Genomic DNA, 144,179 nt, shown 5'->3' on the forward strand with positions numbered 1-144,179 from the left:
TAAACGTGAAAAAGGGTGATTTCTTTCGTTTGTATTATATTTAGACGACCAAACTTTGACGAAATTTTCTAGGAATGCTGAGAAATTTTGGCGTTGTGATTTCAATAGACGTTTTAGGGGGAAATATATTTTTCTATCCTCCGTTGACTTCCTCCACGGGACCCCACGAACAGCCAGTGGGACCCTTGCCGTCATGCAAGCAGCCGGAAAGGTTTGGTTCGATGCCACTCTACTTTTACATTTTACGTTACGAGCGATCGAAGATTGCGCTCGAGGCATCGTATTTGTTTCCAAATCAAAGCAGGCGATGCTCGATGACAAATTTACTTTTGTTCACTAAAGTAACTTCTCTTTTCAAAACTTTCTCATAAGAAACTGTGTCCGTGTTGCGAGTTATTTTAAGCAAAAACGTGGGCTTTGAAGCCTGACGAAAACGATTCGGAAAAGTCGGGCAGACGATTATTCCGTCGATGGCAGCAGACGACAGAGGTTTGCAGGCTGTTTTTGTAATTTAATGGCCTTCTCCGCAGGTCACAGACTGCGAATTATGTCTTACTATTCCCGCGAAACCTCCATAAAAGTCTGCTCTACAAGACACTCCACACAAGCTTCAAAAAGTTCATTTTTATTCATTCCTCCCGTAGACTCGCATGCATCGCCTGGTGTCAAGCAATGGCGGCCGCCGATGGTACCTCCGTCGGGCTCCTGAACCGCCATCAGTGGTACTGACAGCAACGCCACCGCAAGGGCGTGACGTCAGAGGGTTGAGTTGGTCTATTATGCATGTCAAAAAGTTTAACTTTTATGCGGTTCGCATTATCTCCAGGTGCGGACTATAATAGTAATAATAATAATATTAATAATAATAATACTAATAATAATAATAATAATAATAATAATAACTTTTATTAGGTTTCCAGGAACGACTATGCGGTCTTGGGATCTGGTACACCGAAACTTACAGACTACAATAAAAGAGGGGAAAAAAAAAACTCGAAGCGTTGAGTAAAAGACATGATACATATAGCTCATGCTGACACAAAGATACGACTTACACTACAAGCAAAGAACAGAACACAGGGTCGAAACACAGGGTTATAATAATAATAATATAGCTATATTTTTTCTTAGTTTCCACAAACAGATATGAAGCCTTTTGTGTGGTGCACCGTCAGTTCGTGTTTACAGAAACACTATTTAAAATGTGCAAAAATATGCGAAAGGACATGAACACCAGTTTGCGAGGCAAACATTACTCCAACACAAACCCTGAGTAAGGTTTAATACGCTTTTACAAGGCTAATCTAAATTTAGCAAAATCAAGGGACAAAAAAATGAAAGACGTTTACAATTCTCTGTAATACCAAATCAGAGCGCAGCTATTGAGGAGGAGGAGGGGAGAATACATAGGGGAGGGTATGACCCTGCTCCCCCTCCGTACCCTTCCCTCCTCCTGTCCAATTTAGCTTAAAATTTTCTGTAAATTTTCCGCTAAATTAATTGAAAATTTCCCCGCTAAGTTTAGCGGGGAAATATTCACGCTAAATTTAGCGAGAAATTTACCAAGATTTTCTCGCTTAATTTAGCGGAAAATTTCCCCGCTAAATTTTGCGGGGAACCATTCCCGCTAAATTTAGTGGGAAATTTACCTACACTTTCTCGCTAAATGTAGCGGGAAATTTAGCGAAAATTTCCCCGTTAGATTTTGGCGGGGAAATATTCCCGCTAAATTTAGCGGAAATTTACCAACATTTTCTCACTAAATGTAGCAGGAAATTTAGCGAAAATTTCCCCGCTAAATTTAGTGGGGAAAAATTTACGCTAAATTGAGCGGAAAAATTTTCAAGGGAAATTTAGCGGAAAAATTTCCCCGCTGAATTGAGCGGGAAAATTTTCCCGCTAAATTGAGCGGAAATATTTTCCGCCAAATTTAGCGGGAAAATTTTACCCTCGTGACATCACGTGTGACGCCATTATGGTAAACGTCCCATAATACAACGCTCGGTTACGCCGACGCCGCTCAGCCCGGAAACGGGCGACTAAGAGCTGCGCCCTAGTATCCAATTCACAATTGCCTGTGTTATTAAAAGCAGACCGCATACGAGATAACGGTGACGATTCACAAATTATATTGAGGTAAAATGTTAAAAAAATGGCGACTCTACTCCGTGAGCACATGAAAGTTTATACTCACAAGCTCTGTTTTACCAGTACCATGCACTACTTTGTGATGAAATTGGATGCCTCTAATAGCCCACCTCGTTGATAGCCTTTTTAGCCTAAATAATGATAGCAACGAATCATGACTAAAAAGCAGTTTTCGACCAATAGGTTCCTTTATTTCTACAGGTTCTATGTATTATAAATCCACGTGGACATAGGCATCTCCTTCCTATTTGAGGCTTCATTGTTCCTCTGGCAATAACTCGCAGCTTACGTCGTTTGCAGCCGAGCTAACTTTAGTAGTAGGCATTTCTCCACAGATAAACTGCCCAAAATAGAAAGAAACGGAACTAAAAGAAAAAGCGGCATAGTTGCAGTGCAATTTGATGTGGAAGGCAAACAAACGGGGAATAACACAATGTAACGTCAGCAAACAGGACCAGCCGTAGGCCCTATATTGGGTGTCGACCAATCACGTCGCTCGAACCATACATGCCACATTTTTTGCTTGGATGAACGGGGTTCTCCCGACCACCAATATCTTCCAGGTAGGAATGTAAGCTTCTCTAGATGAAAACAAGGATTAACGGCGCTTCCGAAGAGTGTCCCTATTGAAAATTCTCATTGTATCAGACATTTTTGTGTCCAATAAACACATATGAATGATACAAGATATATAAGAACCATGTAAGAACTATGTAAGAACTATAATATATATATAAGAACACACAATAAGAAACCTGTGAGAAGTTTTTTTATAAGTTTCTTGGAGGGTTCTTACTTATCTTATATAGGTCTGATATGGTTGTTATATGTTCTTATATATCTTGTTTGATTCATTTCATATATTTATTTATTTATTGAAAGTACCCTCAGGGCCCGAAGGCATTACAGAGGGGGAGAGCACATACATGAATCAAAGATAGTAATATAGTAACAAGTCAACAATATTAAATATACAACACACAAAGAAAAATAATAATAATAGGTCATGGGTCACTGCTAAAATAGCTAGTGATGGAATTTTTAAACAGGTTAGTATCAGTTATAGTAGCAATCAAACCGGGGAGGTGGTTCCATTCCTCGGCTGTGCGGGGTAAAAAAGAAGATTGAAATGTTGTGGTAAACGAACTTGGAACTCCAACTTTATGCTGATGGTCAAGACGGGATGAAATGTAAAAGGGGAGAGTAATACGATTGCGTAGGAGAGGGTTATGAAAATACATTTTATGAAATAGACATAGGCGTGAAATTTTACCTCGCAAGGAGAGAAGTGGTAAACATAAACTATTTTTCATTGATGTGACACTAGCAGGTATACGATGGTAGTTGGAAAGAATGAAACGGGCTGACCTATTCTGAATGGATTCCAATGCAGTGATTAGAGTATCGTGACCGGGATCCCAGATGGAGGCTGCATATTCTAATTTAGGCCTGATTAATGTTTTGTAGAGGATCAATTTTAGTGAAATAGGTGCCAATGAAAAGTTGCGTTTTAAGTAGCCCAACATGCAGTTAGCACGGGTAGTAACATACTGAATGTGAGGTTTCCATGAAAGGTTATTTGTTAAGTGAACACCAAGGTACTTGTACGTTGCCACTTGCTCCAAAAAGTTGCCATCTAGGTGGTAACAGGGACTGTTGTTAGGCTTGCGGGACTCTCATCTGTTTACATTTACTAGTTAGACACAAGAAATTTCTCATACAACTGACTTTTTTCACTAGGAGCAAGATTTTCTGGCTACGTTGAGCGAGCACAGAGCCCTAACTCAACAATGCAAAACATTGGTTGCCTGCTAGCTCAGCAGGCGGCCGGCATACCGGAAATAATTTGTTGCAAAATAAATATTGCATGTTTGTAATCGAAACTATTCCTCGTAAGGTAATAATCCGACATATTCAATTTTCAAATAACGCGTTTATACCGTTATACTTCCGAGGTCATACTTTTTACAACGTTGGTTTCCTTTCAACCATTCGCCACATTACGGTCTCACCTGCCATGGGCACACATTTTGACATATATCGCACTATCATCCTCAATGTGTGTCTTCAGCATAGATCAGGGGTAGAAATGTATCTAACTGGGTGTCGATCACAGCGCCAACAGTACCAGCAATTTGGTACCAGCCTCGGAGAACTTTTCAATCCTCTTGTTTTATCTGTCGCGTGTGAGCAATGACATGCACTGCCTTTTGTCTTCACTTGTCGGATTGTATCCTCAAAACGTAAGCTGTGATCATACCAAATACATGCATCCGTAATTTATTGGGGACGTTAATGAGCAGCCTATAAACACTGCAGATGTGTAATCCTTCCCAAGCAGACGTACCCACAAATGTAGCGCCTCTCGGCTCGTGACAAGAGTAAATTGCAAAGTGGGGTTTTCGAGTACTTTGTGTACCAAGTTCCGTATTTTTTCTACCAGCCTCTGGGATATCTGTTATCCAATTAGCTTTTTACTCGCGTGGTCACTTACTGTCAATTCGTAAACAGCCTTTGTTAAAACTACCTCCTGGCAAAGAGCAAATCTGGATGGTTTTGCTCACGTGTCTGTCCCTTCTTACCTTATAGTACTAGTTATGTGAAAATAGTAGAAGGGATCAACAGCACTCTTGTGGGTGTCCTCTTGGTGGTACCTGTTCTGCTAGTCTTAGGGATCACCATTTTGTTCTCCTCAATCAATTCTCTCAAATTTGTCCGCGAAAGTTATCTAGGAAGACTGTGTGGCGAACGCAGTTTAAGCTTTACATAATTATTTTTATTTATTCAGTCTACATTGTGGGAGACACACACAACAGAAACAGAAGCACCTGCACACGCCATGTCAACAATCTAATGGTATTATACACCCAACACATAATTTCGAGAGTAGCAGCGTGAAACCTACACAAACACGCTCATGGATACCACAGTCACAGACACACTGCAGTAGAAACAAAACCAAAGCAATACAAGATGTCTATCCATTAAGTCCAATTGGATAGTGTCCAGGTAGCCGTCACCACCGACACCGCTTCTCCTTATTTCTTATCCCTAGTATTGGCCAATAAACGTTTTCAGTCAATCAATCCTAGCGAAAATATTAGATGTATTGTCAATAAAAGCATATGATCAAATAAGATCTTATAAGAGCATACAAGAACTATATAAGAACAATATACGATCATATATATAAAGCTATAAGAAACTTAGAGCATACAAGAACCATATAAGAACAATATACGAGTATATAAGAAGTTATAGAACTTCTCATCAGTTTGTCTTATAACTTCTTACATAGTTGTATATTGTTCTTATATGGTTCTTGTATGCTGTTATAAGATCGTATTTGATCATATACGCTCATTGGACGAATACATTTCTTACATATACGATTTTTTTACTAGAGAATCCAATTAGATGGATGGATGCTAATGGTGTTACCCTTAATAACGGGCGGTAGCTTGCGCCACCTGGCCTATAAGCTAAAAACTAAAAGTGTGATTCCTCCCCTCGCCCTTCAAAGCCAATTTGCTTCCCCTCTACAATTTCGTATCACCCGGCGGTCCGGGACATCGCCAAAATAACCTTTAAAAAATCAAGCAAAAAAAAAAAAAATCTTTCTCTTTTTTTTTTTTTTTTTGCGGCGAGGGAGTCGCCAATTTTAATCTTATCAAACATAGTCGGCGTTGCCGGGCCCCCTGGGAGACAGCGTAGAGACTTTGGGCCGGAGCCACGTGAATTTCCGCAATGTTGCTACACAAGGCTATTTACACCCAAGGAAAGTGCACCATTTGTCAACCTTGCCACAAACGATTCTGCAGTAAGATACAAGAGGTAATGTGAACACACTAGTTTACTTGGTATATATTGAGGTATATATGCAAGGCGACACAAATGTTGTAGCATGTCCTGCATAATACACACAAAAGTAATTTGGTCATACGAGTCAGACTCGAGAAAATAAACAAAACACACACGTTTCTCAAGAAATGAACATGTCAGAAGTACAAATCAGAATAAAACAACACTAATATAATGAAGTGTGAAAGGTAATAGGAGGTATTCACTCCGCTTGAAGCAATGCGTCACGGGAAGAAAAATCGCCTTCCGAACACCGTTCATATGGTCAAGGCAACGATTCGCGGCAGGTGTTGCGTGAATTAGCTGCGCCGTTCAACAAGCACAACTGTAGCTCGCTTAAATAATGATTTCGTACCGAACGCCATACGTAATCGGCGGAGGAAGAAATATAAAATTTCGTTTACGCCATATCCACATATCCAAATTGAAATTCTACGATCGGTTGACTAGTAAAATAGGTTGCACTGCGTACCTCGTGTATACGTAATCGAAACTTGGCGGGTGTTGTTTTGATTTTATAATCGCAAACGGGAACGGCCGTCGGTGCGTATACGGCTTACAAAGGATCGTACTTGTGACGTCACCGAGCTGCACCTGCCCCAGCGAAATTGGTACGCGTCTTCGGAAAGCCGTCCTTGCGCACACCCGCTCAGTCGAGCACACGGACGCTAATCAGAACTCGCCCAGCGACTACTGTTCATACGCACACTAGCACAGAAACACGAGAACAAGAAACTGAGCGTCGGGAACACCACACAACACACCAATGAACGGCAGGTAGAATGCGCCTATACGGACGATTCTGTGAGCACAGGGAACGTTTTGCCCATGGCGGATAGCAGGACCGTACTGAATCGTGATGCAAAGAAAGATGCTCCTAATGAAGCAAAACCCTATTTCATCCGATTAATTTTCTAGAGGCACATTTAAGGAATTCGTGTTGTTAAAGAGAATGAACTTGAACTGCAAGATCAAATACTTCCAGAGTCACTGACAGAGTGAGAAGGACAGGGCGTGTTTTTCGAACGCCCGACCTCCAGCAGGAGCTCCATGCCCTTCGCCGTGCTTTGACTGCGCGCGCGCGTTCGAGGTGCACGGGACGAAGCATTGTCGAAGGTAGGAAGTTCGCGCCGCTGAAGGCTGGACAACTGAAGCTCTCCCTGGCAGTCTCATCTTGTCAGCGACTATAGTGCATGGTATGCTCAGACCGAGGCCGGATCGCGGATCGGGAGCCCGTCGGTGGCACCACCGGCGGCCATTACTTGATACCAGGCAATACATGCAAGGCTGCAGGAGAAACACACAAAAGTAGGAATATTGAAGCTTCTACTCGGTGCTTGAAGGGGAGTCTTTTATGATGTGCTGCAATCATTGTATCCGGTGTTTGGTGATGGAATCAATGCTTGTCAAGCGTTCGAACGCCCATTAAAAAGAAATAAAATGTCTCAGAGAACCCATGGCTGAGGTGGCCGCTTGCTGTCGTCGTGGAGTAAACAAAGGAACTTGCCGTTAATAAGACCGTCCTTGGGAAAGCCCAGAAGTGGATGAGCGTCGGAAAAGTTAAATGTTGACAGCGGCTTTCTGGTGGGTGAGGGAATTCCACATAGCAAAGCCTTCAAGCTTACCATGTTGAATATACCTGAGACGGGTAGAAAGGAACATAAAAGTCGAAGAAACAGAAAGGGACAGGACGACGTCTCAATGCATTGAGACGTCGTCCTGTCCCTTTCTGTTTCTTCGACTTTAACATGGTTAACATCCACCAGCTCGCCTGCACCCTTACTATTTTACCTTCAAGCTTGTCGTCTGCTAAACCCAATTCATCTAAACCGCCGACGGAGTGACGCTATGCAACTATTGTCTCATTGAGCTGCACTACATTTTTCGCCCAGCGGAGTCACCCTCGACCACAAAACATTTATTTATATCAACTGTGAGGGCTGTCAGTTTTAATGGTTTTACACAAGCTATTTAACAGGCTTCCTGAAAAGCAGCAAAACAAATTTCATTGCCCACAACAACTCAAAAACAGGGAAACGGCGCTTTTCCCATAGAGTCCCATGCATTTGGTGGTGCCAAGTGATGGCTGCCGGTGGTGCCAATCGATCACAGCAAGACAGGCCTCGATCCGCGATCCAGCCCAATACAATAGAGATCAGTGTTTCAGACGCAATATAATATAGTTTGTGACTATTGCCAGATTCTAATGCAAGGTAAGCCACAAAATAAAATCAGATTTTCCCCTTCTTTCAAAGTAAGATAGCAAAACGAATCTGGCCCTTGTGCCACAAACTTTTAAAATCAATCAAGATTCAAACTACCGCAAATATCTAATTTCACACAAATCCTTCGGGCCTCAGATAAACACGTCCATGTCCCTTAAAAGGTGTGAACACGGCGGGCCTTAAAACAAGCCTTGAATGCGAGCATTCTCAATGGGCATTGCGGTATATATATATATATCACTGAGTGCATTTCCTTTTCTGGTGTCCAGTCAAAGAATTTTTGTGTCTAAATTCTCTTCCACAGGTGTCGCACCTGTACGGCCGCTCTCCCGTGTGAATCAACAAGTGATCCTTCAAGGTCGATTTATGCGCAAACCTATTCCCACATGTGCTGCACTTGTACGGCTTTTCGCCCGTGTGAATCCTTTCGTGAACCACCGCGTCCCTCTTCAACGCGAATGCTCTCTGGCAGAAACGACAGCAGAAGGGCTTCTCTCCCGTGTGAGTCCTTTCGTGTTGGATGATGGTCCGTGCACTAGGGCTGGAGTAAATGCAGAAGCGGCACTGGTGCTTGTGCCGCTTTTCGGCCGTCTTCTGCCGCTGCACGCCCGTGCAGTCTTTCCGGGGGGAGCTCTCGCTGCCGCTGCACGCCCGTGCTGTCTTTTCAAGGGGAGCGCTCGCAGTTGTCACAATCTGTTCTACGTCGTTCGGGTGTGTCTCGGACAAATCTGTTGCGGGGACATGACAAAGCGCATGGTAGTTATTTCTCTGGACTTCAACTGAGCGCAAAAAATAACCGTCTTATTGACGGTGTGTCAATATCATTGAGAAAAAACAGGGCCTGAACGCCAAACAAGCAGACATTGCAGTAGAAGATAAATGATCCAACAGAACGATTCTCCCAGTTTTTAACCCTTAAGGCCCGTTCACACACTTGCGTTCGACGACGGCCGACTGAGACAAGATCGGGCTTTAAACCTCTTGTGACGGCTTACGACCGGCCCCGTCGTAAGTCGTTGAAAGTCTTAACAACCGGTCTTGTCTAAATCGGTCATAGTCGGTTGCAAGTGTGTGAACGGGCCTTTACATTTCCATACAACGACCTCAGCTAGGAGACAGGTTCCTCAACACTTTCACCTCGTCATAGAATTAATCAGGCATTACAATTCAAACAAAGGCTTATTGAACCTTCATAAAACCAAAATGTTAAAACAAGCTTTTCTACTACACACCTTTAACTTCAAAACTTTTGCCATTTTGGAATATGCATTCCCTACGTCACATAAGTAAGTTATGTCTGACAAACCAGCAGTAAATTACGAGGAAAAAAATACAGTTTCAACGTAAGCAATACAACTCAACATGTTTCAATATTATAATGTCAAAGAATTATATTTAAAGCTTTTTTTCTCTTTAATTCACGCATTTAAGGAAAGTTGTAGGTATCGATTTAATGAGGGGTCGACCTACTGAAATCGCAAGCCTATGCATACAATATAACTTTTCTCGAGTAAAGATTTTTTTTTGTACCAAATAACTTTAAACTAACTTAATGTGATCCATTACAAAACCAATTACGCACCAATATAAAAAAAAAACTCCCAGCCTAAAGGGCTATACGCACGATGGCTGCACAATTTGCTAATATAACATTCACTTCACTGAAAACAACACTTTACATAGCAGCTAGTCAAGAGAACGAGACCAAATGCCAAGCATTCTGGTGCACACAGAACAACCGACTCTTTGCGTTCGGCCCGAAACTGACAAATGTGTAGGGATATCAAGCAAATAGAACTGCATAGAAACGCATTATTTTGCCAAAAAACAGCAAAATCATGCTTTATTCGTTCCAGAAAACACACCTCATTCCCAAACATCGAAGCTTCTCCGCAGCCTCGACGAAAAAAGGACCTATAACTGCGATGCGGCAGAAACACTTCTGTGAATAACTACTGCAAAAATCCCGTCACCCCCCCCCCCCCCCCCCCACCATTTTTTTTTTTTTATAAACCGTTTCTTTTGTTTGGCTAATCATCTGAAGGGTCAAAATTCCGAACCAGCGCCCGCACAGTCCCTTGTACGACAGGATTCACTTTCAGCTGCCACGCTCCCAGCGGGGGAAAAAAAGAAAAGAACGAGCTGGGATTATTATCTAGCCACATTAGCGGGATTTCCCTTTTACCTCTCATACATCCGACGATACCAAGTGAAAATTATTATTTCCGCGATCTCAACTTAGCAAATAAGAATATGCGAACCAAAGAGCTGCTCGAATTCCCGATTTCTTATCTACCCTTTTATACGGTTAGACCATTGTTTGAGACGAGATGATCGGTTTATAAAACTGTTAAAAATGTTGGGATACTCGCAACAGTCTGTTAATAAATTTAGTCTAATAATGAATGAAATATGCGAACCTTCACAAGGTTCACATCCTTTACATGCGCCGGAGGTTGGCTCAATGTTACCCTCTCTTCATTGCCAATTTTCTTTATGGCCGCAAACGGGGGTGCGTGCTAGCAATTAATAATAATCGGTAAGCAATAACAGTGCGCGTGAATGACGCGAACGGCATCTCACGCCCCCTAGACGAGAACGTCAGAGACATACGGCGTGCAAGCCCTTTAGTACTGCCGCCCTCGGTTAGGTGGCGCAGGCTGCCGCCCGAAATTGGAGGGCGGTTTCTTTAAATAATAAAAGGCGCAATGAAAAATGTTTTAATGTACAGTAACTTTAGATGCATACTGTAGCTATCTCTCCGCGTAATCACCGCACGGATTTAGGCCCTGATCATGACGTGACACAAGTTTTTGGCTGCACGCTGTCAAAGTTACTGAACAGGTGCGCGCCAATCTAATGATAAATTCAGACTCAGCTAGGCTCCTGCCAGCTGCCTTGTACATGGAGTATGAAAGGAAGTATTATTATATGCTCCTTCGCGTGCGCCCAAGCGTACTTCTTGGGAAAAGTACCCTGGAACCCGAGTTTACCGTTATCATGATCCGCACTATCGGTTTTCGCAACATGCGGGTTGGTAACAACGGGTTCCCGCATGTTGATCGCACTACAGAACTTGAGTTCACCGCAACCCATGGCCAAATCTCTGGGACATTGCGTGGAATAAAACGTTTTCAAGGAAATATCAAAACTCTAATTGATATTCGTTTTATGATAACCAGGACTATAGTCATCGGGAACATTACGATCTTTTGTCAAGCAGAAATTCGCAATTTCGTAAACGTAACCCATAAACTTTAATGCAAAAAAAAGAGAAAAAGTAGAGTTGAGGAATTAAAGTTACAGGGCATAAAATGAATTGTCGAGGCAAATTTGTAGAAACCACAAGGGTGATTATCTATGAATGAGATAGCATTTATCTTTGCACAACGCTAAATTTATCGCTGAAATTGAATTCGTGCATAGGTCATGACGTCAATTTTACCGTTAAATTTAGCGGAGAAACTCCACGCTAAATTTAGCGTCGTCCTCTAGGACGACGCCAAATCCTTGCCGTCCTTGAGATCACATTAGAGGTCACCCATCGCCACACAGTCGAGCCCAGCGGACGAGAATAATGTCGCAAAGATATGAAGACTACGTACTGAGTTGATAGCAAACAGTTAATGTAGATGTTCCATGCTGTTTTGTAAATACTAACAATGTGGTTACTGCATTTCTTAGCTGTGTACCTAACTATCACGTTTTTCTTTCCTAAGGAGGGGAATATGTTGTATATAGAGGACACTGTTTATCTTGCCATCTGTATATAAGCATATCATGCACCGGAAAGAGGTGAATCGGTGGCCGAGTGCGCTAACGCACAGCTCGGACTCGGAACTTGGAGCCAAAGTTTGCCATCATGCCAAAGCACTGCAGAACCTCCTGGGTTGGATCCCCACCCCCTGTCTATTTCGATCTGGAAGAGTTTCGAACCGGCACGCGCTCGTGTAATCACTACTGCGTGATGCACGTTAAAAACGTCAGGTTAGCGGTTGTACCGCACTGGCTAAATTTCTCATCTAAAGCTAAGAGACCGGTCACCCGTTGAGGACTACTATAGCATGAAGGCTGTATAAACATACAAGCAACACAGTTTTGTTTTAAAGATGGTTCAGCGTCCATCCACCGCGCACGCCATCATCGCCCGGCGCCACCACGATCAGTCCCAGTGTCATGAGAGCCATAGGTGTCCTCATCGCTCATTTCTGATAAACGCTTGCTGACGCGTCCCCACAGACGGCACCCTCACACAATAGTTTTCGCAATTTATTCCTTCACAACGGGTGGGCGTTCATTCCAGATTTTCATGAGATAATATCAGTGAATCTCGGTATTTATCCATGAACTTTTCCAATTAAAAAAATATAATTGTCGCCTTGTGTTACATTTAAATTGAATTTAAAAACATCCATCCTTGCACATATTGCCAGTGTGCATGACATGCGTCACGCTCAGCGTCTCCGAGAAATTCAAGATTATTACCATGAGTGAGTTTGGTGCACATCGCGATTGAATAAATATAACATTTCGATAAGCCCCCATATTGTTTTGAAGTATTGCATGTTCATCATTAATGCAAGAAAAAAAATGCTCTACCATCAATGCATCATATATTGCCTCTGTTATTCAAGTAGTAAATGAAGTATATACGTTTATGCAATCATACATTTATAAGGACTATTTCATTTCAAATTGCAAAAATAAATGGGCAATTCAATATCTAAAAAAAAGAAAGAATGTATATTTAGATATGCTGCGCGAATTCTTGACTACAACCAAACTGAAAACCAAATTAGCGGGAACTTTTTTATAGTTACTGAGTTGTTTTCACTCCTGAAGGACCGAAGACAGATTCTGTTATTTGGGCGATCGTCAGTGGTTGCATATCGGGTGTTTCACCAGGCTCATTTATTTTTCGTATAAGGAAACGTTTAACGCAGCTTTGTGCACTACAGACCTACAACGAATACAAGCAATTAAGGATCAGGTATAAAAAAAATGGCGGTTACCCAGCTTTGCACTTGAAAAAAGAGCTACATATATATTTCAAACATACTGCATCATATGCCAGAACTATCAATGACAACGAATTTCTATTCAAATTTTAGACCACACCAAGGGCTCTTCACACGGACAAACCAACAGAAAAGAAAAAAAAAACAAAAAAAACGAGATTACCTTTTTGGAAAACTAACGTTGAATTTTGCACTTTTAGAGTCATTTCATATATGGTTATTGTTCACTAAAATGACAATAACGACGTTGTACTTATTAAAGAGGTACATGCTTAAGCTTCGACTTGACATATATTTAACTTGTATGCCATAACGTTGAATGTAACACAAGGTTTGTTCATCTCATCATTCTCATTGTTTTCCCATTTAATTTTTGTTTCTTCTGGGCGGCTGGCTAGCAGACGCCCACGCATATGGGCCCCTGCAAGCCACCCAAGCACCATTATTCTCGCGAAAATTATTATTATTATCATTATAGGTGGTATTCACTGAGCCTGCAGGTTCGATTTTGCCAGGGAGCGCCACCGTCGATCCGCCATCTTCGAGGTCTCGGTTTGACTGGCTTGGCTACGCTACGCGGTCGTCCGATGCTAGTGTGTGCTAATTTCATATCGTTGAAACTTCGTTGAACAGAAGAGAGAATAAAAGTTTGTCTCGGGGGCGGGCCGTTTTTTTTTGTTGCCGCCGAGTACCATGTGTAAAGGCTGAACCGCATGTAAGCAATTTGGCGCGACGGGACGAGACGAGCGACAGCGACGAGACAAGCGACGACGACCCGCTTCGCTGTCGCTCGGTCACTCGCGCGACGTGGCAAACTGCATGAAAGCGACAGGAGCAAGCGACCAAGGCGATAAGCGACCCTTTCTAGAAATCCAAAAACCGGGCGACGCGACGACCGACCGCGAGAAATCTCCGTCGCTCGTCGCCGACTCCCGTCACTGTCGCCATCGCTCGCTAAATCGCTTACATGCGGTTCACCCTTCACTGTCACTCGTCGCGTAGCTCGGTTTTGGGATTTCTAGAAAACTTAGCGCCCATCGCCTTGGTCGTGTGCTCCCGTCGCTTTCATGCGGTTTGCCTCGTCGCGCGAGTGACCGAGCGGCAGCGAAGCGGGTCGCCGTCACTTGTCTTCCCGCTCGCCAAATCGCTTACACGTGGTTTTTAAATCGCCTGGGCTAATGAAAAATGCGCCGCATTTTTCATAAGCTGCGCACTCTGTGAGCCGCACGGTATGTTTCTGCACAGGAATGAACACCGAAGGCACAACGTATGTACGACACAGCGGCGATGGAGCAACACGGTTACACGGCCGTAGTACAAAAAATCCGCTAGAGAAAAACAAAACAAAGAGTAATCACACCGTGCTACAAAAGCACCAAAGTAGAAAAATTAGTTCTTGCAAGAGCTACCGCCGTCGGCACGGCGGGCGACACGGAGCGCTTCATGGAGCCGAGGGAGCAACGCGGCCGCGGTGAACGAGCCCGATAGCGACAAAAACGAACTAAACACACACAAAAAATACTCCCACGGCGCTTCAAAAGCACCAAAGTATAAGAATAACCCCTAGTTTCGATCAAAAAGACCCTCTAAAGTTGTAAAATACTGCTAAACCACGCTCAAAAGGTCCGGCCAGATGGCATTCGCGATAGCAAGAGACCTCGAAGATGGCGACCGTGGTGGGCGATGGCAGCGAACCTAGCGAGTGACGTCAAGTGAATGTCACCTATACTCATCATCATTCAACCTAGGTAAATTATCGTCAAAGTAGGTTCTGAATTAAAAAAATACAAAAACAAAAAAACCTTAAAAATTAAATACATTTTTTATTTCCACGAGGATCCACTCATGGCTTGCAAAAAGCCATCTACAAACAATGTTTCCTTGTCGTGCGGAAGAGATCCGAGCCTGGAAAAATACCGAAATGCACAATTTGTGACGATTTCCTAAATCACTAATTTGTCCTTAGTGCTTTTGGAGCCAAAATATTCATAACTAAAATTTGCCTCAAATACGGTTTTCATTTTCCTTTGCAACCAAAAATTAGCCCAGAATGCATTTTTTCCTTGAAAAAAAAAAGTCCATTGTAAGCCTGTAATTTAAGATATCACGCCACCGGGGAAAAGTCACACATTATAAAACAAAATGCAAAAAAAAAAATTGTTAATGAAGAAAAGAAAATAGTTTAGCTCAAATACAGCGTTGTCTGTACTGTCTAGCAACAACAATATGTATGAGGCACCAACACAACTCCACACTCGCTTTCCTTCTTAGACATGGTGATAACAAATCAGATTAGTTGGATCAGCTAGCTATGATCGAACAGTGAAGATCAGTTGCACGCCATCGGGTGGGCTGAGGCAGTGGTGCATTTGATCCGCTGCTGTGGCAATCATGTAAACAAGAACACTCTAAAGGTTGGCTTGGCTGCAGCCTGGCACACTTTCCAAGAAGCCAACATGCCATTCACCATTCTCTCTGAGATGATGCTGGTGCACCTGCAAAGATCAGAAGTTGAATGGACAAGGAACAGCGGCCTACACAAACTGATCATGAATTGCTCGTAAATGAATTAAAATGTTATGAACAAGGGGCTACTCTTAGGTTAGGATGAGGGTTTTTAAATGTTCTTATTCATTAACATCTCACTCAAATACAAAGTAAAGATGCAATTCTTAATGCTGCTTTTAAATTTGCAATCAAATTTACCATATGTTTTCTCAAAACAAAAGATATAGCAAAGTATATAATACTAATTAGGTCATATCTTATAGGTCGTTAAACTACATAAAGTGATTTACAAGGGTTCACCATACAATCTAAAGGTGATTGCATATTTATAGAGCATTCATAACAAATAAATCACATCAGCAGACGGGAAATAGATGGGATGATAATTACTTTAAGCTGCAGCCTATTAATTTGATCCATTGAGTATAGCGCCCATCATTAAGCTTTAGGATGCAGTTCAGTTATCGCAGAAAACAACAATACCAAGTTTCCTGAAATCCATTCACGAGAACCTTCCCAAAACATCCAAAGGCCAAAAAACTTTGAACATTTTCCCCACATTTTAATAAAATCCAGCTCCTGAAGACTTGAAATTTGCTTGTTTTAAACTAGCTAGAGATGGAATTGTACAATCTTAATTTGTGGAGGGGTACTGTGCTGCAAAAGATTTCAAAATTGTGATTTAAAAAAAATCAATAATTTTGTCATTTTTCGTTGTTTAAAGACCCTCGTCCCCACTTAAGCGAAATAAAGTGTGGATGAATCTATTACCACTAATAAGGTTACGCTATTGATGTCAAAAGTTCCCTGAATAGCTCCAGCTGTGTGGCTTGGCTAGACAAATCTGACCTGCACTTCAACCTCCCAGCAACATAATGGCTTGCATAAAGTGATATCTATACATTTGGTTAAAATATTAAGCAGCAGGAACAGTCATTCTCAGACCAAGCTACTGACGGAAAGACGCACAACTCTGTTTATTTACGGCTAGATAACTACGACAGGCCTGTATATTAGTTTTGGAATGCACTTATCAAGTCAGTTTTCTGTTGATAGATGGGTCCCAAGCAGCACGGATTTTGGCCAAGCAATGGCCAATGGCTGGGGATGGTCTTGTGGCCAGTGGCCAAAGAGTGTCCAGTCATTGGCCAATGCTTGGCCGATGGCTGATGGCCATTGGCCAATGACCATAGTCATCGGCCAATCTCTGACCACTGTCTGGCCACTGCCCAAAGGACCACTGCCAGCCATTGGCCAATGCTCGGCCAACTCTGTGTTGCTTGGGGCAGAAGCTGAGGGAAAGGAGTAGATGAGAGTGCGCGGGGACGTCAAAACGCTCAGCATTGGTTGGAATGATTAGCGGGTGGACGCAAAGCTAGCTGCCTTAAAAGACACATGCAAAGGAAAAACAATTTTTTTTAACAGGCTAGATGAAAAAAGAATATTATAAAACGAATTTACAACGAACAAAAAAAAAAAAAAAGAGCTATATTTAGGGCGGAAAACGAATTTGTAGTTGGCGCCCGCGGGAGCCGCCGCTAATCATGTGGTAGGCCCACGCGCCGCCGCGCTGCGTCGCCGCCACCGCAAAGTCACGCCGCCGCCGAACGCTGAGCGCTTTGCGACGCCGCTTCAACGCGTTTCTCCACGCCGCCGTCGCCGCACAAGTTCGTCTGCTTCGGGGCGCCGCCGCCGTCATCTGACCGGCGCACAGGTCTATCACGCCTGCTTGCGCTTTTTCAGGAGTTTCCTTTGGGCTCTAAGCGTTACTTATTAATCTTAGTTTTTTTATATACTTCAAACAAAGATTAATAAGTTACTTTCAGAGGCCACAGGAAGCTTCCGAAAAAGCGCAAGCACCACGTGATAAATAAGGGCCAGTCACGTGATAAATAAGGACCACTTTTCCGCGGCGCCCGCCGGCGCCAACTACAAATTCGTATAGCCCCATAATTATAGAATTTTGTTTCTTCGTTGTAATATTGTTTTATGACGTCCTTTTCTATCTAAGCTGTTTAAAAAAAAAAGTATTTTTCCTTTGCATCTCTACTCACCGGAAGCTGAATGCCAGCGTCCAGTGTAGCTCATTCACTTCCGAGCAGTGAGTAGACAGAGGCAGCTAGCCTTGCGTCTGCTCACAAATCATTCCAATCGGAGCTCGGTGTCCTGACATCCCTGCGCGCTCCCATCTCCTCCTCTCTCTCAATTTCTACCTTACCGGGCACTTTGAAAATTAAACACAACCCGACATCCTTGCTGTTTTCTGTACGGGGCTTGACCGCTGAAATGTTCCATGATAAATTACCACAAAAACAAGCGCTTGGAAGAGGCTGCATAAATCAATGTTGAGCCACAGACAATAAACAATATTTACACACAGCATCCGACTATGTCACGTTGAGATGCAAGTGACCATATTTTCTACGCTGCATGCCAAGTTACTTCTGCAAATGGTTACCACGCTTAATCCGAAGCAAGGATGACCTTGTAACTTGCGGTCATCTTTCTGTGCAAGTCCCCGCAACATAGTCAAATGCTTCTTTGTGAGTGGGCATCTACCATTAGTTTTTCTTGCAGAGAGCACAACAAGCATAGCCATTCTGATACTTTGCAGCCAGAACATACCTGTCAGCATAAAATTCTTTATGAATATAGGATACCATGACATAAAACAAAAGCTGGGCTCCTTTTTCAAATGTGGGTCAATACAATGATACCATGGCCACTACGAATTTACTAAGTCGGTGAAAGGTTAAGAGTCAAAAGAAGGCACCTTCCACCTCTTTCCATCTTAGCAGAGCACACGCTGGAGAGGAGGTCGCCTCCTTTCCAAAATTCACTCTGTGTAAGTGGGAAGAGGTGAGAGGAGCTTCCACTTTACTCTTATCCCGTCACCTACTGTAGTGAACAACACATCTTACTCTTAGTGATCTCTGAACACGGTCACTCTTGCAAGCACTATCATTGTTCCACCTGAACACTTTGACAAAGCAATTAGACAATATGTGCTTGGGGATCTGGGACTTTGGTGCATCTGTTACCCGTGAACTGAAATGCAGAACGGGCTAAGCAGTGGACATTAAGGCCAAACTATTTGCCACCTCCCAAGCCACAACAGCCAAAGTATAAACGTGCAAAACATTCATGCAAGCAACAATGCTCACAGTTTTAATTGACCGTGCTTGTTACCTACCATACCGCCACAAGATGTGGCACGAGCGATCCTTCGGTCTTTAAGTGCCTTCATGTCGTTCACTCACCCTGGGCTGACTTGACCGGTGTTCGCTATGGAGTGGCTTGTTGAAGCATGCACACGCTAGAAGAACACTTTTTTACGACTTGTAATAAGTAATGCTTATACTCTGTTTCATACTTCGTATACAATGCTGTCAATGCTACTGGCGCGAGTTCATAGCATCAGCTACGGTTTCGTTTACGCGAGAATGCGTGCAAATGATCTGAGAGATAAAACCCCATGTCCGCGCCAGCAGCTTTGACAGCGTTGCACACTAAGTATGAAACAGGGTATGGTTCAGGTTAAAGAGACCCCAATCTATACTACGTTTCAGCTTATGAACGCTGTGAGCCATCACGGCCAATCTACAGCATGTGCACTAACGTTTCAATCCCACTTTGTAAGATCCGCAAGAACCAGTTTCTCGAAGTATTGCGCTGGGATTTACTACACAGGTGTGGCCACGACCGGCTTTGTGGGTGTGGCTAGGTGGTGCCCACATAAAGTTAAAATATCAAAAGATAAACTTACCTCGTTCAAAAAGAAAAAAAAGAGAACCTGTTTCGGGCAATCTATGTTGCCATTTCCCGGGCGATGTAGACAGTGTTCGTTGACTTGAAGACTCTGCCGACAGATGGCGTACGCACCGAAAACCTTTCGCTAGATCGTCTTATTATGGTGCCTGGAACGCTTCTCCGACTGGTGTGCTTACCGCGGCTAAAAAAAGTGGTCCCTCGATTTCTGCCTGATGACGTCATAGAAGTGTCATGCTGTCGCCGGTCGCAACCCTGGGGGCGTCCCAACAGTTGTGGTACATATAGCAGACGCCTGTTCTACTGCAGGCCACTCTCCACTGTGACAGTCCACGGAAGCTAGAGCAGCCGGAAGTTGGGACGCCTGGGACGCCGTGACGACAGCGACACTCGCGTTCGCTCGAGCTTTTCGCCAGCATTTCTACGGCCAACCGCCAGGATCGCGACAGGCAACAGACACTCCGGCTTCTGTGACATCATTTGTTGCCACTTGGGGACCACTTTTGATGTATGGGCGGGATAGGACGCTAAACACACCAGTCGGAGACGTGATCCAGGCACCATAGTCTTATCCAACAACGAATCGACGCGCCCCGCGCAACTTCGATAGATACGCCATCCGTCGGCAGTGTCTCGAAGTCAACGAGCACCGTCTGCGTCGCGCGGGAAATAGCGCTGTAGATTGCCAGAAACTTTTTTTTTTTTTTTTAACGAGTTAAGTTGATCTGTTGATATTTCAGCTCCATCAGTGCACCAACGAGCCGCATCTCTGCAGTAAATCTCAGCCCGATACGTTGAGACACCGATTTTTGTGGACCGCCCAAAGCGGGATCGAAGAGTTGGTGTACATGCTGTAATGCTGTGAACGTCCCACGTGACTACGGGTCTCGCGCGTCCCTGCACCATCCTGAAAGTCACGTTACACTCACACGGCGTCCCATTGGCTCCAGTAGCTCGTAGTGTCCACGTAAGGTAAAACGTAGTGTAGCAGCCGTTGGCACCTTCAGAGACCACCGGTGACGCAGCTACAAACAGTTCGTTTGGACGTGATGAAGAGAAGACAGAATAGACTACAGCTTGAACGAGGTGGCGTTGGCAATCACAAATTAAATAAAAATACGCACAGCACAAAAACAGTGTAAAAACTAGCAGAACCTCCGCTCAACACGCAACCAACCCAACCAACGGCACGTCAACAGCAGAACACAAGCACGAGTAGCTAATCTTGGATTGGATATTATTGGCTCGGGTTCCGTATTTTTCGAGCGGCTTTTTAGCGACTTCGTGACTCGAAAGCGCTAAGCGGCTCGCCGGGTCGGACTGTAGGTCGGACAGAAATTAGATTGGGACGATGTTGGGTGCATACCCGGTGAACTTACGGTGCACGATTATTCCATTTGGATAGAGCTCTGTAGTTTGGAGAAGCTTGAAAATCTTGAACTGTGAGCTTCTGCGCAGAGTATAGCTCAACACCCAACTCCTTCTGTGCGTGAGTGCGTGCGTAAATGAGTAGAGCGACCACCATGTCTGCGGACGAAACTACCACTTTCTGCAACCTGAACGGTTTCGAGACGAAAACACCGTTCCTCATCGGCGTCGCCGGCGGCACGGCCTCTGGAAAAGTGGGTCACTCTACTCGTCTTCAGCGCTACGCTGAGTTAGGCTGCGATCGTGGCCACTCGATAAATTCATGGCACCGCAACTGATCTGTTAGCTGCTCACCTTCTCATTCGCAAATTTCGGTCACGTGGGCAATAACCTCCACAAATTGTCCAAACTTAGGCAGCGCCACTCACTCCAATGCTTTCTAGTTGGTTTCGATCATGGGTGCGGGCGCTTATTTCCTATATTTCAGTGTAGCTTTTTTTCGGGGGGCAGCTGTCAGGCGGCGAATGGCAGTACTTAATCCCCTCATCTATGCTCCGTTTCAGCATAACGCCAAACGGCGAATAGTACGGCATCAGCCTTCCAATCCGAGCACCGAAGTGAGGCATGTGACGGTGCAATCTAGGAGTGCACTCCTGCCGTTAAAAAGTGTTGCATGCTTCGCTCTGTCAAACTAATCTGCTCGTGCAGACCATAGGTTTTGCCATTTGCCAAGTTATGCCTGTCATGGCATCACTTGGTAACCAAGACATCATTCTCTAAATCACTGATGGTGCATCGCCAGCCTTGTTATCAGCACGTTGGTTTCCAATGTTTTGATCGTAGTCTCAGGGCTGTGCCGCTCAGCTTTGCCATCACACCTTTAGGTGATTGATCAAGGCAACCTTACACTGAGATGTACAAAATTTGTTACTCTACACAAATTTCCTACTTGAGCTTCTCGGCACATATGTCGGCTTCTTTCAAACAACTTTGTAAGCGAAAGGTGTATTTATGGTAGCCTTTAACAAGATGTTTTTTGCTGAAGTTGGTGACCAGATGTTGAGACCGAAGCACCCATGAATACTTATCACGCAAAAGGAGGGTTTCACTTATGGGTGTTTTCTCGTGAAGTTTTTGGGGATCTAAAGAAACTGTGGTGTTCGTCAGCGATGCAAAGTGCCCTCCTGTGTTGCCGTGTAGACTTCATGTAATGGATACCGGTCATCGTCCACATTGTTCCATTGCTATATTTCGTCTGGTCAAAGAGCCTGCAAGCTCTTCTCATGTTCCCAATCCCAGCATGTCCCACACTGCTTTTGCTTTGCGAGGTGCTGACCTCTCGTAGTGTGCTGATGAACACCACACCTCTCCCCACCTAGACAGGGGCCCCGTAGCGCTGAGGTGGCTTCCGAAGATGGGTACTGATGCGTGTTCCAAGCGGTGGCATGGCTGGTCGAGCAGTTGCCACATCTTGTGTGATTAGTGGGTTCTCTGGTTGGGCAGCTATCACATCTTGTGCAACTGGGGCACCTCTCGGATGTCCGAGTCCCACACAGAAGACAAGACCGCCTCTGGATGACCCTGCAGCGACGGGCTTCGATCTCGGATGTGACTGATGTGGCAGCACACTTCCCTTTGCCGCGTAATTATTATCCAGGATCCAGGTCCTGCTCGCTTGACTGTTTCACCCTGGGTCCGGCTGCGGCGTCCTAGAAACTGTTGTATCCATACTTCTTGGCCAACATATAACTCATGCGGATTTTCTGTGTGACCCGCTGGATGCTCCTAGTTATTACGCTTCAGCCGTTCCAGATTTGAGGGAAGTTCCTTCAAAAGGACATCTAGGGCTGGAGTCTTCCAATCGCCACGTGGATGGTTTGTATGCTACTTGAACAGGAAGCGGGCTCCCACGCTCCGAGGAGTGTCCAGTCCTCCTTTTGCAAGAGGGGGTTTAACTCTTGAATTATGCGTTCGACTTGCCCGTGAGTGGCTGGATGATGCGGTGCACTGGTCATTGCCTTGACACCATTGTTGCGATATAATGTTTAGATTTCGTCGGCGACGACGGCTGTTTGATTATTGGACGCAACCTTACAAGGTATCCCCAAAATGGCAAAAATACTGTGCAGCTCTTGAACTACCGCAGCTGACTTCATGCCGCTCACAGCGAAGCAAGTTGTCGAGGAAATTACACGTGATGTCGTGTTACGTAAAGTCTACAAGGCAATGTGGGAGGGTACTTTGCATTGCTGACTAACACCATGAATACCAGTCAACGTCCACATTTTTTCAATACTTTTTTCATCTGGTCGAAAAGCCTGCACACTCTCACGTGTTCCCTATCTCAGCATGCGCCACACAGCTTCTGCTTTACAAGGTGCTGGCCTCTCCTGGTGTGCTAATAAACACCAGACAAACTCCTTGAGGAATCAATTTCTTCAATGATCAAGCAATGATCAACACATCTGCCTATGCACAGGCAACTTGGACTGCTTAGGCCTGAGGTCTCAAACACGTGGCCAACGACTCACTGGGACATGGCCCGCAGGCAACCGGCTATCAGTCCCAGTCCATTTCTCGAGTGCTAGAAATAACATGTGCCATGTGATCTCTTCTTGCTGATTCATTGTCGCTCGAAAAGTAACTCTGCTTTTTTAACATATTCACATAGTTTATACTTATCTGTGTTCATTTGCCCCTGGTTTTGCTTTGTCTTTTGCTTCCTAGCTTATTGTAATCTACAACAATTCCGCAAGCTCTTGATCAGCAGGAGCAACTGCCAAAGATAAAGCTACGAGCTCAAGATTCTTGCCTTCAAAAATTATGGCCATTAAAAGACAAGTATTTGTTCAGAGTGTTGTCGTAAAAATCGTCAGGAAAGCAAAGAACTGTCAAATTAAGTGATTGTTCTTTAGAGACATGTTGAACTTGGTTAATTCCTGAGTTAATTGAGCAACGGAAACGACAGTGTACTTGCTCTTTTGTTCTATTAGAAATGACAGCACTTTGGCAGTGTGGTGTCATTTTAATTATTGTTATACATCAGGCCATGGCTCAAAGTAGTCATGTAGACAAACAAAATCTAAGGATGTCACTGGCAAAGCTGAGAGTTCACAAAAATAATAGCAAATGCAGTCTCTTCTCTTTAAAATCTTTAGACCCCCCCCCCTCTTATGTTGGCCATCAATCTTTCCAGTGTGGGCTATCTGACCCTCATACTCCAGTGATAAGCTCTCCAGTGTAATTTAAAGTAGACAGGATGTAACGATGAGAGAAATCCAAAGCTTCATGGCCCTAGTTAACTTCTGTTTCATTGTTTGATCAGGTTGCTCACAATTCAGTATGCTTCCTGGAATCTCTGAAAGCTTCAGTGGCGCAACATTGCCTTTGGGTGTAGTCCGCAGCTGAAGCAGTGGAAGTGCATCTGTTTTCCACTGCATCTATGGTATGACAAGGCTGCTTTGATCCATCTTCCCTTGGGTGGTTTGTTTACTCTGCCTTGGAGCAAGCAGACAACATTAAGTGTCTGCTTCTGTCTTTGCACCGCCTGAGAACCGATTTTCCGGGGCTTCTTGAACTCTTTTTCCTTAAGTTGCATGCTGTGCAGACACAAAACTAAAAATATTTGGGAATACACCATCTGTAACGGACATTTGTTGCATAAAAGATAATATTCATGAAACAATTTTTATGACCTAACACCGAAAATCATGTCGATCTAAAGAAACTTTAATGGTGTAGTTGTGGAGACTGACGCAGCCTCCAAGGCCTCAGCCTCCAGGAGGATGCCAGAGTCTTCGGCATTGTCCTTTTTCTGGTGTCGTTTTTTTTTGTTTTCCTTTGCAGACGTGTACCTCTTCAGCTATGGAATTTGTTGTAGTGTCATGACACCACCATTTTGTGCTTTGTCCGAAAAAATGAGTAGTTTATGTTGGATGTCAGAGGCTTCAACACACTGCTCAAGAAACCGCTGCAGGTAGTAAGGTGCACAAATCATGGCCGATAGCATCAAGTTTGGCTCTGTCATAATCAAGAAGGCATTTCACGCTGGTTCAGACATTTGTGCTTGGGTCCAAGTGTCTACATCAGTGGTCGACAACCTTTTGGCGAAGCGGGCCGAGTCGCCGCTCAGCCAAGGCGGAACGGGCCGGACGGCAAGCAGCGGGGGGGAGGGGGAGAGAGGAGGAGGAGGACGGGATATAAAATTAAAAAAAAGCACTTGCACGAACTTACATTGACGTACATAAATCAAAAATGAACAGTTTCTTTATTTCACGACAAACAACATGAGATACGACATTTCCACGAAAACCCAGAGACTCCTCTCAGTGAGTCTTTTGGTGTTGAACTGTGCTCGCCAAACTACGAACATCCACATTCAAGCTGCTAACTGCGAGTCGCAAAACATTGTGGAGGTTCTCGTCAGTCATTTGTGAGCGGAAGTTGGATTTTATGCACTTCATTTGTGAAAAAGTCTGCTCGCAGACGGGCAGCGAATTAGTCAACTTTATTTTTTTTTTGTTTCTTTAGCCTATTGCGTAGGGGGGGAGGGGGGGTTACCGGGGGGCTGAGGGCCGTATGATACTACCTTGCGGGCCGGACTAGGCCCGCGGGCCGCTGGTTGCCGACCACTGGTCTACATTAAAGGGGCCCTGCAAGCACTTTTTTACTAGTTTTTAATTTGCACCAAACCTGAGCGTACTGAACGTAGTAACTTAGTGTAACTTTTATTTTCTTGAAATTCGCTTTATTTTAAAAGTTATAGGCAAATCAAAATTACAAAAACAAGCAAAAAATAACCTCCCTCGTGACGTCCTTGGTTGCTTGAGCGGCCGTGAACTAGAGGAGGGGTAGTGAGCTCATCGCGAGCGCTCACGGCTGCCGCATTCCGTGTCGACGGCGCGAGAGGGCGCCACTAAAGCATGTTCTGGACAGGCTGTATGCAGCGGGCAGCCAGAGCGGCTCTCATTGCATTTGCTGCGTGATTAAACACTAATTCGGCATGACACTTCATTGGTCACAAACGACAGCAAACACGGAGTAAAGATCAGTTCAGAGTGGGAGCCACTTCGCGCTGCCATACCGCGAAACGGCCAAACCGCAAGACAAAGCATCTCGCCGAAGGCCTTCGGAAGGCTCGGAGCCGGTCGGATCCTCCTGCCCATACGACCGCAGCGCTGCTGCGTACATCCGGGACCTTTCCCTGTCGGCGCCTGATCCCACTACTACTTTCTAGTATGCGCTGCCTTTTCCACCGCTTGGTGGCGGGTATGTCGACGGGTCATTTCTTGTTTCCGTACTTTATAAACTGCATTTGTTTCTTTTCTCATCTAAAATAGTGAACAAAAACTACTTTTATAGGTAATTGAAACGATTTGCGACACTTATATTTTGTATTTCGCCTAAAAAGAAGCTTTTAGCGGCTCTGACCAGTAGTAAGCCCAGGACCAAAGACGTCACATTTTGCGCGCTTTTGGTACCGCGGGTCGCCCTCGTCGGTGGAGGAGGTTTCCGCGTCGTCCGGTTAAAATATGACGCACTGATATTTAGTTACTCTCTCCGTGCCCGCTGGCTTGCCCGAACTTCAAGAGACGTGGAAACCGCAAAAAAGGTAGCTGCTTAAATATGATTGCAGGGCCCCTTTAAGACCCCTTACAACTTCTCCTGATGACATGGTTGCTATTGCAATCGAGGTTTGTGCGATGTGCCTTATGGGAAAGTAAGGAGTTGTATTGCAGTCGGTCATGCTCAAGTTTAAATGTCTGCACCAGCCTTAACAGGGGAGCTCTTAAGATGTTTTGGGGGAAGAAACAAAACGAAATGGGTCACGAAAGCCTAGTACACAACAATTCCACCAAGAGTCATTGGACGTTGTGACAAAAAACAGCGCAAATTCACTGTCAAAGAAGAAATACTGTGGGTTCAGGTAGCCGACAGACATTTGCCAAATTACTCGGGCATTAGATAGAATGCTGGAAATGTAGGTACACAATCTGCATGTACTCGCCTTACCTGAATTAAAGTTTTAAAATAAATAATCAAAGGAAGGTGCTGACAAATGCACATGCAGAGTGCCATTTGTTTTAGACTTTTGCTTTAGAGTTACATGTAACAATGAAACCGTCCGATCTGATGTTTGATCAGGCAATACGACGATCGGATACGGCTTGTTTGGTCGTGTTGCAACGTCGGAACGGCGTTGCGGTATGCGACTGACTGTCCAGAGGTGGTTGCGGTGGTCGGATGGCCGCAGCCAATGACGACGCAGGTAGCGGGAACATCATGAGGACGTCACGTTTTGGGGAGCGGGCTATTCAGGAGGCAAGGATCTGGTTACGAATCCCTCTTCCTTTTCTTGGCATTTCCGGGAAGAGGAGGAGAGCCCGCGCACAGCTTTATTCAGTGCTCAAAATGGGCGATGGAACGCGTGCCTGTACCTTTCACTGCATTGCTAAGAAGGAAGTCAGGCAACACGCACTGGTCATGGAACTCGGCGGAGCCGATCAGAACCGTTGGAACGACGCGTCGCAAACTCGCTCGGAAGCACGTGTCTCGGATAATCATTTGCGGCGAGTCGGAGCAGCGATCGGACGTCTGATCGGACGGTTGGGTGCAGCAATGCAACCAATTATGGCGAGGACATAACTTTTTGCATTTTCTTTATTACACTTCTGATACTTGTAGAGGAAACTGGCATTTATTGGCATTGACTTAAAAACTGAAACATTACACAAATATTTTGATGACATAGATGCTTGCCTCTGTTGTTGCTGAGCAGTAACGTGTAACATTGTCAGTAGCACTAGTGATGTGAAGAGTTTCCTCATCCATCACATCTGGGGGGTGGGAAAATCGGTACCAAAAAAATTGGTACAGACATACCTTCGTAATTTACGCCGATGGCACTGGTTAATCTTTTCTGCACATGACAGTGAAATGCTTCTGGAAGATTTAAATCGCAAGTTGGTTTTGTGTTGGCTTTTATTTTTTTCGTTGGGCAAATGTAACTTGTTTTGTTTCACTTTTTGCATGTCCTTCTGCCCCTACCCAAGAAACAGGGGTTGGCTAGGGCTAGCCAGCACATGTTGGCTTTTTGCCCATGTCCTTGTCGCCTGTAAGCGTCCACGCAAAGACAGCATCAACTGAGTTTAAAACGTGAAACCCATTGACAGCGGCTCATGTTGCAGACAACAGTGTGCCGCAAGATCATGGAAAAGGTGCGCTGCGTGGGCCAGAGCCGCCTGGTCTGCCTGCATCAGGACAGCTTCTACCGGGAGCTGCATCCCCACGAGAGGGAGCTGGCCAACAGGGGGCGCTTCAACTTCGACCACCCCGGTATGCCGCTGCTCCTCTGCTCAATTTAACCTCCCAACTACAGGGGGCTGCTGTGCACGATTTGTGCCACTCAAAGAAAAAAAATTGTGTCCGACTTGGCACACATATGCAATTTCACCGAGGACACGAATTGCGCAGCCGGGCGCAACACGGCATGACTTTCCTCCTTGGCTTTGCCATTGTCTTCTCCCCTTCCTTGTTTTCAAGACGTTTGACAGCCAGCAAAGGCAGGGAGGGGCTGCGTCCTGGGTCCTACATAATGAGCTTCTTCCAAGGACGCAAGCAGACAATTGCTTTCTCCTCCGGCAAAAACAGTTTCAAAGCAGACCAGAAGTGGGGCAGAAACTACCACTCCTGTCCGGCAAAAGTCGTGCACAATACAAGTTAGGGCGAATCATATCCTGTGTGGACAGCCCTTAATGCAGTCGAGCTAAGAAATCTCCATGAACCCCTCAATGCATGCTCAACGATTTCAGTTTTTACTCTTTGATTTATACTGGAAAATACCGAGCAAGCGTCCACGCAAATGTTGGGTGACAATCAGGAAAAAATGGGGACAGGCATTTGTTGAGTTTGAGCACAGTAAAGTGGATGGGGCACATGGTGGGGTGGACCTTCGTTTGATCTGATGGAACTGTATAGGAGCAATATAGGGGTCCGGCAGAACCTCTAATTTTTAACTTCTTGGTTACTATTAATCACGAGTCACTTGCAACCTTCATAACGGACCAGAAAGCCTGACATGAGCCTGGTTTGTCATTTGGTTTCTGAACTTGTTTTGTGCATTCTCTGACAGATGGCTGTGCAACTACTTTTACTCTGCCCCCTTCAGGCTATCTTGTTGTTTGTTTCAAATTGTCACCGAGGAGGGCTTCATTATCCCAGGAAGAAAAGTTGCAGATGATCATACAAAGTGTGCTGCGATTGAGAGTGGCAGCTGTTGCATTGTCGAAAAATGTAGTTTAGGAGATTTGCTTTTAGTCAAAGCGCTTCAGAATATTTGCTTTAGCAGCTTTGCTTTTAGTGGAATAATTGTAGGAGATGTGCTTTAGGAGATGTGGGAAAGGTGGTTATGCGCTGCCTCTCGTGCGCGATAGTTGAGGTCGTGCGCCCTTTGCTCTCTTTTGCCGCTACGGCCCTCCACCTACTCTCCTCGGTGTGGTGTACTTGTGATTCCTGCTCTTTGGAAAGGGAGTGAATTTTGCGTGGTCTGGCCATGTCTGGGAGGGAGGGGGAGGGGGAAACTGAGTGAGCACCGTGCAGTGCCACACCTTTTTTGTGTTTTGTAGACTCGCTGGGGAACTTTCCAAAACATTGAATAGGTGGTGGCGAGCGGGCTGGCAAGAGCGAAAGAGAGCAACAAGGGGAACATTTCGCCATACTCACCGGTCGATAAAGTCTGGTTTGACAAATAGCACCATCTGATGCAGAATGTTCGGAACCCTGGGACGACTCGTGACCGCAGTCATTGAACCGGATCTGACGCTTGAACGTCGGAATGTTTGCCAGACTGTGACGCTGCAGTCGTGCCCAACTGTTCGGTGGCATGGCCTTCCCGAAATGTCCCTTGTTGGACACCAGCCGCGCTGACTAGGGACCGAACGAGGAACCTCCTATTCACTGCCCTGGGGTTACAGATACAAGGGTGTGTCATGGGCGATGGCGATGCAAAGAGAGTGATAGCCTGTCGGCGTTATCGCTCTCCTCCTAATCACGGGGGTCTTTGTGCATGACTGGTGAAGGATTTTGCTAGAAAGAACACTAACAGCTACCGCTTTAAAAAAATATTTAACGTCTCCAGACACATGGAAAGGTGACATGACCACATGATCTCAACGCCGAGGTTCAGTTTAGCTAAGGAAAAAATGCAGAAACTTTCGTTTGAAGGTGATGAGTGATCTACCATTTTCAATGACGAGTCAAACCATCTTTTTGATATACAAATAAGTCTCTGGTATATTTTATGAAGAAAAGAAAATTAGTATGTGACGGGTTAACTCTTTCCTGACAATGGGAAAATAAGCAATTTTCAAAGGATGCTTTTGTTTTCCTAACTAATTTGCGTATGGAGCAAAATGACACATCAAAATGTGGCCAATTAGCTTTTCTTTTGAAAGAAACAGAGGTTGATATATTGTGGGAAAAAGACTTAAAAATTTTATTCCTTGAAAACACAAAGTACGTGCTGAAAGCATATAATTGCCGGAACTTCTACAGCTGTGTCAATTTAAATGACAGATAAACCCACGGCTATTGCTTCTGAAAGATAGTGCTCTCTAAATGTCGTTGTCTATTTTTGGTTCATCAGAGAGTTAGCCTCCGTAACCTGTGCTTGTCAATGAAGGAATGCTTATATTGGTGAAACAGATACGGTCACCTGGCATCCCAAGCAGAATGCTTTCTTTGTGCTCTACCTTGATTTTGTCATAGCCTCGATTGCAGTTCCTTCAAATTCAGCATTTTCGCCCACCTTGTTGAGAACATGGAACATGCACGTTGGCTCAGGACTCCATTGGAAATTATAGTGATGCTTACCGACAACCATCCGTTAAGCGACAGCCATATCATCATTTAAAGTGTCCCCAGAGCTCTTGAGGTCTAAAAAATATGCCGCAGTACAGTTGAATTATGTAAATAATGCTGTCTTTCTTATGAAGACTGATGCAAGCAGTTAGCCAAGCTAAACAAGTGCAACCACCATTCCCAGGACTAGTTTTGACAGCCCACCAGCTTGTGATAAAGCGTAAATCTATGTTTAAACCGAAACTACAGTTCTTTCGCTATTGAAGAGATTGGGGAACATAGTTCCCCGCACTAGCTTTAATTTCTTGATGGTGTCTGGAAACCATCGATCACCGGTGATCAATGGCCGATGGGCGCGGTCACAAAAGAGGTAAAGAAGCTGCACTGCTTTCGTCGGGCCTGCTTCACGTCGGCGCTCTCACTTCAAGCTTCACCACTTCGCACTAGCGTGCACATAAAAAGCTTCACCGGCTTGCAGCAGCTGATGTGGAGAAGCACCTTGGCTAGCTATGGGGGCTCAGAAGTTTGCTGGGGTGGGTGCTTGATACATCCTTTGCACATATTTCAAATGTATCAAAAGTGGGAAAATCGCTGGCCGAGTTCGTTAATACACCTCACCTTGGAACGCGGGGAGAAAAGCTCATGCTTTTGCTCCCTGCGCTCTAAATTCTAAATTCGATCGCCGTTTCGATCTGAATGAGCGTCAAACCAGTCTGCAATCATGTATGACTTTGCAGAAGGGAGGTATTTGCAGTGATGGAAGTGCTGCGCCAAATTGCACCATGATTGAAAGTCTGCTACATGTTGTGCCGAAGCACTATTTTTGTTAAGTTAAGAATTGCGCCACACCTGCGCTGAGATAGGCTTAAAAAGAGCAAAAATATAAAAATTTGATTATGGTCGACTCTTTACCATTTAGAGAAGTAGGAGGAAAGCAAAATGGTACAAATACATATTTCACAGCGTCTCTACTCATTATATAGTTTCATCTTAGGTCAGATCACAAAGGCTTGAACACACACAACCACAAACACATACTAAAAGTGCAAGTCAATGGACATTCGCTGCCCTTCATTGGTTTAGTCGAAAGAACATATACAAAAAGATGGACGAATGCCACGATGTTGCACATTGACGCCGTTTGGTTGGTCTCATTGGCTCATAGCGTCGGATACGCTCTAAATTAAGATAAAACAAAGTATTGAGATTGCTCGTCAACCGCACTGGCCCGTTGATGCACTGGCGGTTCAACTGGACAGACAATGTCAGCGATGTCGGGAGCTAACAATCTCGATAAGACATTGCAAAATAGGATGATGGTGGCTACTGTGATAAGACAGAACCAGGGTCTTGCACTCCTGATGAGAATTCTTGATTATTGTGTCTGCCACATGCATCCGTGCCGTCTCTTCACCAACGTACACCGTGTCGAGCTTTGCCACTTTGCACCGGAATGCTACGAGCAGCGGCCGACATGGGCGAGCACCTAAGTTAGCGCGGTAGGTTCGGAAATTATACTCGGTACTCTTTCAGTTCTACCTTCTTTGGTCTTGATTGTAGCTCGTTGATCTCTAGTTTTTAATATCTGCATCAAGACAGACAAGAAAAAAATGTGGTTTATTTTATTTTGAATAAATACGGTAGTCGAGGTAGCTCCCGTGCAGCTGTCGATCGAAAGAGTACCAAACTTTGACTTTATTCTGGTTCCAACGCTGCCATAGAGCAGTATACGTTTTCATAATATTTGTATGTGGTTATTTTTTCAGTTTGTCATATTAGAGTCTTGGGTTTGGTAGGTTCACAAAAATTGGGGGCCGCATTTTTATTGATATAAGTGTTAGCGGATAGGCTGTTTTTTGTTGGCATTTTGAAGAAATTATCTTTTCAGGCTAAATAAACCACAGAGTATAAATTGGGAGGGGAGAGAGGCTTTATCCCAACTGAAGTGTTGCGCTATGACGAATTTCTCAACCATTTTTAACACCTATTGTTAATCGAACTTGCTCTGACCCGACCCTTATTTTTAAAAAGAAAGCTGTCTGTTCCCTTTGCACCCCCTCTATTCTTATCACAAAAGGTAATAAGTTATATGCTCGAGTACGAAAGAGGAACTCTCTATCAATATCATATATAAACTCATCTAACGAAGCAGTCACTTTTTAATTTTCAACTGATATGCTAACAGATGTTGCTCCAAAAGCATCAGGGGCTGCTCCAAACCAACATTTTGCTTGCTACAGAACAGTTTGAATGCCACTTCCATTGCTGTACTTGGCATGCTGAGAATGCATTTTATAGCCCACTGGACAAACGTGAGACCGCGCACAAGGCGATTATTTGAAGGGTCTATAACACACTGTGTTTAAGGAGATCTGGAAATGCCTAGAGTCCTTTAAAAGTGGGGAACCACAGCCCTTGTTTCTCGTTTCCCAGGTGCGTTTGATGACCAGCTTATGGTCTCAACCCTGAAAGACATCCTGCAAGAGAAGGTGGTCCAGGTTCCAGTCTATGACTTCATCACCAACTCGAGGTGGGCTTTTGATGGGATCATCCTCCTCGGGAGGGTGGCTGCCCATTTTTGCTGTTCAAGATAATCACAAGCGACGTTTGGAGTTCCGGGGACCAGCCGACTCCCTTTCATCAACGCCATAGTAATGGTCTTCCTTCCCACTCGTTTTCGATAAGGGAAGGCACCACTCCATGCACTATGGAACGGATCATTAACCGCCTCACTTCCGCTGTGTCGTTGCCCTCGACTGCACAGTTCCCTGCACCCCATTTCTCTCTGACTGGTACCACCTGTAGAGCCAAAGCTTTGTGTGGAAGATAATTCTTGTTTTTATTGACCTTGAATGCAGTCGCACCCGGATATATTGAACCTCAAAGGGTTCATAAAATAATTCAATATATTAATATTTCAATATACAAAAATATGTTAAATTAAGCTCTAGTTGAAATTTTCTCGCGTCTCTGCTAATACTGAAGGTCGCGTCAAACGGGAGCTTACCAAATGGGGCACCCAAGAGCCGCTAAATTCAGTAGAGCATAGTTGGCGGGGACTGCAAACACCACGGCGCTTGTGCCTGCTGGGACCTCTAGACAGCATAAGCAACAAAACACAAAAATAACTTTAAAAGATGAAGAAAAAAAACGGCAAAGTGAGACGCCTAAAAAAAATCTCTTGATCCATAGAAAAATGTTAAGCAAGCAATGAAAAAGAAAGCTCACTAAATTCAGGCAGCAAAAAAAGAAAGGCCAAAAAAAAAATATTGAGGTACACCTAAGCATTTCTTATGAGTTGTGAATGCGAAAGCATGCAAGCCGCTCGTCTGCTCCCTTTTTTCTCCGCTGCGTACTTTTCATCGCCGGTCAGCACGTGTGCTCCCCTAAGCACGCTGTCCTTGGATGCTCCGTGTTAACGGCATGCTGATGGACATGCAGTGTTATAGGGTGAGTGGTCATGGAAACGGACGAGCACAGCAGCCAATGGGAGCCCCGTCGACGCATGCCAGCCAATGGAACCGAAGAATCTATCAGCTTTACTTTGCTTCTAATGGGATCACGGAAACTAGGTGCCGTTTTCGTGCTTCAAACTGATGACGTCAGCTCGCTCCATGAAACAGTTAAAGGAGCTGTGCAACAATTTCAGGGCTTTGCTTAAATTATTGTGGAAGTTGATGCCTGACACTTCTGAAGTGAACTACAGAAAACAGATTTTGTCGTCTGGATATCCTGGTTTTTATTTTAAAAAATGAAAAAGATCCAGGTTTTTGCCACCTCTCAACTCGTACGTCGTCTTCCGGGTAACGTGTGCAGTGACGTTGATGGGGTAGGCGCGGGGTTCCGGAAAAGTTCTCTCTTTAGAGCCATCAGTGAGCAGCGAGAACTCATCCGCTCGCGACCGTGTTACCACGTGCTGGCGGGCGTCGCGCGAACAATATGGTGAAAGGAGGAAAGTCTTATCTGGGTCCGGCCATACCCGTCCGGCCCTGTCCCCCTCCCCCTCCGGCTTCTGGCGGCTGTTCGCGGTAGCAGAGAGAGCTGACGGTTTTGTGGACCTAGGATAGATGGCGCCACTAAAACTCCGTATAATAAAAGTTTTGTCGATGATACCAGGTTTTTGACGCATTTATATGCATGTTGGAAGGACAAGATTTATAGAAAAGTTACCTTTTATCGAGTAGGTATTTGCACAGCTTGCTATCTTTCTACAAGATTCCCCATTGACATCACGCCGCATGTTTCTCATGGGCGCCGCTCGCGGCTGCAGGTCGGGGAATATCCTAAGTTTTGCCTCGCTATTACGCGGCGGAATCGCAACATTTCGATGAAAGGAGGTGTGTTGTCTGTCATTTGTGACAAGGTAAACAATATCAAAAGCAGAAGATGCCAATTCTTTCAACGTTAAAATCGTTGCACAGCTCCTTCAATGCTTTTGCATTAAAAGGAAAAACGGGCAAAGCAATAACGGCAAAAGAAAAGGGTAAACAAAGAAAAGGCATTGAAAGTGCTATTGCACAACCATTGTTCTCGGTACGCTCGGCTTGCCAAAGACCTTTCTCTTGCTTGTTTTATTTTAGGGCTAGGGAGTCGTGCAGCATCAGCAGTGTTCAGTAAAAAGGCACAGGCGTGCGTGCGTGCCCTTCCCCATGCTTTTGCCATTCTCCACTTTTTTTTTTCTATGGTTTCGTTGTCTCTCCTTTTTACAACTGCTCTTTTGCTGCGTGTCTTCCCGCATGTATGCTGGCTTGGCAGTCTGCCAGCCACGCAACGCAAGCTGTGGTGCTTGTCACCGATCCCGGGAAAAGCAATGTGCGGCCGGGCTTGGTTCGCTACATCGAGTGTCCCCGCCATGGGAGTTGTATACAAAAAGACAACGCTGCTGTGTATTATATATGATTTTGACGGCGATGTTTGGACCGTTTGATATAAACAATAATTCGAAATACCCGAGTGTGATATAACCGGGCTTCACTCTAGTATGCAAATGCAATGCACCTAAAGAGCTTTGCAAATATAAAGCGGCTTAAGCTGCAGAAGTGTGAATATCGTATTTTCTCACACTCTATGGCACTTGCACTTTGTACCTTGAACTTCGCTGGATGTGGCACCACCTCAATGAATTCTGCTTCATGCTATTGTTAGGACTTTCCCTAGAGAAATGAGACCATTTACGAGCCTCTTGAATCGTTGACAGCGTGTCCACAGTCGTAATTACTATGCCTCGTCTGTGTCCAGGAATAACCACCCTTTCGACGGCCTGCTTGACCAATGTTCGAATTTCTAACCCTTGTAACTGGCTCGCCATTCTCGCGATTGGTTTTCCTCAATGTATATCGCTGTTGTAAACAGCTATGTCCACCGCACAGATCACAAGCCAAAATTAACGATAACAGTACACATTCAATTCAAACTACTTTGCGTAGGATGGGTTGGAAGCCAAGAAAAAAAGTCTGTCGGCTAACGCAGAATTCGGACGTCCGAAGGCTTCTGCGGACAGCTGTTATGTAATAACCTGGCTGTGCCCGGTTTTTTACGTAACAACTGTGCCTCAGTCGCAGACGTTCGGTACACCCGGTGCGAATCTCGAAGGCTTCCGGAGCGAAATGAGAGAACGTAACTGGACACGTTTGTCGCTACGGGAACGCCTGATTGCCTCCAGCCAAATAGCATTCCTCTCGGGGCGATTTGGCTGCTGGAAGGCTCGCTGTTGCGATCACTCATCTGGTAGCAGTTTACAGAGCAATGGCACCACTTTACAGGAGCTGACATCTCCAAAAAAGTCGGCATTTGCACGCGCAAGCAAAAAAAGTCGTCGTCATCACTCATGACCCGATGGAATTTAAAAAACGCTTGCTAGAGTCCTTACTTTAGGTTTGTACAAACCATCTAATATATGTGTATAGTTTGCCTTTTACGTTTGTGTGTATTTGCTCTTTGTATGCGAGTTGTTTTTGGCGTGTTTTCTACCCTTTTGTTTTTACGCTGTATACCCACCCCTTATGTAATACCCCCTAGAAGGTCCTTAAGGTATTTAAATAAATAAATAAAAGAAAAAAGCACACTATATCAAGCAAAGAGGAAAACGAAAGGACTGCACTATGAGAGCCAAAACCCCGCATCGCTTCCTATCACTAACACCTGCGACAACTGCTAAACACACACTACTTCACTTCAAGAAGTCTCAGCCAAGCTCCTGGGTCAGCATGAAACACTGATCACTTCGGCGAAACGACTAGTCGAGGTAGGCGGGACGAGCGGGAGCAGAGACTTCGGCGGCCATGAAAGAATGGCGAAAATTTTGTTTGTTATGGGCATAAATCCAAACGAAAGTGCCCGTCTTGTAAACCTTTTGTAGAGAGTAATAATTCTCATCACATAGAAATATGCCGCTCAAAAGGAAATTCCAACATATAAGAAAGGTTTAACAACCAAGATCTAAGCTGTCAATCAAACTCTTAGCCAATGAGAAGTATAGCAGCCAATGGGTGCTAAACGTCACGGAACACCCACTTTGTGGCTCGCGATTTATAATGAACGAAATAACCGGAAACTAAAATCAGTCATTGCAGTAAAAAAAATTTTTTTCTCGCGGAAAAATTATTTTTTGGCATGCTTGTCCAAACTAGGCTGTTTAAGAAATTAACTTTTTTCTTTGCAGTTACCTTTTAAGAGCGGTGCAAATGGAAATTACATATTTGTTTTCGAAATGAGAAAGGCAGCGACGCAACTTTTATACATTTTGTATGTATCGATGTACATGACTCTACAAATTGCATTTTACACTTTTGACTCAATGTATGCTGTGCCCTATGCTGTTCCATGTTCTAGCGAATATATTCAGCTTAGTGAACACTCAGTTAAGTGAACTATTTCCTTGGGTCCCTTGAAGTTAGCTCAAATGAGAGTTTACTGTATACTGGAAAAGAAGCGAACTGCAGTTGAGCATTAAAAACTGATGGTGCAGGCGCCGCCGAGGAATCAATTGCGGTTTCGGACACCTCGGCTTTTTCGTGCTGTCGCTGTCGCTGCTGCTAATGTCCATGATGATTTCTGAATCACCAAAAGTCATCACCTTTCTTTCTGTCAAACAAAAGATAAATGATTTCACCGCTTGGGTGAGTTGTTAAAAAACAACATCTGCAAGCTTCCTTTTAATGCGAAAGCACTAACTACAGTGGCTTAAAGGGGGTAGTGTGGTTATCGCGTAGCCTCCATCATGCATCGGGAACGGCCACTCCTTGGAAGATGATGTAGATGGCGCTTCGAACTTCCAGCGACATGATTTGTGTTTGAAGGTGAATAAAAAATGTGAATCTAGCAGACGACAGTGTAGTCGACAGCTGCGAATCGGCCGGAGCCAAGCTGACCAAGCGGCCAAGCCGGAGCCATAGCCGGAACGACGGTGCTGCAAGTGCCAGCTCCACCCACAGCCGTCTTCCAACGCTGTGCCGCTTCTCCGGTTTCATTCGTTACACCACCCCCTTTAAGCCACTGTACACTAACTGTCCCATGGAGCGTGGCTGGCATTGTCTGTGACCGCAAACGAGCAACTGAATCACGGCAGTTAAAATGGCCGCGACGCATCATAGTTCCAAGGAACACCACCCCATAGAGAAGCCCTGTCCTCTGGCGCTGCGGCCCATGCACCAACAAAAGGAAGGGGGTGGCGACTGCTGCGTGAGGCGTGGCCGGACTGGGGGGAGGGAGGGAGGGAGGGGGGGGAGGGGGGTGAGGAGGAGTGCGAAATTCCGCTCCGTCTGCTAGGCGCAACGCCGGACTCCCTGTCAGAGAAGCGCTGCTGCCCCTTCTGGCTCCTCTTGGCGCCGAGGAACCTCTGGGTACCTGAGGCATCTATACTGTTGGCAGCCGCGATTTCGGCAGTAGCGAAACGTGATCGTCCACTTTAACACTTAGCAGCGTACAATTGGACATTAATGCTTTCGCATTTACAACTCATGAGAAGTACTTAGGTGTTCTCGGAATTTTTTTTCACTCCTGAATGCACGTAAAAACTAGGAACACGAAGTACCATTTGGTGCCAGAACTACTAACCAAAAGATGAGTACTGTAATTGGTCGCCATCTACAGTATAGACCACTTACAACGTAACCGCTTATAGTGCAGGACCGGGTATAACGCGGTTTTCTTAAACCACCGGTTCGCCTCCCATAGAACTCCATGTATTTACATACCGCTTAAAATGCAGGCGCGTGAAGGGAAATACCAGTTATAGTGCGGTTTTTGGCACAGCCCGCCAACCGCGCCGACGACCGGAGCAGCGAGCACGCTTCCCTGTGCAACACTAGATAACGGCGCTGACGGCGCGGGGCGAGGATGTTGCTCGAAGAAGTGGGGAGAAGCGAAGAGAGGCTTCAGTAGGGACGCACGCACGTGTCGTTCACGAGCGTGCGTCCCTCCGCCCCTCCGCTGCGTGGAAACAAAGAAACAAACAACCGCACCGACAGACCAATCGCAGATCGAGGAGAAGTCGGAGAAGTGTTCGCGCGCGTTGCATGCTGGTCGCGGGCCTGCTGCTTCTATCCGCAAATATGGTGTCGGTTGTGATCGTCGTCGTAGACGGCATTCATCTCATCGTTCTGCGTAAAAGCGCTATTCTTGACTGTGAATTTTCGTTGTGTGTCGCTATGATAACCCAGCACGTACTAGAAGGGAAGATCCACCTACTCGTGCGGCGATGTCGTGGCGGTGCTTTCAAGACGGCAGAAACGCCCGTGTCGTCGTGTTTGTTTACTTCGACTACAGTGGTGATTTCTATAAGCATTTGTGTCCTCGAACATCGCCCGAATTTCTTATTTGGCGCATTTCATGCGTGTGCTCAAGTTCGAGGTATTACTGGCGCATACCGTATGAAGGATGCGAATTTTCACACGTTTTCATCTCCGGAGAAAAGTGATTAGGGTTAGCAATCCTGACCGCTCGCAAAGTCCGTCCACAACCCGCGACGCCGTTAAAAGGCTGCGCCAGGCAAAAGCCGCTAATTTCTTTCAAAATGTGTGACACACATGAGACAAAACTGTACTAGTCTGGTGAAATAAAGACTTTCCTCAAACTAAGCTTTATTTTTCATCTAACATAATATAAATTCTTTTACGAAGGTAAGTTGTCTCATAGCATGTATTTTGGGCTGAAAAATTGATGTTTTGGTTATAGCGCGGTACCGCTTATAGTGCAGATTTTCGCGACTCCCGCGACATACGTTATATGCGGTCTACACTGTGTCGGCATATTTAGGAGACAAACATTTTAATGGAGACCGTAGAATCGCCAGCTTTGTGCATTTTGGTCTTTGCTGTGGCGACCAGCTGATTGCCGGCTTTTAAAGTGAATGGGTTGGCACTGCTGTTAAACTTCTCTCGAACATCCCTCCAAAAATGTGAGAAATTATAAAATATTAAGCAGGGCCCCACTAAAAAAAAAAAAAATCATTTTTTGTTGTTGTTGATACTTTTTTTGCGCAGACTTGTAGGATGTGTACTATGCAATGCTAAGGCACCCTGGGCTAAAGCAGGCCAAGAGGAAGTCCAAGGGGACTGTCGATGTTTTTCTATCCCCCTTCACACCTCTCCTGCTCAGTCTGTGGCCTCATTTTGCAGCTGGTACTGACTCATCACTTTATATCCCCAGCATTTGTAACTCGGTGCAAAGATTCCAGAAACCCTGGAACGGCTTGCTCCACGAAACGACTCGCCTTAACGAAATGCATTTAAAAGAGTCTGTATATTTTGTCGCAAGTTTTGTCTGCTCGCTCATCTTAATCAATGACCTTATCCTTATTGCTTGCATCCCCAGGCCAAAAGGGGAACAATGTTCTCTTCCTCACTTTACGGTTTACAGTTTACCAGTTCGACACAACACGCTCCCGACTTTCTCAACGTGTGGTTACGAGCGGCCAAAAGAGACTTTTGTGCTGTCGAGAAAAAACTCTAGCTAAAATTTGAAGTGATTCTCATAAAGAAACGGAGTGCGCCTCATCACGAGCTCGAAAGACGGAGTTCCCGAGATGCTTAGGCAAGCAGCGCGGTTGTTTCCTCGGCAGGCGGAAGGACGAGTGGACGACGGTCTCCCCCGCAGTGGACGTGGTGCTGGTCGAGGGGTTGCTGCTCTTCTACTTCCCCGAAGTGCGCGACATGTTTCACATGAAACTGTTCGTGGACACGGACCCGGACACGCGCCTCGCACGCAGGGGTGAGTTGCAGCTCTGTTGGCACCTTTCCTTTACAGACACGGGGGTTTGGGACGGAGCCACTCTTCGGCGTTCAGCAAATGCTGTTTCACTCGTTCTTAGCGCAATACTGCGTGCTCTTTTTGTTTTTTCTTCTTAGAGAGGGAAATTTTGTTTGACATTCAGGAAGGAAGCCTGGTTAGAGACTGCCTAGATCTAAGGTTTCGTGCTTTTGGATAAATTCAGTAAAATCCAAAAAATGCTTGACGTTAAAATTTTTGTTAATTCGGATTTATCTACCACATCTGAATTATGGTGCTGCGACGGTGAAAAAACAAGCAAACAAACACGGTGTTCTGCAAAAACGCTTGTGTCAGTGGTCCTGAGGAGAGGCCTCTTCAGTTTCCTTCCGAATCTTGGACTTTCGACAAATAGGGGTTCACCGTTTATCTTGTCAAGTTTTGTTCAGGACTATTAGTCATTGTCATTTTGCATGACGACTAAAGCCATTGTTGTAGCTTTCAGTTTAGACCTGTTAGAGGAAGGGGGTGTTGTAATTTTATAATAGTGGAAGCTAAGAATATAGAAAGAAGGCAGGGGAGCAGCTGAAGGTTTTATCTCGCCACTCCACCCCACGCATCTGCAGGGAGAAGCGGTGAAATGGGATGGGAAAAAAATTGAGCTTTGCAGAGACTAGGTCAAGGATTTCAGTGATCTTAAAGTATTGACGTTTATTAAAGGGGCCCTGCAATATATTTAAGCGTCTACCTTTTTTGCGGTTTCCACGTCTCTTGGGGTTCGGGCAAGCCAGCGGGCACGGAGAGAGTAACTAAATATCAGTGCGTCATATTTTAACCGGACGACGCGGAAACCTCCTCCACCGACGAGGGCGACCCGCGGTACCGAAAGCGCAAAATGTGACGTCTTTGGTCCTGGGCTTGTCACTGGTCAAAACTGCTAAGAGCTTTTTTTTAGTCGAGATACAAAATATAAGTGTCGCGAACCATTTCAATTATGTATGAAAGTAGTTTTTGTTCACTATTTTATATCAGAAAAGAAACAAATGCAGTTTAGAAAGTACGGAAACGAGAAATGACCCGTCGACATACCCGCCACCAAGCGGCGGAAAAAAACGGCGCATACTAGAAAAGGCTAGTGGGATGAGGCTACGACAAACGAGGAGCGTAGAAAGGTCCCGGATGTACGCGGCGGCGCTGTGGTCGTATACCGGCTCAAGAATCCGACCGGTTCCGAGCGTTCCGAAGGCCTTCGGCGCGGGCCCTGTTGGCGATTTGGCCATTTGGCGGTGCGTCAGCGCGAAGTGGCTCCCGTTCTGAACTGATCTTTACCCCGTCTTTGCTGTCGTTTGTGGCCAATGAAATGTTATGCCGAATTAGTGTTTAGTCGTGCTGCAAATGCAATACGAGCTGCCCTGGCCGCCCGCTTCATACAGCCTATCCAACACGTGCTTTAGTGGCGCCCTCTCGAGCCGTCGACACGGAGTGCGGCAGCCGTGTACGCTCGATGAGCTCACTACTCCTCCTCTAGTTCAACGCCACTCAAGGCAGGACCTACGACGTCATGAAGGAGGTTATTTTTTGCTTGTTTTTGTAATTCTAATTTGCCTATAACTTTTAAAATAAAGCGAAATTTGAGAAAAGAAAAGTTGGATTAAGTTACTACGTTCAGTACGCTCAGGTTCAGTGCAAATTAAAAACCAGTCAAAAAGTCATTGCAGGGCCCCTTTAAAGCAACACTAGTTTGCGAGTCTTGTTTCGGGACAGTCGAGTATTACCAGCGGCAAGGGCGTGAATGCCCATTCCAGCCAAAGAAACATCTTTCGATACATGCAAGTTCTTACGAATTTAGAACAGGTTTTTGTCCGGATAATATTTGTTTCAATATTGAATTTTTAAAAATTGGATTGAAAGCAAAATTAAACTTTGAATTTGGGTCAGTTGGGAATCTTTCATAAAGAAACTCCGACAAACTCAGAAATCTTGGCAAGAGATAAACCCAGAAACACACCCTTCGAATTTCACGATAAATAGTAAACTCTGGAAACGTGGAGTCCTACCCATAGCCCTTCGGTTAGTGTTCCCCGCGCATTACCAGAGGTAATCTTTCAACGCAGAATGCGCAGTGTACTGTCGGCACCTAGCCAATTCCAGTTTCGTACTCTGCCGATGGAAACCGCCTTACAAGTGCCACGTCAATGTTTGGCCATAAGCCGCGACCTCTCCACCAAAAAGAGTGCGGGTTGCTCTCCGGCTCAGCGGTCCACGGAGGCCTCGCAGTTGGGACGCTGCGACGACGGCGACACTGACGTTCGTTCGTCCTTTTCGCCGGCGTTTCTACAACAGACCGCCGGGATTGCGACATCCAACGACGTGGCACCCTGGCTTTTGCGGCATCATTTGTTGTCGCTTGGGGACTGCTTTGGATGCACAGGCGGAATGGAATGCCAAACGCAGCGGTGGGAGACGCGTTCCAGGCACGATAGTGCTGTGGCCTCGTCACCTAGGTGGTGCGAGCGAGCGTAGTCGCAGATACGGTGGGAGAGCCATGCCTACCACATTGTATCTTAGGCAGGAAATGCACATAGTACATCTGGGCAAGTCCCAAACCACGGCTTGTGGTTTGGGCGCCGTGGGACCCGGGAAGGCAGGGAGCCAGCCTTTTGGGGGGAAAGCGTTTTATTCTGGTTCGAAGTCGTGCTTGCACCAGCTCCAGCCCACCGCGTTCCTTTTTTCTCCTCGCGCACCGTCTCCAGCCTCGGTCCTTCCGTCGTCACTTCGTCTTTTTTTCGTCGCACCAATCAGCGTACACCACGGGTAACGAAAAAATAACAATCACAAAGCCCGATAACCCGTCGGCGACGGCGCGCGCTGAATCCGCTGCCTCGTGCATGCCACATGCATGACACGCCCCCCCCCCCCCCTTTTTTTTTCTTTTCCAATAAAAAAATCACAATTTGTGTATTCCTTTACAATCGTAGCATTTAGAACAAAAGAAAACGAACTGCGCGCACATTCCCGTCCATTCGGCGTGAATGATCACTAGAAAGACTGACAAACTTCTTGAGAACATCTAAAGTACATTAACCACAAACAAAACTCCACCCGGCTACAGCCTTGACAACGCATCAGCAGGGACATTTCTCGTCTCTTTTACGTACCGGACATTCAGGTTAAATTTTTGCAACGCTAGCACCCAACGAGTCAGCCTCGCACTATTTGGTGCTGCTGACGCCAAATACTGCAAAGGGTTATGGTCGGTGCGAATTTCGACCTCCGCCCCAAATAGCCACGTTTCCAACTGACCCAAGGCCCACACAATCGCGTAAGTTTCACGTTCGATTACAGCCCACCGGGTTTGGGGATCAGTTAGTTTTTACTGAGAAACGCCACCGGGTACTCTTTCCCATCACCTGCCCTTTGGGCAAGACATGCCCCTATAGCTCTATCCGATGCGTCGGTGGACAGAGCAAAAGGCTGGCTGGCATCTGTCGCTCTCATGACTGGGACTTCCATCAGGAGACACTTTGCCTTTTGAAACGCTTGTTCCTCCTCGTCACCCCACGGTAACACGTTCAGAGTCTTGTGTCCAGTTCGCTCGGTCAACGGCAACTCCACTTCAGCATAGTTCGCAATGTAGTCTCTATAGTAGTTCATTAGCCCTAAAAAGCTCTTCAGTTCTTTCTTTGTCTTTGGCCTCTCCATGATCTGAATCGCCTTGATACGAACGGGGTCAGGAGCATGCCTCCCAGAGCCGATCTGGTGGCCGAGGTACATGACCATTCCCTGGGCAAACCTGCATTTGGACAGCTTCACCGTAAGCCCCAAGGTTTCGAGAACGCTTTTTACATGCAAAAGGTGGTCTTCCCACTTAGAAGAATATATTGCAATGTCATCGATATATGCGCCTGCATATTCTCTGTGTGGTCGCAACACTTCATTCATCACGCGCTGAAAAGTTGCCGCTGAATTTTTCAATTCATAGGGCATAACTTTCCATGCGTACTGCCCACGATTGGTTACGAATGCCGTGAACTTCTGAGACCGTTCTTCGACTGGTATTTGCCAATACCCACGGGTTAGGTCCAGTACTGTTATGTACGACGCCTTCGTGACCATCCAGATCATTTCGGTAGCATTATTCATTGGAAAGGCATCGACTTCAGTGATCGCGTTTAATTGCCTATAATCGATGCACAATCTCACACTCCCATCCTTCTTCGCTACACACACTACCGGATGAGCAAACTCTGATTCAACTGGATAGATCATACCCCATTCTAGAAGCTGTTCTATCTGCCTTTCAACCTCAGCTCTCATTTTAGAGCGCAGCTCTTAGGGGCCCGTTCCCGGCTTGAGCGGCGTCGGCGTCACCAAGGTCATCCCAAGGTCACGTGATCCCTCCCAAGGTCATTTCAAGGTCACGTGACCCCCAAGGTCACGTGACCTTGGGGGTCACGTGGGGTCACCTTGGGATCACGTGACCCCCAAGGTCACGTGACCCCTCCCAAGGTCATCTCAAGGTCACATGACCCCAAGATGACCCCACGTGACCCTTTGAAGGTCACGTGACCCCTCTGAGGTCACGTGACCCCCGAGGTCACGTGGTCTCCTCCCCAAGGTCACGTGACCCCCAAGGTCACGTGACCCCTCCCAAGGTCATCTCAAGGTCACGTGACCCCAAGGTGACCCCCACGTGACCCCCCAGGTCACGTGACCCCTCTGAGGTCACGTGGGGGTCACCTTGGGGGTCACGTGACCTTGAGGTGACCCCCATGTGACACCCAAGGTCACGTGACCCCCAGGTCACGCCTCCCCGAGGTCACGTGACCCCCCTCCCCGAAGTCACGTGACACCCCCCCCCCGAGGTCACGTGCCCCCCCCCCCCCCCCGGAGCATATTAAAGAATGAGGGGAGGAGGAGGAGGAGAAGGAGGAGGGGTCTACCCTCCCCTCAGTACCCTTCACTCCTCCTCCTCAAGAGCTGTGCTCCAATTCGGCGTTACAGGGATTTGTAAACGGCTTTCACTTTTTTTATCGGCACCCTATAAGCATATCTCTTCTTTTGTTGCGAACCTTCAACAAGTCTTATCTTGTGCAGTCCTTTTGCACACTTTCCTGGGTGCCTAGAAAAGACATGTACGAACTGCTGTACCATGCTGTACATCTCTTTTTCCTCCGCGGTTTTCTGTGATTCAGGTTCACCTGCTCCCCTCCCGTCTGTGGGGAGTTCCTCCACCGAACCGAAGTCCGGATCATCAAAGATTACACCAACAGCGTCAACGCGTGCCACATATGGCCTAAGTTTGTTGGCGTGGATCCACTTACGGCCACCGTCAGGCATCTCAACTACGTAGCTGTTCTTTCTCCTAACCTCTAGTATTTTCGCTGGTCCCAACCAAGGAAAGTTCATCTTTTTACCACTCGTGTCCCTTAGTAGCACTAGATCGCCCCTACAAAAGGCCTTCTCTTTCGCACGGCGATTGTAACGCGTGGCGTACGACCTCTGTTTGTGCTCTGCCTGTTCCTTTACTACTCGCGTCATGTCGGCCATTTGTTTTCTTAATCTAACCAGATATTTGTCCGCCGACTCAACGAGCGTGGACGGGGGCGTCCAATCACCAGTCCACGATTTTTTTAGGATGGACAGTGGACCATTCGGCGCACGTCCATACATGAGTTCAAATGGCGACATCCCCGTAGTTTCATTCGGGACTTCGCGGTAGGCCCAAAGTAGACAAGGAACTAGGCGATCCCAGCCCCGCCCATGTTCCGCTATCACTTGCCTCAACATCCGCTTCAGCGTACCATTCCATCGCTCAACTAGCCCATTGCTCTCTGGGTGTTCTGGTGTAGAGAACCTGGGTGACGACCCCAACCTACGCAGCAACTCCTGTGTGAGCTCGGCCGTGAAGTTTGTGCCCTGATCGGACGAGACTGTTTCTGGCACTCCCATTCGCGTGAATATTTCAACCAGCGCGTCACACACTGCCTTCGCCGTTAGCGATCTGATACAAACCACTTCTGGCCATCTCGTGCACACATCAACCAGACACAAGGCATATTTGTGCCCCCTCGATGACGCCGAGTCTAACGGTCCAATACAATCCATTACAACTGTCTGGAATGGAACATCTGGTCTTACTAGCGGGGTAATAGGCACACGGTCTCTGGTTCTAGGTCTTGCGTTCAACTGGCAGTAATGGCATTCTTTGCAGTATTTACTAATCTGCTCCTGCATGTTCGGCCAGTAAAATGAATTCTTAATTCGCTGTTGCGTTTTCTTTCCAGCGAAATGCCCACCAACTGGTTTGTCGTGGGCTACTTCTAACACTGTCTTCCGCCTGCTTTCCGGTAAAACTAGCTGCTTGACAATTCTGCCATTTATTTTTTCTTTGTGGAACAGCATTCCATCAACCACTTGCATTCTGTCGTGTCCCAGCGAGGGACAACGGCAGGGACGTCGTGACTGAACCACCGTCATCAGGCCAATGATGTTTATTCCGGGCGCAAGGACCCAGCTCGAGAAAGAGAGAAAGACGAAGTGGCATCTAGTGGCCGAGAATTATAGATGTGGCAAAGAAGTGGCAAAGAAAGAAGAAGTGAGAATACAACATTTTCCCCCCCCGTTAAGAAAAGAAGAGAAAGAGAAAGAGGAAAGAAGAAGACACAAAACAAATGCAACACAAATTACATAGGACTCAATGCAATATACAAAGTACGATAGACAAGAATAAATAAATGTACAATAACCACAATAGGAATCAGCACGGTTTGTACATCATAATATACACGGAGTAATTACAAGCTTTGTACAAAAATTGACACACACAAAAGATACGAAACGTTTTAAACATTAGGCATTTGTAAATCATACTATCAAAAATAAATTCCGGGCCCGGTTCTAAGAATCTATTGGATACGCGAGTGACCAATAGCAATACATAATCGCACACAGTGATACAAAACATTAACATGCCTAACATTCACACAGCATCTCCAAACCTCACAGGTTTCCGCCGCTCACGTCTAGAGCGTCTAACAGTCTCGTTTGCTGGCGCTGTTGCGGCGGTGTTAGATGCAGCCGTTGCACCTATGTTCCCCTGCACAGTCCTGTTACCGGTGGATCTTCGATCGGAAGTGTCCTGATCACCGTTAGGCTGAACCGGTGGATCCCGTGCAACAACGCCTGATGGCGTAAACTGGGCAGGAACCTGACTGTCATACGCGACAGGTGGCGATTCAGGAACCCAGTGAACTGTCAGGCCTCCTGATGGCCGATGCTGAAACGTGTTTAAGGGCGTCGACTGTTTCTCGGGTGGAAGGGCAGCGGTCAACTTGGATGCGTTCCAGACTCTTCCGTCCTCTAGGTGGAATGTCCAACGTCCAACTCGTTCCACTATTTTCAACGGCTCGCTGAACTTGGATTTATCGTAGCGCGTTTTCTTTGGAAGCCGGTAGCGAACGAATTGACCAACAACAAATGTCGGTCGTTTGGCTCCTCGTCGCTGGTCAGTGTATTTCTTGCTTGACTGTTGCCGATGGCACACTCGTTCTCGTAGACGTTTCATCTCCTTTACTGGGTTGCGAAGAAATTCCCGAGGTGACAGACCCAGGATATGGAGACGCGTCTTCGGTTTCCTTCCGTGGAGGAGGAGCGCTGGCGACAGGCCTGTTGTGGCATGTGGGGTACACCGGTACACCCCTAGGTAGTCGGTGACTGCTTCTTGTAACCGACGCTTTTCAGCGGTAGCGAGCTGAATGAAGCTCTTCAGTACTCGATTGAACCTTTCGACGAGCCCATTGGCTTGCGGATAGTACACCGACGAGTTGACGTGGTTTATGCCTCGGTCTTTTAGGAAGTCGTTAAACTGTAAGGACGTGAACTGTGGCCCGTTGTCTGACACGAGACAACCTGGATAACCTTCCCGAGCGAAGACTGATGACAGAAATGTCATCACTCGAGAGGTTGTCACGTCGTGGCAAAACTGAACCTCTGGCCATTTAGAAAAATAATCAACAAGAGTGATGGCATACCGGCATGCTGGCTCTGCTCGTTCAAATGGACCGACAATGTCGATGGCGACTTTGGCCCATGGCCGCTCCGGAAGTGGAACTGGCTGCAAGGGTGTTGGTGAAGCTCTGACAGGCTTGTCTGTCGCTTGGCACACCGGGCAGCTTCTGATCACACTTTCGGTTTGACGATCCATGGCAGGCCACCAGTAGAGGTCTCGGAGCCGACTCTTGGTCCTGACGATTCCTGGATGGCCTTCGTGAGCAATCGCAATCAGTGTATTTCTCAGTGTCGTAGGAATTACAACATTTTCTCCTCTCATCAGCATGTCATCTACGACTGAGAGTTCGTCACGAACATGAAAAAAGGGAACAATGTCGTTGGACAAAAACTTCTGCGACGGCCAGGATGAAACTACATAATCCATCACTTGACTTAGGATGACGTCATCTGTCGTGGCTTGCTGCAGCTGTTCTTTTGTCACGCAAGGAGTGACGAACAACACGATCTCCTCTTCAAATGATGTCCCACCTTCCGTGTCAGCTACTGGCAAGCGTGACAGAGCATCCGCCACACGGTTGTCAGATCCTCGCTGATACTCAACCGTGAAGTGATACATCAGCAGACGTGAGGACCATCGCGTGATGCGCAACGGACGATGTCCTGTACCGCGTGTTGACAGAAGAGCAATCAGTGCCTGGTGGTCGGTACGTAATGTAAAGTGGCGACCCCATAGGTAGTTATGCCATCGCTCACATGCCCAGAGACATGCCAGGGCTTCTTTTTCCCCAACAGAATACTTTCGTTCTGTTGGAGTGAGCGTACGAGAGGCAAAAGCAATAGTATGGACTTGTTTCCCCGCTCGTTGCTGGAGGACAGCCCCAAGCCCATATGCGGACGCATCTGTTGCGACGATTATCGGCAGGGCGGGGTCGAACATTTGAAGCACTTGACTGGACGACAAGAGAAATTTCAACCGTTTAAAACTTTCGTTGGCCTCTGGGTCCCAAATGAATGGAACGTCTTTGCGCAGGAACCGGCGAAGTGGTTCCACTTCGGTCGCAAGTCTGGGAATAAATCTGGAATAGTATTCCACCAGTCCCAGGAATGACCTGAGCTGGCTAATGTCCGTTGGCACTGGTGTCTGGTTGATGGTGTCCACTTTTTGTTTGAGAGGAGCAATTCCCTGGCTGCTAACTTGGTGACCCAAGAAAGAGAGTTCTCTGACATCAAAGACGCACTTGTCATTCAAGCGTAGCCCCGCACTGGAGATACGCTGAAGAACGGCTCGGAGGTTAGCAAGATGCTCCTCGCTGGATCTGCCAAAGACAATGATGTCGTCTATGTAGAATAGCACACCTTCACAGCCATGTAAAATTCTAGACATCATTTGTTGGAATGTGGCAGGAGCAGAGGCCAGGCCAAAACATACTCTCTTAAATCGGAACAGCCCTTCGTGTGTTACAAAGGCTGTCAGGTCTCTGCTATCTGGGTGTAGTTCTACCTGATGGTATGCAGAAGCCAGATCTAGTTTTGAGAAGTGGGTTGCACCAACCAGGGAATTAAGCAGTTCCTCTGTGTGTGGTAGAGGGAAGCTGTCAATAACGACTGCCTTGTTTGGCTCCCTGAGATCCACACACATCCTAATTTTTCCATCCTTCTTCTGGACTACGACGATTGGCGACACCCATTCAGACGCGTCAATACGTTCAATCACGTCATTTGCTTCAAGGCGCTTAAGCTCGTGTGAAACTTGCTTGCGAACCGTAAACGGAAGCCGTCGCAATTTGCATTGTACTGGTGTAACAGAGAGACGGACTTTTACCTTGTGTACATAGCCTTTGGCGTGACCAAGCTCGGAAACAAAAAGATGCTTGTAGTCAGCACTCAGTGAATTTGGAAGGCGCCCCACTGTAGGTGTTTCAGGTGTCGCTATTCCAGCAGCAACTTGTCGATCTCCGATATGAGGAGAACCACTCTTCGGAGACAGCCGTGATGCGGAACTTGGTTCCCCTACAGCAGCACGTAGACGATCCTCCCACGACGACGGCGGTTGCTGGAGTTTTTCTGGAGGGCTGTGTGCTACCCCGGCACCATCTGGTACTTCGTTGGTCAATGAATCTTGCCCCGATGAGGAATCTAGGCCTTTGACCTGAGTGTGAAGACAGCGCAACGCTGTCCCTAGGATGCGAAGATCTAAGGCTTGTATAGCATCAAGACCCAAGAGAGACGTGCCAATGTTTGTAACATAAAATAATATAAATGCCGTCTTTTCCTGGTAGGAGACATCTGCGTAAAACGCTCCCAGGACTGTTATTTTCTCGTGTGAATAGTTCAGGAGAGCCGTTGGTGGTGAGAAAAGCTCGATGGTGCTTTTCTCTTTGAGGCTCTTGAAAACCGCATCCGAAACGATGAAAACGGACGATCCGGTGTCCACGAGAAAGTTGACAGCATGATGGAAGACGATGACGTCTATGTAAATGGCCGACCGACGACCACCAGGAGTAACGTTCATTACAACTCCATAATCGTCTTCGTCGTCGTCGGAAAATATCTCTTGGATATGAACGGAGTTCTGTCGACGGTTGGAGCTCCTGCAGACTCGCGCGTAATGTCCACGCTTACCGCACCCATAGCACGTGGCATTTTTCGCTGGGCAGGCCGCGGCGATTAGACATTTGTGCAAACCACAGTTTCGGCATTCTGGCAAGGTCTCCTGGTGCGATCTAGGTGCCCGAGGTCCGGTTGTGAGCCTCTTGTACTGGACCGACTCCCGGTTATTACGTGGCACTGACACTGATAGGCCATGAGTGGACGTCCGGGAGAGACTCCGATTTGAGGCTCGACGAGACAGAGGCCTGTCGTGTTGTGGTGCATGGGAGGTAGTCAGTCGTTCCGACGTAGGCGGACGCCATGACAGCTGGCGTGAGGAAGAACGCTTTTGGTTACCTCGCTGCTGTCGATGGGAGGGTCTACGACGTTCTGCATTGACCTCGCATGCTATTGAAGGTTCGTCGGCATATGGCTGTGATCGCATCGCGCTTGCTTCTTGTGCGGCCTTCTCTAGGTGAAGAGCGACGTCGACGGCGCGCTCGAACGTTAAGGCTTTGTCGTAGAGCAGTCGTTCGCGAAGAGAAGTCGAGGATATTCCCGCTATGAGCTGCTCGCGAAGGTCTTCGTCAACGCGGGTTCCAAAATCGCATGTGGTCGCTAATTGACGTAAAGCCGCGATATACTCTTCGAGCGACTCGTTGGCTTGTTGATAGCGGCGGCGAAACCGATATCGCTCTACAATGGTGCTCGTGGTTGCAGAGAAATGGTTGGCTAAGGCTGCGACCGTTTTTACGTAGCAATCATGAGAGGGACTTTCCACAATGACAGACTGACTTGACGTCGTAGCTTCTCCAGCCGCGTTTACAGCTGGCCCCGTTGCTGGTGGAAGCGTAGCGGTAGCGGGTGGTGGAAGACGACTCACTATTACGGCATCATAGATACGTTGACCTTCATCACCCAAGTTGTGGATGAGGATGGATTGACGGCGAACGGCAGAAAACTCGGCAGCACCAGCTGCATCCATGTAGCGCTGGAACCGCTTGAACCATTCGTCCCAAGGTACCGGAGGTCGTCCAGGCGCATCCAGAAATGGCTTTGGTGGCGCGATGTTTGAAAAAGCCATCTTCGGGTCAGAGCGGATCAGCTTGCGGCAATCTGACGTCCTGGTCCGATCTAGCAGGAGGCTGCGTCAACGTTCTCGGAGCGAGGCCTATGTCCGAACGCTGCGGTAAGGCCTAACTGCGCTGAGTCCAGAATTGAGCTGCGGCAGGATCGCAGATCGGCGGACCAAGGTAGGCGAGGACGCGCAGTCCCCCGACGAACTTGGAGGCTAGCAGGGACCGCCAAGCATCCTCGTCGCCAAAAGGATGTCGTGTCCCAGCGAGGGACAACGGCAGGGACGTCGTGACCGAACCACCGTCATCAGGCCAATGATGTTTATTCCGGGCGCAAGGACCCAGCTCGAGAAAGAGAGAAAGACGAAGTGGCATCTAGTGGCCGAGAATTATAGATGTGGCAAAGAAGTGGCAATGAAAGAAGAAGTGAGAATACAACACATTCCATGAGTCCCTTTTTTTGCCTGTAGCCACAAGGGCTTCAGCGACTCGTCGTTCTTCTGCTCTGTTCGAAACTGAAGGCAACCTTCAGATTCTATTTCGTTTACGTCACTTCGCTCGTCCACAGACTCTACAATCCCGTTTTCACCCTCCGACTGTGTGCTCGCCACGCATGCCTCTATCACCAGCCCTTCCTTCAATACTGCAGCGTCACAGGGAAGATCCACCTGATCTACCAAGGGCACTTTCTGTTCTACTTCTCTTAAAGCTACTAAATCCTCAGGTGTGAGTAGCGCGTCAACTTCTCCGGCAAGCTGCTCGGTTACAGCACAGAGCAGTAAAGTATCCACTCCAGTATCAAACGCCCTGCTACCAAGACGGGACATACATGAGGCCGGCCTCCACCTCGTGGCCGAAAGCGCCCTTCAACCGAACCTTTCCTTTTTGATTCTCGTCCAAAATGGTGGCCATCGACCTTCGAACCACTGTAATGTCTGCCCCCGAATTAACCCTAGCATTCAAGCGCTTGTCTCCTGAGCGGAGTTGCACAAATCGTTCTTCGTCAAGCACTTCGTGTTGTTCAGTCAGCGATACTAGTTTATCATGTACCTTGATTGATTGCTCGGCGTGTTCACAGTCTAAAGGTCTTTTTACTCGTGCCGTTAGCTTAGGATTGGTCTCAGGGCAATTTCTTGCCAGATGACCCTGTTTCCCACAAGCGAAACAGCGTCGAGTGTCGCCGACATACTCAGTATGACCTCTCTCTTTCGGAGGCGTCATAGACTCGCTCTGACTAGAGTCACCAGTAGTGTCTGTCTTGTGATAGGGTTTTGGGACCCTCTGTGCATTACCCTCCTGATGGCATTCAGCGAGCTTAGATATCGCCTCGGGACGCAGCCACTCCCCCGTTTCGTTCAAGGCAACATATGCTTTTATTTCATTAGGGAGGGACTCCTTCAACCTATCCGCGACAACTAGTTGCAACAAGTCATCGTAAGTATCCACTTTTCTACTGTTCACATAATAACTGAAGTAGCTATTAAGTCGGCCGGCGAACTGGCTCCAGGACTCTTCCCGCAATTTGCCTGCCGTGGTGAATAGTCGTTTGTATTCGTTTGGAGATAATCTTAGCTCACGTAAAATTCGTTCTTTTAGCTGAGCGTAAGATGGCAGTTCCTTCATGCCACTGCACATGATCGCTGACCTGACCCTGTCAGCTGTATACGGCATTATCAGAACAGTTTTTATCTCGTCAGGGACCTGAAAGGATCGAAATATGACTTCTACCGCCTCAAACCAGCCAGGCACCAAGGTTTTGTCCCCGGGCATCCGGCTGAGCACATTAGTCAAGAGTGCAGCATAGTGGGCTACCCCAGATTCTGGTTGTAATCCCAGCCCCCCATTTGCACCACCACCATTTTCCTTCTGCAATTTTTGGAGCTCAATTTGTGCCCGTATTTGTTCGAGCTTTATTTTTTCAATTTCCAACCGAGTGTTCATCACTTCAGAATCAGTTCTCCCCTCATCCTCTGATGCGTCATCAGGCTCCTTAAGTTTATCAGGCATTTTACCCTCCCCTTTGCCCGACTCATAGTTCTTCGCCATGGCTCGAGTGATCATTCAACCCAAATAGACAAGCATATGCGCTCACCAATTCAGGTTGACCAGCTCTTCGTCGTCGATGGGCAGTCAGAAATGCCTAACAGGAATGTCTCAGGGTCCGTGCACCACTGAAATCCGGATTCTACCGCTTGCAGGCAGTAGTTCCTGTCCCTCTCGAAGACTGGAAGTCTTGTTTTCCGCCGTTGGTTCTTGCGCTGAGGCTGCGTCATGCAGCGTTCGTCCCACTGGTCACGCCAAGCGCTCGCCTGGCGTCCGGTTGCATGGCCGCCGAAAAGCCGAGTTTGCTTGCTGTCAGCACCGTTCGTGCTGTGCTCCGGAATCGCCGCTCCGTCGCATAGGGTAGACGAAAAGCCTGGCTTGCTTGAACTGGCAACGTCCGTGTAGTATGCCGGACCCACCGCTCCGTCGGTTGTGGCAGGCAAAGATCCGGGCTTACTTGAACTCGGCGACGTCTGTGCGGTGTTGGAGCTGGCCGCTCATCCCAAGGTTCCGTAGCTGAACTCCCGCTGTCGGCTGCGCCAGTCACGGCTTGTGGTTTGGGCGCCGTGGGACCCGGGAAGGCAGGGAGCCAGCCTTTTGGGGGGAAAGCGTTTTATTCCGGTTCGAAGTCGTGCTTGCACCAGCTCCAGCCCACCGCGTTCCTTTTTTCTCCTCGCGTACCGTCCCCAGCCTCGGTCCTTCCGTCGTCACTTCGTCTTTTTTTCGTCGCACCAATCAGCGCACACCACGGGTAACAAAAATATAACAATCACAAAGCCCGATAACCCGTCGGCGACGGCGCGCGCTGAATCCGCTGCCTTGTGCATGCCACATGCATGACACACAGGTGGAATGGAATGCCAAACACAGCGGTGGGAGACGCGTTCCAGGCACGGTAGTGCTGTGGTCTCATCACCTAGGTGGTGCGAGCGAGCGTAGTCGCAGATACGGTGGGAGAGCCATGCCTACCACATTGTGTCTTCTTTTTCATGGATGGGAGTGCACCTCAAGAAGCGTTGACCGCAAATGTTTCTTTCTTTCTTCTCGCAGTGCTCAGGGACGTGAAGGAGCGAGGGAGAGATTTGGAAAAGATCCTTCACCAGTACACCACGTTTGTGAAGCCTTCTTTCGAAGAGTTCTGCCTACCGGTGAGTTGGTCACAGGCACGCTTCAGTAGCTTCCATTCGTGGCTGGAGGTGCATGCTTCCTGCCAACGGCTGTATGTGCCCAAGGAGGAAAGCCAGAATCCACTGTTTATTTTTGCTGCAATGAAATTTTACACTACATAGCTCGCACTGACGTTGCATCAGCACCCATTGTGCTGGCTTTGCTACTGATTCTGTACCTCCAGCAGCATACACTTTGCACCACTTGTGGTGCAAAATGTATGCTCCCCTAAGCCCTGGGGCTTAGTGGAAGAAGAAGGAAAAGTTACTCAGCTAACACGGATGGCTGTGCTTTCTTTCCTTACCGGCTACGAATACTGCATGGTGGCAGCAGAGTTAACAATATTCATTCATTAACTTACCCTCCGAGCATCTCCAGAGTGCATAGACACCGACCGAAGTACACCACCGAAGTCCAAGCGTATTAGTCAAGCAAGCCCAAATATACAGGAAACCACCGGCAACTGCTTCACACAATATGGCTACCTCTGTGTTCGCTTGTCAACTGCCGGAAACTTTCGACTTCACAAAAACCGTAGACTGGCCTCGATTGATATAGTGCTTCGAGCGATTCTGAACCTTAAGTGGACTTCACAACAAGCCCGCAACAGAGAAAGTTAACACCTTGATATATTGCATGGGCAAAAAGGCAGGAGACATTCTGCTCACAGTTAGGATTACTGACGAACATTCACTACAATACGACACCATCAAGAAGGCTTTCGAACACCATTTCATTGTGTGGTGCAATATCATCTATGACCGAAGCAAATTCCATACGAGAAAACGAGAAGAACACGAGCCCGCTGAAAACTTCATCACCGATCTGAATGCTCTTGCGAAATACTGCAACTTCAAAGCACTCCACGACGAGATCATACGTTACCGCATCGTCGTAGGAGTCCAGGATAGAAAACTATCCGAGAAAATGCAACTTAATGCAAAACTAAGCTTAGAGTCAGCAACTATGAAGGCGCACCATTTGGAAACAGTCAAAAGCCAGCAAGACGCTTTACGTGGAATTGACAACGGCAACAGAGTTCAATCGTTCAAGTCACCAGCCCCTTCCAGAGAGACACCCAAAAGGAAAACACACAACAGTTATGCTACTGCTGCGGCAGGGAGAAGCACTCCAAAGATAACTGTTCAGTGCGAAATGCCAAGTGCAACAAATGTCAGAAGCCTGATCACTTCACAAGCGTTTAACGGAGCAGCACTCACGTCTGAGAGGTAGCCACATACGCACCAGAGGAGCCATGTTTCTTGAGAGTTCTTCAAGCCATAGGAGCACAATCTTGGGATGTGACTGTGGAAGTCAACAATACGCCGGTTATTTTTAAAATCAACGCAGGAGTCGACGTCACAGCTGTTCCCGAGAGATTGCACAAAACATCTCTCGGCCATGTGGCCCTGATGACGCCTACACCGGCCTCGAGGGGGCCCAGTAAGGAAAGACTAACTGTCCTCGGAGTGCTAAAAGCACAAATCCAATATTGTGACAAGGTTAGGACAACAGACATCTACGTGATTCCTGAGTTGCAGATTCCATTACTCTCCAGAGCAGACAGCGAGATCCCGTGTGTTGTCAAGAAAATGAACGAGGCACTCGTATGTCAGCTTACGACAGTGGACCCCAGGACCGAGTTTCCAGCTCTCTTTCATGGCCATAGTCACGTGAGGATGCCTTACACGATAAAACTACGTCCGGATTCAGTACCTTTTTTTATTGCATCTCCCAGAAGAACCTCACTTCCCCTTATGGACAAGATCAAAGACGAAATCTCCAACATGGTCAGACTAGAAGTAATTGAAGCCGTTGAAGAGCCAACAGACTGGTGCTCTGCCATGGGATAGTACAAAAGCCATATGGGAAGTGCAGGATTTGCATGGACTACATGGAACTGAACGAGCATGTAGAACGCGAACTGCATCCCCTCCCAGTCACCGAACATGTACTGGGACAACTAAGTGTAGCAAAACATTTTTCAAAAATGGACGCCAATTCAGGTTTCTGCCAATAGACCATTTGCAGTCTCTCCCAAGCGCCCCGGCGCGCGCGCGAGGAATCTTGGGATCGGTGTTCTGTCGGCCCCCGTCGTCTGGCTGCTCTCCGTTGGAATCGCATCACCTCGCCCTAGACATACTTTTCATCTTCGTTGTTTATACTTAATAATCCTCTTTTTTATCTACTCCAGTGTATTTTTCTTGTTCATAAGTGTATCTATTTCGTTCAGCGCTTTGTATTTCTTCTGTATATTACGTGTTTTTGTGCATATTCCATCGTTTTCGACGCGGCCGTCGACGGACACCACGCCGCTTCGTTCGCCGCTCCCGGGGTGAGTACTGACTGTTGCCGTTACGCTCTATCCCGCTCCTAGGCCGTTCATTTAACTCGTGTGCGGTCGCGAGAGAGCAGTTTCGAACATCACTACAAATGTCACCGCTGTAAGCAGAGAAATAAAGTAGTCATCACGAAGCGAAGGCCGACATGCCTTCGCTTCGTGATGCGCTCGCCCTGTGAAATGTGAGCGTGGGATATCGAGTACTGCTTGCGTGCTCAACATTCGGGACGGTGCTTTGTCGTTGCGATCTTTTTGCCCTTCGGACGCTTGCGAAGCTGTACCAGCGGTCGGCGTGCCTCGGCAGCGCTCGTCAACAACCGTCCGCGCAGCATCACATCCTTCGCGTTCGGTTCTTCGTCGCGGCGGGAGAAGGGGTTCTGACTGCGTTTTATGCATAGTATGGGGGAGATTCCATTGTTTATCGAAATTACAGTTCAGCTAGCGCGCTCACTGTGGTGAGGCAAGATTGCCCCTGCGAACCGCGCTAACACAGCGTCCCGCGAGTGCATATCTTTATTGATCATCCCGTTTTCACGCAAGCGCGTGCATATGAAATGCTAGACACTTTTTAGTGGCTCTGCGAACTGCTTCTTTTGGACGAACACTGACGCATTGAAAGCTGGAGTGTCTTTGCCACTCCTGTACAACACTTCACGGTCGTGCCAGCAGCTTTATGCTGCTGGCACGAAACGGATTATGGTCAAAACGCGTTCTTCGTATTCAGAGCTGCACTATATCATGGACACTGACAGGGCAGCAGCAACAAGCAGCTCAGTGACACTGGAGATGCTTGTCCCCAATGCCAGTGCGTGGCTTGCTTTCAGAATGCTCCTTCGACTGTGTAATGTTCGAAAGTGCACAAGAAGTTGTAGATTACAAAAGCTGGCATGTTTGCCTAATAGCAAACGCTCTTTTTTTAGCACAAAGTTTACAGCAGGCTTTTTTTGAGGGGTTGTTACCCTAGATGAACTCTTACTTCGCAAGTTTAGGTTAATTCTGTCAAAACAACACCAAACCCATTAAAAAACTGTGTTGGTCAAATTTCCGTCCTCCTTTTAAAACGCTGACTGAGCTGCCTTTTTTTCAGGGAAGGCTATGGCGACACGGGATGTACCAGAGCCGCAAGAGCTACCACTTCCAGCAGGACCTTGGACCAAGCAGCTGAAGGACTTTCCTTCCGCATTCTCGGAAAGCCACATCCAAGGGCATGGCCAAGCAGCTGGAGCACAGAAGCACACAAGTTCTGGCTACAAAATGTTCAAGGCCCACAAAGTGCAGAACATCTTCCTCCACACCACAAGTGCATCAGAGACAATTGTCAAGGCTAACGTGGAGGCTTCCATGACCCTTACGAAGCGATACGCAGTGCATGCTGTGCTCTGCCAAGATGGGCAGGTCAGCAAGGCTTCCTGTTCCTGCAAGGCTGGACAAGGCGGTGTGTGCAAGCATGTGGCAGCACTGCTTTGGCACATGCTAGACCTGATAAGGGAGGGAAGGTCCTACATCCCGGATGCTCTGGCCTGCACTGAGGGAGCAAGGCAGTGGGGCCCATCTTCAAAGAGAGGTGCAAGTACGGTGTCGTTCAACGAACTAGAATTCGTCAAGCACGACTCTAGCAACAAGGCGAAGAGTGCGAGAAAAACCACGGAAGTGCATGTGGACGTGGCGCAGGCAACCGTCAAGAGGCTGCATACAGATTTCATTGAGAAGGGAATATTCCCAATGTTTGCGGACGTGATGGAAGAAGCTGCCTTCACACCCTTGCCAAGGAAGGTTCAGGAGCACTCGAACACGGATGATGGGGCCTCTGCAGCACGGATCAGCTTGCCCATAAAAGAGTGCTGGAATCACCAGATGCCACCAAGCGATCCATGCACCCTGACTCTTACACAAGCTCAGCACCTGGAGGAACAGACACGTGGCCAAAGCAGAAGTATGCTGTGGCACACGGAACGTGAGAAAAGGATCACGGCATCACAGTTCGGAGACATCGTCAAACGACAAGCACCCGTGAACGAAAAGTTTCTCAGGACGATTTTCTCGGGCGGACATGGCACGACACGTCACATGAGGGCGGGACTTCAGAATGAGGCGGCTGCTCTGAAGCGCTACAAGGCCAAGCAAAAGGTCCAAGTCTTCAGTGTTGGCCTTTGCATCAACCCTGGCCTTCCCATGCTGGGGGCATCACCAGACGGGCTGGTCTGGGACGAAGATATACAGGAGTACGGACTAGTCGAAGTGAAGACCGTGTCACGGGCGATAGATGCGAACCTGACGACCTTCGAGGAGGTGATGAGCAGAGGGTTTGTGGAGTTTATCCATGCGGACAAGAGTGTCGACAAAAAGCACAAGCACTACTACCAGGTGACAGGACAACTTGCGCTCACAGGACTGGAGTGGTGTGACCTTGTTGTTGACTGGGCGAAAGACTGCTGGGTCACACGGGTGCCCTTTGATGAGGCACTCTGGGTGAACGTTATGGTGCCACGCCTGACAGACTTTTTTTTTAAATATCGGAAAGACTGAGTGTTGATCATAAAATTGTAGTGTCTGTTGTGGGCGGTTCTAGTGCCAAGTTTGGACACTTTTGGTAATCGGGTTGCAAACACTGCCCGCGTGGGTGGGCGGCTCCGTACGTCAGCCTGCTGGTTTCGACTTCGACAACACCGGTTCTTGGCCTACCCGGTTTACGCAACTCGAGGAGTACGCTTATGCCTCCGTACTTCGCCAAGCACCACCGGACATTCAGGTGCGGACACTTCTCTACTGCATGGGCCCCGAGGCTCGGGTCCTTCTCGACATGTTCGGCTTGAACGCCGCCTCCCTGAACAACTACAACACGGTGGTCAAGCGCTTCTCGGAACACTTCCTGTACCCCGTCAACGAGGTGTAAGAGTCCTCGAGGTTCCACGAGCGGGTTCAGCAGCCGGGAGAGAGCGTCGACAGTTACTACGCCGAGCTCTGCAAGCTTGTCAAGTGGTGCAACTACCCGTCCCCCAAAGTCGAAGAACGCCTGGTTCGCGACCGGTTCGTTGTTGGTCTTTGCGACGAACGCCTGTCCGGCCAGCTCTGCTGGAAAGCCAAGCTCAGCCTCAAGGACGCGTGGACGCAGGTGAGGCAGATCGAAGACGCCGAAAAAGAAAAAAACTGCTCGCGGGAGTCGAGAGTGTCCAGGTCACCGTCAACGTTGACGCCACCAAGTCTTGTCATGGTCCGACGCACCAACGCAAGACAACAAAACGGTCAGACGACGCATCAGCAGTGTCTTCACTTGGCGATAACGACCCAGGTTCCTGCAGCTACTGCAGTCGGGCCCCCCACACACGCTCAGACTGTCCTGCTCGGCAGTCTCTGTGCAATTATTGCAAGAAGAAGGGCCACTTCGCGGACGTCTGTTGCGCTCGGAAACGAAAGCAGAGCAAGGTGGCGTTCCTTACCGCTCCACGCAATCCTCGAGACTGAGAAGGCCAAGGCCAAGTACGTTGAGGTCAATGTCGACAACTACACGGCGATATTCAAGGTAGATTCCGGCGCGGAGGCGTCTGCTGTTTCGGAAGCCTTCCCGAACTTACCTCATCATCTGGACAAGGTCGACGACCTGCTGACAGCACCAGGAGACCAGTCGCTAAAAGTCATTGGGTACTTCATGGCTACCCTCCTGTGGCGAGGCAAGACCGGTCATCAGCGTCTGTACGTGATCAAGTCCCTCTCTATGCCCCTGCTCGGGTTCCCAGCCATCCAGGCTCTGGGTGTGGTAAAGTTCTTGGACGACATGAAAGTGCCGGCACCGCAGGGACTTTTCAGAGGTCTCGGCACGCTCAAGGAGGAGTACAAGATTCGGCTACGCCCGGATGCGGTTCCGTTTTCACTTAGTGTTCCATGCCGCATACCGATACCCCTGCGCGAGGTGGTGCAAACAGAACTGGCCAAACTGGAGCAAGACGGAGCCATTCGGCGTGTCACCAACCCCACACCTCGGGACGCTGGACTGTTCATGGTTCCAAAGTCGTCGGGAGGTTACCGTGTCTGTATCGACTTTACAAAATTAAATCAAGTTGTCCCGAGAGAACGTCATGTGCTCCCCACCGTCGATCAAGTCCTGGGACTTCTGGGCGATGCGGCAGTCTTCTCGAAGCTCAAAGTTACCTCAAGCTTCCATCAGGTCAAGCTTTCCAAGGACTCTCAAGAGCTTACGATGTTCATTACGCCGTATGGGCGTTATTGCTTTTGCCGACTCCCATTTGGCATCATGTCGGCCCCTGAGTTTTTCCAGCGACAGGTGGCGTGGATCTTGGAAGTCCTAGACGGATTGGTCAACATGGTCGACGACATCCTAGTCTTCGGCAGAACGAAAAAGGAACATGACCAACGCCTGCGGCAGGTGCTGTTGTGTCTCTCCGAGGCCGGCGTCACCCCTAGCTTCCGTCGACGGTTCGGCCTCAGGTGGACCTGTCTACTCGCGTCATCGTGATGTGCCTCGTCCAGCATCACCACCACGTGTTCGTGGTGATGGTACGGGCCGACACTACTCAACCCATTCTGGAAGACAAGTGGTCGCTCCCAAGAGACTCAATCTGTAAAACTTTGTTTTTTTTCACAGCCAAGGTGTCCGATACTCTCCTTGAACATTCTAAAGGGGGGATTTTGCGGGCGGTGCTAGTGCCAAGTTTGGACACTTTCGGTAATCGGGTTGCAAACACTGTGCCCACGTCTTGTGTAAAAAGCCATTGCCTCGTGTGATAAAGGTGCCTTTTGGTTCCTAGCTCTGGACGCTCAGTTGGTTGCTTGCCGTCGCTGGTGGGCTGTGCAGTTTCACCGCCGGCCACAGCCCGGCACGGCAGTGTCACAAAGGAATCAACCTCATTTTTAATGCCAAAGACTTGGAGAACATATAATAAACCAACTTTTGTGAACTGAAAGTGGCTGTCATGACAAGTAGTTGGAATGCCTCAGACTGCTCATGTCGGCACAAGAATTTGTTGCAAACTGTAGCGCGTACCTCTGTCCGATATAGTAGTCGCAATATTTGTGTACTGAAAATAGAGTTTGTGCACTGTGCATGCTAAATTTCATACACTTTTCCATTGTTTACAAACCCACGCCCCAGCGTGTAATCTTCACAGCCTAGCATGCGCGTGGTCGTCAGTTGTGAAACCGTCCAAAGCACGCGCCATACACACAAACACTAAAGATGGTATGGGAGCGTGTGACACCTAAAGAGGGCATGATCCTCTTCTGCATTATGCGCGAAAGTTCCAACAACGACCATGTGCTGTGGCTACCAACGCCGCTTCCGGCGGCCCACCTGGGAGCAAAATTGGTTTACGGTAGTGTCGTTACTGATTTCAGCGCTATTGATGGTGAAATTTTGGTTGCACGTCAAGGTCCCCACATGTTCTTCCTCTGGGGTGACAGACATCTTCCTTTGGTTTAATCTGTAAACCCTCTAATCTTCATTTGCTGGGGCATATTGACGGAGAATTTTAGTAATTCGCACAATTTACAATGCAACAGCTTGTTTTCAACATCTTGAATTTTTGCCTGTGGCACACGCAATGGCATCTCAGTTAAAGCCCCTTCATGTTTTAAAAGTAGCGCAAAGTGCGTCGATGCACGAGGCACGTGCAACATGCAGCCCTTGGGAAGATCATGGCGACACAGCGCAGCACTGAGCTAGATTTCAGACGCCATGTCCTTCCCAGAAGTGGCACACGGTACGTGTCTCGAGAATTTCCACAACAATGAATGGCGCCACTTTTCCCAGGATAGAGGGGCTTTAATCTCAGTCTGCCTGTTGCCCCACCAAACAGTTCTGCTAGGAGTCGACTGTGGCCCCACCATTACGTCTATTTTTCTTTATTAACCACTACATTTCCGCCCTTTTTAGAGGATATGTGTGTATTAAAATAAAACATCCAAAAGTATTGAAATTAATTTAATCAGTCCTAGTTAAAAATTAAGAATAATCAAATGCTCGCTACTCTGTCGTGTAGTGTGCAACCAATCTAAAATTAAAACCTGGCAAGTTTGGACAACATTTTATTGCGTTGAGTACTTCTGACAGGAATCCTAACGTCCTTGATTTCTTTCATCATGACCATCTACCTTTGCTTTGAAACATTTATTTAACGACCAAAGAAGTGGCCACCATATCTGCCCTGCTGTTTGGGCATAAAAAGAGGAAAAGCTTTTAATCTTCTCGGGAGCTTCCAGGGCGAATGAGACAAGTGGCAGCGATCAGGGACTCCTGGGGCTTCAGTAGTCTGGAGTCACCTGGTTGATCTCGGCGAGTATGGTTTCCTTGAGTGCCGTAGGGAGGTTCTGAAGTTGCCCGACTGTGACGTTGTTGGGGGCCAGGTGCACTGCGAGTGGAGGGTGAACGGGCAATCCATCCCAAGAGCTTGGTGACAGGGTGAACACAAGTGTAGCATCCAGAGTCATGTTGCGCTGGTTGCGGAAAAAAGACGTCCGAGGCCCGTTCAGCTAGCTCCTCGGGAGAGACACCTTTGCGAAGGGCAACAGTGGCAGCAAATTGCCTAGGTTTGTGGTCCCCGAGGAGAGAACGGAGGAGCCTTCAAACTTTCGAAAGATGGCTATTGCCGGAGATGGATCTGCACAGGGAAGTCCAGCAGTTGGAAGCGAGTTCCGAAGTGTAGCACGAGATAGTCTTTTGGAGTTTATGTGAAGGTTTGAGGAGTCGTCGTGGTCTGCGAGAACGGCGGTAACAGGCCAACAGGTGAATGCGGCGGTCCAGTAAGTAAATGCTCGTCAAAGCGGCATCGTCCGGTACGGTTAGCCGCTTTGTGGCAGACTTGTGGGCGGACTGGATAGCTTGTATAATGTCGGAAAAGCCAGCAAGTTCCATGACAGAAGAAAGAGCTGCTCGGAAGTTGTCCCACTTAGTGAAGAATGTGTCGCAGCAGGCGCGACAGTGAGATAGGGTTGCGGATAGGAAGTCGTAGCGTAAAATAATGGGGAGGTGATCACCGCCGAGGCGGTCGCCGGCGACATGCCATCTCCAGCGTCGAGGGTAACGAGCACAGGTAAAGTCGGGGCAGGTGTCCTGCTGTTGGGAGGATTGTTTGATACGTGTGGGGGTGTCTGGGATGTTGAGGAACGAAAGTTTCAGCCCTGTGAGGTCTGCAAGAAGCCGCGTGCCGTGGGGAAGGTCAATGTCGTAGCCCCATGCGTGTGTTTGGCATTAAGATCACCGCAAACGGGAACGTCGTCTTTTGGATAAAGACGGGCGAAGTGCTTAAAAAAAGGGATGTTTAGCGGCTGCCTTGTCCAGCGGTTTAGCGATGTGTCTGGAGCCACATAGACAGAGAAGAGAAAAACGGGCCGTTGAGGAATTGGCGGCAACCCGTAACGCTGGTCATTGCAGAGCACCTCTGTGAGGTGTCGAGAAGAGTGAAGCACACTGATCGATGAACGTACAGGGCGGAACGAATCCAAGGCAAGGGGGCACTAGTCTCAATGTTCGGAGCAAGTCCATCGTACTGTGGCAAAGAAGGGAGGGGGCCGTTGATTTCTTGTAGAGCAAACGCAGCGGCCATGTCGGATGACGAGTGAAGATAAAATTTTTCGATGAAGTCTGCCTTCTTCTGTTTAAGCGAGCAACAGTTCCACTGAACAATCCTGGGGGCGCTAACCATGTTTGCGTGGTGATAGTGGGGGGCCGCCGAACGGAATGATGCCCTGCATCGCGAGGCGCCCGATTACTGCACGGGTGCAGGTATCCACGAGAGTAAACAGCGAGTTTTGCATCGTCGGAATTCGCTGCGTGGCTGCCAGCATTTGTTTTGTGAAAAGGGTGATTTGTTGTTGCAAGCCAGTAAAGTCTGACCCTGACGGAAGTAGGGCAGGCGTCTCACTAGTGCTGTTGACAGCTCTCGCTGATTCTGCGAAGGTGGTCCGAGGCGGTTCTGATGTTGGGACTTGTGTGAGGTCGGCGGTGATGTTGTGTGCCGGCGTTAGGAGTTTTGTGGCGAGCACCGGGCGGGAGTCAGTCTTCTGCTTCGCAGACCTCGGTGCTGCGATGAGGGCTTTGGGCGCAGATAACAGCACAGCTTGCTGAGCAGGAGCTAGTTTCAGGCGTCACTGGTGGTGACGCCGGCTTCTCTTTGGATGTTGATGAAGGCAACTGACGACGCTGTGTTGTGCCGTTGGCTTGGGTGCTGTTGGGGCACTGGGCAACGCGAGGCTGGTGCCGTCGAATGTAATGAGTGCCGACCCAGAGTTTGTGAGAGGACCGGCCTGGAGGATAGCAGATTTCCGGCAATGAAGGTTTTTTAGGACGCAGAATCCAGGTCGCCAGACTTTTTTTATGAATCCGCGAACCTGGCCACGGCGAATGGCCTCGTAGCCTTGCACGGAGACCTGCAGAGTGCCGATCGGGATGTATGTTACATTGAGGAATGCATCGCACACTTGAGACAAAGCAGCATCAACTGCAAGTTGATTACTGCAGTCGAGGTACCTCACTTGGTAGGGGGCTGCAATGGTGTAGGAGACCTGAGGTCTATCTGTGCAGCAACTGCAGAGTCAATGGCAAGAAAGACCCCGTCCATGATGCGGCATGGTTTGGCCGGCCGTAGAATGACAGTGTGGGAGAACTCACTGCAGAACGATGCTGCTGGAGGCGCCGCGGGCGGGGCCGCCTTACGTCGGCGAGAGACAGGATGCCATCCGTCCTCCAGGGGGAACGAGTCAGGGTTCGAGTCACGTTGGATGCACCGGGGTGAGGTGGTAAGCTTAGTCGCAGCGGCGCCGAAGAAAAAAATGCCACGAGCACGCTTCGTTTCATTGGCGGCAGTGCGGATGTGGCAACTGTTGTTGAGGGGCGACAACTTGCTTTCGGGATCATCGTCGCCGAGGATGGAGAATGGATTCTGAGTAAAGACCGCAGGTTGAATTCACGCGGCAACAAGTGGTGCATCAAGAAGCGACGTGACGGCAGGAGTGGTTGCACCGGCTGTGGGTGGTGCATTGAGCGGTAAGCTTCAGACAGCGGGAGAAGCCAGCGTGGCCTCGGTGGGTTGTGAGTCCATTTCGTTGGGTAGAGGAAAGTCCCGAGGGCCGTAGTCGGTGCTAATGGTCGTCATGGGTCATGAGGGCGTGTGGGCACAAAAAGTTGCCGGAGCTGAAGTGAGCTAGATAGAGAGATATGGCCTCTTTTTTCTCCACGACCATCTACGAAGCCACAAGACTGCAGCTCTAGCTTCGACTGAGCAGTGGCTCTCTCGTGAAATTGCACAGCAAAGCACAGACCTTCCAGATAGAGTCCAGGCTCTTGCTCATACTGTTTGGGAAAGTACCCCTCAAGATTCGAAAACACTTCATTTGTCCAATCACTCGTTCCACGTGGATCCGGACCTTCGCAATCGCCCTAGTTTTCGCTTCGTCCTCCAGGGAGAGCTGTAGCCTTCCCCCAAGGAAAGGTGGAATGTTCAGGTTAGCCCCTGCAGCTTCGACCTCTTCAGTGATCAAAAAGCCTCTGTCCGCCATGACAGAGTCTCCGGGCTCAAGAAGGTTGCATAGCCCGGAACATGCGGTCAGGGCTTTGTCAGAGACGCGGCCAGGGGCAAGGTCGCTCACGAACGACACGAACCCATTGGGGGTGATGCCCAGCAGTCCCTTGGCAGTGTTGTGGCACTTGTAGCTTGAGTAGGTATCACTCTGCACCCTGAAGTCGCTAGGTGTCTCGATGAAGATTTCCGTGCAATCCAGAATGACTCTCGTCGATGGATACGCCTCGATGAAGCACTCCGGCATGTGCTTGTTCACAACCTGTCGCGACGGCCAGTAGTTGAGTTGAGCAAGGTAGTCCGCTAGGTAACCAATCCAGAATGTCCACACCCGGCTGACTGTGCTGATGTGGATACGAAACCGGTATGCAAGGTCCTGCTCCAAAAGTCCCACCCTCAGGCGGGACAACACGAGCAGCAGCTGATCATCCATGGATAGATAAGGTGACCTTCTCTGCGGACCTTGACTTTCCTTGTGAGCTTCATAACCTGCCTGAACAAACTTGTAAAAGGCGAGAAATCTCTCCAGGGAGTCGAATCCCGTGTAGAAGGCCAGTTTCTTTGGGTCCTGTTGCACGGCTGTGAGCGTGAAGTTCTGAAAGGGGATTGTAGCATCGATGACCTCCTCTGCTTTGTCATACATCTCCTCAAGATGGGCTACTTTCTTCCGCAGAGCTTCATTTTCTTTCTGTAGACGGTCGTTGTCCTTGCGCAGTTTCTCGTTTGCAGAAGCGAGCTCCTCTAGCTGCCTGATGCGATCACGCAGGGCTTGATCGATACATCCTGTGATGCTGTACTGGTGGTCTGCCAGATGGGGAGATAGCAAAATAAATATCACATCATTTTTGCAGTCAAATATCAAAACAAAAAACTAGGCTTTCTCCTTGTAATTGCCTTGGCTCTGCCAAATAGCATATCATGTGCCATACAAAAAAAGCATCACATGTTAAAGGGGCCAAGAAACGATATGCATTTGGATGTTCTGCACCTCATACAAGCATACTGACGTCTGTAGCACAAATATAATCTATATAATAATCTATATACCACAAACCAGAGGCTCCCCTGCCAAGGTTATATTCTGAGGAATAGAAGGCTAATTTACAGTCAGAAATCACAATGTTGAGAAAGCCTAGGGTTCACACCAGGGTGACGACACTTGAATACAGACGGCTTATGAACTGGACCCAAGCACTGAGTGAGCACCTGACTATTTGGTTACAATCAATGCCATGGTAACTATTGGGGCTTGGGCTTGTGTCTAATCACTGCGCCAACAGTAGCAGCTAACCCCTAACAGTAATCATGTGATTATTTTACCTGGCTGTGAGGAAGAGCAGAATATTGCTTGTTCTCAAGCTTTATTGTGCGACAGCAGCATTTAGCAGAAGTAACTGAGTCGGTTTATGACCTCTTTAATGCTGCTCTGTTCCACACGAAGGAGCTATAATGGGAATGCTGGCTATTCGCCTTGAGATCCGATCGTCAGGGGTGCTGCGGGGAAATGCGGAACTAAGCTTTGTTCTACACTTACTTGGAGCACGGAGAATGCTGCGGACGCTAACTCGAAGCCCTGAGAGGCTCCGGTGCAGCGTTCGTGCGCATGCATTGGAGTCAACTGCGAATTCTAAGAGCATGCATAGCCTTGCCCGTGCTCCATAACAAAAGTGGGGATGGTTTTTTTGTGGACGCCAGAGAATCGCCGCTTGTCTTGTAGGAAACAATGGATAAACAAAAGCATGTGTCCCCACTTTTCAATCTGGATCTTGAGGCAAATAACATGCAAGCAGGGCTGTGGCAGCATCTCCTTTGTACCTGGCAGACAATGAAGTGAGGGTGTGACCGCAATCTGAAAGAACAACTCCGCGGGTACCTTGCATGTGCGGTATCTTAGAGTGCACCGTGCCATATGGTGCTGCGAGTATGGAACGGCCACAACTTGCGTGCTATAGCCAGCGGTGACTGAGTTAGTACAGTTTGTAAAGTTCGACGTACTGCATGTAAGTGTTCCATGCACCTATCGGGACTGCTGCACAGTTGACAGGGATGCCAAATAAACAGACGAGCAACACTGATGCTCAATGTTAGGAGCTTACCGCTAGCTATTACATCATCAGTGTCAGGGGCACCAGCGGAGGCCAAGGGGCTGCCGGGTTGTGCTGGCTCCTGGCTAGCAGGCAGGGTCACGGTCTGTGCCAGGTCAAGGTCCGACAGAAAGTAGGCCGGCAGCGGCTGCAGCGCATGGCGCTTCCTTGCGCAGATCATGTTTGGGACCTTTGGGCAGGCCGCAACATCTGCAGGCAAGGATAAGGCAATTGTTCACGCAATTATTTTATAAGCATTACATACCGGCTGGAATTCTGTCTAGCACAGGGCACAGCTTACACTGTACGGAGCACATAACATGTCAAACAACCAAGAGCTCAGCTGGATCAATAGCGGTCACTGTTTCTACCCTTTGGTAGCTGGTCTGGAATGTTGTAGCCAAATAGCGATTGTTGCAGTTCTTTCTGAGACGAAGTGCATTCAACAGCCACCGGCGTATAAAAGAAGGGAACAAAGTTTATATCCTTATTCAACATAGTTTGGCACACAACAAAAGGTTTGTCCCAAGCGAGCCAATCAGAGTACACTTCTCTAGTAAAGAGCTGTCACATACATTTGACTTCAACACTTCAATCAGTTCACAGGGGTTATAGAGTCTGCCACCTGCCATGTTACTGTGAAATCGACTATATTCGGTGCCATCTTAGGCTGTCCATACTTGCCTAAAGGGCCCTTTATTAAACATAATTATATTTCCGCATTCATATGTGTTTCCATTTGTGACACGAACGATATGCACAGCTGCAACTTCTTACAAAGCAGTTGGCTCAAGCATATTACGACCGCAAACTCCTGACAAGGCATGTCCAACTCTATCTGCTTGAATGGTCACTAGGAAGCTGCCTAGTCAAGCAAACACGGTGGACAGTAATTATAGAGTCCTTGCACCTGACGTCAGTTTTCGCTCAAAATATTTCTAGAATTCATGTTGGTACATTTTCTCCTATGTTTTTCTATGTGCTAAGAGAGTGTTTTCCAGCTCGCTGAAGTCCTCTTGCATTGTGACCGACTGTGTCAGATAGAGCAGTCGGAAATATAAAGAAGCATCGTCTGGTACCGTTCAAACACACTGCTGTTATTTAGAGTCGAGATGAGCTGGCACTTCAATGTACGACAGGAAACATGCAGAGCCTTCACTACTTTCCACAACGAGAGAGCTGGATTAAAAGCTGTCATTTGGGGCCATCAGAGATGAAGGCAGCAGAGCGACATCCCCTGGTGCCTTGAGCAGCAAGCTAGCTAAGCCAAGCCAAATCCTTGAAAAAGGCAGTCAGTAGGTTTATATGCCACCTATTCCCACTGCAAATTTAATGACGGACGAGAATGTTATACTTTTTCAGTTTCAGTGATATCCTTGATGCTACTTAACCGCACGTCGCAAAACCTCTTTTCGATTGCAGTCCATTTGCGTCGTCTAGCCGTTGAGAGATCTCATGTATTCAGACAAAACATTGTTATTATGTCTGCAGCTCTACAAAATCTGACATTACGATTGCTTGAAGCTCCGTCTTTTTCTATGAGAGCGATGATTGCTTCCGTAGGTCACGTATTTCGCCATGCTCACTGGGTAGCACCGCTGTCCACAAATCACCAGACGCCACCAGCAGTGACGTAGCTCACGTGAGAAACGACCCATGTATACAGTGATCACAAGCAAGAATATAAGCAGGGAAAAACAACTATTGCAGAAAGAAACAAAAATAGGCAAATAACATACACTTCGGAAATGTCCTGGTTGGAAAAAACCGGGGAGCTTTGTCCTCGTACTTCTTTCTCCCAGTTTCGTTAAAATGAGCGCCGCATATTCTGCTGTCAGAGGTTGGCGTCCACAGAGAGAACCGTCCAGTGGTACCTGCATGCAAAAGAAGCAGTTAGCACCATATTAAGATTCACCCATTCAACTTTGGAGCAAGTGCAACTCAATCTCAGTGGTAAGAATGGATGCAGCAGCCGTGGCGTCTGAACAGGGGCGTCAGTAAACTATCCGGGCAAGGGGGTAGAATTCAGTTCTCCTCCTCCCCCATCGTCACCCCACCGCCTTCTAAACACTTCCAGTACCATTGTGCAGCGGGCACTAAGAACAAGCACATAGTTTATGCCTAACAAACCTGGAGTGGATGCACGCTGAAAATGATAGAAGCACTGTGAGAGTATCTTTGCTTTAGCTGTAGGGTAGTGAGATGAAGCGACATTCCTGCGATGCAATCAAATATTGGTATGTCGGTGCAGGTGGAAGTGGCCAAGAGAGTGAAAAGGGCACATGCAACATCTGGGATTCTTTGAGATTGTCTTTTTTGTTTCAGTCGTATGTTGCACTTATAGGTCAAAAATAATGAATGCTATTTTTATTTTTAAAAAAAATGTGTTTCGCAGGTATGTTGTACATATGGGTAAAATGACTTGGGCCACGTCGGACAGTACACACACTGTACCTTCCTGATCATTGTCAGGAAAGTGTAGATAACAAGTAAAAAAATATGGTAAATACCTTTCCTGTTGATTCGCTGTACCCAAATGTTGCGTAGATGGCTGTTCTTCGGAAAGCGATTCCAGGACACATGCTTGGCAGTGAGAGTGGTGTGGGCACAGCCCGGTACACAGCAGGTTGTACCGCCCGTCATGTGGCTTCTGAGGGTGACCTAAGAAGATACTACATTCAGCTGACATCTCGAATAGTGAAATAAATAAGTGAAGTGACCATCAGTTTCAAAGTTGCAGTTGCTGACATAACTCGCTTGCTAAGGGCCCGCTCAACTCACAACCGCTGTTAAGAGCGATTGTGAAGCTATGCGATGTACTACATACGCATACCAGCCGCGACGATGAATCACCGGCGCTCGCGGACGGTCAGCGAACGCGAGAAAAGTGACGCCGCGCGGACGGTTGTTGACGAGCGCTGCCGAGGCACGCCGACCGCTGGTACAGCTTCGCAAGCGTCCGAAGGGCAAAAAGATCGCAACGACAAAGCACCGTCCCGAATGTTGAGCACGCAAGCAGTACTCGATATCCCACGCTCACATTTCACAGGGCGAGCGCATCACGAAGCGAAGGCATGTCGGCCTTCGCTTCGTGATGACTACTTTATTTCTCTGCTTACAGCGGTGACATTTGTAGTGATGTTCGAAACTGCTCTCTCGCGACCGCACACGAGTTAAATGAACGGCCTAGGAGCGGGATAGAGCGTAACGGCAACAGTCAGTACTCACCCCGGGAGCGGCGAACGAAGCGGCGTGGTGTCCGTCGACGGCCGCGTCGAAAACGATGGAATATGCACAAAAACACGTAATATACAGAAGAAATACAAAGCGCTGAACGAAATAGATACACTTATGAACAAGAAAAATACACTGGAGTAGATAAAAAAGAGGATTATTAAGTATAAACAACGAAGATGAAAAGTATGTCTAGAGCGAGGTGATGCGATTCCAACGGAGAGCAGCCAGACGACGGGGGCCGACAGAACACCGATCCCAAGATTCCTCGCGCGCGCGCCGGGGCGCTTGGGAGGACTGCAAATGGTCTATTCGAGCTGGCCGAAGCATCACAAATCCTCACAACATTCATTACACCTTTTGGAAGACACAAGTTTAAGCGACTGCCATTTTGTATCAGTCCTGCTGCAGAGTTTTATCAATGCAAGATGAGTCTGGTCCTAAATGACATCGAAGGACAAGTAGGTACGTACAGTGCAAACCACGTATAATGAAAATGAGAAAACCCAAAAATGCAATCGTTATAACCAGTTATCACTTTATCTGGACTAGAGAAACTGATCGTTTCTAGTCTAGAAACTATATAAACTGATTGTTATAAGTGGTATATTGTTATATCTGGTATCGTTATAAGTGGATTGCACTGTAATATAAATGGCATTCTTGTCTACGGGTCGACCAGACAGTGATATATGACAAATGACTTCGAACTGTCTTGCCTAACGTTGAACGTGAACAAATGCCAGTTCGGAGTCACGCGCATCAAGTTCTTGGGATACTCTATTGACCAAGGAATTCATCCTTATGAAGCAAAGGTGGAAGCTGTCAAGCAAATGAAGACACCTTTGAACGTCAGAGAACTGAAGAGTTTCCTTGGAATAGGTAACTACCTTGGAAAATTCATACCATGCCTTTCAGAAGTGTAAACCCTCTGACCATACTTCTTAGCTCTAAGAATCACTGTAGCTAGTGGGAAGACCAACAGCGATTTTTCGAAAAGTTGAAACTGGCACTCACCTCAAGTCCAGTGTTAGCTTTATTCGATCCCAGGAAGCCAATTGTGTTGTCCATTGAGGCCTCTCCTTTCGGAGTTGGGGTAGTACTTCGTCAGGAACAAGACAATGGACAGTATAGACCTGTGGCGTATGCAGTGATGTGATTGCTGCGCCAATTGCGCCAAACTGCGCCAAGGGGCTAACCCTGATACATCCTGCTACATTTTGCCAAATTATGGGTAATCTGCACCAAGCCTGCGCCAAAGGACCAATTTCGGTCGCCTTTCAAAGCCGAAACTAAACTGAGTACTGTAATTGAGCATGCGTGAGCTAGGTGGCGCAAGCGGCCGCCCGACACAAAGTACCTTGCACTAATCGTCCATCTGGTCTTGCATGGTTTTTCTCGTCATCTCTCATTTCGCGCTCTCGTCGTCTTATAGGTCTCGTCTCGCGTCTTTTTTAAATTTTTGCAACGATGGATGCAAGCGCGCCGGGTACCAGCCATGCCGTCATGCTGTGAAACGAAACACACGTTTTTGCGCGGCGGAAGTTACTTTGTGGGCTGAAACACTCGCTCCTGAAAGCAACGGCCATGCGAATACTGTATTTGGTTCCTGCCTACCAGTACCAGTCACTGTGGTCGCATGACGTCGGGTGTTGCCGTCCCCACGTCGCTGCAAATATGGTGCTTTCGAAATTGAAACGCAAGGACCGCCGCAAGCTCATCGACATTCTTGTTCTTGTTTAAATCATACGCTACTACAAAAATCCCTCTTTAATTCAAAGACTGCTGTGCCGAAATATTGATTACCTAGGTTTCTCTCGGTAGGCCTTCTTTTGAAAGCGACTTCGGTACGTGAAAAATCTTCCGCTAAAGAAAGTTGGTGAAGAGAAGCGAGCTAAAGCAAAGAAGGTAATGTCTGCACGCTGAACCCGCACAGCGCGCTTGTTTATCTCTAGTTCAGTCGTTGCACAAAGCGCTTCAAGAACTTTTTGACCCTTGCCAGCCCGGCAGGCTAAACACACAGAAAAGAATGTCAGGGTCAACCTAAAGCTGTGATATTTACTACTAAGCTGGTCATTTTCAAATAAATTTTAATATGTATAGTTTGGTTCTTATTTATCTATAGCACGTTCATATAAAAGTATAATTTAACTGAAGCATTGTGAAATGTGTCATGTCATTGGCATTTCAATTACATGTTGAAAGACTTCCCTGGTGATCTAACTTGACCACAATTGGTTTATTGCGACGAGAAAAGTGCCCTTATTTGTCCAGCACTTAAAATTAATATTTTAATTTTTTTCTAAGAATATCTGCTTCAATAGCTACTTTTTCTGCTCCGAAACACTGTTGTGCCAGCTCCGAAAGCCACGTTTACTGCTCCAAAACACTGTTTTGGCTGCCCCAAAGGCAACTTTTGCTGCTCCAAAACACTGTTTTGACTGCTACGGTAGGTAGGTGCTTCAAAATGGCTTAGGCCAATTGCATCACTGCGTATGCGTCGCGGACAGTGAGCAAGACAGAAAGATGCTACACTCAGATAGAAAAAGAAGGGCTAGCTATACAGTCTAAGCTCATTACAACAGACCTGGTTACAACAGACATTTGGATATAACAGGGGTGGCCATGCCGTGCCTTGTGTGTTAGTGTGGCTTGCAGCTCCCCCCCCACTCTCCCCCGCCTCGCTCCCGGTCACACGAGCAGTTCCCCAGAAAGAGAAACGGAACGCGTTTTAAATCGAAAGATAGATTGCAGTTTGGTAGTCTTGCGCTACAGCTACCTTACGTACAGTTGGACTGCTTTTGACTGAGATAGATTGAAAGTAATTCGAGTGTCGTTTATTGCTCTAAACAAAAGTCCCCCCCCCTCCCCTTGGCTCTTGGAAGTTTCGTGGTTTTGTTTGGGGCTCTTAGGCAGGGTCAGCCTGGCCACCCCTGGGATAGAACATACCGATTTGTGAAGTTTGGTTGGTTTTCCCCTACATAGCATTGACTCAACTTCATATCTGCATACGACATACTCCTCTTGCAACAGACTGATATCTTGGTCAAAATCAAGTTCTATTATAACAAGCTTAGACGGTAGTATGGGATTGCAAGAGATTTCATGACGTCATCACAGGTATGAAAATTACGATTGAGAGAGATCATATACCCCTGGTTCCGATATTGACATCACAGCGCTTAAAGGGCATTACACCAAGACTCCAGTGCATTAAACTCAGAATGATGAAGTACTCGTACGAGATTAGACACATCCCAGGCAAATATCTGGTGGCTGCAGATAAGTTGTCAAGAAACCCACTACAGATGGTCCCGGACAAAGAAATGGAAGGCAAAATAGCAGCCTATGTACAAGGTATTACTCCCAGTCTACCAGCATCACTAAACAGTCTAAAGCAAATACAAGAAAAGCAAGAAAGTGATGACACTTGCCAGCTGCTAAGGAACTACAGTCAAACCTCAATGTAACGAACTTCTATGTAACGAAACCCCCGATGTAACGAAATGCATAACTTTTTCTAACTGCAAGTGTATGCACACCATGTATTTTTACCTGTATGTCACGAAGTCCCGTTTGCCGGAATTTTGATGTAACGAAGTTTTATAGACAATTTGTCACAAAGTTTTGGGTCCCAAAGGAGATTTTGGGAAGCACATGCGCTGAAATGGGCCCCCGATAAAGCTCGAAGGGTGAAACGGGTTGAACCTGGCGAGTGTGGTGTACGGAACGGCTACTAGAGCACACTAGAGCCGCCACCGTTTCGTCCGTCAGCTTCATTCACACTGCGTATTTCGTTTCGAGGCCTAACTAAAAGCGCGCGTTTCTCATTGTTTTGGGCGATGGAGCCTCGAAGGCGAAGGAACCACCCCCTGACAACGTCGACCTCGACGACTTTCTATACGCCGACTCTGCTGTCATTGCGACAAAGGAGGTGACCGACGAGGCGATAGCTAGCGATGTTCGTGGGAACTTGCAAGACAGGGGCGACATCGAGCCTGATGAGCAAGGATGTGCCCAGTGACCGTGAAGTGGTGGACGCGATTGATGTCTTGAGGCGGTTTGCGAGCACGTAGCAAGACGAAGACGCAATGCAGGCTGTCTGGCTATGCGAATGTCGCGTAATGCCAAAAATAATGCCAAGAGTGGCTTAGAAAAAGGTGACGGACTACTTTCAACCAAAATAAAGGCGTCCTCGGTGAGTTTTGTGCATCTGAGAAACATCTGTGGAAACTTTCTTAAACGTTAGCCTCGAATTTCTATGTAGCGAAATTTCAATGTAACGAAGTAAATTCAGAATTTTACCGACTTCGTTACATCGAGGTTTGACTGTACAGCATGCATGGCTGGCCCTCAAAGAGCTCTTTTGCCGCCAAATCTGTTTATTACTGGCAACACAGAAACGAGATTGCCGCTGAAAAAGAACTTCTTATTAGAGGATCCCGTATCATCATTCCTGCCTCATTGCAAAAAGAGATCCTGGAGAGTATGCATAAAGGTCATCAAGGTACCACCAGATGTCGAGCTCGACAGAGAGAATCTGTCTGGTGGCCAGGACTGTCTACACAAATTGAAGCGTATGTGAGACGATGCACACGCCGCATTCAAGAGAGAAGCAATCCCCCTGAACCTTTTGTTCCTTCTACATTTCCAAACAGACCTTGGCAGTGTGTTGGGATGGATCTCTTCTACTTGCAAGGGAAGTGGTATCTACTTGTTACGGACTACTTCTCAATGTACCCAGAGGTGGCTCCTTTGAGCTGTTTGTCAGCAAGCTCAGTAATTAATCACCTGAAGTTTATCTTCGCAAGTTGTGGCGCACCAGATATTGTGTACAGTGACAACGAACCTCAATTTCAACAACTGGTGAACTCCGAATTTACAGTTTACGCGAGACTGGAAGTTTAATCATTTTACATCCAGCCCCAATTTTCACAGAGCAATGGGTTTGTCGAAGCTAGCGTGAAGATAATTAAGGCCAGCTGGAAAAAAACTGATAATGACTATCGGGCACTGCAGGTATAGCGAGCAACGCCATTGGGGAATGGTTTTAGCCCTGCAAAACTTCTCATGGGGTGCCTGCATTCGCACGTCCCTTCCACTGGCAAACTTCCTTCTGGAGCCGAAAACTCCCGATCACACAGAGCTCCGGGAATGGGAGGAAAAGAGCAAACTCGCATAGAAAACCAACCTCAACACGAGCCACTCAGCATACCCTTTGAACCAATTGAGGGAGGGGAAAGTGTGGATCACTGACCAGAAGACCGACTGACTCATGAAGAGAGCTGCAGGACCACCCCGGTCCTACATAGTAAAGACGCCTAGAGGGGAAGTGCAACGGAGCAGGTTCTGCTTGATCCCAATGGAAATGCCCGTAGGGAACGCCCAAGCAGCTGACAAGAGCGTCGGCAATCAACAAACGACGGCAATACCGGTAGGGAACACTCAAGCCACTGACGAGACCATCTGCAATCAAGAAATGGCGTGCCCAGTTCTGTTGACTTCCCATTTTCCAGCCACAAGAAGCGGATGCGTAGTAAGGCACGTCCAGAGACTGAACCTATAGATACAAAAGAAAAGACAGAAAAATAAAGAGGGGGAGATGTGGTATAGGCACTGAGGCTTGGGAGAAGAAGAAGAAAATGTTACTCAGCTAACATGGACAGTTGTGCTTTCTTTCCTCACCTGCTATGAATACTAAACCACTGAATTTGTTTTTCATGGTAAAAACAAGCAGGAATTATCCCGAATGACCTCCAGCATGGTGCGGTGACGTTATGTGCAAGCCATGTGTACTCTAGCAGTTTCTAAGCTTACATGTGGAATGCCTTTGAAGTAGCCGTTGTTTTGTTTTCTTGGAAATAGCCGTTGTTGTGTTTTCTTGGAGAGTGAAACGATTCGTTGTATCTCGTTATAAGTTTAATTGGCTGTTTAGTTTAATTGGCCGTTTGCTCCTCCCCGTGTCAGCCGCTTCTGCTAGAAGCTGGCACAAAGCAGTGAAGCTTTACGCATATGCGTTGGTGCAGAGTGCCCAAGCTTGACGCGAGAGAGCCAACAAAAGCGGGGGGGCTGCTTTAAGGGGGGCACTACCCAGAAAAAACAATTTCCGCAAAAAAACATTCATTTTCAAAAATGTCATATTTACATCCACCAATATCTAGAGGCTATTCCCAGAAAGTTTCATTAGATTGTACTGCATAGTTATTTTTTTATAAATTATTTTCGGTCCACCAACGCTAAAGAAAAGGTAGAGGTTGGAGCACTTTGAACGCATATTTCTCCATTCCACTTTTTGGCATAAATTTCACTTTAGGAAAACTATCGCTTTGATATTACATAACTTGGATTCATTTTTATGAGTTTTTCTGGGGTAAAATTTTAAGGGGAAGATAACTATGAGCTTGTATTTTTTATTTTTGTCATTTTTCATGCTCAAAAACAAAAATTTTGGACAAAGGATGGAAATCTAAAACACTGTATTTGTGTTTATGTGACTCTGTTGTCATGAAAGATGGTATAACATAGAAATATAGCTCCATAGTTATCTGCTCTGAATTGTCATAATGCAATATAACACATGAAAACGCCAAATTTATAACTAACTTTAAAACGATAGTTTTCCTATGCAGGCACGCCCACTTTCATCTTTGAAAGTCTGCAGGTCTTTTTGTACTTCACCCAGGTTAGCAAAATTTGGCAGAAATGTTCTCAACATCGACAAAAACAAGGCCTGTAAATATAACTTAAATCAGACAAGTGGTTCAAAAATTTACTTTTTTGGGTAGTGTCCCCCCTTAAGAATTACGGCTTCTGCCAGACCCTTGTACTACTTGTATACTGTTTGTTCATTACGCATGGCAAGGCCTACCCTAGAGTCACTAAATAAAGCTACGCTTTCAGAGTACCGAAACTCCCAAACTACGCGTCTGAAGCGCGTCAGGCGCCACCATCTTTGGTCCATGCGCAAATGGAGGAGTGACTAGCTGAGCCAAGGCGAGCTGTAGTCATTGCCTGCGCTAGCTGCTGTAGCCGCAGCTGTGGCTGCGAATCAAGGTCGTGTTGTTTGTATCTCGACGTAAGAAGGAAAAAATGCATGCTGAGCGACGGACTTCAGCGTGCACGCGCAGTAAACAGTAAAACAACAGCAGGCAGCGGATTGCTGGACCCCAGATGGTGGTGTTGAAAAAACGCAATGATGATGACAGTGACTTACATGACTGGCACTGTCCAATGATGCCGCAGCGAACCAGCACATTGTTGAATAGAGCGACTGTATTGTCCGCAGAATGCCAAACAAAAGGAATGCGGTACTCTGAAAGCGTAGCTTATTTAGTGACTCCAGCCTACCCTATCGGTGTCCCTTTGGCATTTCTGTTGTCAGACCTAACACAAGGGCCCATCCCTATTTTTTTGTGATTATCTCTAACTTTTGTGTGGACACATGCTCATTAATCTTACTGTATGATCTCAGGGTCTCTGGTATACCGTGGTTTGTATTCTCGCTTCTCGGTTGAGGTGCAACGACATATCTTGAAAAAGAAGGTACTCTTTGGAGCCCGCTGGTGAACTGAATAGAAGGATTTCTGCATTAAGCAAACCATGGAAGAGTTGAACACGCTTCTTGTTTGGAACCACTGGGCTGTCGTCACGTTCCTGTGAAAGTGAAGTCGGGTGTTGTAGTTTTAAAGTAGTACTACCGTATTTACTCGCATTATGAACACACTTTTTTTCCGAAAAATTTACACATATTTGCATTTACACACTTGGCTCAAATGTCCTTTTAGGTGCCCGTGTGACATGGCAGGGTACTGTGGCACATCTCCACTGACGGAGGTGCACCTATGGCTGGTTGTGGGAGTGCCACCTTAGCCATGTTTTTTAAATTGAAAACCATTTTTAGGGCGCTTTTGGCATACCTTTTGCCAAAGAGAAAGCGCCCTACGAAGCCCGCTCAGCATGGAAAGCGGCACGACCATTCTTGGGTTTAACCACCTTCACAATATCACTGTCCAAAAGCAGATCTCGGACGACGGCGTGTTTGTTGACATCATTGCATTGGATGGACGAAGCATGTCCGGAGCAGGGCAATTCCTCGACTCCAGCTTTGCTAGGTGTGCGTGCCGCTCGGTTTCACAGTTGATCACTTCCACAACCACGCAGTTGCAGTCATTAGTAGAGCGGCTTGGCTTGGCTTGACTTGACCTGGCCTGGCCGCTTTGTGGCAAAAGGAAATTGGCGGGCTTGGTGGCTAGCCAGCTAAGTTGGACACAGTTCAAGACTCGTGGAGCCGAAAATTAAAAGTGCGTTCATTACGTGAGAAAAAAAAAAAAAAAGCCCAAATATTGATGCCCGTTGTGGGGGGTCCGTTCATTATGCGAGTGCATTCATTATGCGAGTTAATACAGTACATTGTTTCTTTTGCAATTTTGTACTTGATGCGAGCTGACCCAATAAAGCACCCGAAACTGTAAAGTGTGAGGTTGGAATGAACCGCCGTGATTTTGTGCATCAATGAGCCTGTGCCTGCAGCGAGCGCGGCTAGCTTTAGTAACCGATGCAAGGTTTACTTTTATTTAGAGTCACCTTTCTCCGATTTGAAGAGCACTTGTTTTAAAAGCAACTGTGGTCGAAAATGAAATCAAAATAAATGACTGGTATTGTTTTAGTGGCACTAAATATGATCACAGCCGAAATATTGCGTCAAAGCGAAGCCGCATACTCCACAAAAAACAATTTTAAAGATGCGACCAGCTGCTCTTTAACGGGCGGCAAGCGGGTTAGCTTTTAGCCAAGGAACGCTTGCGCAGCACACCCATGATGTCCCGTCACGGTGCAGCTGCAATTGTTTGGTTGTACTGCTTACCATAGCACCACGGTGATGTCACGTCGCGGCCGTATGGCTGATGATCAGTGTTGCCATCCCTCTAGCAGATAGTATCAGTTTTGCCGTAGAGGCCCAAAACCAAGTTTTGTGCCTTGATATTTATAAAACTACACACAATACAGTAGGCTCGCAATAATTCAAACTCGGATATTTCATACTTCTGGTTAATTCAAACAGATCTGAAAATTTTCGTTCTCCCGCTATGTTTTTAATGTATTTATAAGCCGCTTAATTCGAACGGCGTTTTCGCTTAATTCATACTTTTTTGTTCTTGCGGCCCCGTTAATTGCGCTTCTTTCCGAGCACCGGTCCACCGCAGAGAAGCAATACCGGCAGAGCTTGTTTTCGCAAGTGTTGCTTCTCCGCAGTGCACCGGTGCTCGGAAAGAAGCGCACTCAACGGGGCTCAAGCGGGCACACATTAGCGGAAAACGGCGTTCACATTATGTGCTTCAAGACTAGCAATGATGACCAAGACGGCATCAAGGATGAGGAACAGCTCATTGGCATCACGCTTTCTGGCCTTGAAGAACATAATGTGAACGCCGAGCTGGCGGAGTATGCTAGTCTTGACGACGATGTGTGCGTTTGTCATGATGACTCATTAGAGGACATAAGGAAGTAATGCCAGCAGAGTGCAGCAGTGAGAGTGATGATGACGATGAAGAAAAGGATGACCCACTACCAACTGTCACAGCCACAGAGGCCTTTGAGCACATCGCTCAGCTCCGGAAGTTTCTGTCTGCAAAGGAAGAGTCCCGTAAAGAGCTACTTGCGTTGGCTGGTATTGAAAATTGTTTTGAGACCTCATGTACTGACTAAACAGTCCACAATCAACAACTTTTTTGCCGGATGAATAAACTTAACGTCACAGTTCTTTTCCCAATGTGTTATGCCTGTACTTGCTTATAATTATCCTATGTATAGGAAACTGGCAAAAATCTGCGTTGTATGTGTAGCTATCCATGTAACAAATCATAATGTTGTCTAGTATCATATTTAGATGAATTTTTTATAATTCAAACTTCTGGTAATTCAAACTAAAATCTGTGACTTCTTGGAGTTTGAATTATTAAAAGTCTACTGTATTGAAAAAAAAAAAAAATCTTGTATAATTCAGGGGCTCTGCTTTAGCTGAAAAAGTCGTGATCCCAAATTAAGAAAAATATTGACCGGAGTTGCCCTTTAAAGAGGCACTGACACCTCCCAAAAATTTATATTTATTTGTTTGCCAGGTGATTCAATATGGTGTCACAAGGCTACCCAATCAGTATTTTGCTACAGAGTCATGTATATATTTAATAAAACCATAAAGCACACAACTGCTCGGTACCGAAACAAGAGCACAGAGTAGAGGTGCAACATGTCCACTAGGGAGGAGGGAGAAATATAGAGGAGGAGATTGTTGTCGGAGGTCACGCAACTACACTTGAACGTAATTTTAGAGCGCAGTTTTTAGGCGTTTGTTTCCGGCTTGAGTGGCGTCGACATTAACGTTGCCGTCGGCGTAACGCGTTGGTGTAACTGTAACGCATCAGCGTAACTGTAACACGTCGGCGTCGCCGTCAGCGTAACCGTAACGCGTCGGCGTGATGCGTCGGCGTCGCCTTAACCGTAACGTGTCGGCGTAATGTGTTGGCGTGACACGTCGCAGTCGGCGTAACTGTGCAGTGCATTATGGGAGACGTCCCATAATGCACTGTGGTGAATGAAAGACCCCAGGCTAGCAGTGAGGATGAGGAGGGAGGAGGGGTATACCCTCCCCTCAGTACCCTTCCCTCCTCTTCCTCAGGAGCTGCGGTCTAATTCGGCGTTACAGGGTGTTGTGAATGTCTTTCATTTTTTTTTCTGCTTTTCTGGTTGTGCAAAGCAGATGGCAGTTTTAGCATTGTAATGATCAAGTACTGAAGGTGGAACTCCTCAATTGAGGCATTCGAGCCAGTCGACTGTAGATAAGAAAGTTTGCTGCTGATTATCTGCTGCAAAGGCACTCCCTAGGCTCAAAGTAGGCTCCTCGGATGGGCCATATTCGCACCCAAGAAAGAATTTGTATGCACGCTTGCACAAGAGAGAGAAAAGTGGGAGAGGTCCCTTTGGCACAACTGATTTCTCTCGTTCTCTGAAAGCATACTAACCTTTCTGTTTTTTTCTCTTGCGGTTCTTTGACACATTTGCTATTGTTCTTCGATACCCTTGTTTCAGACAAAGAAGTATGCTGATGTGATTATCCCACGAGGTGCTGATAACGAAGGTGAGTTTGCTACTGTGTCGGTCACTGACTGTACATAGCCTGGTTCATCTGTGTGCGCATTAAGGCTGTAGGATTTCAATTGCATTCATGTGTTGTTAATATGGATCCCATTAATATGGACACCCCACAATGTATAGACACTATTTTCAGGGACCGACGTTTCCCTATTCTGCCTCGTTAATATACAGGGTGTTTTTTTGAAACTACAGAATTGTTGTAATAAAGCCGTAAAAGCTACACTAATGATCAGTACCAGTGAATCATACGGTTGCTGGGGGAACTAAATTTAGGGAGATGTCACAATAAGTTGGCTAACATAGTCGTGCGTGAATAGTGAATTTTGAGCTCAAAGCAAATGGTGGTTTTGGTCTAATATTTTTAATAACTGCACCATGTTTAAATGAAAACCTAACTGAACTTGTGAACCTTGTTCCCAAGCTTTCACTTGTCCATTTCTAAGCTAAATGAAATTTAATCCAACTAGGCATATTCATAGACTGTGGCCTCAGAAAGTTCAGTGCCTACACTGGGTTGGCAAGTAAACGACGTATGTGACATAAAATTAAATCTGTGAGATGCCCATCTATAGCTGGACACCTTTAACAGCACTTTCCAGCAAAAAGAGTTTTTTTATGTCATTAATAAATAATTTCGGCATCAAAAGGTTAATACATCAGTGCATAAGGAGGGGAAAAGCTTCAGCAATACAGGGCGATGACAGCAACATAACAAAAAAGTAATATATAAAATGCATTACCTTTAAAAGCACACCGACTGCATTAAGAATGGGAATTTCTTATAGCATGAATGGCAGAGTAACATACAAAAAAGAGGGTTTTTATTAACCTGAGGTTGAAGAGTGGCCATGAGTGTCAGGAAAATTGTTTCAGTTCAATTCTTGGTAGTGGTAGGAATGATTTTCTTAAACACATAACTGGAACCACAAAGGCATTCAAAATTCTGGTTCCTTTTAACGCAAGACGACTGTATGGGAATATGCAAAAAATCATCTTTATTTGATGGGTGATGGTGGTGCGCAGTTAAGGGAGGAGGTGGGGAACAAAAATATATTTTTTGTTTCTGGAGCTATTGGCATGAAATTTACAGAGTCTGTTGGTATAAGGGCATTGATAATAACTGTAAGATTTGAATTAATTATCATTGTTCACTTTTGAGTTACATGAGTTTTTATGTTCCTTTGTTCTGCCAAGCCCGAGATATAAATGGACTATAGTATGAACATTAAATTCGCTAGACAGGTGTCTGAATATACACCCAAGGGAGTGACAGAGCCCTTTCGGTGAATTTCATTCAAGAACAGCTTTTAATACAAATTCAAATTTTCATGTCACCAAAGTCATTAACAGATATAAAAACAATTTATGGATTAAAAAAAAAATTAGCATCTTATTGCAAAAAGTGGGCTTGTCACACCCTTCTACTACTATCCGTCATCAAAATAAAAGAAACAGCGCACAAATCGAACAACTGCTTTGCGAGATATGCTTGGCAAAAGTAATGTAAGATTCAATAAACACCTTCTCGAGAAACGAAGTCCCAAAGTTAGATGCAGCACAACAGTGTCAAAAAGAACCCGCAGCATAGTCTGTGGTGCTGTGTTCAGCTCTCCTCTTCTGGCGTGCATCTTGCTTTGCGTGGTGGCGCTTCGTGGCCTTGCTCAAGCGCAGAGAGTCCTTTTCCGAGGCCCGCCGGAGAGCCAGGTGTGCAGGCTGGAGGTTCATGGCACTGTTTATCTCCTGATGTGCCCTAGCACAGCCAGCATTGAACCTGATGACTGCCTCGTGCAGGGCAGCCTCTACAGACACCAGTGAAGCATGCTGCTCCTTCGGCATCAAAGACCACAGTACCGAATGAAAGCTTTCCGCAGCATTTTGAGTCTTGGCTCCCAAGCAGCGCGTGAGGAGCGCCGTTTGTGACAAGCGCTCGTACACAGGCAGCATGGCCTCGGCAACATAGTTGGGGAGACAGTACTTGTGTTTTGCCAGTGGCTCTCCTTTTGCCTCAGCTGCCCTGTGCCTGCACCAAGAGTCTGCTCCACTTGGACACAGGTCGTGCTTCGGATTTTCATCGGTTGAGGTGACATGGTAAAAGGTCGCCAACACGGCCCGCTTCATGGCGCCCACGTCGTTGCTGTGATTCCTTATGGCCCATCCGTAGTAGCCAGTGAGCTTTTCAATTAGTCCTTTCGTGAGGCGGCCCTTTCCTCCTAGTGGCTTGTCACTCTTCTGCGAGAGATTTCGCAAAGCAGTCCCCATTCGTTTCTGCACATGGTTGAGGCATTCTTCTTTCTTTATGGGGACAAACCCATAGGTTCTCTCTTCGGTTAGGGCACCAAAAGTCCTGCTGTCCCCATCTGAAATCAGCGTAGTGTACCGCAAATCATGTTTTTCCAAAGAACGCCCGAAAAGTGCAAGTGCAGCATCAACTTCCATCCTTCCAGAGTTCGCATCAGTGTTCTTTTGGCAGTTGTGGTTTTGTAACCACTCGGCGTACTTCTCGTCTCCAGGCTTGGGTCCAGTCTGGCAGCCGAGACACAGATTGCAGAGCACTTCAGCATCTAGAATCAGGCCGGTGTCGAATTCTATGACGCTCCCAACGCCGACATGGGAACTGAAGCCCCTCTTGTGCCAGGTGCCATCATAGACGACGGCAATATCCCTGGTGAAACTTGGGTCCATGTCCTTGCATATACTTTTCACAGCAGCAGCGGACTCTGTGAATATCTTCTCTGCAGAAACTGCAGCCGACTTGCTGACAACGTTTTTGAGGTGTTCCTGATAAGTCTTGTGATGGAGTCCTCGGTGGGACACATTCATCGTTGACCAGAAATCATTCAACGCAGTCTGGCCCTTGCCGATGCTCCTGATTGCAGATATTGCTCTCAGGTTCACGTCAAACGCGTTAGAGTCGGCCTTGCGTGGTGAAGACCAGGCGTGGGAAACAACTTCACAGACGGGGCACACAAGTTCAAGCTTCACAGCAAGACCCAGAGCTGTCGATTCTTGAATCTTCATTCCCGTGGCTGAGCAGCCTTGGCAGACCGTGTAGCCAAGAAGTTCATTGATAGCATCTAGCCGCACGATGGTGAATTTCGATGACGAATTCGTCGGAGTAGGAGGATCTTGCTTCAGAATATCAAACTTACGTTGCGTGGCAGACACGGAAGCAAGTTCGGCACGAACGGCATCGCGATGTTGCGCTGCCGCTTCAGCTTCCGCCCGAGAAACGTACTCCGTCTGCAGGTGCACCGTCGTGTTTCCCGTCGAAGTTCCAGGCACACAGGAGCTGATAGATTCTTCAGCTGCAGTCGGTGAACACGTCGACACGACTATGTCGCTGCCTGTGGCGGGAGCCGCATCGGCGCTCGATTTCGCTGCTCTCACTTCCTTCATCGAGCGTTTACACGCTCCGTACGCAAACCTCGTCTTGCTTTTGTACTTACTCCTCCACATCGCTAGCCTGATTGAAGAAGAGGCGCGATCGAGAAAACAAAACCGACGTAACAATGGAGGAGTGAAAAGCGAAGCTGACAAAGCACGAGGGCAAGCAAGCAGATCACTGCCGAAGGAGCAGACGACGCAAGCAACGCAAGCCCGCGAGCGGCAGGAGCGGGAGGAAGGGAAAGGCAAACAGCGTGCGGGGAGAGGAGAGCTCACCGTGCGGCCAATGGTAGCCGCGTTCTCCTCCGCGCGCTCGGGGAGCGCGCGCCCTGTCCAATCACGTTCTCGCGATTGCAACATAGGAGGACGGCGATAGCGCCCTAACCAAGCGGCCGTAGCCGTTTTGGGAGCCGGCAAAAAAAGGAGAAAGAATTCACGTTCAAAACAAGACCAAGATGGCGGACGTCGGCCAAGCGCATCAGGAATGGCGAGCGCGCGAAGAAGAGTTGAGTTTTGACGTTTGATCGTCACTTGGAAGCTACCCACGCGTCGTAGATATTCGTTTTTAAATACTTTCTCGTTGTATTCGGTACTGATAATTACAGGGAAGGTAGTTTATGAGATATACAACCCAAAAATATAGTTTTCTAAAAATCGACTTTTTCGCGATTTTTCGGTTTTCAAGGCCCGCGTCCTCCCTTAATACTGGAGTATCGAAGTCCTTACGGCATGCATGGAGCGGAACTAAAGTCAAGTATGTTTTCGTCGTAGGGGTGCTAGCCATATCTGCATAATTAGGTGCTAGTGCACAGTAGCTTCTCTCAGGCGTTTTGCCCAGCATAGCTTAAACTGCTGATGTGGCATCAGAACCTGGGTTCTGGTTCACACATTTGCATCCGAGTGTGACTGACAGTGACTGCATTGGAATCGTTCGTGACCACTAACGATGAGAGAGCACGCTGGCACCATCTATTGAGTAAGTAGCCTTGGAACACTTGCAATCTCCGTATATTTTAAGCGTCATTCTTTCACCGTTGGTTAGAGATAACCTGACAATGTTATAACTGACCATTTCTCATAGTTAGTGTAGGTTCGGTCTCGTAAATACTGTGGAAAACCTTCAGTCTAGTTATATGCTGATCGGGAGTGTTTGAGGGCTGCCCGATAGATGGCGCCAGTGTGTTCTTTTGTCACAAGCGGTTAAGACTGGTTCACACATTTGGGTTTCAGTGTGACTGGCTGCGTTGTAACCGCTTGTAGCTAGAGAACACACGGGCTCAGTGGTGCCATCTGTCGGGCACCCCTTGAACTGCGTATAAGTAGACTGGAGACCTTGCAGTATTTGTGAGATGAAATCTACACACTGTCTATGAGGAATAATGGTCGATAACATTGCCAAGAGTACTTCAAGGCCACGGCGAAAGGACGAAATGTAAGTCCTCTCGATAGTGTTCCGATAAATGGCACCAGTGTGGTCTTTTGTCATAAGCAGTTGTAGCTGATGCAATGAAGTTAGTCATACTCAAGTGCAGGTATCGGAACCAGCCCTCAGATGCCGACGTGCTGTCAGAATTTATACCAGCAAATGTCGCGAGGGTTTTTAATCTTTCGCGAGCGTTTCTCATCTCATCTCGCGGCAAGTGTTTCTACTCTTTTGTGGTGGGGAAATGGGGCATTGCTCGGTAGGGCCGTCGACATGGTTGTCGCACGTGCCGACGGCTGCGTGTGGCGTATGCAGTGGCCATCGACCTGATTGTGCAGACGGTGCAAGACCTGGTGCACCAGTCGCGACCCAGCCGCCCGGGCGGGACACAAGGGGAGGCAATCCCCCCACGTCGGCCAGACTCGCAGCTTTCGACGCACCCACACTAGGACCGCCCACACCCTCACTGTTGCCCACAATACACAGCTTATTCCCCACTGGAGAAGCTGCCTTGTCACTCACACTACGACGCCCGAACACGTCTCCGACCGGTGTTTACCGCATCCTCTGTTGTGGTCTCTTGATTTCTACCCAGTCGAGTGACCCGGATGTTACAGTGCAATCCACTTATACCAGTGATAAGAAAACCCGAAAATTAAGTCGTTATAACCGATTATCGTTGTATGTGGACTAGACTCTGAGCGTTTCTTGTCTAAAGACTGTAAAAACTGATAGTTATAAGCAGAAGATTGTTATATGTGGTATCGTTATAAGTGGATTGCACTGTATACTGTTGCCTACAGTCAGGGTTGGGCAGTATCGCGATACAAATGTATGGCGATAGTATTTTAGAAATACTTTTAGTATTTATATTTCTATATCGCGATACAATTTTTCAATCAGTATCTGTATTTCAGTATCGGAATACATTCTCGGCGTATTTCTTGTATCACAATACAATCCTGGGCCAATTTTTCTCGTTACAACATTCGAGAAATCAGTGACCCCCAAGCGAAAGCTTGAGAGACTGTTTTCTTTCTTCTTTCTTCAGAGGAGTAGAAGATACAGTAAAAGTGACATTGAGGCTTTGTTATCAAGCAGACCAAGGTTTGTTTTGAACTTGGAGAACATAATAGCGCTTCACGACAGGGACGAAGGGTAGGAACAAGACAACACAATGCGCTAACTTCAACTGGTTTAATCGTCAGAAAATCAAAGGTATAAATACTGTGCATCATCGCGCCATTCAACCAATCCCAAGCCACGCCACTGATCGCAAGAACTGTATCTCTTTGTCTGCCAAATCGATCGACGCCACGCTGGCACATCGATCCCCGTAGTTTCTTATCAGGTCCGCCTCTATAATTTCCCTTACCGTCTTATCTCTATGTTTTCTAATGACAGTGCACAAATTACATTCAGGTTTGCACCCACAGTCATGGCAGTGCATCGACAAATGACCGTCACGCTGTCCGCTCACTTTTAGGTTGTGCTCGCGCAATCTGTCATTTAGACATCTTCCCGTCTGTCCAACGTACTTTTTACCGCACGTCAGCGGGATCTCATAAACGACGCCTTCTGAGCAATCTACAAATGGGCTGCGATGCTTCTCAAAAGGCACACAATCTCAAAAGGATAGCAAACCGCCTAAACGCTCGGGTGGTTTTTTCTGCACCCGAAAAACTTGCCAAGTTGTGCAAAATGACGGACCCTTACCGCAAACCACCGGTTGGCTGCGTGAAGAAGCATCGCAGCCCATTTGTAGATTGCGCAGAAGGCGTCGTTTATGAGATCCCGCTGACGTGCGGTAAAAAGTACGTTGGACAGACGGGAAGATGTCTAAATGACAGATTGCGCGAGCACAACCTAAAAGTGAGCGGACAGCGTGACGGTCATTTGTCGATGCACTGCCATGACTGTGGGTGCAAACCTGAATTTAATTTGTGCACTGTCATTAGAAAACATAGAGATAAGACGGTAAGGGAAATTATAGAGGCGGACCTGATAAGAAACTACGGGGATCGATGTGTCAGCGTGGCGTCGATCGATTTGGCAGACAAAGAGATACAGTTCTTGCGATCAGTGGCGTGGCTTGGGATTGGTTGAATGGCGCGATGATGCACAGTATTTATACCTTTGATTTTCTGACGATTAAACCAGTTGAAGTTAGCGCATTGTGTTGTCTTGTTCCTACCCTTCGTCCCTGTCGTGAAGCGCTATTATGTTCTCCAAGTTTCAGTACCAACTCGCCCAAGAATCCGCATTACTCAACTTCATTTCTAGTACATCGGGCCCTTTTATATGTTCTTCATTGGATCCTTGCGTCATCGCTTCGCTCATCACCAATGCCACCTGCCAGGCTCGCACGTTATCGTTCTGCATCCGCTGCAGACACTTGCCGGCAGAAGTAAAACAGCTTTTTGGAAACTTCGAGCCGTCAGCAGGACACGGCACAAGAATACTGAAGATCCTACGATCGGAATGGCAGCGACAAGCACATCTGTACAGAAGCCTATTGTGTGCAGTTCTTCGAGACACCAGCAAGCCCCTGCAGGACAACAGACGTATCAGGGACTTCTTTGGCATCGTGGATAGGACCACAGAGTTCCTCTGGCAGCAATCATTGCATCGTCTACGTGCCACCCTACCCAAGCGACGTCCAGTGGCCAAGTGTGACATCAGATCAGTGAGTGACGTGCAGCTTCCAGAAAATGTACGACGAGTTCTTGCTCTAGGACCAAAGTTTGCGGTTGAGCCGAACATGAACGCTCCGGAACTCTTGGGCCTGGTCCGCCAAGTCGCCAGGTGCGCACCAGACGGCGAAGTTGAACGTTGTATCTCGGAGGGAGTGGACGTGGTGTCTAGGAACAATAACAAACCCGCGAAGCCCCATATTCCGGTTAAGCGTGTGGTGTCGCTATTGAAAGAGCGTCGATTGTCTATCATTCCCGCCGACAAGGAAGGAGGGTTTGTGGTCTTAACAGAAGCCGAATTCGGGAGTAAGGCCCTTGAGGCTATTTCGTCAGTGTTCAAGCAGCGTCAAAAGGTGTCTTTAACTAAGCTAAAGGCGGAGGGGAAAAAATTGTGCCAGAGGTTAAAATTAGACAGGTTGTCACAGAGTATTGACAAAACCAAAAGCGAGTGCCTACAGATGATGTTCAGCGCTAAGACGCACAAAGTTGATTGTCCGTTAAGAGTGATAGTTTCGGAGAGAGGCACATGGCAGAAATCGATAGCACTCTTTCTGCAAGATAAGCTGGGAGCCATTTGTATTGACGACCCGTTTTTAGTCAAAAGCTCGGATGAAGTCGTAGATTTTTTAAAGATAAACGCGGACAAAGGCTTTCTAGCCTGCTCACTTGACATAAAGGATTTATACTATTCCCTACCGCACGACAAACTACTAACCTGCGTAGAGGAAAGCATCGATAAACACGGGGTGGTGGCCTTTCAGAACGCAGCAGGAATGACTGTAGATGACTTTCTGGAATTGCTTACATTTTATCTAAACTCGACCTTTGTTGAGTGGAACAGCGGAGTGTACATTCAGAAGCGAGGGGTGTGTATTGGCTCGTGTTTAGCTCCAGTTTTAAGCGATATATTTTTAGCCCATCATGACAGAGTTCTCTCGGAACGCCTGAATGACTTTAATGGTAGTAAGGTTTTTAGATTCGTCGACGATTATTTAGTTTTTCTTCCCCATGACGTTTCTCACTTTCCCTCGGTGGTGAACAGCCTTTTAACAGTTTTTAGTACCGTCCTAGATCCTCTCAAGCTTACGCACGAGGTACCTGTGGACAACGTCATACAGTTTTTAGATATCAGGCTCACACTTTCGGAGCAACATGTGTGTTGCAAATACCAACCAAGAGCAAATAAGCCCCTGTTGCCTTTTAATTCATCCCATTCAAAACTTGTCAAGAGAGGAATTGTAAATTTGTGCTTTGTGAACGCCATCAGAAGGTCGTGTCATCATGCGATGCCTTCAGGTCTGAAGGAGCAGTCAGAACGCTTGGTGGCTGCCGGTTTCCCGGGAACGCTCCTGGTGTCGGTTGCAGAAAAGGTTTTAAAGAAGCTACGAGTAGTAGCGAGACCAGACCAGGATGTGGCCCAAAAGAAACAAAGAGTGGCGGTTGTGCCTTACATGCACAAAACGGCACACAATCTCAAAAGGATAGCAAACCGCCTAAACGCTCGGGTGGTTTTTTCTGCACCCGAAAAACTTGCCAAGTTGTGCAAAATGACGGACCCTTACCGCAAACCACCGGTTGGCTGCGTGAAGAAGCATCGCAGCCCATTTGTAGATTGCGCAGAAGGCGTCGTTTATGAGATCCCGCTGACGTGCGGTAAAAAGTACGTTGGACAGACGGGAAGATGTCTAAATGACAGATTGCGCGAGCACAACCTAAAAGTGAGCGGACAGCGTGACGGTCATTTGTCGATGCACTGCCATGACTGTGGGTGCAAACCTGAATTTAATTTGTGCACTGTCATTAGAAAACATAGAGATAAGACGGTAAGGGAAATTATAGAGGCGGACCTGATAAGAAACTACGGGGATCGATGTGTCAGCGTGGCGTCGGTCGATTTGGCAGACAAAGAGATACAGTTATTGCGATCAGTGGCGTGGCTTGGGATTGGTTGAATGGCGCGATGATGCACAGTATTTATACCTTTGATTTTCTGACGATTAAACCAGTTGAAGTTAGCGCATTGTGTTGTCTTGTTCCTACCCTTCGTCCCTGTCGTGAAGCGCTATTATGTTCTCCAAGTTTCAGTACCAACTCGCCCAAGAATCCGCATTACTCAACTTGTTTTGAACATTATGGCCCCAACATGGGTGGCTCCCTCGTAAGTCTTCCGGGATGCTTCATTGGGCAACTATTTTTGTGGAATCAAAACGTTGAACGCACAGTGGGTACGAGCTTTACAACTGTTCATTGTGCTTCCAGCACCATCTACTAGGGCTTGCATATAGTTTTTCCCTCAGGTAATCGGAAAAGAAAAAAGATTTCATGCCAAGGCGACTTCTTGAAGTGATTCCAGAAAAGGTACTGATATAGGACTATACTCCGTTCACCTCTAAGCTGACAGTCCGGTGCAAGCTACGTGCTCGTTGGACCAGTCATTCATCTTTTTTTCGCCACGTGATCATGCTCAGAGTGGGGTCAGGTGCTGAAAAGGGAGGCAGCTGCTTGGTCCGGCAAGAGCGTAGCTCCCACCGCACTTTCAGCTTAGGGGTGAATGGAGTATAGAGAATGCTGATGTTTTGTGGATATTTCGGTGGATATAAAACAGATTTAGAGTTCATGTGATATTACTTCCAAGGCATGCAATATATCTAAAAGAGGACCGCACTGCATTCTGAATTGAAAATATTGCCACGCTCGTCAGCGAGCGACCGCGCGCGTGGCCGAGTGGTTACCGTGCTTGACTGTCGTGCAAAAAGTCTGGGTTCGATTCCAGTCGGTGGAATGCTCTTTTATTTGTTCTTTCATTGCGTTCTCGTGAGTTCGAGAACATTCTCGTCAGATCGAGTTCTGAATGTTCCAGTCGCCGAACAATCTAGGCCGATTGTTCCAGAACCCAACGCGCGTACATAAGGGACTCCGCGTGCTGATCTGCAGTCAGTTTCGCCCCAGCGTTCGACTGTGCTGCTACGCCGATATCGACGCCCGCGACGCTCTGCTGTTTTCTTTTGTACCCTTTTATTTTTGGCACAAGTTCGCCACATTAAACGTTTATTTCTTTCTGTTTATTTATTGTTTATTTGGTCACCACCCGTGACATTTTGGTGGAGGTGCTGGGTACCGCATGCCCGTACAGCGTTCCCCTCCCAGGGCCCGCAGTGCAAGCCCGATTCCAAGCCCTGTGACAAGACCACTCAACGCGGAACCTGAAACTCGGACCAGTCGCCGCACCCAAGGTCTACACCCGGAATACGGACTTCTGCCACCCAGGACCAGGCAGCCTACGAGGCCGACGATGGACGACCAGCAATCGCAGTCCCCGACCGCCGCCGCCGTCGTCTACCTGCCTGTTGCCCAGCGAACCCCGACGACCTTCCACGGCGAGACCCACGAAGACGTAGAGGACTGGCTCCTGCACTACGAACGTGTAGCACGCAATAATGGATGGACCACTGAGCAGCGCCTCCAAAACCTCTACTTCTCCTCGGAGGGTACCGCGAGGCAGTGGTTCGAGAACCACGAGGCGTCACTTACGTCGTGGGACATCTGTATCGCTGGCCTGAAGGAGACATTCACGAACCAGACACGACGACGGCGAGCGGAAGACCTCCTTCAAGTACGAACTCAAGGGCCCAACGAAACGGTAACCAGCTTCGTTGAAGACGTCCTCCGCCTGGGCAGCCGCGCCGACCCTCAGTCCACCGAGGAAAAGAAGCTGCGTATCCTGATGCGCGGCGTGAAGGACGACATTTTCGGTGGCCTCGTACGCAACCCACCGACGACGATTCAAGAATTTGTAACCGAGGCGACGAACATTGAGCGTGCACTGCAAGCCCGAGCCAGCCACTACCAGAGGCTACCCGGCGTCAGCGCGGTTCCGCCGTCCGCTTGCGACCTTGGCTCCAGCATCTCCAGCATTCGCGAGATCATCCGGGACGTCGTCCGGGAGGAAATTAAGAAGCTCCTGCCTGCTACCCACCAGCCGGCTTCGGTGTCAATAGCCGAAGTTGTCCGCGACGAGGTTCAGCGGGCAATTCAACTGGAGGCTCCTGCCAACGTAGCTGCACCCGAGGAGCCCACCGTGACCTACGCCGCAGTGGCCCGACGGCCACCGCCTCCTCCTCGCGCCTATGTCGCGCCGCCCCGACGCCAGTCTCCTGCGCCGCAGCACGACCGACGCCGCGACGACCAGCCCCAGTACGCCAGCCAGGAGCCCCGTGTACCCCGGAAGACCGATGTGTGGCGAACGGCCGACCGACGCCCGCTCTGCTACCACTGCGGGGAAGCCGACCATGTGTACCGCCGATGCCCATACCGACGACTCGGGCTGCGCGGATTCCACCCAAACGACCCGCGTCCCCGGTATGGTGAACGCCCTCGGGAGATCGACGAGTACCTGCGACGACCCCAGTCCCCCGAGCCTGCGTCCCGCCGAGAGTTCCGGTCGCCATCGCCCCGACGTCCAGCTTCGCCGATGCACCGACCCCGACGTGAAAGCCTGTCACCCCTCGCTCCTCACCGGGGAAACTAGGTGCGGCAACCCCTGGAGGTGGAGTTGCCGAAGACAACCGACGTAAAGAGCCTCCAAGAACGACGGAGCGCTCCCACTCTCCCGACCCCACGCATCACAACGACGCTCCTGCATCGGTGTCCAACAACCTGAACGTTGTGATCGACGGCCTCGACGCATCGGCACTGGTGGACACCGGAGCAGACTGCTCAGTCTTGAGTGGGAGGCTCTCCCGCCGCCTTCGAAAAGTCATGACGCCGTGGGAAGGACCCCAAATACGAACCGCCGGAGGACATCTCATCACACCAGTCGGGAGATGCACTGCTCGCGTCGAGATCCACGGTGAAACGTGCCCTGTCAAGTTCGTCGTTCTGCAAGACTGTTCGAGGGACGTTATCCTCGGAATGGACTTTCTCTGCGAGTATGGCGCCGTCATCGACCTCGGAACAAACCGGCTGACGCTACGAAAACCTGCTCCACCAGCGGAGGAACCCCAAGTGACGTCACCCACGGTCCGAGTCCTCGCAAACCACGTAAACCTACCACCGCGGTCGAGTGTTTTCGTACTTGTCGGGATCGATGAAGCTTCCTGTGGCGAAGTTCTTCTCGAGGGAAGCCTCCAATTGCTCCTGGGAAGAGGCATAGGCGTCGCAAGGGGAGTAGCTGAACTTCAGGATGGGCGGACTGTGGCCCTCGTGACGAACTTCCGAAACGAAACGCAACACCTCACGAAAGGTGCAGCCGTGGGCCACGTCGAGAAACTCCGAAACCCCGCCGAAATCACCGCGATTACTGACGAATCCTCGCCGCCCCAGCAAGACAGTACGTCGCCAGCGCAGCTCGACATTGACCCTAAGCTTCCGGACCCTAAACGGCGTCAGCTGGCTAACCTCCTCGCCGAATACCGCGACTGCTTTGCGACGTCGTCGAAGATGCGCCAGACCGCGGTTGCCAAGCACCGCATCGTTACCGAGGACGACGCGCGCCCTGTGCATCGATCGCCGTACAGAGTGTCCGCTAAGGAAAGGGAGGTGATCCATCAGCAAGTTCAAGAGATGCTGAATGACGACATAATCCAACCTTCAAGCAGTCCATGGGCCTCTCCAGTCGTGCTGGTTAAGAAGAAGGACGGAACTCTTCGGTTCTGCGTGGACTACCGGCAGCTCAACACTGTTACGAAGAAAGACGTCTACCCACTCCCCCGCATCGACGACACTCTAGACCGACTGCGCCACTCTCGATACTTTTCATCGATGGACCTGAAGAGCGGCTACTGGCAGATCGAAGTCGACGAACGGGACCGAGAGAAGACAGCCTTCGTCACACCGGATGGGCTGTACGAGTTTAAGGTGATGCCCTTCGGACTATGCACGGCGCCAGCAACTTTCCAGCGTGTCATGGACACCGTACTGGCAGGACTGAAGTGGCAGAGTTGTCTCGTCTACCTTGACGACGTCGTAGTATTTTCAGCTGACTTCGACGAGCACTTGAGACGACTCCGAGCTGTTCTTCAAGCCATTCAGACCGCCGGACTCACACTCAAGCCGTCAAAGTGCCGGTTCGCCTATGACGAACTGAAGTTCCTTGGCCACGTGGTTAGTAACGAAGGCGTCCGCCCAGACCCCGAGAAGACTTGCGCCGTCGCGGCATTTCCAGCGCCGACAGATAAGAAGGCCGTGCGAAGATTCCTTGGACTTTGTGCCTATTATCGACGCTTCGTTCGGGATTTCGCAAGGATTTCCGCACCACTTACGAATCTCACGAAGGACGCCGAGAAGTTCGAATGGGCCGAGGAGCAACAGCAGGCATTCGACGAACTGAAACAACGACTCCAGACTCCTCCTGTGCTTGGACATTTCGACCAGGATGCGGAAACAGAAATTCACACGGACGCAAGTAACGCGGGACTGGGCGCAGTACTAGTCCAAGTGCAAGAAGGCATCGAGCGAGTCATCGCCTACGCAAGTCGGACATTGTCCAAGGCGGAGAAAAATTACTCCACGACTGAGAAAGAATGCCTTGCGGTCGTCTGGGCAATAACGAAGTTTCGTCCGTACTTGTACGGGAGCCCGTTCCGTGTAGTCACGGACCACCACTCGCTCTGCTGGCTTGCGAACCTGAAGGACCCGTCAGGACGCCTCGCTCGATGGAGTCTTCGACTACAAGAGTTCAACATGACAGTGGTCTATAAGTCAGGCCGCAAGCACAGCGACGCCGACTGCCTGTCCAGAGCCCCCGTCGAAACCCCTTCCGGCTGCAGCGACGACAATGACGACGAGTGCTTCCTAGGAGCAGTGAACACCGACGATATGGCACGACGTCAACGGGACGATCCTGAGCTGCGCGCATTAATCGAGCACCTGGAAGGGGGCAGGAGTACCGTGCCACGTGTCTTCTCACGAGTACTGCCGACCTTCGCCATCCGACAAGGTGTACTCTACAAAGAGAACTTCGGCGACAACAACACACCGTGGTTGCTGGTAATCCCTAGTGACCTTCGAGAAGAGATCTTCCAAGCCTGTCACGACGACCCGACGTCCGGACACCTTGGTTACAGCCGTACGCTGGCCCGAATTCGTGAAAGGTATTACTGGCCGAAGCTGCCGAAGACCGTTCACTTCTACACACGGTCCTGCCACGAGTGCCAGCGACGCAAGAAACCGCCGACGAAGCCGGCAGGTCTCCTGCATCCGATTGCTCCCCCGACCGCACCGTTCCAGCAGATTGGAATGGATCTACTTGGTCCTTTTCCACCATCGACGCAAGGAAACAGATGGATTATCGTCTCCACCGATTATCTCACACGGTACGCCGAAACGAAAGCCCTTACTGTAGGGACTGCTGTGGAAGTCGCCAAGTTCTTTATCGAGTCCATCGTTCTCCGGCACGGCGCTCCCGAAGTTTTGATCTCTGACCGTGGATCATCGTTCATGGCCCAGCTGACGCAAGAAATCCTTCGTCTCAGCCACACCAGCCATCGGCGCACAACGGCGTACCACCCGCAGACCAACGGGCTGACGGAGAGACTCAACAAAACCATCGCCGACATGATCTCCATGTACGTCGACGTGGAGCACAAGACATGGGACGAGGTGTTGCCGTACGTCACATTTGCCTACAACACGACTGTGCAAGAGACCACCGGGGTGACACCCTTCCAACTGGTTCATGGTCGTAAAGTAACGACAATGCTGGACGCGATGTTACCCCACGAACCGGCTCTCGACGGAAGCGACGACGCCCAGGTGGTTGCCCAACGGGCAGAAGAAGTCCGTCAGCTCGCCAGACTCCGGATTAAGGCGCAACAACGTGTCGACACTGGCCGCTACAACCTTCGTCGTCGGGACGTCCACTTCCAGCCGGGAGACAGGGTGTGGGTGTGGACACCGATCCGCCGCCGTGGTCTCAGTGAGAAACTCCTAAAGCGCTACTTCGGACCCTTCAAAGTACTTCGTCGACTCGGGGATCTGAACTACGAGGTGATGCCCGACGGAACACGGACTTCATCACGCCGCGCTCCACGACCAGAAGTCGTCCACGTCGTGCGCCTCAAGCCGTACTACGCGCGATAAGACTGCGAACTGTGATCTTGTGCACTGCTTGATAGGATTGTGTTTTGCGAGCCTCCGTAGGTTCCCATTTTTTTTTTTGTTTGTTTCGCTCTGTTTTGTTGCCTTTTACGTGGCATCGAGACGATGCCTTTTTAAAGGGGGGAGTAATGCCACGCTCGTCAGCGAGCGACCGCGCGCGTGGCCGAGTGGTTACCGTGCTTGACTGTCGTGCAAAAAGTCTGGGTTCGATTCCAGTCGGTGGGATGCTCTTTTATTTGTTCTTTCATTGCGTTCTCGTGAGTTCGAGAACATTCTCGTCAGATCGAGTTCTGAATGTTCCAGTCGCCGAACAATCTAGGCCGATTGTTCCAGAACCCAACGCGCGTACATAAGGGACTCCGCGTGCTGATCTGCAGTCAGTTTCGCCCCAGCGTTCGACTGTGCTGCTACGCCGATATCGACGCCCGCGACGCTCTGCTGTTTTCTTTTGTACCCTTTTATTTTTGGCACAAGTTCGCCACATTAAACGTTTATTTCTTTCTGTTTATTTATTGTTTATTTGGTCACCGCCCGTGACAATATTTGCAACCTAGTGAAGACTCGCTTAGTTCCCATAGCTTTATGATAAAGGAGAAATGGCAATCCTACCGACGAGCTATTTAAAAAGTTACTTCTCATCTAAAGTAGTCGAGAGTAACAGCTGAAATCGTATGTTTACTTTTGTTTTGCATCCATAGGAAAAGATAAAATACGGAGCAAAAAGTTGTTTCGTTTCCGTTTTAAAAATAGTAGTATTTTGCCGGTAATACAAGATTTATGTGAGTATTACTGCCCCAGCAAAATGTATATATTACCTGTATTTGTGTTTCCACATACTTTTCTATTTTTCAGAGATACTTCTGATACATATCAATACTTTTGTAATGATGTATTTAAGTATCAGTATTTTAGCTGTTTTCGTCAGATATCCCAGTATTTGTATTTCCAAATACATTTTAGTATATATCTGCCCAACCCTGCCTGCCGTGACCCTAGCAATGGCACAGAGTGGCGGAGCTGGAAGCGGCGAAGACCTGCTCTGCCGTAGTTAGCTCTCCAACTCAGCGGTTTATGAATCCTGCAGTCAGGAGTTGGGACACTGCTGCAGCAGCGGCACTCACATTCGCTGTTATGATATTATATTGGCACTTCGATGCACGTGCAAAAAGCTTTCTGTTAAATGCTTTTTGTCTGGTGTCCTAGGCACAACTTCGTTGTAATGAAGTTATAGTTCAGGCATAGAACTCCAAACGCAGCAGTCCCAAGAACCGCTCCAGGCACCACACTTGTGCTTCTTTGGTGGTTGTGAAAAGCTGAAAGCCACATGCTGGCAGTGTGTTTTGTCCCCAATGCTGCAAGTTTAGTTCAGGGCAGCATTCACTTATCAAGCAGCGGGAAAATGCGTCAGGAGATCAAAAGTGAGTACTGGATTGTTGTAAGCATACTTGTGCCTTGTGTCTGCACTCCTTGATTTCAGCGTTTTACAGTGGCCAGAACTATGCAAGATTATCTAATGGTGCAGTCTTGAAACTCCAGCCTTTGTTTTCCTCGAGGAAGATGGCGATAATGTCCTCCTCTCGCAGCCTGTTAGGATAGAATGAAGAGATTACGAAAAAAGACCATGACTTAGCCCACCCTCTGCTCGGATGGGGAGAAACTCCTGAAAATAGGGGAGAAAGGAGAGTAGGAAGCAAGCAAAAGTAGTAAGCCTGAGTGCGTGTTCAACGTTAAATGCAACTTCACCATTTTTTTTTTTTTCTGAGCGAGAAATTAAAGTCGGCTGTCATGTGAGAAGCATGGCGGCTGAATTTTTCTTGGGTAGACTAAATGACTCAAGCTTGCCATTCTTAATCTGCAAGCAAAGATAACCATATTACTGAAATGTGCGACAATTTATCAGACGTGGGATGGATTCTGAATGTTTTGTATAACTGGTGAGTTTGTTTTCAGTGAGTAGAGTGGTTTTGGATGATTTAATGGCAATGACTCGATGGAAACTAGAAAAGGCACTCAATTGAGTTGCCAGTTTTTAAAAAGTCTACAAGTTTGCATAGAAATAGTGCTTTTAGTTGACAAATACTGACAAGATTTTGTCATTTCAGAGCGCAGCAGGGCCGGGATTATTCCTTTCATTTCTTATTCTTTCATATTAGGTATTGTAACAAATGAGAGGTGAAGATATGGTGAATAACAAAGGAAACCATGCATCTAAAAAAGTGAACTTGTGCCGCAAAATAACATTCAGTAACTGACATGGGGGGTGTTGACGTGACCAGTGCATTCTTGTTAAAGTTGGTGTTGCAATTGTATCTACAAATCATGGTTGAATTCCTTTTTGCAGCAGTGTCGGGAGGTATGCTTATATTAAAATGAATGGCGCAGATAAGAAATGCACTCGTTTACAAATATAATTTTAAACAAAAAGAAAGATGAAGTCTCAACATTCACATAATGTGGGTTGATAACATGCTGCAAAAACAGTTTGCAATGCAAGCATTTTTTTTTTTTTTCACTCGTAATCTTAGGAAAGGCTGCATGCAATGACTTGTGAGAACTTCTTATCTGCCACGTGACACTAGGAGATTGCGAGATAGGGGGAGAGAGGAAGTTTCTCGCCCGGGTCCATATCACATGGGCGACATTTGAGCGAATCGACGTTTTAGCGAATAACGGGGGCGCCCGTTAACCCATCCGCCGCGCTGCGCTTACGCCGCTTCGCGGCGACAGTCTGCGGCGGCTTATTACAAAAATATGAACTCATTTGGCCCACCCGAAAACGCCGCTTCGCGGCGTCCGACTATTCGCTAAAGTGTCATCCGGTGAAACGTGGGCGTTCGCTAAAACGTCATTCGATCAAGCGACTGCCTCCCTTCTCGCCCGCGCCAACATTTTTGGTACACTCCCTATGTACACACGTGTTGCGCAGACATGAGTCTTAGCCGAAAGCTAACTTAAACTTCTGTCCAGTCCGCGCACCGCTTCCTTTGGGTGACGTTGAAAATTCAACACTATAAGGCCTTCTTATTTAAGTGTTGCCAGTGCTCGCTCGCTCGCCTGCGAATTCTTCGTCGCCTTGGTCGTGCGTTACAACCGGCATTCTTTTCGGCTCCGCTAACGGCACTGTACACTTTGGAAGAGTTTTGTCACTAGGCTCTATCCAAACACTGGCAAGGTGGAGAAACGAAGTCAAATGTATTTAAATCGTGATATAAATGAAAGCAGTTTAAATCAAATTTTTCTCGCAAAAAGAATCCCCAAAAAGCTTTTATTTACAGTTTGTCTATCATTTGATGTTTTTTATGAGATTTTTTTTTTTGTAGTGAAATCGAAAAATCATGAGCCATTCCACTCTGTGATGGTGGGCGACCAGCGAACTTGTTTAGCTCTCGACACAGACGTGAGACAGCATTTTGAACAAAGGTACGAACACATTTATTGCCTTGATCGGTGATCACCGTGAGGAAAGGTACGCACACACATTTATTGTCTTGATGGGTAGTCATTATTTGTCTTGATCAGTGGGTCATTATTTACATGGTACCTGGGTCATTGCGTTCTCCGCCCCGCGACGTTCGTCGTCTTGTCTGGTTTGCCGCATGCGCGTGGCGTTTTGCGCACGATCTTCATCGGAGGTATTTACCGCCCGCCGCCGCCGCTGACATTAGGGAGTTTTAGGAGACCGTTGTTGCACTTCCGATACGGTACGGTGGGACCTCCGGTACGAACTGCGCATGCGCTGCCACAGAAGACTCGCTCATGCGCAGTTCGTACCGTACCGTATCGGGTGTGCAAAAACGGTTCCCTGAAACTTTCTATTCTCGTTGTCGTTCCCACCGTTGCTCTTCGTAGGCGCGTTGCTCTTCGGGAGTCCGGACTATATGCAGAGCATGAGAGAAGAGAACTAAAATTTAAAATGGAGAACGATAACTTGCCTTTCTGTTTTATATATATATATATATATATATATATATATATATATATATATATATATATATGTGTGTGTGTGTGTGTGTGTGTGTGTGTGTGTGTACATTCGCGTGGACGACTCGCCGCCCCGAGGAGCCGGAGGAAACTAAACACGCGACACTGCGTCGCGCGGAATTCAGGATCTGAGTAATTGTTGACGCACGTGAAAAATACAGGTAACCCTAGCCATAAACAGCTTTGCTGTTAAATCAAGCACGATTTATATCAGGCTGACCACGTGCAGACAGCGGTGCTGTTTGGAGGAAGTCTGAAAACCCTCATAGAGGGAGCGGTTCAGCTGCAGCTGCCACCGAAGAAGGGGACTTGGGGCGACGGATTGTGGTTGAACTTGCTGTGTTGTGCGACTTCCCTGGGAACGACCGGAGCATGCTTCGATCTAATCGGGCGCTGTATAAGATGAAACGATCCCACAGGGTCAGCAACGTAATATGCGTTTGTAAATTAGCGACTAGAACCAACTGTTTTAATATTAGAGCGCAGCTCTTGGGCGCCCGTTTCCGTTTTGAGCGGCGTCGCCGTCGGCGTAACCGCACTGTGTATTGTGGGACGAGTGACGTCACTGATGACGTCATCGTCGTCGTGACTCATGACGTCACTGATGACGTCATCCGCATCGTCATCGTGACTCATGACGTCACTGATGACAACATCCGCATCGCCATCGTCCCTGATGACGTCATCAGTGACGTCACTGATGACGGCATCGTCTCCGTCATCGTCACTGATGACGTCATCGGCGTCCGCATCGTCATCGTCAGTGATGCCGTCACTAGTGATGATGACATCATCAGTGACGTTACTGATAACGTCATCGTCACGTGACCTCATGGGGTCACGTGATCCTCGTGAGGCGACGGCGACGCCGCTCGGAGGGAGGAGTAGCAGACAGGATAAGGACGTGAGGAGGAGGGAGGAAGGATATAGACCTTTTCTTTGTACTCTCTTCCCCATCCACCTAATAGGCGTATCCGGTATGGGCGACGAAAAAATAATCCAACGTTTGAACCTGCAAATAGTAAAAAAATAAAGGGGAGGCAAAACGAGAAACTGTGACGGTTACGCTTATATCCTAAGTGTCTCCTATTGGCGTGGCAAAGGCAAAACAATGTTTTCGCCCATACTGGAAGTGACGTCAATTCAAGATGGCGGCGCACTTGCAGAAAAGGTCTATACCTTCCACTCGGTACCCTTCCCCTCCTCCTCTTCAAGAGCTGCGCTCTAATTCGGCGTTACAGGGAGATGTAAACGGCTTTCATTTTTCTTTTTTTAGCTTTCTGACATTAACTTGATTAGTTGATAAGGATATAGTCAATGTTGTATTTTATCATAATGCAGTATATCGAGAGAAATTAACGTTAACATATTGGCGAATAAGCTCATGCGGAGTCATGCCTGAAAAACATACGGCGAAATGTAATTTGAAATGTCGCGGCGCAGGCATATAAGGAGTAAAGGCAGGTGACTGAAGCCTATCATAAATGAAGGAAAAACAAAATTTAACTTAGCACTAATGTAGAAATATATGGCGTATTAAAAAAAATGGGAGCTCTTAGATGGACATAGAGCTAGTAGTACTTTGTTAACCGGCGGACGTTTGCGGGGTATGTTCTTATTAACCCGACAACGCATCAAATTTTGATTGCCGAAGCTGTTCACATGAAAATTACGTAACAGTTATTTGTTTCTCTCAAGTAACGCGCTACCCGTAGAGCATTACTTTCTAAGACTATAGAGAAAACTTTGATTATAGTATGTCTATAGACGCTTTGCACACGCGCCAAATTACAGCCGCCATAGCTGACCTTCTCTTGTCTCACCGAGATGCCCAGCAACTGAAACGGTAGTTGACGATCCTGTACAAAGGCCGATGCTTTAGAAAAGGACACAGTTGAATCTAATATGGCAATAACCTGGCCTGCTATGGTAATGATGAAGTGAAATAAACGTAATAAGAGGAAACAAAAACTGAAGGTCAGTTATGGCGGCGTCCATGCACAGCTGCTGCAAAGCGTCTATACCATACAGTCACGTGAATCTAAGGTGCCTAACGTTTTGAACGCTTTAAAAAAAACAACGCGTTTAATAGATGTGGGTTTCAGCCGCTCACGATGTTCTTGTCTCATTTCGCGTAAAACATCGCTTTCCTTTCAAAATCGTCGCGTATTTTATTAATTTTTTTGAGCCCACAATTTCCACGGCGAGCCGAATGCTGAAATGCCGGGCAGTTTTGACTCTATAACTGCGAGTTAAAATGGAGCGCCAGCCGATGTTCTTTTATGTAGCCGATGACTACGACTAGCGCAGTAAAGTGCGACGCAAATTGACCCGGAACAATATTAATTAAAAAAAATACAAAAAAGCAAAAAAAAAAAAAAAACAACACGGGGCCTTTACGCATAAGAAAACATATTGCGATGCTTCAACTGCATTTATTACAATAAGGAAGGCAGGATGTGGCATGTATACCGAGTATCTTATTATCAGCCAGTGAGACCGCAGCATTATCCGATGAGAAGGCCAAAGAACCAATCACGAAGGAGGCAGGGTTAGCATAATAAAATACACGCCCTGCGTTTATTTTTTTTTGTATTATTATTACGATTTTTTTTTACGCTGTCGGTGATTACAGTGTGTTGTCTAACGGGATCGAGGCAAGTTATCTAGAACGGGTCTTCGACGCCAAAGCAACTTTGCTAGAATTCATGTTGTTAAAAATTTTGTCCTGTCTTCCGGTTAGCACGGCGGCAGTGTTTTAACGCTTGGTCCCGTTTATTTAGGGGCTATCGGATGTAATCTGGGACGAAAGAGAGCACCAGCGGATACTCGATTTTACGATCACCCACTGGTTTCACGAGTAAGGACGAGGCGGAGGTCAAACGACCTGCTTGTCGGTGACGATAAATGACCCCCATGGATACGGGCCCTCTCGTGCCTCTTGGGTTCTGTCTGAATCCGTCGTTAACCAACGCAGTAGCCAAGCCAGACTCACTGGATTCAAGATAAACGAAGATAACAAATCCCACTCTAAAAAAGTCCGTGAGTTGACTTTGCTGCTGAATACGAGAAAACGAACCACCACCACCACCACCATCAGCATGATCATCATTAATGTTTCTTGGAGGCCCAAAAGGGTACATGATGCGAGCATACAGATATACAAAATAACGATCCACACAACTTCAACAAACGATAAAACACTGAAATCTATATAGGGGGTTATGCTGCATTCAGACTTGCATTCGCATCGCAACCGCAAAGCGGATCCGGCCGTTTTCATCATCAAATACACGTGCGACTGCACTGGTTCTTTAAGCAACAGCGCTCGCAACCGCTTCGCGAATGCGGTTCAACCGCCAGTGTGAATGAGGTATTAGAGAGGAAGAGGGGAGTGGGCAGCTGCAAATATGTTAGTGTTATTTATGGAAACAATGTGGTCAAAGAGTGCGTTCCAGTCTTTTATGGCCAGTGGTAATGTAGAGATTTGATAAGACTGTGGACCATGAAATATCACGAAATTTGCAAGAACGGTCGAGGCGAGCGAAAAATCGGTGAGCAGGTGATAGCAAAGATTCTTTAAGATGCTTGTGGTGATCGATGAAGAAGAGAGAGAGAGAGGCAATCACGGCGAACAGTCGAATATATCCCAACTAATAACGAAGCTCTGAATACGATTTGACGAGAAAAGTCCGACGTGTTCAAATATACAATGAACGACATTTCAGTTGGTCATCGTCCCCGCGCATGTCGCATTTTTCATATATAATCGTATTTTCAGCTTTTTTACCTGCTAGGATCCTTGTATTTTCCGCCCTAATTGGCAGTGTCCGTGTTCTGCAGGAAAGTGAACTCACATACCTTTTTTTTTGTTTAAAACGCGCCTTTTATTTTTATTTCTTCTAAACAAATAGAGAAAAAGTGGGAATAAGGTTCATGAGCATGTTCGCAGAGGGCTCCTTAAAACCGGAAAATGGACTTCGCGATAACGATCCTCGAACAGAAACATGAAGGCAACCCTTTTGAAACGCTACAGTTTTGTTTCGACTGAAAACTGGGGGATGTGATGTGATTCATGGATGGACAAAATACTTAAAAATGTATTTAAATACAAATACAAAATACTCCGACAAGATATATAATTATAAATTCGATTACACTTTAAAGAAAAGTATTTGAAGACAAGATACAAATACCACGATCTTATTTGATCATCTTCACACAATCTTTCAAATACATTTTGTTCTCATAGACTGACATCTTAGACTTAAATTTAACCCAGGTAAATAAAGGCAATGTTTAAATAATGAGCAACGTTTATATATATTATAGTGAAGACGAAGTGGGTGCTTTAAACATGGACCTTTACTGTCCGAGCCCCGGAGCGTGAGTGTCCCAGCAGCAGAGGTCGGCATTTTAGGTCGCCCTCACTCACCTCACAGCCACACTCACCTAAGCCCCTCACTCACCCTCACAGCTACACTCACCTTCAGGCCCTCACTCATCCTCATCATCACAGTCACACTCATCTTCAGTCCTTCACTCACCCTCACTGAACCTCACGGCCCTCACGCACTCATGGCCCTCACGCCACTCACCGTCCTCACGGCCCTCACAGCCCTCACGCCACTCACCGCCCTCACGCCCCTCATGCCCTCACACCCCTCACGCACTCATGGCCCTCACGCTACTCACCGCCCTCACGCCCCTCACGCACTCATGGCCCTCACGCACTCACCGCCCTCACGGCCCTCAAGCACTCATACCCCTCGCGCCCCTCACGCACTCATGGCCCTCACGCCACTCGGGCCCGCTTCAGATGGGACAATCTCGCCCAGAAACCTGACGTCGCAACACCAGCAACACGAGCTGCCCGAGTTCAATTTGCCATCATCATGAAATTTTATTTTTCTTGCACTATTTAGACACAGAATTACGCGCTATAAACATGTTTTTATGCATTTAAATCTTGTTGAGAATACTAATGCATATTTCTCAAACAGTTTATTTCCAAAAACGATAAATTTCAAACCAGAACCAAGTCTTTTGTTGTCATCATCACCGGCACAAGGTATCATGTGAAAATATCGCGTCCCTTATTGGATGCAGCCGCTTGAAACATCTTGAACTTGCTCCGAGTTGCTCGCTTGTTTCGAGCCGGACCCGATCTCAGCAATTCGTGTCGATCTAGGGAAAGCTAGGGAACAACCCGCCATCAACACCAAAATTGCTGAGAAAGTTGCTCCGTCTGAAGGGGGCCTCACGCACTCGCCGCCCTCTCGGCCCTCACACCCCTCACGCACTCATGGCCTTCACACCCCTCACGCACTCACGCGTCTCTCACACCCGTCACGCACTCATGCCACTCACACACTCACGCCCTTCACGCACTCATGGCCCTCACACCCTTCACGCACTCACTGCCATCACGGCCTTCACTCACCCTCGCACTCATGAATTTTCCTGGTTCAGAACTCACTCACCCTCACCTCACCTGTGAAGATGAGGGTGAGTGAGGGCCCTCATGAGTGAGGTTTGCCGAGGTGTGCCCAGCAGCCCGAGCATGAGCCACGCACCGCTCGTGCAGTCGATGCATGATTCAACAATGTGGGTGACGATGGTGATAGATTTGCGGCGTTATAGTTTGCTGATTCTGACCCAATGAACCCAGCCACCATGGATACCAATATCACTCCTAAACAATGACTACAAACTAGTGATGTCACTTCCCTCTCAACGAGTACGTTCAATCCTTGACACCGTAACCATCCGGTGCAAATGTGCTGCGTGCCAGAACGAAGCATGTACTCGGCACTGTACAGTAATCGCGACCTTATTTCCTACATTCGGTCCCACAAGGCTCCTGGTTGCGTACTGTCTTTGGACCAACAGAAAGCCTTTGATCAATTCGACCACCTGTATTTGCTTGACATTCTTCAAGTATGTCGGTCAATTTTGTACAGCTACTAGAGCGTGCTTACTCCTGTGAAACTCGCAATTTCTCCTGTGGCGGCATCGACCCGGCCTTTCCTATCCGACGAGGAGTGCTTCAAGGATGCCCCCTGTCACCTTTGCTATTCACGATCACTTTCGACCTATTCGTCCGTGCGGCACTCAATAGTCCACGCCTCCGTGGCCTCCCTGTTCCAGGGAGCAGCTTTCTGCAGCGTGCCAGTTTTTGCAGACGATATGCATTTTTTCCTTCGTGACAAAGACTCAATTTTGGAAGTATACTTCGCTTGTTTGAACAGTACTCAGACGTGTCCGGAGGTAGACGCTTAAATGTGATTGCAGGGCCCCTTTAAAGAGCAACTCCGCTTCATTTTTGATATTTAGAAAACTATGTAGCCCTTTTCAGTATCATGTAGGAAGACCCCGTGTCAAATATTACGATCCAATTTCGTCTAAATATTTAATAAACTGGCCAGCAAACCTTCAAGCGAGCAAAATCGCCGAAATATGCCAACTCTAGCGTGCGGCGCGAGGCGCTATCATCAGCGCAGTCAATGCCACGGAGGAGCAGCCCACATTGAGCCACTACGTCAGAGGCATGACTAAGTCATTCTCACGTTTTGTTTGTTTTTACTTCTCAGAGCGAAATTGAACGATGACGTCATGAGTTTCTCCTCCCGGTGTTGGCTGACCGGGCGTTCACGTAATCACCGTAACGCGGATGCGCTTGTTTGCGCTGCCCCTCGCGCTTATCGGTATGTTTCTCCGCTCCCCTTCTTCTCTTTCGTGTTCTCCCCTTCCCGCTCTCCCCCGGGCCATCACCGTCCACGCCATGCGAAGCGACCTGCCCCCGTCGCGTGTCCTGTTTCTCGCTCCCTCCCGAACGTCACAAGGCCACGTGGTTCGACGTGACGTGGCCATGACTCTGACGACCCGAGACCAATGTTGCCTGACGCAACCGAAGTTTCGGTTTCGGTATCAGCTGATGTTTAAATTAGGATTACACAAATAATATTCCACATTTCGCGAATCCGAGGACGTAGAGTTGTTTAGTAGTGCTTTGTGAAATTGAATCACATGTAAGCCTAAATTTTTCGGAATTCAGCGGAGTTGCCCTTTAAAGGGGTCATGAAACGCTTTTCCAACTTTTTCCTGTTTAGCTTTCCTCCTCAACTCATAAATCACGCATTCCACCCAACAGTTCAAGAAGACGAAAAGAGGGGAGGCCCCTCTTGCTTGGAATCCGGTTTGTGTACCTGGACAGAGCCATTAGTCCCCCTAGAAGATTAGCCCGTCGCTCAAAATTCAGACAAACGTTGCTTTCCCCAACCCGTTCACCCCGAAGCTGACAGTGCTGTGGAAGCTACGTGCTCGTTGGGCCAGCCAGACTTGCCAAGGGATCACGCTCCTTCGCGCATACTCACGCGCAGAGAATGAGGTCAGGTGTTGAAAGGGAGGCGGCTGATTGGTCCGGCAAGCGCGTAGCTTCTACCACAATGTCAGCTTATAGGGTGAAGGGACTAAGTGAGGTCCGGTTTCGTGTGACGTGCGTTTGGACCCGATGACGCGCTTTTGGGACCGCGGATGTATCACAGTGGAAAGGCAGAGAGCTTACGAAGGACAGGAGGTACGAAATAGTCCGCTGTGTTTTCAAATTTTCGGTCTGAAAGTCAGGCTTTTGATTTTCTACCTTTTTTTCTTTTGGCCCACTGAACGATGTGCTACTAGTAAAATCCCAATCTGAAATTATTTATCACAACCCAAAATTCGTTTCATGGGCCCTTTAAGGTACAAAAATCAAAGGTGTTTCTCCTTGGTTCTTTCCAACTTAGCCCCTCTTTGGGAATCGTCAGCGTCTTGGAGCTGAATATTCTAGGCGTATTTTTTGCCGTTGATGTTATAGGGTGTCACGGAACTGGGATTTAGTGACAAGCATGGTGCAGAGCAGGTTGCAGTCTGCAGTACGCTTCGCTTTGTCGTTCCGCGAGAAAGCGTATTTGATCAAGACTGTTCTGTGTGCTAAAGCGTGGCATCTTGCACACGTCTTGCTGCCAACGACAGAAAAAGTGAGAACGTTGCATGGCGTAATTTTTCGCTTCTTTTGGGAGAACAAGACTGAGCGCGTCCAGCGGGTTGTGCTGCACCAATCCGTGGACCGTGGCGGATGGAGCATTCCCAACGTCACTCCGATTGCTCTGACCCTTTCTCTTCGCACAGCGCTCAGTGTCTTGGCCAACCCGGAACAGCCGGCAGGGGTTCTTGCGTTCTACTGGCTCGGACCACTCGGTCGTCACCTTTTCGAGTTCACGAACGTGAACTCGAAAAGGTGACAACACAGTCATAAAAGCAGAGACTCCCAGCCGACACTACGCTGCGGTTATCGCGCATTTCCGCTACGTTCGAGGAGGGCTGGGTGTGGATGATGTGTTCTCGCTCCCAGCAGCGCGTATTTTGTAGCTACAAACAGCACCCCGTATGACATTGTCCTCAAGAGCCCAACGAAGATGGCGGAACTCTTGCCCTTCTTGGTTAGGCGGACCTGAGAGTGACATTTAATGACGGGCAGAAATGAAGACCTTGAATACAGGACAGTGTTAAGCCGTTGGGACATTTCGAGAACTAGCTCCTGCAAATTCTGCTCGTCGGTAGAAATAACAAAACACGTTTTGACCGAATGCCGCGTCACCACGCACTTTTGGACTATAGCCGCACGCATCTTCCGTTTACAAACCCCGATAGAGTTCAATGAAGAAAATGTGTTGTTGCGAGCACCAGCGAAGAAGCTACGAATACTTACAACAGCTATCGGTAGGTCCATACTCTGAAAGAGTAGATGTTCAGCGACATTTCGCAAGAGCTCGATTGCCCTGATCAACATCATGGTACGAAACCTCGGTACGGTTTTGAAAATATTTCTTAACGAGGAACTCCGGGTCTATGGTGAATCAAACTTCGTGCTTTTTGGGGCGGCAATGATATTGTGCACATCCAAAATGGTGTTGTTAAACTTTGTGATACATTTGCATTGACTTTCGCTAAGTACTACATAACTGCACAGCAGGAAATGTACATCACTACTCATATGTATAAAGTGTGACTTCTTGATTGTGAGGGAGGAAGACGACGAAGCTTGCTCTAAGTCGGCGCCTGGACATTGCGTTCATATTTCTGGCAGTTTTTGCTGTTTTGAAAATTACCCAGCGGCAAAAGAACACTCTCACTGTCTCCTGCAATATCACCAACACCTCGACTGCAGGAAGTATCCTCGATAAACCGTAGGGTTTCCACCCGATGGTCCTCTGGACGGCACCGATCCGGTAGGCCTGATGGAATCCGATGATGCCACCTCGAAACCAATACTCGCCCCTGCTCGATTTGACATGACTTCTGTAACGCACACAATGCAAAACTTGCAGCCCAACATTTTGACGACTACTACGAAGTGCTTACCACCTGAGGAATACGACACTGACACAGAAATTGAAACCTTCTCTGAAAAAGAAAAAACCGACGACCAAAACGATGTCGATGATATGGAAGAACTGTATGCTTCTACCAATGAAGAGTCGCAAGATCCCGACAACCAGTACAAGACGGTTGAATCACGCAAACGACGCAGGGAGAGTACGGACTTAGAATCAAGTTCTCCCAAACCAGCATTCAACTGCCAGGCTCTTGGGCTCACCGTCATATTTACACCAGACGACCAAAACACCAACATCAAAAGCTTCAACCCTATCAAGCTTTCGGACTGCTTGAAAGCCAACTGTCCTGATGGAATTTACAGCATTCGACCTAACTCAAGGCTGAATGTGATTGCTGTAGACACTCGCAATTTAGATACAACAAGCACTTTACTCCGTATCAAGTCTCTTTGTGGGGTTCCGGTGAGTGCATACGAGCCCCGCTCTAAGAACATGGCAATGGGTGTCACCCATAAAGTGCCGGTAGATATCAACGACAGCCAACTAACTGAGGCACTACTCTCAAAGACATCAATCGTTCGCATCCGAAGACTGGGAAAGTCACAATCTGTTGCATTAACATTTGCATGCCCAACTCTACCCGATGCGGTATGTGTAAGCTATGTGCGCCACAAAGTATATTTATACGTGGAAAAACCAACACAATGCCGTACTTGCGGTCGCCTCGGACACGTAGCTGCATCATGTGCGTCTTCGTCTATTTGTACAAAATGCGGAAAAACGCACGACTCGACATCCTGTCCAGATGGACCACCCAAATGTGTCAATTGCGGACGTGACCATCCCTCTACTTCTAGAAGCTGTCCAAGATGGCAAGAAGAAAGGGATGTCGTTCGTTACCGCGTTCTTCACGGAAGCGACTATCCAACAGCGAAGGCGGCAGTAAAAGCTGACGCCTTTGAACACGATACCGATAACACATCAGGTCCCGGACACGGTCAAAAGTCAGCAGCAAGCATGCCAGTGACTAACAAGCCACATAAACAACCAATTCAAGAGCCGCCTCCAGCATCGCAGCCTTTTCAAAGAAAGGAGAACAAAAAGCCACACGATAAACCAGGAAGAAGTACACAACTTAATACAGACGATCTCGAGTCCTTTCCGCATCTCCCAAACACAGTACCTACGACACAAGAAGACCTCGCTCACAATCAACCTTCTACATGGAAGGTTGTAAGTAACATTGCCACCAACCTTGTCAAGAGTGCCTGCACTCCACAACCGAATGCTGTAGCTGAACCACCACCACCTGCGCTGGGCATCGGAAGCATCTTTTGTGCTGCGATCAAGGCCTTACGTGGACTTCTTCAACACGTGTCTTCACCCGTTGCCATCTACATTGTTCAACTCATTGACACATTTACTCCGCTCCTGCAGCAATGGTTGAGTTTACTCAACTGTTACTACTTAATTACCATTTATTATAATTATGACAGCACTCACTATGGATGACAGATACAACAATGCGACTATATTCCAGTGGAACGCGAGAGGCCTAAGGGGGCGTCTATCCGATCTCAGGCAATTTTCACAGAAGCATCAATTTCCTGTCATGGCCATATGTGAGTCAAGGCTTCCAAACAATTTTCGTTTTTCTGGGTATGAATAACTTTCTTCAACCCGAACTACAGGACCAAGTAGAGTCATCTACGACGTGGAGCAAATGAACAGCTGACATTCACCGTAGTCAGCCTCTGCCAACAGGCCCAACAGGCTGGCCACCACATTCACTTCCAATGGATCCCGAGCCATTGTGGCGTCCCTGTTAATGAGGCCGCTGACCAAGCAGCAAAGAGCGGGCACGACAACATATCTAGCATTTCTGTTCCATATTCAAGAACTGACGCTGGTGCGACGGTTTTCTGGGTCGGAAAAAAGATAGGTGCGGCCCTCTGGGCAAGCCCTTCTCACCACTATCCGCGACTTCATAATCTACATCCTGAACACAAGTTCAGACCGCCCAGAAACCTTACAAGAAAGACTGAAACAGAGGCCAGATTCATAAAGAACCTCTTACCTACGACAACTTAGCTACGAAGTTCGTAAAGTTACGATCATCGTAAGATGAGGCGAGAACGGTATTCACAAACGCGTTCTTAAGTGAGAGGAGGAAAGTTACGACCTCCTACGGAGAAACGATGACTTCCGGTGCTGTTGCTATGGCAACGGCGTCCTCGGCAAAACGAACAACCAATTAGAGAGCTAGGCATAGTTCGGAGCACGTGGATTTTTAATAACAAACACAGGCTAACCACTCGTTGATAGACAGCTCCGTGTATGTCCTGTCCTGTCTGTGTGTAAATGTGTAGTGTTCAAGCTGATTCTCATAAACGCGGGCGACCTTTCCACCACCGCTTGTCTGGGGTTCGTGTCCGTGCAGTGGTATATCGACGCTAACAGGATTTAAACGCTTCGTTGACTGCTACAAACTCGATCGCTACGAAGTCAACACGACTGTCATCGTTGGTAAAAGCCCCGTGCCAGTCGTTTGCAAAGCGACGTAGAAGGAAACAAACCGCCGCGGCGTTTCTCGCGTGCTCGGAAATGCAGGAGTGAGCCGACGTTAAAAAAGATACGTTTGAACTACGAGAGTGTCAGCAAGAGTCACGCAAATACCTGTTCACACTCGGAGCGGACGCGTGCGTTTGATCGAAGTGCTGGATTCAGACTGCGTTTCGGTAAGCGCTTCGGGACCGATCTTCTACGATTGCAACTCGATACTGACGTGACACTCGGCAAAGAAAGGTTGGACCGGCATCGCGTAGCTCCCACAAACTGATACAGCTCGACAGTTAAAAATGGCATACTAATAACAAAGTGTACATACCGTGTTGCGAAGGTAATCCATACGGCGTTTATTTGAGCTCTATATCACACAAAACAAGGAGATAGAATCGAGGAGTCCCTTTTCGACGACAGCTTTCGTCGAATCCCGGAGAAAAGCTCACCGGAGAAAAGCTCACCGGAGAAAAGCTCACCGGAGATAAGCTCACCGGAGAAAAGCTCACCGCAAAACCGGCGGATGCGGAGAAAAGCTCACCGGCCATTAAGCGTATGCGGAGAAAATTTGCTCACAGATATTTTTGCTTCTTTTTATATGGAGGCTGTTGGATCGAGCGTAACATATATCAATTTATTATCATTAAAATTCGTCAGCTTTGTAAAAAATAAAATGTCCTCTTTTGTAATATTTGTCAAGCTCATTGGGTATATTGCTCCCAAATTAATAATTGCGGGAGAGTGTTTTTTTGTGGCTTTCTATGCAACGAAAGCCTAACTAAAATCTTTATGAACTTAAAAACAGGAAAAAGATTTAAAAAAAAACAAAAAAAACGTAATGATGACTGCTTAAAACCTAAAAATCAAAGGTGTAAATGCCGAAAATCCAAAAGTGCATGCGCAACAACACGGTGCCTGAAATTCTTTTTGAAGCTTTTGTTAACATTTGAAAGCAGGATAAAGCTGTCAATAGGATATCGAGGCTTCTTTTTTTCCACGGACATGCACGCTTTCTAGCCGTTCGTGCTTCCACGGACATGCACGCTTTCTAGCCGTTCGTGCTGCATGGTGTTTCCGCACGTTCCCCTTGTGTGATAGCGCCTTCTACGGTGAGCCACCCATGACCCTCAGAGCTGCGCACTGTCACCGTTGTTACTCGTGAGCTATATAAGAACTAGTCTTTTGTAAGGTAGGTAGCGAATTGGGCGAGTTGGTAAACGTTATACATGATGAAAACCGCGCAAACGACGACGACGGAGTGAAGACAACAAACACGACACGACGAAGCTGTTCTCGCAGCTAAAGGTTTGTCAGCGAAATTAACAGAAAGAAATAATTTACAGAATGGGTGATTACTCATTTCTGAGGAAATAGTAAATATGCCCATGAACCTCAAGAATATTACAAAAACGAGGACATATTTTTAATGAAGTGACGAATTCGAATTGTGTTAAATTGCCAAGTTTGACGCAGAATCAAGCTAAGCTAAGAAAATATCGGTGAGCTTTTCTCCGCATCTGCCGGTTTTGCGGTGAGCTTTTCTCCGGTGAGCTTATCTCCGGTGAGCTTTTCTCCGGTGAGCTTTTCTCCGGTGAGCTTTTCTCCGCCGCCCGCTTTCGTCACCGCTGCCTCGGAAAACAAGGTGATCGAGATGATAAGGGGAATCGGTTGACCTCTGAAATTTAGTTCAGCTATCAAACTATTCACACGGGGAGGGTCCACGAGGGTCGCGTGGGCATATTCCATTCAGCAAGCCAGCCGGTCGTGGGCAGACGGTCTTGGCCAAGGACCGTCTGAGCAATGCTGCGCCGGAACGGGTCGGAGTGCCTGCTAGGCCTATATATTCTGTCGAGCTCGCTTGGTCGGTGGGATCGTCGCCTCTGTTGCCTTTTCCGGGTGTCTGGATCCAGCGTTCATGTTCGTCGTGGTCGGTTTCAAGTACTCCTTCATTTTTTTCTTGCTGCTTGAAGTCGGGACGCGCAAGAAGAGCAGGCACAAAAATAAATATCCGTTGGGTCGTCGCGACCGAGCAACTGAGCGACGTTGTCGGCCATGTTAATTTGATCGTAGAAAGTGCGTAAGACAGCTTCGGAGCTGTCGTAGGATTCTGTCGTAACCTGCGCAAAAGTTACGACAATTTCGTTTCGAGAATACGGATTTTCTCTCAAATTTGTCGTACGCATTTTTTTCGTCGTAAGTTCGCTTTGAGAATCTGGCCTCAGTACTTCACCGAATCAGGCTGGGCGTTGCATTTACATATAAATATCTCCATTGTATTGGGAAAAGACCTTCTGCAAACTGCTTGATATGTGAAGAAGTGGAGTCACTGGACCACCTGTTATGCACTTGCTCAATTTATGACGTGGAAAGAGAGGTGCTTACTGAAGAACTTTCCCAGCTGGACTCCCGACCGTTCTCTCTCCAGAAGATCTTAGGAGCGTGGTAGAGCCCAGAAAAGCTGGCTGATGCGACCAAATACCTACTACGTTTCTTACGTGATACCCAACTTATTTGCCGTCTTTAAGGAGCAGATATGGAGCTCCACGTTATTTTGATGTGTTTTTATTAATTTCCTTTTCTTGCCCTTCTTTGGCATCCCCTATTCCCCCTCCCCAGCACAGAGAAACCGGTTAATGCAAACTGCATGAAGCGACTTCTCTGTCTTTCTAAATAAACCTCTTCTTCCTTCTTCTTGATTGTAAGGTTGGGGACTATGTAACCTTTTTGATTTTGTTAATTATGTCAATAAATATTTCTGAAAGACCGATTAGCCAACCGCCTTGCGGGGTTTTGGTCGTCTGTATGTTAGTGTTTGTTTGTGTTTGACTAGCGGGCAGGGAAGGAAATGGCGCTAATTTCCCAGGATCCAGGGACTTTAGAGCACAAGGATTTCAAGCTTCCACCACGCTCATTACAAACACCATCGATCTTGTTGTTCGCAAGGTAATGACGCCACGAGCGGGAACCATAGAAGCGAGCGACCAAAACTTCTCGCCGCTAATAGGTAAAGCCCCACTATTCTGGGAAAAGTGGCCCCATTCATTGTTGTAGAAATGCCCGAGGCACGTGCCGCGCGCCACGTCTGGGAAGAACATGGCACCTGAAATTGCTGAAATCTAGCTCAGTGCTGCGCTGTGTCGCCATGATCTTCCCAAGGGCTGCACGTTCCACGTGCCTCGTGCATTGACGCACCTTGCGCTTCTTTTTAAAACATGAAGGGGCTTTACTAATGTGAAGTTTTCACAGGCGGCCATATCCGTGTGCGCTGCTGCTGAGCGCGTGCTGACGGCGAGCTTCCGCAGTCCTTTTGGAGCGTGCATTTAGCACCATCAAGAGTGCCGCGGTCTTAGAAGCCTATTGATGTGAGCTCGTTCTGAGCATGCGCTCTAAACATCGCCCTCAAATATGGCGTCCAGTGAATACCTCCTATAGACCTTTCCAATGTTTACAAAATCAGTCCAGCGTGCGATCTTCACAGCCCAGCACGTGCGTGTTCGTCGCTTCAGAAAACGAGCAAGGCACGCGCCGTACGCACGAACACTTAAAATGGCACCGGCCACACGCTCTTTTTTGGAAAGGTCTATAGGGAGTATTCACTGGCGGCCATAGCTGTGTGCGCGAATGCTGAGTGCGTGCTGACGACGAGCTTCCACAATTCTTTTGCAACGTGCATTCCGCACCATCAAGATTGCCCGTCTTAGCAACCTATTAATGTGAGCTCGTTCTGAGCATGCGCTCTAAACAGCACCCACAAATATGGCGTCCAGTGAATACTCCCTATAGAGAGTATTCACTGGCGGACATACCTGTGTACGCGACTGCTGAGCGCGCACCGACGGCGAGCTTCCACAGTTCTTTTGCAGCGTGCATTCCAGTCAATCAAGATCGCCGGTTTTAACAGCCTATAATGGGACCTCTTTCTGAGCATCCGCAGTGAGCAGCGCACTCAAATATGGCTTCTTGACCGCCTGCTTCGAAACGCAGATGCATCGATAGTGGCGGAAGTCCTGCCCTCAATCCAGATAGCGAAAGTTTGGCTCTCCACTTACTAAACCGACAGGAGCGCCACCGGAGACCGACACTCGAGCGCTCCTCCCTGCACCGACGTTTTCTCGGAGCGCGAGTCGGTTATTTGCGTTTCCTGGCGTCAGCTTCCCATCCAATGGCTGCTTCCAAAGAAAGGTCGTCGAGGAACAGACGGACCGCTGCTCTTTCTCAGTGAAACGCTCAGCCCGGCTGGTAAAAAGCATATCCATTTGATAGTCAAAACTTAGCTGGCATTCCAGAAACGTTTGTTAGTGTGTCTTGTGCACGGCTTGAAAATGAATTAGTATGCACGTGTAATCAACGGTGATCTGCGTCTACGTCGAATATTGACAGGTTTACCCTCCTCACGTACCGTCTATGAGAGTTTAGACAGTTTCCCGCGTCGGGACGCAAATTTAAGAGTTATATGCTGAGACTTGGTCACGACGCGATATGGAGCAGATCGCTCACAGCATTTTTTCTGTCTTTGTGCTCAAAACGAGTCTCCGAACCTTTCACGATCGAATATCAAAACATTTGTAGAAACCCTTTACTTCACTTACATCATAGCTTCCCTGAAAACTCTGTGCTCGTATGCATACCCTCAAGCTTCGTATCATGACTCTATGAATGGAAGTTACCTGTGACTCGTCAAAAGTTTCGGTGTGTCGCACTCTTGTAGGGTATACTCCGTCTAGTCACTGCATTCGGAGTATGAAACGTGGAGTGTCGTAGATTGAGTAGAGGAGCACGGGATTGAGCCCAGTGATGCGTACAAGAGTGACGTAATCGGTAACTTGCAGTTATCTTGGGAGCTTGCCTTTGCCGACAGCACCGACGGCACGCTGTCAAGACTAGGAGTTTTAGTAGATCACCACGATAACTAGATAGTGATACTTGATATTCCTCCCGCGCCTTTGCGCGTGCGTCGCGTCGTTATCGGTGCTCGCAGCTGTTCTGCAAACTTAGCTCTTGTGTCTTGGTTCAGTAAAGGCTCATTCACACTGCGCCATTTTCTTACATTAAGTTACGTTACGTATAAGTCACCAAAGCGTTCGTATCTCGAATGTCCCGTGCCAGGCTCTCTCCTTGAACTGCTAGCCGCGCTTAGTATAAAGCACGTATGTCCCGGTGACTTGTACGTAAGCTTTCGCTACATAATGTAGCGTAAGAAAACGGTGCAGTGTGCCACTCCGGGGTACCAGGGAAAGTGGATCCAGCACATTGCATTTCCCTTACTTTTGACGAGACGGAATCTCGATTTATTGTCTTGCGACTTTAGGAGAAAGACATTTGTAGTTATGTTCCCGCATGAAGACATCCGCAACCTTGGGCACTATAAATTATTTAGTTTACAGTGACAATTAACTAAATGCATCTGCATGACCCAGGCTCTTTCCGGGACGGTAGGCCAACTCGTAGCTGTAGCTTGCAAGTTTCAATGCCCACCTTTGGATTATTGGCTGGTACTGCGGCGGAAGTTTTTAGTCAGCCTCTAACAGTCCCAACAGTGGCTTGTGGGCTGTGACTGCCTCAAAGGGTTTATCCCATAAGTATTGATGGAATTTATATATTCCAAACATCAGAGCAAGGGCTTCTTTGTCAAGATGACTGTAGTTTTGTTCAGCTGCCATGAACCTACATGATGCGAATGCATGCAATGGGATTTCCTCGCCCATTGAATTCCTGTGTGCCAGCACAGCTTCCATCCCGTAGGGTGAAGCATTGCAGCTTTATATTAGGTGCTTCGAGAAGTCGTAATGCACAATGACACCAGCAGAAGTCAGCAGCTCCTTGCTTTGCTGGAAAGCAGCCTCTTGCTCTTTGGACCAACTCCCGCGTGCTTCTTTTTCTAGCAGACAACGCAAAGGCTCCAGAACGCTTGATAGGTTGGGCAACCTTCTATAAAAGTAGATGAGGCCCAAGAAGCGCTCTTTAGTACTTTCTGGAGTTGGTGCCTTTACGATTACTTCTACTTTACTCTGGGAACGCTAAAGACCCGCGTTGTCGATCAAGTGCCTTAAGTACTCTTCTTTTGTAGAGAAAAGCTCACATGTTTCAAACTTCAACGTTAGGCCTGAATCTGCCAGACATTTAAGTACCTTTTCGAGGTTTCTCGTGTGGTCCAAAACATCCACTCCTGTTATCAAAGTGTCGTCAAAGTAGACGACCCCGTTCTTTAGGCCGCAAATGCAGATTTTCCATTTCTTGTTGGAAAATTGCAGGCGCCGATGATACATCTAAAGGTAGCCTGGAGTACTGAAACAATCCTTTATGTGTGTTGACTGTTACATACTTTCTTGAGCTGGATATAGTATAACCTGTTGGTATGCCTCTTTGAGATCAAGTGATCTGAACTTGACGCCTCCGGACAGCTTCATCGACAGCTCTTTGACTCTCGGGATCGGATACGTCTCTGCACGGGCCGCTGCATTAATGGCAACTTCGAAATCTCCGAAAATTCGTACCCGACCGTCTTTCTTGAAGACCGGTACATTCGATGTCTCCCAGTTTGATGTCCTCGCTTGCTGCATAATCCATTCCCGCTCAATTCGTTGAGGCTCCTGGGTCACCACGTCTTGCAGTGCAAATGGAACTGGTCGCGGTTTAAAGGAGCATGGTTGTGATCCATCTCGGACACAAATCTTGGCTTCCACGTTCTTCAGCAGTCCCAGTCCCAAGGAAAATACAATTGGGAACTTTCGAAGGAGACCCTCTACCGTGGTGCTGTTGATGTTGACAATATCAGCCACTGGAATTCACAAAGCATGAATCCAGTTTCGTTCTAGCAGAGTCGGAGAGCTTCCGCTCACAACCAACAAAGGAAAAAGAGCTTCACGATTTTTGTACTTTGCGGCGACCGCGGTGCATCCTTGAGCAGGCAGCAGGTCTCCGGCGTCTCTCAGGACGACATTGAAGGGAACAACCTGCACTTCTAGAAAGGTCGCTCGGGGGTGTCTTCCGTCCATTGCAAAGATGCCGGCCCCAGTGTCCAGCTTCATATCCACGGATTTGCTTTGAGCAAAGACAGTTAAGATAATCGGAGGAGCATGTGTCGCTTTCAAATTCCACCGTGTTGTACGTCGGCTGGCCATCTTCGCTGTCCTGATCGTCGGGGTCATCTAGGCTGTGAACTGGAATTGCCGATGCAGCTTTCATTGGTCTTCGCCCTGGTGAATCCCGCTAGTCCTGCATGACCTTCCTGCCTCTGTTGACGAAACTTGGTTCGTCACATAGCCTTGCTATACAGACCGCAGCCAAGTGGCAAATTTTCTTGCAGTTGGGGCATGTGATATCAGCATAATTGCACGCAGTGAAACTATGTGGTTTCTCGCAGCGGAAGCATCGTGGCTTGGGACCTAGGATGACAGGCGGTTTGTCTGGACAGCTAATGTGGTTCCATTTGACTTGTATTTCTTGGGGCTCTTTTGTCGCGGTTTCTATGGCTAGAAGAGCCTTGATCGCTCTTTCAAAAGTTAGTTCGGCATCCTCTAAAAGTCGGGCCTGCATGATGTCATTATTGATTCCGCAGACCATCCGATCTTTAAACATGGCGTTGAGGACAGTGTTGAAGTCGCAGGAGTCTGCTAACTTCCAAAGTGACGCAATGAAGTCGCTCACAGACTCTCCTTGCTGACGAACTCTCAAGTGTAACTTGAGGCGCTCGACTATTATGGAGGACTTATGAGCGTAATATCCATATAGAACCTCAATAATGGTGGTAAAAACAACCTCCCGAGGTCTCTTCGGGGACAGGAGATTCCTAAGAAGTATGCTCGTTTGGCACACTTCGACAGAAACACTGCACGCTTTGCTTGCGTGATGTCATTAACGATAAAGTACTGCCCCAGTACGTCCACATACTCTTCCCATTCGTCCCTGCTCTCACCGAGAAACGGTCGGGTGACTAGGGATGTTGTGAACCTCCCGAAGTTCGGGTTCGAAAAGGTCGAAATTTTCGAACCTCGCTGAGGTTAGAGTTTGAAAGGTTCGCAACTTTAGAACCTGGTTGATGCTCGAATTCGAGTAGTTAGAAAACGCTAAGGTTTCTGACAGCTGGAATTCAAAGATATCAAATTTTCTTTTACAGATAGTTCGAAATAATCGAAGATGTCGAATTTATTTTATATCCAACTTCGAAAAATTAACATATTTTGAATTTTGTCGAGGTACAAGTTCGAAAAGTTTATAAGTTTCGATTTTAGGGACTAAGTATGAATTTCACGGGTGGAAATGGAATTCCGCAGTTCGAAACCAAGTTTTCATTAATTCACTAAAAAAATCGCGAAATGTGCTATACCCTTTTTCTTCTTTAAACAATTGTTATCCTATTGCAAAAAAAAGTTGTCCAAAGAAAAGTGTTGTTTTATTCTCCAGGGCTGTTTATAATCGGAGTTACGTTCAAAAACCACCCATGGCTCCATAGACCCACAGAAAAAGTTTGCAATTTAATGGCGCCCATAAACACATAACGCCGGGCTAGCAGTTGAACACACTCTTACAGAGACTGTTAACTTACACCAGCTCACCTGCGCCCTTACGTTTTGTTCGTTAATACTCCTTTTTTCTCAGTGCTGTGGTGCTGACGGTACTACCTGTGTTCCTCATTTTTGTCGTAACTTACGGAACAAGCTTTGAACTGGTTGAACGGCTCACCGAAAAGCCCTGAGGCGGTCAAGTGAACGTAGTTCCTACTTATTTGCGAACTATAGTAGCAACCTGATCAAACCTCGCCTGAGTGCAATGCTGGCATAAGGCAACTAAATATGCAGGACAACGCATTTACATAAAAGCATCCTGGCTCCTCGAAACGTTTTAGTTACGCTGGGCGTTTATTTTCGGCAGGATGACCCGTAGAATGGAGAAAACACTCAACAGAGGCACAGCACCCGACACAAGTCTGGGTTTACGAGAATACAACAATTAGGCGACCACCCGGCCTTATAATGCTGATCAGGTCACGAACGGTTCTTATCCGGCTAACCATATTGCTGCTGCCTGGAACTTTCTTTCTTTGACGAATTGAGATATTGGCCGCAATAGAATGCAGCTGGTTACTAATGATAATGAAGTAAGCCCTGATTCAGCTTTCGCTGTAGCGCATCGGCGTCGCTCTCCGCGCGCGCCTTTCCTTGACGCGATGAAATCGATGGACTTGCGTTCAAAAACGACTAATGCTATAAAGGACGCTTTTAGCGAAGCGCCCCGGCTGAATTTCAAGCCTGCAGATAAGGGATCTGTTGGCTTAGAGTTTACCTCGGGACGATTAACCTACAGAGTTGTGCGCGGGACAGGCTCTGTACGGAAGCCAAAAGAAAAATGTGTGACGTACGGGGCCTTGCCACTCCAAAGCGATCATTCAGCGCTTTACAAGCGCGTCGTTTATAGCACAATGAGCTAACGGTAAGACTCTATGTGCAATTTCAAATCTAATTCACACATTGACATCTTGTGTTATTTGTATTTGTTTCCTCGAACCTGTAGGGGTGAACTTGGTTCGAACTTTGTCGAACTTTTTTTCAGAGGGTCGAAGTTCGTCAAGCATTTTGACTCAGAATGTCCGAAAGTTTGAAAATAGTCGAATTTATTAGCATAATAAGTTCGAAAATGTCGAATTTTATAGCGCGAAAAATGGAAAGTTCGAAAACAATCGAATTGTTCAGCGCCGAAGATTTGGAAGTTGGAAAATCGTCAAATTTTTTGTGTAGTAAGGTCGAGGTTTCGAAACTTTGCGAATGTTTCAAACCCCTTGGTTTGATATTCGAACCTTAGGTTCGCAAAAAGTTCACGGCATCTCTAGCTGTGACCTTGACGGACGCTAGCTTTAACACCGAGCTAGAAGATATCTCTCCGCTTCAACGAGTTCATAAAACAGTTCTTGCCGCCGTTGAGGCACGGAACTAGGACCAATGACGTAGCAGTGTCTAAGAAATACACGTACCGCAAGTGCCAAGTTCTGCATGTACAGAAAGCGCCCTTAAATCAAGCGTGCCCCGCGAAAGGCTGCCATTAGCCGCATATCGAGGAGCCATCTGGTGGTCCCGCTTACAACCAAGACGAGGAGAGGACTTTATCTGGCAGCTGCGAAGCGCGCAGTGTCCACACCAAGTATATACAGGGTTTTTGTTTTTAGACTTTACAAATTTGTTAAAAAAGCAAACAACTCTGAAAAGTATATCGATCCGGTCTGTGCAGGCGAGTGATACGGCCAGGAGGACATATTATAGGGGGATAATTGTCACGATAAATCGAATAATGAACAACAAACTGTTAATTAACTTTTTAGTTAGTAAACTAGCTGAGCGCCATCGAAATCTACTAAATCAGTAATGTGTAGAAAAACTCTTAGCGCGTGGGAAGCGCAGTAGAGCGCTAAAGTTACCACTTGTGCAAAAGGCACAAGGCTGGCGGTGAGATTACGCGGATGATAAGAGACGGAAAAATCGAGCGGGCGCATTATCGCACCGGTAGCCTTGCTCCCGCCGCCCGAGTGGTATATCTAGCGGTCCACCATGCTTCCCACGTGCTCCAAGTCTTTGTCAAAATGATTGATCTAGTGGTTTTTGATGACGGTCAGCAAGTTTCTGTCTAGAACCATATGTTTATTTTTACTAATTAAAACTTAGTTAACATAGTTAATTGACCATATAATCGGGACGATTAACCCCATATATTATGTCTCATTAACCGCATAACTCGCATAAACACACCGCACCAGTGTAGCTTACAGGGCTTTTTTTATACAAACCTGTAAAACCTAAAAACAAAAAAAAAACACAAAAAAAAAACACTCTTTTTAAATTTAACGTGATCCGGTCTCAGGTGTCCGAAGGAAATGGTACTCATGATTCTTGTTCCCACTCCACTCGGGACTCGGCTGAACTTCCAACAATCGCCGCTCCTCAGTTTCTATAATAGGGACTGCCACGGGGAAAGCTGCCGATCACGCTGCAAATTACCTTGGACTGGGCTGAAAAAACAATTTCTTGACGCACAGCAGACATCAGGCCATGATTTGTTGACACGGCTTCTCTGGAGAGTTCGTGCCATATGCACACCGTTAGCACAAACGCGACCTAGGCGTTTTTTTGTTTTGTTTTTTTCATTTCACATTAAAATGATCTTGATACTAGGATCTACCATTTAGGTTAGTGTATCACATCTGCACTTTCCGACACACTTATAGTTCCGATGACATCTCTTCAATCCTAAAAAAAGTACAAAAAAAAAAAAAAAAGAAGAGAAGAAACTGACGTCCTTTTTTTTTTTTCGGTAACAGAGTTACGCAGCGTACTTTAAGCAGAGCACCCACGTGGTATGTTCCGTTAAATTAAGGGAGAGGCTTAGTTAGTATATCCTTAATGTCGTTTACAGTGTCTCTCTGGCGGTACCAATGTCTTTCTATTTTTTCTTGTAAAGAACTAGAGCACAGGCAAAAGCTCGCAAAACGTTCTAGAAAGAGTTCCCACAAGTTCGGGGTGCTTTTATCTTTGTCTTCAAAGATTTCCTACGCGTCTATGGCAAGTCAATGATTCGAAACTGTTCTGATTCAAAGTTCTTACTCTTGTTTTTTCCGACTGACTCTCGGTGAATTGTTCCAACGACAAGGCGTCTTCATTTTGAGCCCGAGCACGCAACTGGAACAAAATAAGCGCTCTTGGTTTCCTGACGGGGCCCCTCTTCGGGTGTACGTGTCGTGGCTTCGCTCATGTATTGCTCAGTTTGAGCGATCAAGAAACGGCGTCGTTGAGATTCCGATTGCGTACTCCTCTATTTAGGTCAGTTTTCTTTATTCTGGACGATGTTCGCAAGTTTGTAGGGCGAAAAAAAAAAAAGATGACGCATTGTTCAGACGTTTGAACAATTCTCGAATGAACTTTTTTTTTTTTTCTGAGTGCTTGAAAATATTTGGAATTACATTTCCGTTCTTCAAATAAATCGAATGCTATTTGAATAGCTGATAACTCGATGAAGCTTATTGGATTGGACCGGATTGTAGACAAAAAATTCCAGCACAGCGCGTCAAAAATGTTTATCGTTATCATTATACTTTTTGAGAACATTCGGTGAAGATGTTTCTGCCTACACCTCCTTAGTCATACTCGAGGATACAAAAGAAATCGAATAGGGTAGAAGGTTTTGTATACTCTGAGTTGAAACTAAGTTATGCAGTTTATGATTTGATCAGATTCCTATCACGCGCTGGGGAGGGGTCGGGGAGGGGGAAGGATCGTGTTATCGCTTTCTGACTCGGCGCATATGAGCGAAAGCTCGCGCTGCAGAACCCAGGGGTCCTGTGCTCCATCCCCACCTCTGTCGTTTTAATTTGCATGATTAGTGTACTCACGTGCGGTTGCGTATAACTTTTGCGCAATGCGCGCTAAAGAAGCCAGGCTAACAGTAGTAAAGTGCTAGCTAATTTTACATCTACAAAGTGAACCAATGTCGCCACACTAGGGTAGAGCAGACTGTCTCAACTACTAACGTAGCACCCATGTTCACAGAAGCATTCGTACCTATATGCTTAGAAAGGTCCTGGAAACGACCGTTAGTTGGGCCTAAGTGAAGTTAAAGAGAATATTCGTTTATCGACCTAATTCCATCGGGCCCGTTGTAGGGGACTTTAAGGGCTTAAATAAAGAACAATTAAATTCGCATTGCTATCATTCTAATATTGAATTAAGTCACCGAACACTCTTCCACTCCTCTGAATGTGCACATCCTATTAGGCGAAAGTTAGTTGTTTGATATAAATTTGCCCAACGGACTGTGAGCGCAGAACATATTCACCACACCACATTAGATATGCATTGGGCATGGTGAGGCCTCTGAAACGTGCAAGTTCAGACATTTCTCTTTCTGTTTCTTGGGATGAACACCTGGTACAGCGGGTGATCTAAAAAAATAAGCAAATTAGCTTACCTGTTAGTCAGCAAACACGCCAGCAGATGGGCACGGAGAGACTGACAAGACCATGGCGCTCAAATTCTTGCTTTTTTCGTTCAAGTTAGTCATCATATTTCCTGTTCGCGAAGCGGCGATCGATTCCTTCTGACTGTGCCTTGCCCACGGACATATTCTTGAATCACCTACATTTGCGTCAATGTGTGCTAATTACTTGTTTGCGAGGAAGTTGAAATTAATTGTCTTTCAACGGATCGAATGTTTTCACGTTCATTCGGTGGCCAAAAAGCGAGATGCAAGAAAATTTCAGTTTTTTTAAAGTACGTCGGGGTAAAACGGAAACTATGCCCAGCAAACTGAACAAAATGTTTGATCATGCATGTGGATAAACTTTTGCGAGGACTTAAGACCAACAGTGACAAAATTGATACTCTTCATTAAACTGTCACTGGATACGAAAACACCACATCTCCAAAGCGCAAAATAGCAGATCTAAAAAAATCGAAGTTGACGTTTTCATTTCTTGGTCGACGTTATCCCTGCGACTGTTCATGAAATCTGGTATGAATATAAAATGAAGGTTTGTGATGAGCTAGACAGTATGATGGATGTGTCTTCTATGTCAATCGCAAGAATAAACACGCTTAACAAAACTAGGGGCAAAGGCCCATTAGGTATTTTGACAGCATAATTAAAAAAAGACCCCTCGTAAATGCCAGTAAACTGAAGGGCGCTACATTCTGTATGAAAAACACCCTTTTCGTTTACACTCGTCCCCAGCCATCTGGTAGACACATCCAAGATGAGCGACAAAAAGAAATAAACATTTCAATTTGCAAATAATAATAAAAAAACCATAAATTAGGCAAAACGAGAATGGGAAACGGCTACGCATATCCTGAATGTATTGTATTGGCATAGCGAGGGCAAAACAATGTTTTCGCCCATTCTGGAGGTGTCGGCGTTCAAGATGGCGGCGCCCTCGTGAATAAGGTGTATAATCTAAAACAAAAAGGTGGGTTTTCCTGGGGCATTGCCAGAGTTCATGAAAGCGTCTAAAAATATTGCTTGTTAATAGTGATCTTCCAGGGGATGGTAATTTCTAAATCTGTTGGTTAATGGGAAATGGACGAATGAAACGTACTGGGCACATTAGTCGGCTTATCACCATGTTGCCGTTAAATAAAACTTTGTCTTTATTACAAATTAGAAAATGCTTTTTGTGTAAGGTTCTTCCAAACATTAGGTAGCGGAGAAAGTTAGGTATCTGCGTATTGTTGTTTTTTCGAACTCTTTATGATTGGTCTTTTTTACCGTGCTTTTCAGTGGGAAGGACATACACGCGGAGAGATAGATAGATAGACGGAGAGAGAGAGAGAGAGAGAGAGAGAGAGAGAGAGTTGGAAGGAAGCACAGGATCTAATATTTTGATGAGTCTTACACGAGAACGAACAGAGAACTACATTTTTTCGATGATCCGACAGCCGTTTTTTTTTCTTCTGGAACATGGGGCTAAGGGATCAAACAGCGATTTCCTTGCATGATATGGTAAATGTCACACGGCGTTCGGCTTCTTGTCAGAACTGAGCAGAAACGTAATGACTGTGGCGCCTGACAAGATGACAATGACCGTTCTCGCAAGAAAGCTAGCACCGTAAGGTATATTCGCAGTCCCCTAATCATCCTTTTCTGTGTAGTGTCTGCACAAGCCTTTTTTCGTGCTTTAAACACGATTTCTATACCGGACATATTCTGCCTTTCTATGCGAACGTTTCGGACGCACCCTCGATGCCCGGTGCTTGGTATAGTCTTTTCCTAATTTCCACAGGGCGGCTTGCTTTGCACAGCAATGTCAAGGGTGAGGAATATAAATGAAAGCGTGACGGGTTACTTAAAAAAGTTAAGTCTGTGAACACTGGAAGCGTTGTCTCAAGTAACCCTTAGCTTTCGACTTTTAATCAGCAATATAATTTAGAAAAGCCACCTATTTAGTTATTCACACGGACATTGCATTGAATCGTCGACGAAACGGTCATGCACGGTTCGGCAGTCACTGTCCCAGACATAATTTAATATTAGGAAAAGAAATGAATTTTTGGCGCTTGAAGCAATACGTACGCGCAGTTATATATATACTCAGGAGCAGTTTAAATCTACGTAAGGTGACCGGGGCAATGGCGCCCATGGGTCATCAGCGCAGTTGCCATCTCGATCTTGCAGTTGGAGAAAATCACACTGCTAGACGCTGAATACGCGAAATTCAAGCGTTATACTATCTGCTTATAGATTAATTTTATTTGTGAAAAATATAGTGGCTTTGTTGATAAAAAGTGAGTGAAAAATTTCACCAATGTAGGTTTTCCGTTCTCGAAACGTTTAGAACAGAAACGTATCAAATAGATACGCAGATAAAAAAAAAGAACTAGTATATTGTGGATTTTACCGCAAAAAGCAACAGAAAAAAAAACAAAAAAACTACATATTGTTGAACGTTAAGTCGCCGGCCGAATGTAGCACTAGAGTTCCAGACCAGATGCCAACGTCTCAGAAATAACCATTATTTCATTCAAAGTTTAGAGATGATTTCTAAAGCTTTCAATGGTAAAATGTGGGTCGTCCTCGGTAGGTTGTGTCATTTATCTGCATGCAATATTTGGTTTTGCAAAGCATAATTTTAAGATTAAATTTTGTTTTTTTGAATATTGCTCGAAACTTTTGAACAAGACAACGGTTCATTCTAAAACTTTCGTTCGGATTCACTAGCGCGACATTTGGGCGGAAGCTGACAGTGCGCAGTTAATTGCATCGTATATATATATATAATATATATCGTAAAAGTCTAGATATGAAAACGGTATCTTGCAAGCTGTGTAGCGGTAACAAAATCTGGGGCGCCAAAGAATGGTTCAGCACAATACGTTTGCAACTGAACTGCACCCGCAGTAAAAGCATTTTATAAAAGCCACGCGCTCGTGCCTTTATACCACTCACAACAGAAACAGGATTTTTTTAGCCATAGTCAAAATCAGTCACTGACAGAAGACGAACGACAGGAAATAATTTCAGCCGCCTCCAGCGCGCGTTCCCTATACTTTCGATAGCGCTTCGCAGTCTTAGTGAGCCTCGAGCAATGCAAAGAACGCGTGTGGGTGCCAGGCGTTCGGAAGAGACGCTCGGCCGATCTAATCAATAATGTCAGAAAACAGTACGTCTGATGCTGTGTTAGATTAGCTCTGCACTGGGAATTTAAAAAAAAAACACACACACACACACACACACAACGAGCACAGGTAAATTAAACCTGACATCAAGGAAATCTGTTGTAAAATGCACAGGTAAATAACTATTTTCCACGACAATTAATCTGACAGGGCGGTGGAAGATAGTCGGTGGCAGGCTATTTGTAAAGTTGAAGCTCCGCCTTCAGCACGTGCTCGTTGCCTTCAGCTGGGCTTACGTCGCGCGCGCGACCAAATGTTGTCAAAGGCAGAAAGCTCGCGCTGGAGGCGGGGGCTAGTCGTCCGTCAATATTTTGCCACGTGATCACACCCTCTCTCATACCCACGCGCAGAGAGTGCGGGGGTCAGGTGGTGAAAGGGAGGCGGTTGATTGTTCCGGCGAACGCTTGCTCTCGTCGCCCTCTCAGCTTAGGGGTGAACAAAGTGTCTTCTTCTTTTTAGGAAATTGCGGAGATATCTAACTCCGCCGCCATCCTTCAGGCGTAATCTTTTGGGCTCGTCAATTTTGACGAGCCAACATAATTAAAAGGGCTCGAGGCGCCGCCGCGGATTTCCTCCAACCCGCGGCCTTAAGTGGGCCCGAGCGCCGGGGAGGATGCAAAACCGCAGATAATGGCGGCTTCATTAGCAACCCCACTTCCCCCTCTTCCTCGTCGAACCAGCTGTGGCGTGAAGATAACTGAGTCAAGCTCGGCCCGTTACTCACAGCCCATTGATCCAGTGTATAGTGCCGCGAAACTCCCGATAGCCTCGCGAGAGCGGCTTCGGGCCGGGAGGTCCCTTTAACCAGAACGAACCTTTTTGTTTTTGCTTTGTTAGGGGTAAGCCGCCGCGATTACTATGCAAATATGTGAACTATGCCCGCAGAGAGCAAGTGATAGACGGAAAAGGTTTATCGTGGACTGTGCTCGTGTCAGGTTCAATTAACCCATTAAACATTCAGGACGAGAGTCACTGCTACACTCCGAATTTGGTACGGAATGAACCAGATATAACGAGTGTGATTTCTTCTTGCCTATTGAGAAAATATGAACGCTTTTTTTTCTAGAAGCAGACTCACTCCCCGCAAGCATTGATTCAGTGAAGTGATAGCAAATGTTTGGTTCTTAAAGCTATTTGTGACTATAAAAAGTTGCGTCTGCCAAAACGGGCAGTGGATAATGAAATAATAAACTGCGCGTCGCGCGCAATAAAAAATAAAATAAAGTGTTAGCTTTTATAGAGACAGCATTCTGCAGAAAGAATCACAGGAGCAGCAGCCGAAACGGCCAAATGACCTTTATATATATACAGGCTATTCCAAATAACTTGCACCAAAATTTAAAAACAACAACAACAACAACAACAACGGAGCGCTTTGCAAGAGTGAAACTAACTGTATGTTGTTAGAAAGCATTTTGGGAAAGTGCACAATTTCTCTAGTGCGCCTAGCAATCAATTCAAAGGAATTAGCTAACTGTTTACTTATTCCTTTAGGGGCCGAAGTATGAATTGAAAGTTTGTGAAGCGCGTTGGAAAACACCCAAATAAGGTGTTTGCTACCTGATACGCTTTGCGTGCTTCTCTTTATTACCCTAAAAAGAAAGCCCACGAACCGCGGCAGCAGGTGCTCGCCGGTTATGTTCGGGGACTATCCCAAGACGAAGCCTTGTCTCGGACAGCGTGCCAATAATAAGATGGACTTCGTTCCTTCAGAGCACGTCTAAAAGCGCTTCAAGCGCGAGGCGCGGGTGCGTTGTCACGTGGTCTATTTTTATATTTCTCGAACTCACTTTTTAGGATAAAAAAAAAAGAAAGCGTGCAACGCGCATTATGTAGCAAACACCTTATTTGGGTGTTTCTTAATGCGCTCTACAAGTTTTCAATTTGCTAATTAGTGTCACATATTTGAATAACTAGGCACACTAAAGACATTTCGTGCACTTTCCTTGCTAACAAAACCATAGCCTTTTCTATACTGACAATGCCTGGCAGATCGCCATAAGACGCGGCCACCGAAAGTGAAAACGTAGAGCGGGAGACAACGAAGGAGAGAAGAGGTATGTAACGGGCGTCTCGCAGCGGCGAGACGCTAAAACACACTTCTCACGAGCGATGGAATGTCAGATCGTGCTCCTCGCCGCTGCAAAGGCTGTGCGCTCACTACCAGCTTCCCCGAGAAAGGCTCTGTGCTACAAGATTCTCGCTCTCCAAATCTACGACCGGGCGCTCTATGGCTACGTCGTCGAACTGCCAGGCTTTCTTAGTATAGACGAGGCTGTAAAAAAACATTCAGCTGGTTTCACTGCTAACAAAACATACACTTGGTGCAAGTTATTTGGGACTACAGCCAAACACCCTGCATATACTGTCACGAATGAAGGTGACGAGAAGACGAACCGTGAACTGAAAAATAAAGGTTTAACAGGCGTACTTGTGCCAAACGAAAAATAAAGGACGAGCGTCGAGACAGCAGGAAAAGCGGGCGGCGATTCGGCGGCGTAACAGAGAGCGGGAGCGAGACTGACTCGACAAGGTCGCGGGTCGCTGCTTATCTACGGTGCGTTACTATATCTCGAAAGTTCGGCAAAGAAGGCTCGAGCGTCGCGCGCTCGGGGCGAGGATGAACTCGCACTTTCGAGAACAAGGAAGCAGGGGGAAATTTACGTCCGGCGCGAGAATGAACTCGAATCTTCTGGAAGTCCGTGACCGAGCGTTGCTTTCTCGGCTCTGCGGGCGGCATTATCCCCCCTTTTAAAAGTGCATCGCCCCGATGCGAAGCGAAAGGAAAACGGAAATGGCTAAAAAATTTACGGTGAAACGAAATAAACATGCAGTGTCACAATCCTAACGCGCGCAGAACGGCTCGAGTCGAACTACGTGGACGACTTCGGGTCGTGGCTGGCGGCGTCCTGATGGTCGGGTTCCGTCGGGGAGCACCTCGTAGTTCGAGTTCCCAAGGCGGCGAACGACCTTGTAGGGTCCGAAGTAGCGTTTTAACAGTTTCCCGCTGAGGCCGCGGCGGCGAATGGGCATCCACACCCACACTCGGCCTCCGTGCTATAGAACTCCACGTCGCAGCGACGGAGGTTGCACCAGCCAGCGTCAACACGTTGCTGGTCCTTTATGCGAAGGCGGGCTAGCTGGCGTACCTCTTCTGCTCGTTGGCTGACCAGCTGGGCGTCGTCGGTGCCGTCGTCCGTCAGGCCGTGGGGCAGCATGGCGTCGAGCATCGTCGTGACCTTTCTGCCGTGCACCAGCTGAAAAGGCGTAATCCCAGTGGTTTTTGAACCGCCGTGTTGTACGCAAACGTGACGTAAGGCAACACCTCATCCCGCGTCTTGTGTTCCACGTCCACGTACATCGAGATCATGTCGGCGATGGTCTTGTTTAGTCGCTCCGTCAGCCCGTTGGTCTGCGGGTGGTATGCCGTGGTCCGGCGGTGGTCGGTGTGGTTTAGGCGGAGTATCTCTTGTGTCAGTTGCGCCATGAACGAGGAGCCTCGGTCCGTAATCAGGACTTGGGGAGCGCCGTGTCGGAGTACGATAGGCTCAGCGAAGAACTTGGATACTTTCACGGCGGTCCCCGACGAGAGTGCTTTTGTCTCGGCGTACCTGGTGAGATAATCATTTGCCACGATTATCGAACGGTTTCCTTGCGTCGACGGCGGGAAAGGTCCAAGAAGGTTCATTCCAATCTTCTGGAACGGTGCAGTCGGCAGTGCGATCGGTTGCAGGAGACCTGCCGGCTTCGTCGGTGATTTCTTGCGTCGTTGGCATTCGCGGCACGAACGGACGTAGAGGCGGGTCGTGCTTTAAAACGACGGGTGCCTTGGCAACCTCCACAATGATGCTACCGCGGTGTGAAAATTGCTATCCCAAGCTCCTGGATGACAGGCTTCAGAATTAAAGGGTATTCACCCGTGATTTATTTGTAGCCTTTTCCTCATAGATATCATAGAATTTTTCCGGAACAAACGAGTTGCATTCTCGCAGCAGCGCATGAAGGTCGGTCGCTCAAGGTGGGCACCGTCCACGGGCCACGGGCTGTTCGCCGCCAATCTAGGCGACAAAGATCAGAGAACGGGTTGGTGAAAATACAAGAATCAAAGAAAGAATAAAAACACTGTGCACTCTGTCATTGTCCCCAAGTGTTTTTATTCTTTCTTCGATTCTTGGATCTATAGGTGAGCAAGGTTTTGTTCGCCCCCGCGTCCGCCACTGCCGGCAGGGGCCAACGGACCGCGTTGGGCACGAGCAATATAGTCAAAGAAATGGCTCTGATTTCCGTCTGGCTCCGAAGTTGGAATCACGTTCGAACCATTCGAACGTATTTTGTGAACACCCTATTTGCTGATGTTGTTGTGCGTTGGTATACTTCGTATTAGCTTAAGTCCAGGAGCAGCTAGCCTATGCTACACGCCCGAGCATGTGACCCTGAACAGTGCCTGCACTGCACGAGCGCGCATGCTTGGCAGGAACGCTGGAAGCCTGCCCTTAGCGAAAAGAGGCAACACCACCTAGACAGAAGGCCTCCGCATGGTTTCCTCTTCTTCTATGAAACGTCATCACAGTCGGATCGCGCTCGGTCGGCTATTGGACCCGAGCCTGACCTTCGACGCGCTGATTGGCCACGAGCCGCAGCCGAACACTGACGCAGCACTCGTGCCCAATCTCTCGCCTCGATCGATCTGACTATGATGACGCGTGTGGAGGCCTTCTGTCTAGGTGGTGTTGAAAGAGGCCGTACTTCAAACGAATTTGAAATATATTGAATACGAATATTCATTTTGTATTTATTCTGTATTATTTTGGCCGCATTCGAAATACGCGCGTAAGGTATTCAAAATACACTATAAATATGGATCAAAACAGATTTGCGATATACCAAAAATATACTTCATTCCCACTCAAGATGCTGTTTGTGTATTAAAAAGGGGCTACACATTTTTTTTCTTATTTTGAATTTTGTTCGTAAATGCTGCTCCCGTGGTATTTGAAATACATCTCACAACTGCGCATTACAAACGAACACAAACACCATTAAGCACTCACCACCTGATTCACAGTCACGTTGACTGCCCTAGAGCGTTATATAGCCTACATATTGAAGGTAATCATTTGGCCCGTGACCATCTCTGCACTTATTAAGGTCCCAAGTATTCGATCTTCTCCTCGCGAGTCTATCAAAGGGGAAACAGTGTTTTGAGGTTCGTGGATGATATCTCTTAGTAAAGAGCATTGGTACAACTAATAATAATTCGGCGCAGTCGCTAAGACAGTCTCCACACAAACGGCTCCTAGAAAAAAATGTTATTGCTTCTCTGCATAGCACCACTCAGGACGAAGCGAGTCAAGGCAGTTTCTTCACTTTAAAACACTGTAAACGACTTAATTTTCGCGAGGACCTAATGTACGCGAATTTCGCGAATCGCCTAAGATTCCGAAAATTAGGCCCAAGGAACAATCCCGGTAAAATGTGAACACATTAAAATCTATAGTGCGATCCCAGCGCGTCACGAAAATTAGAATTCAAAATCATTCCAAGACTCCAACTTTGTTCTAAATCGCGAAATATTGAGCCCGCGAAAAATAAATATTTTAGAGTAGTTATTTTGCTTTTCTTTACTAGTTGACTATTTAATATGGTCGTTAATGTCGCTATATAAAAGTCACTACTCAAATCACGTACAATGGTGAGTGTACACATTCAGTGAACTAACATTGTGCTAACACAACCACCCCAAACATATCTGCTCACAGCACTCGCTGAAGCTTTCCAGCATCAGGAAGTATTGTGGTTGCAGTTCCCGAACCCCGTATGTGATTGGTGCGCAAGAAACGCGTCAGGTGTGTCCTTGATAGAAAAAGAAGCAAACAATAACATAAACTGGGCTGATTTATGAGTGCGATGCTGCAGTACTCAATTGAAAAACTAATCAAATGTTGTTTTTAGGCACTTCAGTGTACTTCATATCTGCTTGAAATGAACTTCTAGAAGCGAGCTTTTCAATACTTTGGTAGTTTAAGTCAAACTACCAAAGTATTGCAGCCAAAACGTACTTAGAGTATAACACAACAGTATTTACGATTTCCAGGTATTTTAAGAGTATTCTGCACGTATTCTTGATCGCTGCATTTTTATCGGGGTTGGAGTATATTTTGCATGAAACAAATAAATATTTTAAGAAATCTATGTGAAAGGTATTTTGTGCCTACTAATTTAGTATTTACCTATTTCAGGACGCATGAAGGGAACTTCAAATGTAGTTTAAATAACGTCTTAAATGTAAACATTTCGGCGGAACTCCGCCTGGTTAGGTAAGTAATAAGAAAAAGTACAACGTAGACTCTAACCAATTTCTTCAATGTGCCCGACGTTTCGAAGCCAGCTCGGCTCCTTGTTCACGGGTGACTGTATATGGGCCCAAAGGTAGCAACCTGTCGTCGTTTTCTTCTCTTCTCTCTTAGCTTTGTTTTCTTCTTCTGTTTCTGTGTGTGGCGCATTTTAGTCCGTGTATGTAGCTGCTTGGAAGCGTTCCGGTGGATCGGTTCAGGTTGTTGCTTGTATTTTGTATGTGCCAAGATTCTATTAAGAGCCGCTTCCTCCAGTTTCTTTCTGTGTCGAGGATGGAGCTGCAGTCAAAGCCAATGGCGTGGCACAAGGAATTTACCAAATTCCTTGTGCCGAATGCGACGCCTCTTATGTGGGGGAAACAAAGAACTTTCCCGAACGTCTGCGTAGACATAAGTATGACGTAAAGAAGAATGACATCCAAGGCAGCGCGCTGGCGGAACATGCTCAGAAGACCGGCCACGCCATTGGCTTTGACTGCAGCTCCATCCTCGACACAGAAAGAAACTGGAGGAAGCGGCTCTTAATAGAATCTTGGCACATACAAAATACAAGCAACAACCTGAACCGATCCACCGGAACGCTTCCAAGCAGCTACATACACGGACTAAAATGCGCCACACACAGAAACAGAAGAAGAAAACAAAGCTAAGAGAGAAGAGAAGAAAACGACGACAGGTTGCTTGCTACCTTTGGGCCCATATACAGTCACCCGTGAACAAGGAGCCGAGCTGGCTTCGAAACGTCGGGCACATTGAAGAAATTGGTTAGAGTCTACGTTGTACTTTTTCTTAGTTTAAATAACGGTATTTCAAAAATATTTTTGAAGGTATATTTTATTACCAAGTAAAAAAAAAAAGAAGCGTATACTTTTGGTCTATTTTAGGTGTACTTACAATTATGAACTGTATTTCAAATACACCCAAATTGGAATGTGGTATATTTTAAACGTATTAGTTTTCGCTAAGGGTGGAGCTCGCGCTTGTGGCATCGGCTACGTCTAAACTTAACCTGAAACGAAATAAAGAGCTCTCGGGTTTTCAGCGTCTGGAAGCGCGTCATTTGTGTGCAGAAGAACTCACTCATGCAACTGAAGTCTTGATATCATGTGTTGGCTTTGGCGACCTTCATCGCTTGTTTTTAATTGTCGTATGAAATTGTTTTTCCGACGAATACGCAGCGGCGTTCTGTAATAGATTTTTGCAGCACGAATTGTGCTGTTAATCCTTGGTCTACTGAGTTTAGCCCTTAGATGCGAGCCTGTAATGAGTAATGTCAGAATATGCACGAGTCACGGTCACAGGTAGAAAAGAGCCCCTGACCGTGGTGTCATTTTCAGCGCTTGCATTGTACGGCGCGTGCTTTGCTCGCTTTCGGAATCGACGAACACGTGCGTGCTGAGCTGCGAAGATCACATGGTGAGCAGTGCGATCTTCACAGCCCAGCATTTTGTAAACAAAGAGCTTCTGGCCGGTGCGATCCTCAGCAATCATGCGTATGGCGGGTATTTTGCTCACTATTTGGAACGACAAAAAATCATAGCAGTCTGGACTGTGATTTTGTAAACATGGAAACAGTGTATAAGAAACGTTACATATATGCTCACCAGCGCTAATGAAGCGCGCACAAAGAACTAGCACATGGTGCAGCACATTTAGCGTTTTATCAAAACGCTAACAATGGTTTCATTCTGGCTTTTTGTTGTAATTTTCATTTTTATTTTACATTTATTGTTCGCGTGCAACATGAGCGAGCATGCTGAAGCGCGCGGCATTTTTGAAGTGAAGAGCGCGCGTGTACAGCTTTGAGCGGCGCTCAAAGCTACGCGTCTTCAAGGGTGCTCGTACAGCGTTGGCACCATATAGCCAGGGAAAGTTGTTGTACATTTGTGCCAAGCAAATTGTGCGCGGCACGCGCCGTAGCTTGACACCCGGCGCGGGCGAAATCGGTTTTGCCATGATAGCTGTAAGACTTTCTTACCGTCAAGAGAATGGGTTTGAATATACTATACCTAAAGTAATCAAAGCCTGTGCATAATAATTTTGATGTCATCACAAAGAGGTTGGCGCCATTCGAGTCTGATGACGTACCGTTAAAGACGACAAAGTTGTTCACAGGGTGTTCTCAAACAAAAACTACGTAAAAAAAAAATTGGGTTGTGTGTTTGTTTATGCAGCCTAGAACTTAGTCTGACTCAACGAGCGACTTGTCTCCTAGCTGTAGATGAGCAGTTTAGCCAGTGCAGTGCAACCGCAAGCCTGGGGTCTTTGACGTGCACCACGCAGGAGTGACCGCACGCCGGTACGATGCTCATCCAGATCGAAACGGGCAGGGGTGTGGATCGAACCCAGGATCCTGGGATCTGCAGCGCGAGCTTTCGCTGCACGTGCTCCGAGCTAGTGTGCGCTAGACCACTCGGCCACCGATTTTTTGTATTTTTTTTGTTTCCGTTTAAGACAAAATGAAAAAGCACATAGTCATTCACACACGTACAATTTGTTTAAGAGCGAGTCACCCAGTCAGCGGCGGTTGCCAGCGCATTAAAATCTTCTTAAACATACCATCTCATCTAGTATTGGCAACCAATCAGGAGGTTCAGGGAGTGCACGGTATACCACGCGAATATATGCTACATTTTTGATGAAATTTTCTCTTACTGTTTTGGTATTCACATCAGCATTACTGACACTCATTCTTGTCCTCCACAGACTTTGGAGGCTGAGGAGCATGAACATTTCGTAGGGGACTCCCCCCTCGTTTTCCAGGGGCAAAAAGCGGATGCCGTGCGCAGTTAAAGGTAGATCTTTTTTCAGCGTATGCTGAAGATTGTCCCAATGAAACACGGCGTCTCAACACTCAATAAATGCGTGCTCTATCGTCTCGGGCTTCTCGCAGAGGATACAATTAACTGACCACGGTACATATATACCTTTCTGTTCTAGCCACGTGTTTACAGGAGTACGCCGCAGTGCAATTTAAAGAAAAAAGATTTCACCGAAGATTTGATTGGCATTTTCTTCACCCTTTTAGGCACATCTAGTCCTGGACGTTCACAGTATAATGACCTATAGAGAGGTATTGGCCAAAGTACATCTATTAAATCTTTATACAATCGTTTTCGGGTAACTGAACTAAGATACTCTAAGGAAAAGCGCCCTAACCTTCTGTTCATTAACCAACCCTGTTCAATATGTCTGCCCCCCCCCCCCCCCCCCACATGAAGTCGAATATTTGCTTTTTACATCAGAAACATTTCTCTTATGAAATTCAAGAGACAGAGGAGCCTAGAATCGCAAAGAGGGAAATCAATAGAATTAAAAGAAGCCTCAAATCAATAGTTGAAAGACCTCAATAATAAGATACCACTCACTGTTATTTCAACACCTCCTAGGTCGCAAGGCCTTAGTGTTGCTGGATTCTGCCACCTCTCATAGGTCAGCAAAAGGCAGACTGGAAGAAGTGCTGCATTAGCATTCAGCTGAAACACGTGTTATCACTAACTAAACACAAGTTCCAGGCGAATGCTAACACAGCACTGTACACTTTGTACCCTGCACTGAAATATGATAGTTGACACAGAAAATCCAGCACTAAGGTATATGTATTTAGGAGGTGTTAGACTAACTTAAATTGAAAGTGCCCTTTAAAGGGTCCATGAAACGATTTTGAAATCGAATGTCATCCGCCGATCGTCGTAAAAGGTGTGAAAAGAAACACAAAAAACGCAAAAATAGAGAGCCAAAATAAAATTCTTCGCTATAAAACTTCTAAAAGAAAACTGGACTCGTTTACGCCTTCTTTCCTTCGAAAGCTCTCTGCCTTTTCACCGCGATGCATCCGCGGAACCGCAGCACATCAGCCGAATCCACGTCGCCTATTGGGCAAGAGCCTACCTCACCAGCACCGCGATCATAAACAACAGCCGGTGAATGTTTCCTAAAAGTTTTGTTAAATAATATTCAGATCCACATTTTGTAGCATAATTAGAGATGTGACGAAAATTGCCAAATTTGATAATGCTGAGAGCCAAGCGCCATCTATCGTGTGGTAAACGAAGCAACTACTGGGCTTGCGCAGTAGAGCCGACAGCGTCGCTCAGTTACTTGGTCGCGACGACCAACGAACGTTTATTTTTCTACCTGTTCTTCTCGCGTGTCCCAACTTCGAGCATTTCCGTGATTTGTTTTTATCTTTGTTTTTGGCTACATATGTTCCAAAACGACGATTCTGTGTGGTTTAACCCTATGCATTACCTGAGATAGTGTCGTAAAGCGTAGTGTCTGTCATAACCAGTATTTATTAATTCAAAATTGAATGGCAGACAAGACGAGGAAATTACACGTTAAGATAAAAATTATGACAAGTCCTTGCTACCTGAAAGGACGTTAAAAACAGCAACCCTGATATGGAGGTAACGCTTTCTACACAAGAATATTGGCTCTAGTCCAATATATCTAAATTGCAGTAAAATGTTTAAAGTTAACGCTTATTAAGCAAATGTATATGTTAGGCAGTGGCGTATCCAGGAATTCTTTTCGGGAGGTGCTGAGGTGGTTGGGATGCCCATGACCTGCGGTGCGGAGGAGGGGGGGGGGGGGGTAAAATGCATGTATATGGAGGTGGCTGGATTTCGGGGGCCGGGGGGGGGGTGCTGAATCTCTATGTGCTTCCCCCTGGCGACGCCACTGGACATTTCACATATCTTTTGTGTTTAGGAGGCACACATTGCGTGATATTTAGGCTCATAAGGTGGATACACTTACAAAGTATCCAATTGCGAAGGGTTTTTGCAGGCAAATTATTTTTGTGGACGCAAAATTTGGCTTGTGTCGTCTTCCATATGGAGCCTTTTTACGTCAGGAGCAATTTTTTCCACGTTGTCGATGTAAGCTGTGCTTGTCTTCAGAGCAGACGCCGACGCTCTTGACTGCCAAAAGCAAAATCAACAAAGTACGTTAACCTTGTTCAACATTGTACATTAACAAAGGTCAGCCCCAGAAACAATGAAAGAAATAACTTATATTTCACCTTTAACCCAGCTATACTATATAACCAAGATTTTAACATTTTTTTCAAGAATAGCCAAACGAGCTGATAAATGGCGGAGGATTCGCCTCACTTGCATAAAGTTTGGTAAAGAGTCTGTGCGACTGGGTCGAAGGTTCATCATTGACACCTACTGAAATAAGAACAGAAAGCTCTCATGGAGATTAAATATATTTGAACTAATCAGTAATTGTTACAGTTTTTTTATATGCACCCATACTACTCACAAAAAGATTCCATTATATCGCATGAAAAGCCCTTATGAAGAATAACCTGAGCACTAAATTTATTAGTGGGCATTAAAATGTTCAGCACTTCAAGACAATCACCATTATATTATGCACTTATACACAAAACATATTGTGCGCTGCTGTGCGCCACAATAATCGAATTAAAACATTCATAAAGGAAAAACGATTGCAAAAAGTGGAATGAAACAATGTCATTTATGTGCCATCTGATGGAGAAAGTTTGGCAGACCACCTGGGCCAAACATCAATTTGGACTGTGCATTATACATTGTAAAAATGCATATTATATGCCACACAATTATTTTATATGGCATTACGAGATATGATTAATATTGAGCATATTTTTAGTAGTGACTGCATATAATAATGAGCTAGGAATTTTATCGTATTATTATCTTTAATGAAAAAATATTCATACAATGCCTCTAGAAAATATTTTGAGGTCTTTCCATTAGTGCACCGATACTGAATTGTGCAGTTGCGACCATGACAAACATGGCAAAAAGGGTACGCCATAAGCAAAGCTTTTCCCCTTCACTACACAGTAAACAGCGGGAGGGGCCGACGCACGTCTCAAAGTTATGCCTAATGACTTTTCATATCTTGGATAATGATGTCCAAAAAGCAAGACAGTATAGTCATGTTATACTGAACAACACAAAATTCATGTCCCGCCCTGGA

At 47.1% G+C, this 144,179-nt stretch overlaps 1 protein-coding gene across 1 annotated transcript; it reads left to right on the plus strand.

The window, feature by feature from the left end:
- Window positions 1-20,812: 20,812 nt before the first annotated feature.
- LOC121832956 (uridine-cytidine kinase 2-B-like) lies at window positions 20,813-89,494 on the plus strand. The gene is made up of 7 exons (XM_042292184.1): window positions 20,813-21,150; window positions 28,084-28,231; window positions 33,188-33,284; window positions 40,815-40,963; window positions 55,732-55,829; window positions 84,120-84,168; window positions 89,308-89,494. Exons 1-7 carry the CDS (start codon window positions 21,034-21,036, stop codon window positions 89,439-89,441), a joined length of 792 nt encoding a protein of 263 aa, XP_042148118.1. The 5' UTR covers window positions 20,813-21,033; the 3' UTR covers window positions 89,442-89,494.
- The last annotated feature ends 54,685 nt before the right edge of the window (window positions 89,495-144,179 follow it).

The sequence above is a fragment of the Ixodes scapularis genome, unplaced genomic scaffold (assembly GCF_016920785.2).
Source record: "Ixodes scapularis isolate PalLabHiFi unplaced genomic scaffold, ASM1692078v2 PGA_scaffold32__2_contigs__length_656809, whole genome shotgun sequence".
NCBI classification, from domain to species: Eukaryota; Metazoa; Arthropoda; class Arachnida; order Ixodida; family Ixodidae; genus Ixodes; species Ixodes scapularis.

Coding starts and splice junctions, on each gene's coding strand:
- LOC121832956 (XM_042292184.1), top strand. CDS start 21,034: ATGAGTAGAGCGACCACCATGTCTGCGGACGAAACTACCACTTTCTGC. Junction 55,830..84,119: donor TCGAAGAGTTCTGCCTACCG/GTGAGTTGGTCA, acceptor CCCTTGTTTCAG/ACAAAGAAGTATGCTGATGT. Junction 84,169..89,307: donor ACGAGGTGCTGATAACGAAG/GTGAGTTTGCTA, acceptor TGGCGTATGCAG/TGGCCATCGACCTGATTGTG.